Below are 144,179 nucleotides of genomic sequence, written 5' to 3' on the forward strand. Positions count from 1 at the left end.
TGTTAGCCTGTGTGCGCATGTGGAAGAACGAGTAAGCTAGTGTATGAATGGTGAAGCCCGTGTAATGTCGTGTATGCATTTGTAAGCATGTATACATGTGTACTACACACATCACACACGTACTGCACACACAGACACACATGCTGCCAATACTACACACATCAGTGAAATGGCACATGGATGGAGACTATGTCATCAAAAGTAACAGTGCTGTAAACTATGCTACAGTGATGGTCATAGCTGCAATGCATCATACCTGCTGAAGTACATCTGGAAGTAGCACACTGTGTGTTAACAGCATGCTAACATCAATACAGTGGAATAAAGCCACCATGTGAAGCAGCACCAGGTTAGTCAGATCCTGCATCAATGTTAAACATCACAGGTGGTGGCACAGGTGACATCATATGCACAGGGTGTGGTGTTAACATGTCCAGAGCTGTCATAGAACCATCCAATGTACACGTAGGTGTGTGTATGTGAGGGACAAAGGTTATTGCATGGCCCAATAGTGGTGCAATGGGTGTGTGTATGTGATAGCCGTAGCTGTTTGTGGTAAGTGTGTGTGTCTGCATATACACAGGTACAGCATGTCTCAGCCATATGCAAGGAGGTTGTGGGACAGTCACAGACTGTACCTGCCAGGCTGTAGAGATCTCCATTACTGGCCATGGACACCCCCCCATGCATCCAACACAACTCAGTCCTGCACCTGTCATTGTCTACACATACAGTCCTGGGATCTGTACCACAACCTGTGGATAAATGTACGTCTTTAATGTTAACCTGAGGTGCATAGAATTGACAGTTACTACAGATGGATATGAGCCATACTCACACTCCAATGTAATAACCACTGCTGACTGTTGCCGAGATCTGCATACGACCAGTCAAAGGTGCTGCACTAACATTGTTTCCAATGCCCATGTAATACCCAGCAACACAATAACCGGTCACTACACATGTTTAACCCATGATCACTACAGCACACAGTATGTGCACTATCATAGAGCCATAGCAGATGTACATACATCCAAGGTGCTCACGTACAGACAATGCAGCAGAGTCAAGAGTGATAATCTCAGCATACATATCTATATACAATATACATTATATATATATATATATATATATATATATATATATATATATATATATATATATATATACATACATACATATATATACATATATATATATATATATATATATATATATATATATATATATAAATATAGATAGATATATATATATATATAGATATATCTAGATGTAGATAGATACATACACACACACACACACACACACACAGGTTGGGAGCAGAACATAAACGTAGGCACTGTACCACACGACAGCATCACGCAGTTACAAAACACGCTATGGTGGTCAGTGGATCACATGATTCACACAGGCACACTTCTAGCCTGCGGACAGCAGCATCAAAGGCAAAGGTGCTGCACGGATGTTATGGAGAGTGAATACTGTAAAAGCAATGTACTGTTGTCATGCAGCTGGAAACACACACACACACACACACACACACACACACACACACACACACACACTTGGTAGGGCTGGGAGTCGAACATACACCTAACTACCCTAACACACTACAGCATGACGCATTTACAGAATGTGCTACTGAGATTACTAAGCACAGCAGTCCCAGAGGCAGACATCTAGGTGTGTGTCATCATCCGCAAAGGCAAAGATGCCGATAGGGAATGTATGTGGTGTGAGGCATATAAAAGCATTACTGTGTCCCCAGGCAGCTGGAAACACACACACACACACACACACACACACACACACACACACACTTGACAGGGCTGGGAGTCGAACATACACCTAACTACCTTATCCCACTACACCATTACGCATTTACATAACACTCTACTGACATTACTAAGCACAGCAGTCCCAGAGGCAGACATCTAGGTGCGTGTCATCATCCGCAAAGGCAAAGATGTCAGTAGCAAACTGCTGTGGTGTGCGACATCTAAAAGCAAGACTGCGTCCCCAGGCGGATGGGAGCATGTGCACAAACACACACACAGACACTTGGCAGGGCTGGGAGTCAAACATACACCTAACTACCCTAACACACTACAGCATGACGCATTTACAGAACACACTACTGAGATTACTAAGCACAGCAGTCCTAGAGGCAGACATCTAGGTGCGTGTTATCATCCGCAAAGGCAAAGGCATCGGTAGCAAACTGCTGTGGTGTGCGGAATCTAAAAGCAAGACTGTGTCCCCAGGCAGACGGGAGCATGCACACAAACATACACACACACACACACACACACACACACACACACACACACACACACACACACACTTGGCAGGGCTAGGAGTCGAACATACACCTAACTACCCTAACACACTACAGCATGACACATTTACAGAACGCGCTACCGACATTACTAAGCACAGCAGTCCCAGAGGAAGACATCTAAATGTGTGTCATCATCCGCAAAGGCAAAGACGTCGGTAGCAAACTGCTGTGGTGTGTGGTGTCTAAAAGCAAGACTGAGTCCCCAGGGGGACGGGAGCATGCACGCAAACACACACACACAAACACACACACTTGGCAGGGCTGAGAGTCGAACATACACCTAACTACCCTAACACACTACAGCATGATGCATTTACAGAATGCGCTAATGAGATTACTGAACACAGCACTCCCTGAGGCATACTTCTAGGTGGGTGACATTATCCGCAAAGGCAAAGACGCCGATAGGGAATGTATGTGGTGTGAGGCATCTAAAAGCATTACTGTGTCCCCAGGAAGCTGGAAACACACACACACACACACACACACACACACACACACATTTGACAGGGCTGGGAGTCGAACATACACCTAACTACCTTATCACACTACAGCATTACGCATTTACAGAATGCGCTACTGAGATTACTGAGCACAGCACTCCCAGAGGCATACTTCTAGGTGGGTGACATCATTCGCAAATGCAAGGACGCCGACAGGGAATGTATAGAGAGTGAGCAGTCCGAAAGCATATTACTGTCCTAAGGTAGACGTAGACAAACACATGGCAGTGGTGTGATTGGGGCAACCAAATATCTACAGAGCACTACAGCAACACTACATAGATATGGGACGTGCCACAGACAGTACACCCTTCAAGACAGCAACCGATGTGTTCAATGTAGGCATCCATCGTGACATTGAAAATGGACATCTGTTGCCTGGATGACCACCATCGCTATACATGATGTCAATGGCCATGCCCACACGCTTAGTATCACACGTCTGTTTGGAATGTACTGTGTGTCCATCTACACAATGGTGTACTGGGCATGCTCACACACTTAGCAGTTGCAAAGGGCCGCCTTGCATGCACACGGATTCTAAACATAAAAAGGCGCAGTTTGGAATGTACTGTGTGTTCATCTACACAACAGCGTACTGGGCATGCTCACACACTTAGCAGTTGCAAAGGGCCGTCTTGCATACACATGGATTCTAAACACGGAAGGGCACAGTTTGGAATGTACTTTGTGTCCATCTACACAACGGTGTACTGGGCATGCTCACACACTTAGCAGTTGTAAAAAGGCCATCTTGCATGCACACGGATTCTAAACATGGAAGGGCACAGTATGGTATTACTGTCCCCATGTACATGAAGGCCACTCACATGTATTGACCAGTACACACTCAGGAGCTATCACAGATGTCTCAGTTGCATATCACAGAGGTACACACCACAATCTACAATGTAACCCTCCGACATCACCATGTCATTGGACCAGCAATACACAGTCATACATTAACACAACACCGTGTGACTCATGACCCATGGACTGTACATAGGTCTACAGCAACTGTGCAGACTACACATATACCGACAGGGTTCCATCATGTGTTATGCATTGCAATGATACCACTGTACATAACCAGGTCGGCTCTACACATACCAGGGGCCCTGGGTCTTACACAGCTGTGACAGATGACTGTCGCTGTACACCAATGAACACACATGTTTGGCTATGTCATACATGTAATTGCAGTGGATATGTGCATGGACCACACACACAACACATATGTACATATCATAGCTTTTGCTGTCCTCCATGCAGACAAGTGGCTACAGCAAGCATACGCATGCAAATGGAAGGTGGGTCCATGGCTGTTGAATGCTAACAGTACATGAGGCAGCAATGTTGACCGAGGACACATTCCCTCTGTACTAGTTACCCATGACACCCATCATATCATTACAACAGTTCATGTGTTATGTATGTCAACACACATGTCCACCAATTGCAATGCATACAAACATGGCTACATGACAGGCATGTAGGACCAACACACATGTACAATCTGTAGTGTGCATGCAGCTGCCATGCATGTGCAGTAGCTGATGTAAGTAACTCATTTGTGCCTAACTATAACATGCAGTTGCAATGCAGCCCCATCATTGACACGTGTATATGGTGACATGCTGACAGTACGGTAGGATGTACAGCAGGTATGGATGGATGTGTGTACATAAAGTGGTGATCCACTTGTGTAGATGGATGTTTGCTGGGGACGGCTCACAGGTGTGTCACACGCCATCCTACCATTACATGTGCAAACAGTACGCTATGTTACCGTTACTTGACGGTGGAGACATAAAACCTACACAGTGGTCAGGTGTCACAGACAGTATGTCACTTGACACCTGTAACACTTACATCCTCCCGTGTGAATATAGCAGCACAATTGCCGAAGGTAGCGTTGGTACACATAATGCGGCCAATACTGCTGCATGTCTGTCAGACATATCATCATATAGCAGGTGTATCATTCACAGTACTGCCATGTGTGTTTTTTTGTGTGACCATATATGCCACATATGGTGAGGAATACATCCCAATTGTTACACACCCCTGTACACTGTTGTAGAGATCTGTACATATTGCAGTGTGGAAAGCATGACGTAGGCAGGTGTGGTGTGTGTATCACACACATCAACTATCCATATGTGTATGACATTTGTGGTCTCCACTGTGTGTGTGTGTGTGTGTGTGTGTGTGTGTGTGTGTGTGTGTGTGTTTATGTAGGTATGTATGGCTGTCTGGTGCATGGAGTGAGGGTGTATGCTACCATACAGAACACACAGGATCCCTAACCCCTCATGGTGATGCAGTCCACTATCCTGTTGATGCCATCGGTCTCAGCTGCACTGGCTACCTGTACATGTTCTTTCTCTGTGTCACGTCATGTGGGTTCACAGTACTGTGATGGTGATGACCACATAGGCAAGGGTCCTCACCTCAACACTATGGGGTGTGCGTTATAGTGTTGTTGACCCTGTGAGTGTGAGCATGTTCCTGTAATGTGACAGGGTATTACTGCTACACAGTGAGGCCTCATGCTATCAAGTGGCCTCTAATATTATCATTGGCCAGACCGCTGTGTACAACCCCTGCACCATGTCAACATACCTGTGATGTGACCTGGTATGGATGTCACATCTCTAGCCACTGTAGCCTATTAAATTGCCCACATGCTTCTGGATCAGTATATGTGTGGACATCTGTGTTATGTTAGACTGTCCAACAGTCAGACTGAGGCTACGTATAGCATGCTGATATTGCCATATGTGCCTGTGAGTACTCCACAGTTACACATGGGAGACTGCAAACAGTGCTACCTGTAGGCACATGCAAGTAGACCATAAGGAGGGAACCAGGGCATCATTACCAACATGCTGTTACTGTTGTTACCAAGACACATACTGTGAACATATAACAATACATGCTAAACCTGTACTACATGGTATGTCTGGTGCGTGTCAACAGTACACAACTAATGTAATATACACATCTCTCACTATTCACACACAACTAATGTAATATACACTTCTCTCACTATTCTTACACAACTAATGTAATATACACTTCTCACTACTCTGTACACCCTGTGCATCAGGCCAATTGAGCATGTCCCTGCACCAAGGGTGTGGATGACAGGGATGTGGCACAGGCTTCACCATATGCACAGGTTGATAATGTTTGCCAGGGGCATAGGCTGCACCAATGGATGACATCTTGTGTGTGGGTAAGGGCCAGTGATATGATTGGACATGTCTGTTCAGTATGCATGTGGGTGTTGTGGTGCCCTACAGATGTCTTTGCTGTGTGCGTGTATGTGTGCACACAGTTCTGCCTTTTGTGAGGTCTACACGGGGTATTATTGACAGCTCCAGATTGTGCAGACCAGGTTGTACAGCGCACTGTGTCCGGTCACGGCCATGTGACCTGTACCTGCCAGGGGTTGCACGGGCACTACCAGGTGGAGGTACAGCTTGGCTACTGTCTGACAACACATGTCCACTGGAACTGTGTCCCCGCTGGGAGTGTCCAGGGCCGCATCCATGTGGCCTGCTGTGTCCTGGTGTGGACAGTGCAGCACCAGCTGCACTGCTATTGCTACTGCTACCAGCACAATGGGAGCGGGCATGTGAGGTGGTACGCTCACACTGACCTGCACTAGGTGGTGTAGCTGGCTTACATCCACGTGGCCTACGCCTTATTCCTACCAGATGTTCCAGCACAGACAGCTCACGCTTGCGGATTGCCATGCCACGGTCAAGGATTCTGACCATGTCACCCAATCGCCTGTCCAGAACATCAGCAATCTGCTGTTGAGCATTTGCCAATGCCTGGATGCTGTCATTTAGGGTATGGATAGCAGCCCTCTGCAGCCTCTGCCCTTCTCTGTTCTGCTGTTCAGCACATGCCTGTGCCGCCATTACAGTCTGGAACATGCATCTGGTGATACCAGCTGCTGCGCTCTCTCCTGCAGGTGCATCTGCCAGAGGTCCTCCTACGAGCAGCACCGGCCACATGCCTGTGTGGCACATCTGCAGTCATTACACTTACACCATGGTGTGTAGACAAACCTTCTGTAGCCACCACACATTCCTGTTCCACCCTAACAGACGCTGACTGTCCTTCCTCTATGGCCACTGGTGATACGGTATGTGTTGGCAGCAGAACTGTGTGTGGGGATGAGGGGGGATGGCAACCATTGGCACAGATTCAGCCCCTGACAACCCTGTCTGTACCTCATTCATATGTTCATCACTGCTAGTATCTGTGGGGACACTAACATCAGATGGACCGCAGGAGGGTAACGCACCTACATCACCTGTGAATGCAAAGAAAGACTGTAAATTACAATAGATACACACAGACACACACAGACACACACACACACACACACACACACACACACACACACACACACACACACACACACACACACACACACCATGCATGTGATTTGACAAATGGCATGCAGCATGCCTGTGATACAGCAGAGGGCATGCAGCTCAGACATTAATAGTGTTAGTAAGCATACCTCTCTGGGGTGCACACTACAGCAATCAGGTGTCATATCAGTAGCCATGCAGTTCACACAATCATGGTAGTATGCATGCATCCCTGTGATACACCATGTGGACCAGAACAGGATAACAGTACACATGGCTGACGTGACCTTGACATGTAATCTGCTGACGTGTGCATTAACATGCATACATGTCTGACACAATGGTGTCCTGACACATGTACAGCATCATAATAGGCATCACATTGCGGTGTTGTCTGTATGCCCTAAAGATAGAATGCATGTTTAGCAAATGTGCATGAGCATGGAAGGGTAGTGTGAGCCATCTACATTGCTATACAGTGTGAAGTACAGACACTGTGCCATTGCATGGCATCATGAGGCATCTATATTGCTGTACAATGCATAATATGTACACATTGCATAGCCATAACTGCATGCATACCCATGACATAACTGTGGATTGTGACCCACAATGCTGAGGTGTATACACACCAAACCATGCTGTGTCAAGTGACAGGTCACTGGAGGACCTACAGATAACACCCCTGCACAACAACTACAGGGTCTTGCCTGGCAACCATGTCCACACATAGTGGACATGTCAATTCACCATTTCCCACATGACATTGATGTACCACACACATGAGGTGCACAGCTAACGGTGATGTCCAACAGCAGCAGCAAGGGAAATGTACAGTATCTGTGGCCTGATGTGGTGTCAGTGTCTGTGGAAGCAGTAGAGGTGACTACTGTCATGCTATGACACAGTCGTGATGTTCAACAGATCTTATATGGTAGACTTCAGTGACACCTCCACTAGCTGTGCACAGGCTTTTAGGATGTCCAGTGTACCACATCAACTGTATAATCAGTCAACTAAGGCTATAATTGGACCATGTGTGGACAATGTGCAACAGGGTGTATACACATCACATCTACTGTGTGGCTACGTGCCTCTGGCCATCCCCCATGGCCATGTGAGCACATGTGTTGACCAAATGTGTGTGATGGCCATCTATCTCACATGTCTCTGTTGTCCCATATGACATACACCCATAGATATCAGATATGTCACCATCCACAGGGCTATGTAGACAACGAATTGTATGTTTGGAATGTGGGGTATGGGTAATGGGATAGTGTGACAATATTGCAGCCAGAACACTATGTGTCTGGGACATGTCAGATGGCACATAACAATGTGTGCACACAATGCAGGGGCATATAACACAATGGTGACACCTGTGGGTTGCCCATATCACAGCTCACTGTGTGGTACTGTTTGCGTACCACACATGTTGTTCCAATGCATACTACATATGCCTCCATTGTAGAACACCTCTGCCGTTGTATGCACAGCTGACCACATATGTAGCAATGACAACTACTGTGGTTTCAAGTCAGTGTATCATTTCATTTGTATATATTGCACATGGGTGGCCTGTGTGAATGATGGGTGATGTGACCTGTATATCATGATTGGAATGAACATCAAGTGTGCAACTGTTAACTGGCCACATGGCAAATAGATCTATGCTTTAACATGCCTGATACTGATGACAGTCTCACCTGCAATGGACTCATGTCTGTGCGGCACACCAGAGGTACCTGTATAGAGGTGACACAGCAGTATGAACATTATCCATGACTGTATGACAGCCACAGGGTGCACTCTGCATGTTAGCACATTCGTCTGTATAATATCATATAGTATGCACATGTGTGCATACTCATGGTAGCATACTGTAGTATGCAGCATGTGTGTCCACATACCTTGCATATGCTTTTACTTTACATAATGTACAGTGACACATGCAACTAAATGGGATATAATAGCCATATGTGCAGTACTGACTTACCAGGCAACTCCAGGCTCATTGGTTGGGAGACACCCACCTCCATGATGGCAGCTAGTGTGTGTGGATGCTGTTCTGAGGGTGACCCCAGACTGGCCAGTAGCTCCTCCGTGTGTGTGAGTGGGGGCTGGGTTGGTGGCCCACCACCTGTTCCACTTTGATCCCTGGCGATTGCAGTGGCATGCTGTTTTGCATGCTGTATCAAGTCCGTGCAGTGTCTGCGCACCTGCTGGTAGGTGTGGTTATGGCCACCCACATCATTCACCCTCCTGCATAGATCCTGCCACAGGTCGTCCCACTGCTGGGCATGCTGTGGCACATGGCTGAACAACACCTCGTAGTTCTCATGGAGGTACAGGATGAGGACATCATCCTCCTGGTGGCTGTACTTTGGAAGGCGTGTACGAGGCATTATCTGTAAGACATAATGATGGTGACAGGTCACAGTTTCAGAGATGTACAGAGATACTGCTGCACATACCTTTCTATGACATCTATTACATCTGCACAGTAATCTTTGCAAATCATCATGACACTGACACGACTGACGTGTTTGTGTCACACACATGTAACACCCATTATGCATTGGATATCATCACCATATATGTGTGTCACCTCATTACAGTGTTCATACTCCATGTGAATGCTGTCTTGATGTGGGCATGTGTATTTGCCTGCACTGGTGTTTTTACGTATCTGCACATGCCTGGATGTGTCCACGGTAATGCTGTTGACCTTGATGCTGTGTATATGTCACATATCAACACAGACACAGCCTTAATGGACTTGAGCAGTGACAATGCACACATATGCATGGACACCTGTACATGCATGTGTTTTGCCGTATACATCTACACAGCACTGTACAGCTGTTCAACATCCTGCCACGGATCGCCTGTGTTGCACATGTGATAGACATGGGACAATGGCTAGTTGGACATCATTTGCAGGGATGGTTATCAATCATAGCATGTACGGGCAAGGTTTCCTAGCTGTAACAGGCAGCCAGTATGCCACTGTGAGGTGCATCAGTGCCACATTACTGATCCGGACAGTTGATACTACATCTACCATGTGGCCATCACACCATGTATGACTGGGATAACATGTGCAGCTTTGATGGACAGGGTTGCATGGTTTGGCGGGAGTATGTCACATGTATGGCACAGGGATCTGTCCAGCATGTGGCGATCCTAGTATTAGGATGGTGGCTGTTCATGACGCATGTCTTACAGATCAGGATATGGACATGTAGCATGCCCATCATCATGGTGTAGCAAATGTTGTTACGCAAGGTAGACAGCATGCTGCATAGTGGAGTTGAGGATTGTGAAGGCTGGTATCGCCCATCCACGCATGGCCATTACCCCTTAAAGGTGATATGTGATCCAATATTGGTCACCCCAGTGCTGTATATTCCTGTCCAATGATCTCCGTGCTCATGGATGGCACCCTGTCATGACATGGGTACCTCGTATGACTACCCAAGGGGCCTGGAGATGTCACCAAGGCAGGGAGGTGTACTGCATAGCACCATCCCTTACACAGTGTCCATAATGTTGACCACAGCCTAGGTGGTAGTTAATGAGTACAGGGATGTTCATCTAGCGGTGACAACACTGATATCATCCATCAGAATGTGCACATATGTCACACACCTCACCCACACAGCCCATTCTGTATGTTGTTCACAACACTGACACAGCTATTCCTCATAGGTCATAGCCATTCACATCCTTACATACACAGATGCCTAACATTTGTCTGTGTGGTATGGGCTACAATGAGGGTGGAGTACAACACATTAATCCTGTTCTACTGTAGCTGGCACTGGTGTGATATGCACATGTCACTCTGGCACCTTTTATAATTGTGAGTCTGTCAACAGGCCACTGGTAAAACACTCCTGTGACATACAAAGGTATTTGTAATCAAACATCTGTACTGTCTTGTACATCTGTACTGCTAACATCTACAGTGATAATGGTTCATGGACATGCACACCATACTCAGCAGGGTTATAGTGCGGTGCCACCCATTATGACTGTCGTCACCACTTGTGGGTTGATATTATCCAACACCCTATCTGTATTGTATGGTCATGCTAAGCACTTGTTCAGAACTTGTGAGTATGTCATGAGCTACTGATTAATATAGTACCCATTCCACACCATTTCCCACAGGTACACTGGCTGTCCTAAAATTTCCAGCTTGCTTATGGTACAACAGCTGTTGTACACACATAAAGCACATATCCTGTGAGACATGGTTGTATATACAGGCATGTCCAACTGTCACGTTCCAGTGCTATTGCCTGTCTATATGATGGATATGTCATACATGTGGCAATAGAGCAATTGTCTCATGTACACATTCAATGCTCACCTGCCAATATACGACACTACAGCCTGTGGGGGATGCACTTATGCAGCCCTGCTAGGGGTAATGCTGTCACCAACCCTGACTGCACCTGACAGTCATGTGGGGATGTGTAACATTCGCAACACACCTCACTCATCACATAGTCTCACATGATCTCCACCACAGGCTACACATACGAGGACAACTTGTGCAGTACCTCTCCATACTCTGTGTAGGCACCAGAGGCAGCCCCCATCATGGAACACAACATCACCAACTTATAGCCCACAGACTCATGTGTGCCCATCACATACAGCCAATAGGGTGTTATAACATACACAACACACCAGTCATAGGTGACTCTGTAGGCGGTCAAACTGCAGTTCCACACAGCAGGCTACACAAGGCAATAGTCGCTTACATCTTGCTGTCGGGTAACTGGTTCTGCAACATAACCTATGCACCCATGCCACACCTCACCAGGTACAATGTGACTTTCATTCTCCATGTTACTGTGACTGCCCTGAGATGCCACTTCACAGACTACGTGTGCAGGGACATGCAATAGCTCACCAGTCTTGTAGCCCTAAAGGTGTTGGCCTAGCCCTGGGGAGCATTATGCATTCATCCGGACCCGATACCACTGTACAATGACTGACTGTTTCACTTCAACAGTCGCCTATGCTTCTGCTGTCATTCCACAGGCATCTGGTATCTGTCCGCTTTGACTGACCTGGTCAAACACAATGCTTTGACACAGATGACCTGCACCTGTCAGCCCTGGGAGTACAGATCACATGTAAGGATCTTGTTGCTTCTATACTGCCTGTCTTTCACAGTTTCCAATAACAGTCACCGGCAGAACGGGAACTGGCAAGCAAGACATGGGGTCATGTGACACAATGCTTGCATCTTCCTCTGTGACGCACGCAGGCAAGGCACACCTTATAATGCACCACTCCAATATCTCTGCAGTAACTGGGACCTGCCTCTAGGATCTGCAGAGCACACCTGCAATGACAGGTTATAGACAGACCATACCTTTCAGGCACATACCTGGATGGGCACACCCACAGCTGAGGTGTTCCCATATCCCACTATGTTGTACATACATCCTGGCTAGTTACTTAGCACAATGCATCAGAGGTGCCCCATGTGCAACTAATTGTGTCCGGAACTGCTATACACATTGTAACAAGCTACAGATTCAACAACATACCCCACGGTTACCAGACCTCATTTGTTGGTGTACTGGACAGTAGGGCTCAGACAGCTACTACTGATGCGTGACTGACACTACCCCACACTTAACTGGGATAGCCACTCATGTACCGACACATCCATGAGTCATAACTTCCACTCGGCTGGATCAACCCATACACACCACCTCCAAGACCAACATTAACCTTGACATGAACACTACCATGTGACTGGTGTTCCTCACCTGGGGTTATCCCCTCATTGATGGATTCCGAACATATGCTAATCAACCTTGTTAGCCACATCCCGGCACCACACCCTTCATGGCATATACAGTACATGAGTACTACAACACCTACTACAGACGTCTTATGACAGTGGTTGTTAATGTCATGACACCCGAGCAGATGGACAATGCACATACAAATGCTGAAACATACCCCAGTGCACTTCATTAGCATGTACACGACTGCATGGATCATGCTATTCCACACAGAGCCATGATGGTACACACCAGATAACAGACACCACTCTGGTGGTAAAGTTCCATGGACATAATGTACAACAACAGGTGGAGGCTGTTAAACAGTGGTGTACAATCCCATGGGTGGGGTAGCTCACTGGTCAGCCTCGGTAGGGTCACGGGTTCCCTCATCACATACTCCAAGACTAACTACGTAAAAATTACTGCGACACATTCCGGGGTGTACCACAAGGCATTATGGGGGTATGTCAGTAGACGATGGCAACACCCACATTTGCTCTCACATACAACAGTCACTCAGGAACATTACAGACCCAGGTGATGTTGGCAACATGCTGGCAGATGGAGTCAATGCTAACATTGCACCCTCTCATGCACTACAGGGCCACAATCCATGCAGGAACATTGCGGTGTCCCTGCGGTCACACCTACACAGTACTAACCTAAACTCTATATGTCCTGGGCAATGGCCCCATGTCACCTTCCAAAGTCCCAGACTGTGATGTCCACAAACCTTTAATGACATGTCTCCCCTCTAGGCCACCATATTCAGTAGTAGCCTTGTATCAGACATTGTGGCCCCTGAATGGCACACAGCAACATTTATCACAGTCCACACAGGTGGCACCACAATGCACGAGTGGGACTATAGTCCTACACACCTGACTCGACTGTTCTGCACGGCTATGGGGCACATCATCAAGGACGTCATTCACAGAGATATTGTTGGGCTCCGGTCCTTTGATGCCACCCGGGTTGGAATTGTTAGGGCCAGAGCATCGCCTCTACACCTGGTGGACTCCTTTCATACAGTTACCAGGGTAGTTGATGATGGTATGGGGGTCCACACATCCTACATTGTCCTCTCATTGCCTTTCAGCACCGTTCTCCATTCTGGTATTGACAAAATACACATCCACCTGCACATCATACTCTTATGTCTCAGGATGTTATGCAACATGGCTCATGGACAGGACACACACAATGAGGGTAGCATACCATACTACCTTCTGCATTTCAGTTACATTTGGCATACCACAGTCCTCAGTCATTGGGCCCCTCATGTTCAGTATATGCTTCCCTGAGGTACAGGCTAGCACAGAGGGACTTTCCCTGCCTAGCTTTACAAACCCCTGCATACAAAGTGCCATGATTGATCCACCAGCTGATACTGACTCCATCCATATGGGTGTCACTGTGACAGATACCTGATAAGAATATCATGGCCTCAAGCTGCATGACACAAGGTGCATGAACATCACCTTTGCATTACACCATTCACCCACTGACTATCACATAGGTGGTAGTCCCCTACATACATGTCACATTGTACATGTTTGTAGTACACACGTATGTCGCACCCACTACTGTGGTTACCGTATTGCCACTGTGGCGTGGATATCCTTCTATGTGGCCACACTTATCTGTACTGGGTGTATAGCTGGTACATAGGCACCCATTGTACCTCTGAACTCAAGACTTCTACACACATTCAAGGGTACACCACCCCATTTAGGGTGTACCTTGCACAACAGCTACAGCTTTACATACCACACTATTAACACGCCATGACGTTTATTGAGCTCTGACAGTTAAAGTATGCGGCTGAACTATGGACACCATGTCTGTACACATTTGCATACTACATACTCAGGGGTGACCTCTGCTGAACAGACAGGGCCCATGTCCACAACAATATTAATGGATATACTCCACATACGCGACATGAGCAAAAGCCACTGTGAGCAACATGCTCATGGATATGTGCACACATGCAACAATGAGTGGGATGTGCTTGAGGGTTACATTTCCAAACCGGACACTCACCATGATTTGGAACATGAGTCCTATGTACATCACGCAGGGACACTCAGTAGCACTGTTCCTGTGATACCTCCCTTGGTGGTTGGGAGACACATGTATGGCAGGGATCACTGCAGTGGCTGTACTGTGCAGAGGTGCAGGTAACACATGGCTCTGCTGTTCACAGGACACAACCCTAGAGAGGTGCCACTGGTGTGAACACTGTAGTTGTGCTTACACATAGACTTGCCAGACTGCATAGTACCCCACTATGAACCTGTGAAGCTATTACATGTCCTTTGTGCATGGTTACTTGGTAGACCTTCCATTTAGATCAGCTATCATGCTATTGCAATGTCCTGTGCCTACAAGCCATATGTATCCTGTTATTGTGCATGCCAATAGACGATACCTTTGGTATGCATGATATGCCTGTTATGCTGTGTAGAATATCTGACTTATCTACCTACAATACTATACATTACACATATTTCACATAGTATCCCATAATGCAAAACATACTTGCATAGCAGGACCACCTTAGACATGTCATTGTCATTATATGCCCATACACATGCCTACTGTGACAGTATATCAACATATACTATCCCCTGCTATGGCACGTACTTGTTAGACATACCCTACCACTGACGGTGGATTGTATGGAATTGTTCTGTTTAAAGCCCTCATGTAGCATCCCTTGTGGTGTCTGTGATGTGTACCTTGTGGCCCACTGCTGGACGCACAGTTTCTACATGCATTAGTATGCTCAGCAAGACATCACTACATAATACCTTTTCCCACTTTATGCATTGCGGACACTTTTAATTAATGCAAACCAGGCTATACATACAGTAAATAATTAATAAAAAACATGCTATACATGAACTTACATACCGAGTGTTCTACATACCTTGTTATCGTTATGGACTTTTGTCTCTATCTCTCTCACACTGCTTAAACAGGTATTTTGTATGAGCATACGGTTTGAATGTCTGGCAAGTCATCCTTATATACGTCGATACCTGTAACATGTGGTTTCCTCCCACCAATTGGTGTTCCTGAGTGACTAATTACTTGCATATCAGTTGTGCAGCTACTCCATTCGTCAATTACATGGCAACAGTGGGGTATAATTGAATTCTCCACTTGGGCGATGCCCATTTGCCCTACCTTCGGGGAAACGGCCTGTATTGTGTTTTGTTATGTGTAATTGCAACTGCTATGCATAGAGACAATTATACTTTGGATTCATGTCCCCCGTGGATTGTGTGTGACAGCTAGACTAAGTGGTTCAACATGTGGGTGTTCCTGTCATCCCAACGTCTGATAACAGACTATTGCAAACAAAACCTGTAACACCGCAGTTTGTTCTATTATATAATGGCTGCAATTTTGCACGGCACCTTTAATTGTGTCTCTCACAAGGTATGTTGACGGTTCTGCAGATGTAATTGACTAACTGGATGTTTCTGCTGTTATTACAGTCTGTATTGCTATAGTTTCTAGTGTGGGGGATGTCGGTGGGTGTACGTAGCTTATACAGGTTTGTGGGGCTTGCATTTCTACATATTCCATATATATGTGTGTGGGCTCTTTCCCTAATTAAACAGCTATCAGTTAGTAGACTTATGTTATGGGATTGTACATTGGGCCATTGTTAATTGGTTTCTATATAGTATGCAAGTGAGGTTGATACTTCCATACCTCCGGAATTGCAGCGATATGTAAAGGGATATGTCTAAATGACAGTTATCCCATGTATTTCTGTCCCAGATATTTGCAGTCATTGCGGTTGTGTTGGTAACAGAACCTCTTTGCCATGGGTTGCCACCTTTTCATATGGCCATTGTTGGACACTTGCGGGACGTACAGCAGTGTTTACAGGCCAACACATAGCCATGGTCAGTACACAGGTTAGCACATACTTTTATCCTCAATACATACGTATTGTGGGACTTTGGCTACTTATCATATTGCATGTAACATTTACGTTTCTTACATACAGGCATAACTATTTAATGCAACTATTACATTATATATGGGACATATTAATGTCCTACAATCCCAGACATTTGCCCTTTGTAATGTTTTATGCCAGGACACACCTGCCCAGGGAGGGGCTGTCCCTCCTAATGTGGGACAGGTGGTAACCGTATGCCTATAGCTAGCTATACCCACACCTTCCGTAATGATCTACCTCCGAGTTGGCACTAACAGACACATGATGCAGATACACACACACACATTACAGTCACACGGAGATGCACACGGCACCCTCAACACACACATACACAGACTACGGCACTCACAAATACAGTTGAACACAGTACCTACGTGGACCACAACACCGGCAGTGGTAACTAAATGTCCCTTCATATCATCATACTATTGCACGCGGTTGTACTGTTCCGGCACTGTGTTCTTTCGGTCTTTCAGCCTCGTGGTTATGCATGTCGGTATGTTACGCATTCCATAGTTGGCAGTATCCTATTTATTTGTACCTCCAAGGTGTTATGAATGTCGTTGACCTATCTATATATATTTGCAGATATCGCTGAATCCGTATATATCAACATATATCACTCTATCGCCCTTTCTATCTGTATTATATATATGTATATATGTGTACATATATATATATATATATATATATATATATATATACATATATATATATATATATATATATATATATATATATATGTATATATATATCTGACTTGGAAAGTGACAGGCAAGCTACACCTTTCATTGTGTGCTTGTTGGTGTATACTGTTTCCTGGACTCCGCACGTTTGTGTCTGTACCTGTCACATTACACACCTGCCGTAGGTTAGGGTTACCAGCTGTCCCACTCTGCGAGGGACAGTCCCTCTTTGGGCAGTTCTGTCCTGCAAAATATTTGTAAACATGGCAAATGTCCTGAGATTTTAGAACATACTTATTTCCTATAGTTTATGTAAGAGTTGCATAAAACAGTTATTCTGTATCTGAACCACCTATATGTTCTAGAAACAGAATAAGTAAGTAAACATTACAAGAATGAGCTTTTATCTAGGCAAAACAGTAAAGTTCTGAATTTTGTACTGGCTGGGTGTATGTGTCGGCCTGCAGATATCTGACGTATGTCCCACATTGGTCATTTGAAGAGGTGGCAACCCTACCATAGGTACATCTTGGCTAGCAATAGTGTTAGGTGATTCTATGCATGATTGTGGGTTCTACTCCTGGCAGTGGTCGTTTTACCCTTCAGACCAGGCACCATTAGTACAGGGGTGAATAATGCTGGTTTCACCTGTTCTGGACATCATTGACCGTGATCTGTGCGATATTCGGAGAAGCTTATCCCTGTTTTGCGCATATCCATATAGTCATATTTAAACATCACTTACCAGCAGTGGGCAATGCATATTCCCGCTAACATGTGCTACACATATGATCTGATGACCTGCATCCGACATGCATTACTCATGCCTTCGGGATTACATTATATCCCTTGCAGGATGTGGGACCGGGAACATGCATGACGGTCACTGCATTTAACACATGGCCATCTGGGATTTGTACACGTGTTATGTCATTTTGTACGTGGAGTATACTATGGCTGTTACTCCATACTGCACTCACATGGGTAACTCAGTTACTTTACATATTGATGAGTCTAGTTAATGGTATGTCCATGTGATGTTTACTGGATGTGCTCCAGCATTGGGTATGTATATCACAGTGAGCCACACATGATACTGTGCTACAACTTCAATCGACCATAGGTGGAGCATGCTGGGGTGATGAATACCTGTCATGGGTACACCCCATGCCTTGACACAACATCCATGATTATATTATGTGGAGCCCCTCATTAACGCAGCAGGGACTGCATGCTGAGTGTGTGCAGAACAGTGCTTACACAAATGTGCTCCCACAATTGCCTCTGCTCCACTAAGCGACAGTTGGTTACTTGATGTTGTGGCGACAGCGGACACTGTTTGCCCCATTTGGTATATGGCCTCTGGCAATCGGCCATGTACCTACCGATGTACCTGGGAACCTATACACATAGCACCACCATATGCTGATAGGCACATGTACTGTTCAGGTGTGGACATTCTGTGTTCCAATAGCTGTTGTGTGTACAATGTTTGAGGGCTGCCTATGTAGGATTCACACAGTGGGCCACCTATACATTACAATTTACATGTGGTCGTGTTTGTGTGCCATCCATTTTACTGTGTGTGCAGGTGGAGTGGTGTGTCAGTCCATAGGGGCCTACACTGTCAGAGTATGTGCTATACGTTCCCTCTTTGCCAAGGCATAGGCATATTGGGCATGCCTCCGTCTGCCTACCGGGACTGGCACAGTGTGTTCATGGTCTGAATCCCTCTGTGCCTGTGACGGCCTTGACAATTGCTGTGGGCTATGAGGGCCTTCACCAGTTTGTCCCTGCTGCAGCTGTTTCCGCAGGATCATATTATGTAGCATGGCACATACTATGACTATGTGGGCACACATGCCTGGAGAGTACTGCAAGACTCCACCAGATGTTTCCAAGCACTGGAACCATGATTTCAGCATCCCGAACACATGCTCTATGATGATTCTGGTTTGTGCGTGTGCATCATTATGGCGTTCTTGCATGGGTGTGTGTGCATTTCTGATGGGAGTCATCATCCATGGCTCCGGTGCATAGCCAGCATCCCCCACAAGGTTGCCATGTGGGATGTCCCCCCTGACAAATACCTGATACAGCTGTGAGGCATGCCAGATATGGGAGTCATGGTAGCTTCTAGGGCTGCCAGCACACACATCCATGACAATGCCCTGGGCATTGCACATGACCTGGCAGTTGATGGAATGGAATCCCTTGTGGTTTATGTAGCGCCTACCATGCTCACCGGGTGGTGACTTGATTTGTATGTGCGTGCAGTCTATCGCACCCAGTACCTCCTAGTAGTGTGCCACAAGGTGGAAGTGACGCATATTGCTGGCCAACTCCCCCTGAGTTCGGGGGAAGTATATATGCTCATTGGCATGTGGTAACATGGCATCCAGGAACTGGTGTAGTACCCTGGATGCTGATGCCTGTGAGATCCTCATTATATCTCCAGTTGGCCTTTGAAAGGTACCTGTGGCTAGTATTCGCAAGCTTACACATACCTTCGTGTCCACTGGGGTGGGTTCTCCTCTGTTGTTTCTGGTTCTCAGGCATGGCCGGCACAGCGCCACTATTTACTGTAAGATGTCCCTGTCCACCCTGTAACACTCTACTATCTCCAGATCATGTAGCCCCTGGTAGGTTACCCTTGGTCTGAACATTCTTCTCCTCCTCCGGGGCCTGCAGTGGTTGTCGGCATCATCCTCCACAACACCGTCAGTCTCTAACACATGCTGATGAATCACAGCTATGGCAGATCCCAACATGTACAGTTTAAAAGTTCCCCATGTGTTTACACCTATGGTGCAGTGTTTGGGAATACACAGGTGTGTGTAGGGTGCTTTCACACTTTATACTATTGTGCTGTGAACACCAATGATGTCATAGGGTGTGTATGTACGATCATAGCTACAGGGTATCTTATGTGTTTTACTACTGGAACTACTATTGTGGTGCCTTTGGTGTTGAATTACATATGGCTGCTGTGGATTACCTCTTGACCTTACCTTTACATTTCTGCACATTCCACCTACCATTTTCTGGCATGCATCCAGCAGCCTGCTTTCATTTGTACTTTCCTAGACGTGGCGTATCTTGAGTAATGTGTGCTATTGCTGGTCTACTGTCAGTTTGCTTTGCTCTGCTATGACAGATCTCCTGTCTTTGCAATCCAATGCCTCCCCTCCTTTCTTTGAATTCCAATGTCTCCCCTATCCTGTTTTGCAGGTTTCTGCGAGCAGACTTGTCAGCTGCCATTGATTGGCCGCCGTGAGTTGATTGGTGTTGATTGCTCATTAGTACTCCAATTACCCTACTTCAGCATTTCCTTCATTTCTTCCCCTGACCTTCCTGTTTGTGCTATTGTTCGCGGTGCATGCATCTGCTTACTGGGTTTCGGGCACGTTTTCATCCCCGTACACATGCGCTTTTGGGCTCCATGTGTGCTCTCAGCTAAACGATTCTATACCGTCCTCCCCACCTCTGTCCTGCAGCTTTGCTTAGCAATGGCCAGGCCAGATTTGCATTGCTCCAATGTGCTTACTGCTACGGTAGCACACCCCTCTGCTGATGTCATGTATCTCCTCTGAGCCACTCCTCGGTGTTATAGTGCTGCGCCATATGGTACAACCTTCATCCGGCAGGACATTTGCGATTCAGTATTATCTGCCTAATTTGCATGGCATTGACTACTAATTCATAGTTACTGCGCCCAACACTGTCACAGGCCCTTAGCAACCCTTGCACCTTGGTTGTGGTGTTACATGCCTACCATTGTGTATTATGGTGTAAACCTGATTTGTATTACATTGCGATTTTATGACATTTTTATATCATTTCTTTATGTTCCAGTTTGTGCACACATGCCCTGCGGTTGTACTGTGCGTTACTGTGGACATGACATTAAATGTTATTTTTTAGGTGTTGTGCATCTTTTCTTATGCCATTGGCTGTGTATTTTGCCATTGGCATATGTTAACTTTGTAATACATGAGTCTGGTCTGCTTCCATAGCTCTGATGTTCTGTTTGGGAAAATGTAGACCATGTTTTTTGTTTTACATTTCCGTGGGCTTACGCTACACCTGCACCACTTCATGAATCACTCTCTGCCTTCATTTGCATGGTGCAACACTGCACATGGGGTGATTAGCATACCTATGCCGAGGGCTGCGCAGTTCTGGCATACGCCGGTAGTGCACGTGGTATTGGATCGTACCTGAATCGCTCGGTGGCCATATTTGGCATTATACCGCCTACGCTATGCCTGTGCCTGGCACAAGCTTAATGAATCCCGGGGTAAGTCTTTTTGCAATGTATTTTAGATATAAACTCTCCTTTTGTAGTGTCTTTTTCTAATAACACATCTAAGTAGGCTATAGCAGTGTCATTTGTTGTCACTGTAAATGTTAAAAAAGTAGTTGTTGAATTAATGTAAGTTAAAAACTCTTCTAATTTCTCATTACTTCCACACCATAAAATAAATATATTTTCTAAAAAAGCGCAAATATGTTTTGCAATAGTTAAAAAATAGTGAATTAAAAATGTATTTTTTTTCCATATGTGCATTACTATATTCGCATAAAGGCCTCCACAGGGGGACCCCATGGCTACTCCTTCATTTTGGATCTGCACTTTAGTGGTTGCGTATGCCTCTCAGTTAATGGCAGAGTAGTTAAAATCACCCATGACTATGGTACTCAACTGGATAGGAAGTGATTCTAGTAACTTCAGATATGATGTATGAGTTGTGGGGAACTGTAGCTAACAAGATTATGGTAATGGAATTTTCCCATGGTTAGATGGACATGGAGTAAGTCAAGTATGTCATATTGTTTGACCAGCCATGAGGTATGGTTATCCTTTATGTAGCTAGATACACCTCCGCCTTTTGATCTTTTATGTTCAGTGGGTAGTCAGAACATATGAAAGGCATTATAGCCATGAACTGTTAGAGTGCTTTCCAAGATGTGGCTTTATGCATTGTGATGGGAATTGTCTTGTTTATGTGTATGCAGAGTTTCTGAGAACTGCGCCTGAGAGGCCTTTGAGAATAAGTGATAAAACAAAAACTGATATGGAATTAAGAAATCAAGAGCAATGTCATTTCTTGGAAGATATAGGCATACTTAAATACACTGATGTTATAATCTGTTCCTGTAGATTTTATTCATTATTGTTGCAAACTCTCCTGCATCCCACCTCAAACTCACCCAAGAATGGAGTTGTGGCACGCAACACAAAGTATATAAGTTGCCTTTTGGGAGAAAAGTTGTATAGACCAACCACTTTGGGTATCAACTGTGGTGCACTTTATCCATAAGATAGGAGACCATGAATCACAGACTGCATTCTGTGGCACAGCTAGCCACTAAATGGTGTAAAATATGGCTGTAGGTGATTCAATTGTGTTGACTAATGTCACCAAATGGGCATGAGTATTTGCTGGTGAAAAGTATGTTGAGGAAGTGGCCTACTTTGACCTATGTCAGGGAGCCATGCTAATGGTGAGAGGGGTGTATGTGCCCAGATTGGCTGGTGTGTGCCTGCCATAAAGCCCAGTAACCCTAAATCAATATGCTACAGGCCAGCTTGTGTGCAGTTGCCCAGCTTGGGTTAATCGGGATAGCTCTGTTGAGCAAATGATGGATGCAAAACCAATCAACCTGTCAAACATGAACTAAGAATTGCTACACTCAGGGTAGGTTCACTGACAGGATGAAGTTTGGAAGTGGATGACTTGATGTTAAGGAGGAGGCTGGACATCCTATATATCCAGGAAACAAGATGGAGGATCAGTTTAACAAAGGCTTTTGGCTTGGGATCCAGAGTCTACTTCTCAGGAGGTGGACAGACTAAAAGTGATGTGGGAATTTTGGTGAGGGAGAGGCTTCTGAAGACAGTGAGAGATGTCATCAGAATCAGTGATAGACTCATGACAATCAGACTCAAGAATGCATTCAGGAAGCAGTTGCTGGACCTACTAGATAAAGCAGGATAATGTCAATTGGTTTTGATAATAGGTGACCTGAATGTACATATCAAGACAGACAAAAAAAGAGTATGAGGACTGTCTGGGTCTATATAGGTGGGGCAATAAGAATAAAAAAGGAGAGGTCATTCTGGACTTGTGTCTGGCAAATGACTTGATTGTGACCATCACTTGGTTCATCAAAAATGACAGCCACAGAATCACCTTCAAGAGTGGCCAACATGCAACTCAGGTAGACTTCTGTCTTATGAGGAAAGGACAATGTGGAAGAATTGGTGATTGCAAAGGCATCTCAGTCATCAAAGTCATTAAACACAACATGCTTACCCCAAGCTTTTTTGTTCCACTCTAAATAAACGGTTCCACCTTGGCCATACCACTACATTCTGTCCTTCTGCTTCAAACAACAAAGATCCCAATGCCACTCATTTCAACACTCATTTTATCCAGTCAGTGCTATCACTAATCAATGACCATAATGGACAAAACACACAAAGAAGACTAATAAATTCAAACAAGATGAACAAAATGGCACACTGCTGGTCTCCAGTAAAATATACTTTAATTTGAGCGCTTTCATCAGCCGTTAGTCAATAGCTTAATGGCTGACAAAAGCGATCAAATTAAATGACATTTTACTGGAGACCAGCAGTGTGCCATTTTGTTCATCTTGTTTGAATTTACTAATCAGTGACCACCTCCCTTCACCCCTCTAATTTTCATCTGTTCTTAAAAGCAACACACTGTCTTAGTTTTCAGCCCATCCCATCATCAACCATAAAATAATTACTGGCCAATTAAAAACAACAGCCTCAGCTACCAATAACATTCACACTGAATTCTTCAAAACAGGTGCATAACCACTAACTTTCCCTGTCTTCATTCTACTCAACTAGTGAATAACTGAAAAGTATGTCTTATCTATCTGGAAAAAATCCATTGTTATACCCCTTCACAAAGGAGGTACTTTATCAGAGTTAACAATCTATAGACCTATTGCTATCCTATCCCCCCTCTCTAAAATCTTTGAGAAATGTATTCACTCTCAGCTTATGAAACATATAACAAACCAATCTCCTCTCCAGCACCCAGCACAGTTTCAGGTGTAACCACAGTACTACAACTGCCCTCCTCAACTTCACCAGCAAGGCAAATCAATACAGAAATGAAGGCCACCTTGTTTCTTCACTTTTCCTTGACCTTTCCAAAGCATGTGACATGGTTTCCAATTAAAAGCTTCTCTCTGAGCTTGCAACACTAGATCTTGCTTACTCCTGTCTCTCCTCATTTCAAAGTTATTTATGCAGGTATCAACAGGCAACAAAATGGCAACAAAACCTTTCAGTATTTCAACCGAACTGTGTTGTTGTTCTTCAAGAGTCAGTACTCGGCCCCCTTCTATTTAATATTTTCATATATAAACTTCTTACTGCAACAACACTTGCCACTCTCATACAATATGCCAGTGACTCAACCGTTATCTGCTCTGTCTCATCTATAAAAAAGTTACAAGTAATCAGTCAAAAATCTTTCACTGACATTGAAATATGGACAAAAAATGTCTAACTTGCTGCTTAATGCCAAAAAAGTATGCTATTTACTCCAAAACAACACCTTAACCAGAAACACACATTTCATATTATCTCAAGTAATAACACAAAAATAGAAGCCATAAGCCAAACTAAACTACTTTGAGTCATAATAGATGATGACTTCAAATATGATCACCACATAATTCATTCCATCAAGAAAACTAACCAAAAACTTGTCTCTCTCTATAAGGCCAAACACTACCTGACAGATCAGGCAAGGATTACCTTAGCAGTAAAATACCTCCTTCTTTCTCTGTTATATGCTTCCCCTGTTCTTACAAATATCAACACAATGTATAAAACTAAACTAGCTTCTTGCTTCTACAAAATAGTAAAATTGCAACCAGCCTTATAAAACATACCACTGCCTTGTATTAAAACAATTAAACTGGTTTGAACTCCCAAACCAGTTGACATACTCACAGCTAATAATTGCCCACAACCTGGTATACTCTCCAGACAATTACCCAGCATTACAAAATAAGCTGCTGTATTATTCATCCACCTTAATTCTAGCAATAAACCTTTACTGTGTATCAGTAAGGCATTCAGCACTGCTGGAGACTCCCCTTACTCTCATTATGTGCCAAAACTCTGGAATGAACTCCCCACACAGTTAAAACAGAAAACTTGAAAAGTTTCAAAACTTTGCTTAAACAGCACCTGTTCTTCCTGCTCACCTGGCTAACTTTACTCAGATTACTTTTTTCAACTCTTACAGCTACTTTGCTTCCCAATCTTTTTGCACCTTGTCACTTTGCATACTGCAGTTGTTTCCTAAAATCTTACTTTCCTCCTTCTCTCACACCCAGACACTAAGTATGATTCTTCTGTTCATTAATCTTTCTGCTCACTTCCATATCTTCTCCTTTCATCTCTGTTTGTCTGTCTGCAAATTATTACTGTTTGATCATTTCCCTGCAGCCATCACACTATAAATACATTAACTGTTATTATATTTTATTTCTCTATTCAATAATTAGCCAGTTTGTTAATTTCTCTCTTATTTTTGTGCTAAAATACTATGTTCATGTAAGACATACCTAAAAGCATTTAAAAATCATGTAAATAATCTCACGTATAAATGTTTTATCCTGCAATTGTAAATATACTTTCCTCCCCAGGTCTCTACTGAAAATGGGCTGCTTTACCCAGTTAGACTTTTCCAGGGCAGCAAAGACAAATAAATAAATAAATCTCCAGTGAAACAGTCAACTCATAGGATAAACAACTGGTTGCCACAATCAGCTGCAAGCAGTGGTCACTGGTCAGAGAAGGCTCTAAGGTCAACAGAGATTAGACTGAAGACCTGAAAGTTAACTGAAGAGAAAGCAGAAGAGATCAAGGAATTACTGAGGACTCTAACACATCAGGAAGGACAGGAAATACATGGAGTTGAAGAAGAATGGCAGAGCCTCAAAATAGAATGTACGAGGACTAAGGAACAGATATGCAGACAAGACAAGTATGGAAATAAAGCACATAAAAAAGCTGGTGGTTGAATGCAGAAGTCCAGGAAGTCATCAAAAGAAAGAAAGTGTGCAAAAGAAAAGTGAGAGGTGGAAATGACAGACCAGGCTATGAAGGAATATGGTTGGCAAACAAAGAGTCAAAGAAAGGTGCTGCAATAGCAAATAACAAGGCATCAGAGGCCCTGTTCTAGCTTCTGGAAGTGACTCAGTAGATGGCGCAAAGAAACTCTTATCAGGTTACAAGGCAAATACAGAAAGATAAGGAAGATAGTCAGACACCTTTCATAATGGATGCTAGCAACGACCTGCTCACCAGTCCACAGGAAATCAAAAGCAGATGGAAGGAGTACTTCCAGCAGCTTTTGTACTACCCCAAACACAGCCTACAATGAAAGAAAAAAGGAGCCCTCCCAATAAGGAATAAAAACAGCACTAAGGAAAATTAAATCAGGGAAAGCAGCAAGGTCAGATGAGGTCACAGCAGATATGATTGAGATGTTGAGTGAGATAGAGGAGAAATGTCTCCTGAGGATATTCATATCAGTATGGAGACAAAGCTGTTTCCCAGATGGCTGGAGAATAAGCATATTACTACCAGTGTAAAAGAACAAAGGTTACATCAACAATTCTGGGCAGTACAGAGGTATCAAACTCCTGTCACACTGCATGAAAGTTCTGGAGATGGTGAATGATGAGTAAATACTCAAAGTAGTAGAATATAAGATGGGAGATGAGCAATTCAGATTCATATCAGGATGCAGCACAACTGACTCAATGTCTGCTGTGAGCCAGATAGTTGAGAAAAAAATAGAGACGAGGAAAGAGTCCAACTGAGCATTTCTAGACTTAGAGAAAGCACATGACACAATCCCAAGAAAACTCATTTGGGACAATCCTGCACTGGTTTGAGGTCCCAGAAACATTGGTAGAATTAGTACAGGCTATGTGCAATGGCCCATTGACTCAAGTATGAATAGTGTTTGGTTTCACAGAGGGGTTCCCAGTGGCAGTGGGTGTTCATCAGGGTTTAGTTCTGAGCCCACTGCTCTTCATACTGGTGAAGGACTACATTAGCAAACAGGTTGGAGGGGACAAATCAACAACGTTGCTGTATACAGACGATGTGGCATTACAGACAGACTATGAGCTAGAACTTCAGCTAAAGATAGAGGAATGGAATGCAAAACCGAAGGCACATGGGATGAAACTGAGTACAGATAAGACAGTGATAATCGCAGGAGATGGAGGAAACCAGAAGAAGTTGAGAATTGAGATAGAAGGGAAACAGTGAAACAGATTACTTTGAGGGGATCCACACATGCAATAAGGCATTTTTGAGCTGCCTCTATCCATTAGTGATACAGTGGAGAGTACTAAGGTAAATATTCTGTATCTCATCTATAGATCCAAGTTCCCCTTGAATATGGACAGGAATGAGCTTTGTTTTGGACAGAGACAGGTTCTAAATACTTTATCACATGCATCGGTTCCCTCTAATTGTCTGTTTATTTATTTAACATTTTTTGACCAGGAATTTTCGACTAAGACAGAGCCTATTTTTAGCAGAGGCCCTGGAGAAACACTCTAAATGCATATCTTTAGAATGTAGGAGGAAACCTGAGTACCCATTGGAATCCCGCATGAATATAGGGAGGACAGGAAGACTCCACACAGAAGGCAGCCCAGCTGAAAATCGAACCAGAGTACCTCTTGTTGTGAGATTACAACATTAACACTGTACCACTGCACAGCCCAGTATGATCCTACTTATTCTCATTAGGAGTAATATATAATTATCAACCATTTGATAGGTAAGGCCAATCTGTACCAAGTGGGATAGGTTAATTGGAGTGCAAGAAGGGAAATTAGCTAGGCTTAATATGGCCTGCAAGGGCAATAAGCCAAGTAGTTATTTATGAACCTATGTGAAGCAGCAGTGAACTATTTTCACATATCATACAAGAGACACACCCCACCAATCAGATACTGTTGTAAGGGATATAGGCACTGTTGTTGAAAATTTATTATAATTTGTCTGTCATGTCTCTGCAGTAGTTTGGAAAGCCTTCTGCCTGGCTCATCTAATTTCCAAAGGCATTTTTATTAGATCCAAAGAAGTCTAATTTCCCCTTTACTCATATCTTATTAGATCCATTATTGAATATAATGTGCTTTTGCCATGTATTTGTCTAAACATATCACTCAAGTTGAAAGACCTCAGATATATACATAACTAAAAAGATCAGTGACTTCAAAAATCATAGTTATCTGGACTGAATGGCAGTCATCTCTCTGTGCTCAGTCTCTTATGGACTCATCTGTGGAGTTATGTGTGTAGGTTGTTGAGCTTTGAAAGATCCAATCCTGTTTGACCTCCTATTCCTTCAGAGAACAAATGGTACCACAAATAACCACTTAAAGAAATTAAACTTTTATCAACCAATAAAACATGTTGGCCTAATAGAGTCATATCCCAGTGTATCCCCTACCTCTGCAAAAAACTTCATCTACATGTCAAACAGAGAGGCATCCTTCCTACTTGCAAGGTAAATCTAAATAACTGGATGGGCTACTAAACATCCTTTTCTGGTCTTTCTTTTACTGCACTTCTTGAGGCTGAGGGAAACTTTTTAATAAGGGTGTTTGATTAGGGTTTTTAGTGGTCTGCAGACTGACTAGCATTTATCTATCAAAAAGGATACTGGCTTCCAGCTATACAGCTCAATGATTAGTTATTTCAAGATAACTGTTTTTTAGCATGCTAGTTGTACTATCAGAATAAACATACCTTAGATAAGATTTTTGTCTTCCAACTGTGATATCTGTTTAATCATACTTTTTACTAAAAATAGCAAGTTGTGTCTATGTGTACAAATAGAACATGTCACTCATAGCAAAGAGTTTAGGGGAGTGCAATATAAGGCATATAAGAAAGCCAAGAAGCAAAACTCCAACAAAGGAGTACATCAGTAAAGAGGAATCAGTAGTCAGTATAAAAAGGTTGAGAAATTAAGTTAGTCTTAGCAAATAATCCAAATATAAACACAGAATGTGACAGAATGGCGCACAAATGGGTCACGATACAGGAAGGAACATAAGTGGGGCTCATAAGTAGAAAATAAGAATACATTAATATCCAGCATTTCAAATACCGATGTCAAATGCTTTGTGCTTTCTTGAAGATCTAATGTCTGTACAGTTATAGACAGTACAGTGGCAGTTCAGATGAAACTAACTGTGAAGACTGGTAGAGAAGGGAGAAGGCTGCCAGTCTAGTCAAATAGAATTTGATACATAATTCTGGCATTTGTAAATATAAATGTAAAACACAGGCTTGTGTCTTAAATGTAAAGAAATGCTGTTTCAACAATGTGGCAACATTGCCATCTGCTGTAAGGAAAACAAAGTCAAGCATTTCTTATTGGTCCTTTGAAATTAAAATTATTTTATGTCTATTCCTTTGAAGTTAAAATTTGGAGTTGATGAGTCTGGAGTAAGCATCCTGGCTATTGTTTAAGGCTAACATTAATGACCAAAATTTACATGTGGAATGTCCTTTATTGCTCTAAGTGTAAAATAATGTAATTGCATTTTCTGTCAGCCTGAGAACCAGGAAAGTGTAAACAAATGATGTAATGTTTTAGCAGAACTGCAGTTTTAATTTAAACAGTGAGAACCAGAAATTATTAAGCATTTTTGTCTGACTATATAACTCAGCACTGCCTTATGCTCTCTTTATGTAAGTAGTATGTTAGGACTGTGTTTTCTTGTATAAATAACTAGGCCTATATAGATTAGACTAAGTGTTTTTCTGTTATGTCAGAACTGTGCTGCAGAATTATTTTAAGTTTCTGTGTGATCTCTGAACTCTTGAATAGCACTGTGGTGTAGTAGTACTGTCTTGTGTTTTAATCGTTTATTATTAAATATTTTAAAACCTTTTAACTGTGGCTGGTTTATGTAAAGAATATTAAGCTCTAGAGTACATTCCATATTTATAGACTTTATTGTACAAAGCCACTCTAATAAGCCTTAAGACTGATTAGTCACACTTACCAACTGGATAATAATATTGCACAGTAATAATTGGACACCCTTTTAAGGGCCTTTGGGTAGCTGATAATTAATAGCCGGTGGTGGCAGTAGTTACTACCGTATAGTATGGGTATAGGGGCACAGCTGGAGAATCTGTATCATTCTTTCCCAGGAGTGTCTGTCAAAGTTGTATAAATACTTATCTCAAAGTGTGTGTGTGTGTGTGTGTGTGTGTGTGTGTGTGTGTGTGTGTGTGTGTGTGTGTGTGTGTGTGTGTCAGCTACTTGGGCAGGGACACAAAGCACTGGTTGGACAGAGAGGGTACTGGAGGTTAGTGTGCCAGCTAGGCTGAGATCTGGACCCTATAGCTGTGCAACTGGGGAGTCTTATTGGAGACCTGGGGAGCAAGGGAGCAACCAGCCCCAGACTGACTGTGATCTCTGTGTGCACTTAAGGCAAATTGTACTTTACTGTGTGTATTTGTTATCCTTTCCTCTTAAATGAGATGCCCTCTCTGGTGTTATTGGTGAGGATTGAGGCTCCTTGATTGCTGGGCCAGTTCACGGACATCACAAGTGGTTTGCAGTGGTGGGATCCACTTCACATTTGTGGTGGTGGTGGATATCCAAATCATATATTAATTAGTTGTCAAATACTAATTGTCTTATAGTGGTGTGGGTAGAGTGAATCCTGTAGCTTATGTACAGTGATCTCTGAAGGTGCTGTGTACTCTAAAACAGCCACACAGTGAATACTCAGAGTTCAGATTACAATTGTTTTATTTCTTTTGTTAGCTTAGTTAGTCAGGTTGAGCAGGCAGCATGTCAGCAGAGGCGTATGGAAAGCTGACAAGGAGCCAGCTGGTGGAGATGTGCCAGGCTAAGGGACTGTTGCATGGAAACCTGACTAAGGCAGACCTGATTGCAGCCTTGGTTACAGCTGCATCAGAAAAAAGCATCCAGGAGGACAATCAGACTGGTAGTGGCGATACAATATTCTCAGAGAATGGACAGCTCAACCTTTCTGCGAAGGACAATCAGACTGACAGTGGAGATACAATATCTTTGGAGAATGGACAGCTCAACCTTTCTGCAGTGGACTTAAAAATCCAGCTGGAGCTAAAGAGACTTGAGTTGGAGGCCAGGCGTTTGGAGATAGAAGCTGAAGAAAAGGAGCATCAGAGGAGGCATGCGAGGGAAATGCTGACTCTTCACCAGAGTCATGGAGGTAATGGGGAAGGGAGTAACTGGACCCCAGAAGCACAACAGGTCAATAAATTTCTTCCACAATTTAAAGAGGGGGGTAATTTTGATAGTTTCATTCATATGTTTGAGAGGGTATGCAAACAGTATAGTGTTGACCAAAGGCTCTGGGTATGGTTCTTGACACCCTTACTCCATGGGAAAGCTGTAACTTTTTTATCTAAAATGCTTGACTCTGTCTGTTTTGATTATACAGCTGTAAAAAATGTATTTTTGAATGTTTCAAGCTAACACCTGAAATGTATAGGAAAATGTTTTGTGAGTATAGACGCAAGGCAGATGAAAGTGTGTGTGAATATGTTGCTGAACTGAGCACTTATTTTCATTGCTGGGTGAGTGGATGTCAGGTTACAACTTTTGAAGGGCTGGCAGACCTTTTGGTGTGGGAACAAGTGCTTAGCACTTTGCCTGAGGACATGAGGATCTGGTTAGCTGATAGAAAATGTGCTACTTCAGATGAGTTGGAGAAGGAGGGAGACCTATACCTGGCCAGCAGGGCAGCCCTGCACAGGAAGGGGACCCCCAGTATGGCTCATGGGTCTAAAGGAACCCATGGTGGGCAGCACAGACTGCCCCAACAGAATCTGCCAGTACCAGAGGAAGCCAGTAGTCCAGTTATACATCCAGGAGCTAGGGTTAAATGTTTTGAATGCAACCAGTGGGGCCATGTGGCATACAGTTGTCCATGGAGGCAAGGTGGGAAACCAAAGAGGAGGGGGCCAGTAAGAGGGAAAGACAAAATTCCAATAGTAGGACATCTTGAGACAACAGGGCTACTAAACTACCATCCTGCAGATGTCCTGAGAGGGAAGGATTTGGACAAGGCAGTACCATGTACTTATGCAGTTACACACAGTGAGGCTAGGAGACAAGCATGTGAGTCTGGTAGCCTTGGGGAGACCCAGACAGACTGCATACCTGCAGCCAGGACTGGTGAGGTGGTTACTTCATGGAGGGAGCTGTTCAGTAGTAGTGAGACTGAATGTGAGCCACAGCTGCTTGTGGGTACTGATGGTCCCTTGGACAGAGTGACTGCAAAGGTAGAGGTGAGTAGTAGTCCCAGGCTGGCAGTGAGGCACCACTGTCAGAGGATGCCAGACTTCCTGTGGAAGGGGAGCTGGGAAGGGTTACAAGGAGAGAGTTGAGACAGGCTGAGGTCTCAGACCCTACATTGTAAGGTCTAAGGCAGGTAGCTAGGGAGGCACCTGATTCTCAAGGGATGGGGAATCTGTATACTGGGACAAAGGGTTACTATACAGAGAGTGGACCCCTGAGAGAGGGCTAGAAGGTGAGAGAGTACAGCAATTGGTACTGCCAAAAACCTACCATCTGGCGCTTTTAGCTATAGCCCATGATATGCCCTTTGCAGGTCATAGGAGCATAAAATGTACAAAGAGATGTACTATGCAAAACTTCTATTGGCCTGGAATTTTCAGAGATGTAACAGGGTACTGCAGGACCTGTGAGCCATGCCAAAAGGTAGGCAAGGCAGGTGACAAGGGAGAGCTCCTTTGATGCCTTTGCCTGTGATTGAGGAGCCATTTCAGAGGGTAGCTATGGATATTGTGAGTCCTCTGAGTACCCCAAGTTCCACAGGGAAAAAGTATATCCTAGTAGTAGTGGATTATGCTACACAATACCCTGAGGCAGTGGCTTTGTCCTCCATTGAGGCAGAGAAGGTGGTAAATGCTTTATTAGAAATTTTCAGCAGGGTAGGTTTCCCAAAAGAAATACTGACTGACCGAGGTGCCAATTTAATGTCAGACCTGCTGGCTTGTCTGTGGAAGTCCTGTGAGGTGAAGCACATGAAGACCACCCCCTGCCATCCCCAAACTAATGGTCTTGTTGAGAGATTAAACTCTACAATCAAGTCCATGCTACAGGAATTTGCAGATCAGTTTAAGAGGGAGTGGGACAAATATTTGCCCCATCTGTTGTTTGCTTACCGAGATGTTCCCCAGGAATCCACATGTTTTTCACCCTTTGAGTTGCTGTATAGGCATAGGGTGAGGGGACCTCTAGGTTTAATTTGAGATAACTGGGAAGGTGAGTGTGAACCTCACAAGGAGTCTGCTGTGGCATACATCCTAAACCTCAGGACAAGGCTCAGGGAACTCATGGGCTTGGCCCAGGAGAACCTGGCAGAAGCCCAACAACAGAAAAATGTGTGGTACAACAGGAATGCTCGAGCTAGAGAGTATGCTGTAGGGAAGCAGGTAATGGTTCTCATTCCTGTGAGACACAACAAGTTGCAAGCAGCTTGGGAGGGACCCTACAAGGTGCTAAGAAAGGTAAGTGATGTTAACTACATGGCGGAACTGCTAGACAGATGGCAGGGAAAAAATTGTACCATGTTAACATGACGAAACCTTAGCATAATAGGGAGGCCCTTGTGCTGAGCATTTGCAGTGGATTGCAGGAGGAGTCTGAGGGAGATCTGGGGACTGATCTCCTCAGTGCGGCTCAGGCTGACACCTCAGGGGAAGGGGTTGCAATGTCCCAGAAGCTATCCCCTACCCAGGTTCAAGAAATCCAAGCAGTGTTGCCAGAATTTGGGGACATGTTCAATGGGAAACCAGGTGGATGCAGGACCCCAAAAGCCTATTAGGCAGGCCCCTTATAGGGTGCCTGAAAGAGTCAAACAGACTCTGAGGGAAGAGGTACAGGAGATCTTGGAACTAGGCGTGATTCAAGAGTCCAACAGTCCCTGGGCCTCCCCAGTGGTGCTGGTGCCAAAGGATGGCAGCACCAGGTACTGTGTGGACTACAGGAAATTAAATAGTCACACAGAGTCGAATGCTTACCCCATGCTTTGGACAGATGAGGCCCTGGAGCAGCTGGGTGGGGCTAAGTATCTTACAATCATTGATCTTACCAAGGGTTACTGGCAGGAGCACTTGACTCCCAGTGCCAGAGAGAAGTCAGCCTTTGTGACTCCTTTTGGCTTCTATGAGTTCACAAAGATGCCCTTTGAGATGAAGAATGCCACAACAACTTTCCAGAGGCTGGTGGATAGCATTCTAGCAGGAGCAGGAGGGTTTGCCCTTGCTTACCTAGATGACATTGCCATCTACAGCCATTCCTGGCCAGAGCCCCTTCAGCATGTCAGGAAAGTACTGGGAGACTACAGAGGGCAGGGTTGACCATTTAGCCATGCAAATGTCAGGTGGGTATGGCGGAGGTCTCCTACCTAAGACACAGAGTAAGGAGTGGTAAGATAAAGGCAGATCCTGCCAAAGTGGAAGCCATTCAGGCATGGCCTGCACCTGTTAAAAAAAAGCAGGTGAGGGCAGTCTTTGGGACAGCAGAGTACTACAGAAAGTTCATCCCCAGTTATAGTACCATAGCTGCTCCCGTCACAGATCTGTCAAGGAAGAACAGGCCAGAATAGGTAGTGTGGACACCAGCACATGAGCAGGCATTTCAAAAGCTTAAATAAGCTTTGAGAGGACCCCCTGTGTTAGCCAGTCCAGATTACAGCAAAGAATTTGTTGTGCAAGTGGATGCTTCAAACTATGAGGTGGGGGCTATACTTAGCAAGATTTCTTCAGAGGGGGAAGAGCACCCAGTGGTTTATCTCAGTCATAGACTCCAACCCAGGGAGGAATGCTATGCAGCTGTAGAAAAGGAATGTCTAGCCATAGTGTGGGTGCTGCAGAAACTTCAGCCTTATCTTTATGGAAGAAAATTCACTGTAATGACAGAGCACAACCCTCTAACATGGTTAAACAGAGCCAGTCAGCAAAATGCCAAATTGCTAAGATAGACCCTGGGGTTGCAAGCATATGATATGTCAGTACAGCACCACAGTGGGATTAGCAATGCCAATGCCGATGGGCTCTCAAGACAGGGAATGGGGTGAGGTACAGTCAGATAGACCTAACCCTCCCAAGTGGTGTTTATCAAGGGTCACTCAAAAAACTAGCTTGAGTTCTCCAGGGGGGGGGGATGTGAAGACTGGTAGAGAAGGGTGAAGGCTGCCAGCCTAGTCAAATAGAATTTGATACATAATTCTGGCATTTGTAAATATAAATGTAAAATACAGGCTTGTGTCTTAAATGTAAAGAAATGCTGTTTCAACAATGTGGCAACATTGCCATCTGCTATAAGGGAAACTAAGTCAAGCATTTCTTATTGGTTTTTTGAAACTAAAATGACGTTATGTCTATTCCTTTGAAGTTAGAATTTGGAGTCAATGAGTCTGGAGTAAGCATCCTGCCTATTGTTTTAAGGCTAAAGTTAATGACCAGACTTAACATGTGGAATGTCTTTTATTGCTCTAAGTGTAAAATAATGTAAATGCAGTTTCTGTCAGCCTGGGAACCAAGAAAGTGTAAACAAATTATGTAATGTTTTAGCAGAACTGCAGTTTCAATTTAAACAGTGAGAACCAGAAATTATTAAGCATTTCTGTCTGACTATCTAACTCAGCACTGCCTTATACTCTCTTTATGTAAGTAGTATGTTAGGACTGTGTTTTCTTGTAGAAATAGCTAGGACTATAAAGATTAGACTAAGTGTTTTTCTGTTATGTCAGAACTGTGCTGCGGAATTATTTTAAGTTTCTGTGTGATCTCTGAACGCTTGAATAGCACTGCGGTGTAGTAGTATTGTCTTGTGCTTTAATTATTTATTATTAAATATTTTAAAACCTTTTAACTGTGGCTGGTTTATGTAGAGATAATTAAGCTCTAGAGTACATTGCATATTTATAGAGTTTATTGTACAAAGCCACTCTAATAAGCCTGATTAGTCACACTTACCAATTGGATAATAATACTGCACAGTAATAATTGGAACCCTTTTAAGGGCCTTTGGGTAGCTGATAATTATTAGCTGGTGGTGGCACTAATCACTACCATATAGTCTGTGCATAGGGGCACAGCTGGAGAATCTGTGTCAGCCTTTCCCAGGAGTGTCTGTGAAGTTGTATAAATACTTATCTCACGTTGTACGTGTTTGTCAGCTACTTGGGCAGCGACATGAAGCACTGGTTGGACAGAGAGGGTACTGGCGGTTAGCACGCCAGCTAGGCTGAGATATGGACCCTATAGCTGTGCCAGTGGGGAGTCTTATTGGGGACCTGGGGAGCAAGGGAACAACCAGCCCCAGACTGACTGTGATCTCTGTGTGCACTTAAGGAAAATTGTACTTTACTGTGTGTATTTGTTATCCTTTCCTCTTCTATGAGATGCCCTCTCTGGTGTTAGTGGTGAGTATTAAGGATCCTTGATTGCTGGGCCAGGGCATGGGTGTCACACCAACAATAATTGCACACCACCTGTCTCATGAGTTTTGTAAAGAAAGTATGGAGCTGCTTAACATGCTTGGTATTTAAAAAATGGAAGGTAAGAGAAATAAGCAAGAAATGCACATTTATCTGTCCCAAAGAATAGTCAAAATTCATCTGACATTTTTTATAAGAAAACAAAAATGTATGATAATAAAAAGTACACAATTTGAAAACATGAGTTGGATAGCTTAGGTGTAATAGGAAAATATTTTTTTATACAGAGGGTTTTGGGTAGCTGTGACAATGTAAATGAAAAAAGGTGAGGACAGAATTAGTGATATCATTTACAAATGCATGGGAGAGATGCAGCAGTTGTTTAAGAATGTAAGAAATATAATCCATCCCCAGCCCATTTTTCCCCATATGGGTGTCACTTCAACAGTGTCAGTCATACCATCAAATGGCTAACCCTGCTGCAGTAGTTGTTCTACACCACACACCTATGGCCTGGGTAGAGTGTTCAATCCACCTACTATATGCCATTTGAATGTGGGAGGAACCTCATGTGAGCTCAGAAAGGACATGCAGACTCCACACAGAGTGCACCCCAGCCAAGAATCTTACCGTGAGAATCTTGCTGGTGAGGTAATAATGCTAGCCACTGTGCCATTGAGAGCTGTTGTACAAATAGTATATGCAGCTCATCTATTAGTGAAATGGGCAGGCCAGGTAAGATAAAGAGGCCTTATTCTTGCCAAAATGTGTGTTTTTCTGTGGCATGATGGAACAGACCAGATATTGTCCTGTTAGAGGTGGAAGTCAAGATGTATAACAATGCTGAGTGTGTGGGAGATGGGAGGGGGCACATTCGAAAATGATTACTCAGTGCTAGTATAGTGAATAAGATTTAAACCTCAAATTTCCTTGGGCTAGGGTTTAATCCAGACATGAATTTCATGGCTTAGGGTTTGATGCTGATATTTGTTTACTGTGTTTCTAAATTGCCTTGTTCTGCCCTTGTCTTCAAATGTTTTCACTGGATAGTGAGGTTTTCTCTCATTTCTCAATAAGTTTAATATTTGAATAGTATGAACTCTTTCTCACACAGTTAATAAGTAAGTAAATATTTCCCTGCTGTCTTCATAAGACAAGAAGCAGAGAGTGTACTGACCAGTGACTCAGCAGTGAGAGTGGAAGGAAAGAGATGGGCAGGAAACAAAGGACTTTGCCTGAGACAAGTGCAGGGAACAAACAAGGTGCTGCTTCAGATGCTGAAAGTGTTACAGATTTGTAATAAAAATGCCAAAGTGAAGACTGTGATACCTGCCAATAAAGATTGGATATGTTCAACTGGACTGCAGGCCCATCACTGTTATGTCACTGCATGAGGTAGGCCCTAGGAAAGCACATAAGAATGAAGGACATTGCCCATGACTTCAGTCCTCCCATGACATCACTCCCAGGGAATGTGATGCAGAAAATCTTCAAAGGCATACTAGTCAAGTTCATGAAAACCAGGTGTGTTAACCAGCATCAGCAGCAGCTGATTTGCTTTAAAAATAGTAGACCTTGTTTGGCTAACCTGATCTAGCACTATGACAGGATAATAAATAATTTCTCACATCAAGTGATGCTCTCATAAACCAAATAGCAAGCATAAATAAATATTATACCATGACCCCCCAAAAACGTGCACGCTGATTGGCCAGCGTGCCCGTTGTAAATCGAGTTATACTAATGGAAAAAGGTCCGGTCACCCGGACTTTTTTCCATTAGTATAACTTGGTTTTTAAACACTGTCTGCTATGTTAAATGGGTTTAACATGGCGAGACAACTTTAAAATAAGCAACGAAGATCTCCGTTGCTTATTTTAAAACTGTCGCTATGTTAAACCCATTTAACATAGCGAATGTTTAAAAGCAACGGAGAAAGCAAGATCTCCGTTGCTTTTTAGTGTCTCGCTATGTTAAATGAGTTTAACATAGCGAGACAGTTAAAATAAGCAACGGAGATGTCCGTTGCTTATTTTAAAACTGTCTTGCTATGTTAAACTCATTTAACATAGCGAGACACTAAAAAAAAAGCAACGGAGATCTTGCTTTCTCCATTGCTTTTGCCCACAGCTCTGATGTACTGCGCAGGCGTGCAATACATCAGAGCTGCCGCGGATGCCAGACATCTGCGGAAGGGCAGCAAACAGGCATTATACTATGCAATTATTTAAGAAAAGTAATAGTTTCTTTTCTTAAATAATGTCATGATATAGCAATAACCACTTCTGGGTGTGGGTAATGCTAAATTTACCCACGGTTGGCTTTGTTTGGTCCTCGGGCGCCTCGGGACCAAACCACGCCAACCGTGGGTAAATTTAGCATTACCCACACCCAGGCATGGGTTATTGCTATATTCATCAGTGCAAGAAATAGCTTAACAAAGAAAACAATGAACACTACTTAACACTTTTTCAAAAAGGAAACATTTCCTTAGTACACTCCAAGAATTGCTAAATGCCAGGAGCAGACACATTTGTATTTTTTTTTTGCTCAAGTGATTGGATGACAGAAATCTTGAAACTTTTCTTGTTGACAAATTAATCTGTTACAAAAAGAAAACATAATATGATTCTGCATTCTTGTTTGAACCTAAAGGAAAATATGTAGTTAGCCCTGGAAAACATTTTAAACATTAGCAAACAGGCACACGTCCATGACAAGGTGAATAAGATGATAAACATTGAAAATCAAAATGAGAAGATACAAATATAAGAGCTGATGTTAGTATCACATTCTAGGTACAAAAGTAGTAAAATAGGGCTAGCAGGAGTATGAGTTATATGAAAATTATCTGACTTTTCTGTCTTCAATAAAGCTTTGAACTCAGGAATCATTGATAAACTCCCCAACTAGGCATCAACCCCTATATCACTAGGTGGGCTGCAAATTGGCTTAGAGATAGAACCCCGAGTGTGAAAGTAGTGGCCTCCAAGTCAGACTGCCAACCAGTCATGAGTTGAGTCCCACAGGGTTTGGTCCTGGGTCCTCTCCTGTTTGGCATCTACTTCTCAGAAGTCCAAGCTAAACAGAGGGACTCTGGCTGACCAAGTTCACAGATGACTGCAAGCTGGGAGACATTATTAACTCATAAAATACAACCCACAGATGGTTTCCATGATTTATCTGTACCAACTAAGCATCTGGTATCTCCGCATATCGCCTTCAAGGATAATTAACATGATGCAACAATCTTATCCTATACCAAGTGAATTATTGGAATAATTGCAATTATTTTCAATTATGCAATTAACTTCTTGTCCATTTAGAATTAAAGAAACTACATAAATAATCAAACTGCATATCACAATATACAAATACATCACTTATATGAATATTTCTTTTTGAATATTTCTCATTCAATTTCTGATATAAACATTCATGTAATCATGATATTTGCCAATATATTTAAACCCCTAGGGTATACAGTGCCATAATTTAAAATTAATCTACTCTCAAGTCTATTTAACTTGCACTTTAAATCACCACTTACATTATTTGGATTGGCAAGTACACTAAAACAAAAAGTATCATTACTGCCCACATGAAACCTGCAAAAATGTTCTCCCACTGGACTATTAAAATTGTAATTTCTAATATCTCCCAAGTGTTCTAAAATTCTAACTTTTATTGCCCTCTTTGTTTGACCAGTATACCACTGTATTGGATCACATCCGCACCCTATAATATACAAAGCTCTGCAAGAGTTGGAAGAAAATTGTTATTCTCAAATTTCTTGCCATTAATTAAAGTACCTGACAGATTTTTAACAAACTTGCAGACCTTGCATCTCCCACAAGTATACATTCCTACCCTAGTGGCTTCTTTGTTTCAGAGTGGTCTATTACATAGCTCTTTCATATTAAGATATCTCCCATAAGAAAATCTTATGAACCTGGGAAATAAGTCACCTACTGTATTGTAGACACACTATGTGCCATATTTCTTGTATCAAATTCCTCATTATATTAGAAAATGGTGAATATTTAGATACAAAAAGTAACTCTTGAACAACACAGTTAGGCTTTAAATTACTACTTACATATTGTTTTCTCCTTATGTTACTCGTTACACCACCCATTACTTGACTTACCCTTTCATCCAACAAAATTTTATCATACCCTCTCTGTAATAACCTGTCCCTACTTTCAAGAAGGAATTGCTCTCTATATATATATTATCTGATGTATTTCGATAAATACGCCTAAATTCTTCTAGTGGTAAAGAATTTAATAAGTGTGGGGGGGTGCATACTTTCTGCGAACAAAAAATTGTTCACTGATGTTGCTTTCCCTAATGGTCTAAAATGAATGATGTAGTCATTCCCTATATAAAATTCAACATCCAAGAATTGAATTTTGGTGTTACCTACAGACATAGTGAATTTAAGTCCATGAAAATTCTTATTGAGTTCTAAAATAAAATCTTCAAACTCAGATGGCTGGCCCTTACAAATGAAAAACAGATCGTCAATAAATCTCTTACACATATTACTTTTGTCTTCCAAAAGTTGGTACTATGCACAAACAATTTCTCAAAAAAACATATATAATATTGGGTGAATATGACGCACCCATTGCTGTTCCTTTTTTTTGTAAGTATATTTTGTTCTTATACTTAAAATAGTTATGAGTTAAACAAAACTCCAATAACCTAATGACAAAAGTTGTCTTTGGGCGCACCCCCATCACATCTTGGATTGCTTCCAAACCATGCCTATGTTGTAGAGCTGTATATAAGGAGCTGACATCCACTGTGGCCCAATAATAGTTTTCTTGCCATTTGATGTTAGAAACAACCTTACAAAGATCCTGAGTATTTTTCACATGAGATGGTATCCTAAATAAATATTGATTCAACACTGAATCTATAAAGATTTCCACATTATATACAAAAGAGTGGATGCCTGAGACTATCAGTCTCCCGGGGGGATGGGTCAAACTTTTATGTATTTTGGGTATGGCATAAAAGTAAGGATCATTAGGATATTTAATTATCAGTTTGTTTACATCTTCTCCTGATAACAAGCCCAACCTTTCACCTCTTTACAGAATTTCACCTAACTCACTATTATATACACTAACAGGACTACTAGATAACACACTATAAAATCTCCTTCTTGACCCGATAATTCATTTACCATCTCATCATACTGATTTCTTGACATAATGACCCAATTTTCCCCTTTATCAGCCTCCTTAAAAACTAAATCCTTCAAACATGTTCTCAAATTCCTCAATTCTAACCACTCTGACTTTGTAAGATAAAACTTTGTTTTGTTTTTAAGAAATGTATTATAGACAAATTCAACATTCCTTAACAACATTTGTTCAAAAAGGCACACAGCTGTTGACCATTTAGGTGGCATAATGTTACTTTGGGCCTCTAATGGGGGAACAAGAAATCTAGAACAGCCAGTGTCAAACATTGATTTTACAACAGTTTCATTTTCATCGTAACTGTCATCATAAACATAGTCATAAATTAACATATTCATTAAAACATTATCTACTTCTTTTATTTCATTTTCTACTTCATTTTTAAACAAACTATCAGATACATCATTAGAAGCAGTAATAAACCATTTATTTTTACCAAAAAACACTCTAAAATGTAATTTCCTACAAAACATTTTGGCATCCATTAATACGTCAGCCAAAGTCGGAATTTTTGTAGGCACAAACTTCATTCCTCTCTTTAAAATATTAATTGCAATTTCTGTTAGTGTTATTTCAGACAAATTAACAATTTTTAACTGTTCAATAGTATTAGCTTACTCAAAAGGAACACTGTCTGAAGCATAACAAGAATTAGAATGTCTTAATGTCTCTTGCCTTTCCTTCCGTTCTTCCATCCCTTGTGTTGATTCTCCTTCGGTGATGAAGTATGAATGTCGGCCGCTAGGGAAAAATTAGAGGAACCTGAAGCACTGGCATCATCCAAATTTTCAAACAAAACACTCTTTTTGGATAGCGTCTCAACTGAAGATGTTGACGAATCTCTCTAGCACGATTTCCTGCTGGTATTGCCTGACTTCCCCTGACATTGATTTCGTTGGACACGTGGAGTTCGTTTCCAGGAAAAAATAGTTCTGCTCCTGAAATCTTCCAAATCACAAACCAGTTTTTTCCTTTTACGTGTCAAAACATTCAACTCCACTTTGACCATTTCACTCTTAATATCACACATTTTACTGAAAAATAAATAACTAGATGACTCATTTTTCAGTTTAAGCTGCAGTTCTAAAATCTGGTCATGCAGCTTACCAGTAGAGCAAGTGTTCCATTTAACTAGAATACGGAGCCATTCTAGGGAACAATGTTCAGCAGCTTGCTTCTATTCTTCTTGTAAATCTTGCTCTTCCTCTTGGAAGTCCCACTCTTGAAGCTGATTAATACATAACCCCCGTGGAACGATGTTGGATTCAATATACTTTTCCAAAAGTTTGGTGTCATAGTAGAGGTTGATTACTTTCACCATCAACCTCTGTAATTCTCCATATCACTGGCTAGCGTCAACATCTTCAGAAATAAACCATGGATCCTGTGCTACCAGTTTAACTTCCCTCTCTTGCACAAATTCTGCAAACAGCATAGCCCCTGCTAAACCAACAGTTCGACCATCACCTGGGACACCTTCTGCCATGGTCACAAAAACCACAAAACCACAAAAAACTGAAAAGTAGATAAATTATAAAAAACAACCCGCAGATGGTTTCCACAATTTATTTGTACCAACCAAGCATCTGGTACCTTGGCATATCACCTTCAAGGATAATTAACATGATGCAACAATCTTATTTTATACCAAGTGAACTATTGGAATAATTGCAATCATTGTTCAATTCTGCAATTAACTTCTTGTCCATTTAGAATTAAAGAGACTACATAAATAATCAAACCACATATCACAATATACAAATACATCAGTTATATGAATATTTCTTATTTCATATGTATAATTACATCACTTGTATAAATATTTTTTTTGAATATTTCTCATATAAACATTCATGTAATCATGATATTTGCCTCTAAATTTAAACCCCTAGGGTATTAAAATTAATCTACTCTCAAATCTATTTAACTTGCATTTTAAATCACCACCTACATTATTTGGACTGGCAAGTACACTAAAACAAAAAGTATCATTACTGCCCCATGAAACCTGCAAAAATGTTCTCCCACTGGACTATTAAAATTGTGATCTCTAATGTCTCCTAAGTGTTCTAAAATTCTAACTTTTACTGCCCTCTTTGTCTGACCAATATACCACTTTATTGGATCACATCCGCACCCTATAATATACACAACTTTGCAAGAGTTGCATGAAAATCTATTGTTATTCTCAAATTTCTTGCCATTAATTAAAGTACCTGACAGATTTTTAACAAACCTGCAGACCTTGTATCTCCCACAAGTATACATTCCTACCCTAGTGACTTCCTTGTTCCAGAGTGGTGTACTAAGTAGCTCTTTCATATTAAGATATCTCCCATAAGAAAATCTTTTCCGGGTTCATAATGGTCAGACAAAGAGGTGGTGATTTAAAATGCAAGTTAAATAGACTTGAGAGTAGATTCATTTTAAATTATGGCACTCTATACTATAGGGGTTTAAATTTAAAGGCACATATCATGATTACATGAATGTTTATATAAGTAATTTAATGAGAAATATTCAAAAATAAATATTTATAAAAGTGATGTATTTATATATATGAAATAAGAAATATTCATATAAGTGATGTATTTGTATATTGTGATATGTGGTTTGATTATTTATGTAGTCTCTTTAATTCTAAGTGGACAAGAAGTTAATTGCATAATTGAACAATGATTGAAATTATTCCTATAGTTCACTTGGTATAAAATAAGATTGTTGCATCATGTTAATTATCCTTGAAGGCGATATGCCGAGGTACCAGATGCTTGGTTGGTACAAATAAATCGTGGAAACCATCGGTGGGTTGTTTTTTATAATGTATCTACTTTTCAGACATTATTAACTCCCCAGGTGATGCAGACATTCTACAGAAAGGCCTCACTGAGACCAAAGACTGGTATCGAAACCATGGCTTAAAGCTTAATGACAAAAAAATGCTTCCTCATCCACTTCAGGAAAAACTCAGTTCCTGCTAATTACCACATCAATGGGAGTCCACTGAACACTGAAAGGAGTTATAAAAGACCTGGGGACACAGGCTGATAGCAACCTCTCCTTCGACCAACATATTGCCACTGTGGTCAGAAAGCCCTTCTGCATGGCACATCTCATCACCAAGGGTTTTACATCCAGGAAGAAAGAGCTCATCATCTCTCTCTCTCTCTCTCTCTCTCTCTCACTCTCTCTACTCTTCCCTCATTAGACTAATCATTGAGTATAATGCCCCCCCATTTGGCATGTACCTCACTAGACACCTGCAACAGCTGGAGAGGCCACAAAAGTAGCTCATGAAGAGGATCCCAGGTGTTAAACACATGTCCTACACGGACAGACTCAAACTATTCTCTGTCTCATATTGTCTACTAAGACTAACACTGGGTGCTGTACATTAATATATCTAACATCTGGTGCTGTACATTCACATAGCTAACACTGGGTGTATATTCACATAGCTAACACTGGGTGCTCTGCATTCACATAACTAACACTGGGTGCTGTACGTTCACATAGCTAGTACTCGGTGCTGAATGTTCACATAGCTAACAGTGCATGCTGTTAATTCACATAGCTAACACTGGGTGCTGTACATTAATATAGCTAACATCTGGTGCTGTACATTCACATAGCTAACACTGGGTGTTGTACATTCACGTAGCTGACACTGGGTGCTGTACACTCATATAGCTAACACTGGGTGCTGAACATTCACAGAGCTAAGACTAAGTGCTGTGCATTCACATAGCTAATACTGGGTGCTGTACATTCACATAGCTAACACTGGGTGCTGAACATTCATATAGCAAACACTGGGTGCTGTACATTAATATAGCTAACAGTGGGTGCTCTGTATTCACATAACGATCACTGGGTGCTATACATTCACATAGCTAACACATAGTGCTGAACATTCACATAGCTAACATTGGGTGCTGTATATTCATATAGCTAACACTGGGTGCTATCAATTCACAATGCTAACACTGGGTGCTGTGCCTTCAAATAGCTAACATTGGGTGCTGTACGTTCACATAGTTAACACTGGGAGCTGAACATTCACATGGCTAACACCGGGTGCTCTGCATTCACATGGCTAACACTGGGTGCTATACATTAATATAGCTAACACTGGGTGCTCTGCATTCACATAACTAACATTGGGTGCTGTATGTCCACATAACTAACAATGGGTATTGTGGATTCACATAGCAAACACTGGGTGCTCTACATTCACATAGCTAACACTGGGTGTTATACATTCACATAGCTAACACTGGGTACTGTACATTCATATAGCTAACACTGGATGCTGTACAGTCACATAGCTAACACTAGGTGGTGTGCATTCACATAGTTTACATGGGGTGCTGTATATTCATGCAGCTAACACTGGGTGCTGCATATTCACATAGCTAACAGTGCTGTACATTAATATAGCTAACACTGGGTGTTGTGAATTAATATAGATGACTCTGTTTGCTGTACATTAACATAGCTAACACTAGGTACTGTGCATTGCTATAGATGACACTGGATGCTGTACATTAATATAGCTAACATTGGGTGATGTACATTCATATAAATGACACTGGGTGCTGTACATTAATATAGCTAACACCAGGTGCTGTGCATTCATATAGATGACACTGGATGCTGTCTTAGACCCAAATGGAAAACCTGTTGATACTGGATGTACCCCACAAATATTAAGGAAGCCATCCATTATGATAACTCTACCACCAGTCTCATTTTCTTCATGATTTCAAAAAATTTCTTAAAAATAATTTGCTTTACCACACAGTATAACCCATCCCTTTCTCTTACAATTTTCCTTTGTGTTCACATCATGCTGATCAACTGGTGTAATTTTACCAATGCCTGCAACATTCCTTGGGTTTTGGGCTGTGCCTGACTGGGTGAGCTTGGTGATAAGCCACAAAAAATCTACTTTGCCATGTTTTTCATGTGTAGTTGCGAAAACCATCCACATTTTTAATACCTGGATGGTTTAATACTTTAGTTATAAAAAGCAATTTCCAGGTACATTACAAACCAAAGAACTTAAATGTGTGAGTCAGTATGACATTAAAAGGTTTGGAAGCCTGCAAATGCTAAAGTCTCTAACCTAAAGCACAGAGAATAAGAATTTGAATATAGTAACTCAGTTAATTTACTACATAGAGATAGAATTGCTTGTGGTATCAGAAATAACTTAAAAGTAGATGAAGCCACAGATATATACAAAGTGAGTGAAATTTTAGTACACTATTTAAAAGCTTTACAGAAGAACCTGAAGTGAGTATTATAAGATTTGTGTATGAAAATGGCACAGCATAAAATTAAGCATGCAGACAACCATATGACATTGAAAATGAGACCTGGTAACAAATGATCGGGCAGAAACTGCACTCTCCCTGGACTAAGAAAGTGCTACCAGCAGCAGTAAGTTCTAACACAGGTGGCCAATCACTGGCAGATGCCATTCTGAGTCAGAAACAGGCTCTCAGTGGTGATTCTACATGGTCAGTAGAATCACCACTATGGGCTACATCCATGGGCATAATAAAACTAATGATGCATTTAGTGGGCTGACTACTGCTAATTACCCTTATGGTGTCCATTAAAAATACCTACTGGATGGGAGTTAAACAGCACAGTTATTCAGAGCATTTTCCACTGTGTAAATTAGCATGGTCAACCATGTTAATGAACATGGTCAAAATGCTGTGGTCTCCCATTACAGTCAGTGCTAGAAATCATGTTAAAGGTCAGTTCAGATCAGAGTCCACAGACATGTAGTGTTGGTGGATGTGTTAGTTTGTATATGTGTGTAGTAGTGTGCATGCATATCTGCAGGAGTATCAGTGGTCTCAGAGGAATGTGTGTGTGTTTGTGTGTGTGTGTGTGTGTGTGTGTGTGTGTGTGTGTGTGTGTGTGTGTGTGTGTGTGTGTATGTCTGTGTGCATGCACGCACGCGCGCGCGTGTGTGTGTGTGTGTGTGTGTGTGTGTGTGTGTGTGCATGCACATGCACCTGCGTGGCTGGAGTAGGGGGTAGAAAGGGGACTGAAAGCAGAGTGCTATGGGTGTGTATGGGTGAATGGGTGAGTGTGCCTATGTGTGCAATTGAATGAGTGTGTGTGTGTGTGTGTGTGTGTGTGTGTGTGTGTGTGTGTGTGTGTGTGTGTGTGTGTGTGTGTGTGTGCGTGTGTGTGCGTGTGTGTGTGTGTGTGTGTAAGGTATAGAAAATGTGTATGTATGTGTGTGTGGAAATTTCTGTGAACATGCATCTGAGTCTTTGAATGTCTGCATGCGCATAGAAGAGTGAATGAGGTAGATGTCTATGCCTACACAATGCACAATTAAGTATTATAAGATTACTGCCAGAGAATGTTGTTTAGCAGTAATGTAACTACTGATGATTCAGAGATTTCCAAATTAACCAATAATGAGGTCTTCCTCATTATGGGTAAACATCTCTGAATCATATTTTATGATATTATGTAAACTGCATCTTTTGACCCCTGCAGTTTATGCTTGCATTGGGATTTCTTCCTGAATCCCAGGACATATATAAATGTTGTGGGTTAAGGCATATAAAGGTGTGCTATAAAGCTAAAAATCAATTTTTCAGTATCTGTGGAGCTAATGATCATTTTGCCAGAGTGTGTAAGAAATGCAAGCAAATTCAGCATCAAACTACTGATGTTTCACAGATAAAAAGATCAACCAGAAATAAACGTCTGTGGGTACCATTCCATTATATTCTATGAATACAGTGTATGCTACACATAATTTCAACTCATTCAGTGATGGTCAGGGTGAATCTCTGCATGATATACCAGCTGTGAATGTGACCAAATGCAGCTGAATCTAAATTGGATACTGGTGAAGCATGCATTACAGCAGCAGACACTTTTTCGAGAATGCTGCATTTAAACTGCATGCTACACAAGTCTGCATGCACACTGCTGTGTTATTCAAGACAGAAAATTATGCCACTAGGTCAAATACAGTTGAGTTGTAAATATAAATCATCGAGAGTACAGCTGTTGTACTAGATAGTAACTGTGCAACTCATCTAAAACAAATATCACAGACAAAAATGCTTGTGTTGCACTAGGCATAATTCTAGACGATTAAAAATGAGTAACTGCTAAACTGGGTGATAAAAATGTAGTTTACAGTTACAGAGTGTACTCTGTTAACATGAAATAAATGCACATTCAAGCTATGACACAGATACACACATATACATACACACACACAGCTTTAAGAACAAGCAAAAGAGTGTGCAGAAGAGTTACAGAGATGCTCTTCTCAACTGTCTAGGTTATTGTAAACCTAATGCTGTACAAGAGTAGGCAAATGTTAATTTTAAAGTAGACAGTTTTGTAAAAACAACATATTTGGGAAATGACTGATAACTTGTGAAGCTAAGAAGTACAATAAAAATGCATCTGTATTTAACACTTCTTTGGAAGCAGAGAAGCAGCTGGAAGTAGTAACTACATCAAAGCTTACACTAAAGCCCTGTACAATCACTTGTATAAGTGTATAGACTTGGGAGTTCCAGACAAAATCAAAGCCAGAGCCCCAAGTAAAAAAAAAAAAAAGCTGCCCTGGTAGGTATTCAGGATAAACAAACTTTACAACAAATGCAAAATGCTGCTGTATAAGAAAACTAAGGTAAGACGTCAACAATGGAAAAGCACCCTCCTCATCCTTAACAGGCAAATAAGACAACATGTCAAATCCTCTAAAGGTAACTTTGAGGAAAAACTTAGCAATCACAGCCAAAGATAATCATAATGCCTTTTACAGCTACGTACACAGCTTAAAAGGTAGGACCAAGCATGCGCTGAACTAGTGAATAACTGTATCATGCACACTGATCCTGCAGAGATAGAAAATGTGAACCGGACAGATTTGGTGAAACTTTTACTCCCTTATCCCCTCCAAACTTATCACAAACTTTGCCCCTACTTTCTTCCCACCCTACATATCCAAAGAGCAGATCAATAAAGCCTTTTCTAAGGTAAAACACACAGCCTCTATTGGATCAGATAGCACCCCAGGATGTCTTCTATAGAAACTAAAACATGAACTAACATCACCTTTAAGTACCCTGTTCAATCTCAGCCCAACCACTGGCTTTGTTCTTGCATAATAGAGAACAGCAACAGTTATTCCTGTCCACAAAGGTGGCTTAGCAACAGACCCAAGTAATTATAGACCTATAAGTCTGATGAACCTCATCTGTAAAGCCATGGAACATATCATCATGAACCTCATAAATAATGACATAGGCAACCTCCAAATCCTGGATCTGACCCAATTTGGCTTCATCAAGGGCAGATCCTGCCTGATAAACCTGTTAGATTTCTTGAAAAATGTTACCATTGCCATTGATGAGGGCAAATCTGTGCACACAACATACCTCAAAGTGGCAAAGGCCTCTGACACAATTCCACACTCAGGCATTACCAATAAACTTAGCAAACCGGATGTAAACCCCTTTGTTGTAAGATGGGTTGCCATCTGCCTCACAAACCAGCCACATGCTATCAAAGTGGGTGACTCCACATCAACAAGCAGACCTGTCACCAGCAGCATGCCAAATGGGTCAGTGCTAGCATGCTATTGTTTGGTATATACTTCTTAGAAGTTCAGGCCAAAACTAAGGGGCTGTGGCTGAACACGTTTGCGGATGACTGCAAACTGGGTGCAATTATTGAATTCCCCAATGATGTCAGTATACTTTAGGAGGGACTTATGCAGACCAATGACTGATGTCTGAGTCATGGTCTCAAACTGAATGCAAAGAAATGCATCATTCCCTTCGGTAAAAACAATGTCCCTTCACACTATCAAATTAGCAATAACACCCTATGTACCTATGGAGTGGTAAGAGATCTAGGATCACAGGTAGACTGTGAACTAAACTTTGACCACCACGTGTCTACTGTAGTAAGGAAGGCTTTCTAAATAGCGCACTTGATTAGCAAAGGCATTGCCTCTAGAGCAAAGGAGGTTATAACCCCTCTATACTCATCACTAACCAGGCCCATTGAGTATAATGACCCTTTCGGCATGTACAGTACAAAGCACCTGCAGCAATTGGAGAGACCACAGAGGTTTCTTACAAAGAAGATCAAGGAACTCCAGCACATGCCTTACACAGACTGACTAAAGTCCCTGCAAAAATACCCAGTATCATATAGACTTCTTAGGGGAGATTTATGCCTGGCTTACAGAACAATCTCTGACCCAAACCTAATGAATTTGCTGCACATCTGAAAATTAAACGGGACTAGAGCTACCTGTTCCAGGAACCTACATATGTTCTGCGACTTTAATAGGACATGCTGGAGGGACAGATTTGTCTCCCACTGACTGCTGCATCTTTGGAATAGGTTACCAATTCATGTGAAGCAGAGCACCTCTATGACATTGTTCAAAAGGAACCTGGATGAGTGGATGGGGCACCCTAAATTTTTACCAGGATAGTGCCCACAGCCATTCTGGACATGTGCAGTCATTAATAAATACAATCCTGGCTGTTGACTAGAGTATCTATGGTATTATATTAGGATGAAATGGCTAGGCTTGAAGTGACCTCCAGGTTAACAGTCTAGTAACTTCCTATGATCCTATGATCAAATAAAATACCTTCTTATTAGGAGACTTCAATTACCCAAGATTGGCAGACTTACACCTCTAAAAATAGCTATGTTCAGTGTTTCTTAGACTTCCGTAATGCCAATACACTGGACCAAATTGTAAAATTGCACATTAGAGGCTCTAATATCCTTGACTTGGTCCTTACCACCCTATTCTTCACCTGCATTCCCTCATCCCACCCTGGCTAGATCTGAGCACAAACCAATCACCACCCCTCCACAAAATGAGACCAGCTTTATAGAATTCTTCAAGGGCGAACTTACTTCAGATTATGGAATACTTATGCAAAATTCCCAACAATCCCTTGCAAATGGACCCATCTGAGAGAGCTACTGCATTCACTTCTGACTTTTACCAGTACCTGAACAGTTGGATCCAAAAGTCAGTATCCATCCACCCTAAATACAACTGTAAATTCAGGAGTAAACCTCTCTGGTGGAATTCTTGTATCAATAAACTGCACAACAAATGAAGAATAATTATGAAGAGTTGCAGGAAATCCCAATCTCCCTACCTTAAGACTACCCTACAAGAAACTTAAAAATAAGTTAACTCTTAACACCTCCCATTTCTGTTAAATCCCTCTGCAGTATTACCAGCAACCCCACCCCTTGCTCACAACTTTTAAACTACCTTATCACACTACCTGCCTCCACACCTCTCCTTTTCCTACCTCTCGCAACACAACCAAATACAGCTTTCTGAAATCCAAATACTCCTCCATACTTTTCATTGCCCTTCAGAGTTTTAACTACTGCTACACTACCAATATACCCCTCTCACACTCATACTCAACATTCACTTTAAACACCCATAGTTAATTCTATATAGCTATGTCTCTTTTTAACATCTTTCTCTTCATATTCACCATCTACCTCTCTATCCTACTAAGGCTAACATTATTTCATACAACCCACCTGCCTCCTCGACCTTCTCCCACTACACCTCTCAACTCTAAGACCCTCCCCAGCTATACTGCTATCTGTTCTAGTTTGTACCAAACGGACTTAATTCTACAAAAGTAATTCACCCTGCTCTCCACAAAACATAACTCTTCCAGCTACCATCTCCATATATACACCAGCAAGAATCTTCCCCTCCCTAGCAATGCCTCTACTCTCTGTAACCTAGTCCTCTGTGGAGATATACATCCTAACACAGGCCCCTCTCCCCCTTCTCATAATTCTCTCCACACTTCCAAAACTTTAAATATCACCACTACTAATCTTCAAAGCATCAGAAACAAAACTCCCCAAATACATGCATGCTTAAGTCAACATAAACCAGACTTTACTGCCATCACAGAAACATGGCTAAAACCATATATAAAAGATTCAGAATTTTTACCCCCAAACTACTCCTGCCTTAGAACAGACAGACCCCACAAAAAAGGTGGAGGTGTCGCCTTACTCTTCCCAATCACTTACACTGTTATTCCATATACCAAACCCATTCCCTCCTCTCCCTCAGTTGACCTACTAGTTTCCTCCCTTAAACTCAATAACTGCAAAAGCCTTTGCATCATAGTCATATACATACTCCCAGGCAACAATGCTCCAGTTCTTGAAGACATTTTAGCCTGGGCTACAAATAATGTAAAAAATGAAACTATCATTCTAGGTGACATTAACATCAACCTGCTAGATATCACCAATAAAAACTCCTCTATAAACATCCACCTCCATAGTTACTCCCAGCTAATCTCTGACATCACCAGACCTGGCAATAATGGAAACAATGGCTCCACCTTGGATTGGATCCTGGTTTCTAATCCTGATAACATTTCTTCCTCAGGCACTCTCACTCCCAGCATTAGTGACCATGCTCCAGCATTCATAACCCATAAGCCCACCTCTATACCTAACAATCACCAATTAAGATATACCAGAGATCTATTCCACTTCTCCCAAAACACCCCCAATGACATCATGAAAAAAATAAACTGGAGCCCACTGAAATCCCTCCCTCTTAATGAAGCTGTGGATTTCTTTAACTCCACATTTCTCAGGACTCTAAATAGTCTTGCTCCTCTCAGATTAAAAAGAGTCAAAGTTAAACATTCTTCCTGGCTAGCTAAGAAAACAAAGCAAGTCATGTCATCCAGAGACAAAGCCTGGAAAACTTGGGGAAAAAACAAAACCCCCCACCAATCTCATGAAATATAAACAACTTCGGAATCAGGCTACAAAATTAGTTGTTAAAAACAAAAAAGAATACATACAAACCTTCCAAGGCCAGCATAAACAAAATCCACAAAAATTCTGGGGAGCAATTAACACCCTCCTGCACCCAGGAACAAATAGTACCCCATGCCCCAAACCCAGAAAAAACTTCCTCTGAACTAGCCTCAACTTTATAGATACCATCGCCAAACTTTCAACTACCTTCCCTTTCACCAATACAGACCCATTAGGAACACCACCAAATCTTAACCCTTCAAATCCCCTAACGACATTCTCACTATCACCCATTCCCACAGCCACCATTCAGAAGCGTCTTTATAAACTAAAACCCTGCACAAATGCCCCTGACAACTTACCTGCAGAATATTTAAAAATGGTAGCCCCCTCCATCGCTTATCCAATCAGCATTCTCCTAAAGAGGTCCATTAAAGAATCATGTGTACCAGATATCTGGAAGAAAGCTTTTGTCATTCCTCTTCACCAAGGAGGCAATAACCCTGACATCTCTAATTTCCACCCCATTGCCATTCTTTCCCCATCTCTAAAGTTTTAGAGAAATGCATCCACTCCCAACTCTCAAGGCATCTGGTAAAACACCAATTGCTTTCCCCCACTCAACACGGATTCAGACCTGGACACAGCACAAACACAGCCCTCATATCCTTCTTAGACACAGTAAACAGAGCTTGTGATGCTGGCTCCTTAGTCTCTGCTCTCTTTCTGGATTTGTCTAAGGCATTTGACACCATTTCCCACTCAGGTCCAGCCTTAACCTATCTCTCTCCACCATACAGTGGTTTACCAACTATCTCAGCAACAGGCAGCAATCCACTAGGTGGCAGCACTCCTCCTCCCCATTTATTAATACTAAAACAGGAATTCCTCAAGGCTCAATTCTGGGTCCCCTCCTTTTCAGTATATTTGTGAATAACTTTCATAATACTCTTACACATAGTACAGTCATCCAATATGCTGATGACTCTACCATCATCTGCTCCTCAAAATTTGTCACAGAACTACAATATCTTACCCAAGAAGCATTTACCTCCACAGAGCACTGGATGTCCCAGAATCACCTAGCCCTTAACCCCAATAAAACAAAACTATTACTATTTACCCCTACAAAATCTAGCCCTATTAACAAAACTCAATTCACCGTAAGTGCCCAAAATAACATTGTCATTGAAGTTGTCCCTAGCACCAAACTGCTAGGGGTCATCATTGATGACAAGTTAACTTTTGGCCTTCACATCCACAATAACATCAAAAAAACACATCAATGATTGGGTGCCTTATATAGGCACAACTACTTTCTCAGTCTTCCTGCAACAAAAACCTTGGCCTCATCCCTCCTACATCCTACCCTTCTATATGGAGCCCCTATCCTCACCAACCTCCAATCCTCATTAAAAAAGAAGTTGGACATTTGTTACAACAAAGTGGCTAAATTTGCTACCAGCACAAAATATTCCAACCACCACTGCTTATCTCTCCATAAACTAAACTGGCTTGAATCCTCTCACCACCTTAGTTACATACAACTAACTACAGCCCATAAGATAGTTACATACAACTAACTACAGCCCAAAAGATAGTTAAATACAACTAACTACAGCCCATAAGATAATCTTTCAACCTAAAACCTGCCCTTCCATCGCATCCATACTGACCACTTACAACCCAAATCGCCATCTCAGGTCTGAAAATAAAATGCTATTATCCATTCAGAAACCTAAACTCTCAGCTGGCCAAATGCTGTACTCTCATTCTGTCTTCATGTTATGGAATAATCTCCCTCCCCCACTCAGATCAATCAGTAATCCTGCTTCCTTCAAAAAATCCCTCAAACTACATTTTTCCTCTCACTGGCTATGCCACTGTACCCCACCTAACAAATCCAACATCTGAATTCCTTCTCTTACTATATTCACAGTTTAACTGTTGCAATTCACTAAGGATTTTTCTGTGTGTACTCTACCATAATTTCCCAGCACATAACTTCCTTCCCAAACTTTACACAGTTTAACTATCACAAATAGTAGGAATCTTTTGTATGTAATTAATGCAATTACTATGTCCTTTTTTACTCAAATTCTTTTTATGATAATATTATAGCAACGACAATGTCCTATTTTTTCTTTTCAAATTATCTTCTTCTCCTTCTATGTATCAAGATTGTTTCTTTTACTTATGTATGTATTACTATTGAATTGTAATTATATAATTCTGTGGTGCTTTTCTACCCGGGCCTCCACTGAAAATGGGCTCGTCTTGGCCCAGTGGACTTTCCCGGTCAACAAATGCAATAAATAAATAAATAAATAAGACTTTCAGCTTTTCCCAGTTAGGGGTCGCCAGAGCAGAACTTCGGTCTGCTCATGATCGGCAGTGTATTTTTACGGTGCTGAGTTGCCAGCCTGACACCCAACCTTCAATGAAGGCATGACCATTTATGCTCACACCTACCTGCATGTCTTTAATGTCACTTGATCGCGGGGAGGACATGCAGATTCTACACAGAAGGCACTCCAGCGGAGAATCGAATGGGAGAACTTCTTGCTGTGAGGCGACAGCACTAACCGCTGCATCACTGTGGCTTTGCCTACACAAAGTTTTAAAATACTATTAGAAAATGTAAAGCAAAGTTTGAACTTAAGGCTGCTATAGATTCCAAAGGAAACTACAAATCTTTCTTCAGTCATGTCAGAAAATTGAGGAATAATGTCCAATACTGCATTGAGCTCATCTATAAAAATATCACCCATTTTGACCTCTAATATATTAGCAGACAGACTTTTGTGCTAACTTTACCCCACCTACCATACTGTCATGAAGAACTTAGTTTCTTCTATAACCTCCTTGGGACAAATCGTAGAATCCCTTTCAAAGACAAAAATACACCTTCATAGGACCAGACAATATACCAGGCCGCTTTCTCATCAATACCAAGTATGCGCTGTCTGAGCCTCTACTTAAACTGTTCCAACTCAACTTATCCATAGGATTTGTCCTTGATGACTAGTGAACAGGCACTGTGGCATGACATAATCTTAAGAATTACTTGATAGAAATCAGAGGTCAGAGAAAGGTTCACACTGAAGCAACTTCATCTGTTATGTCCAGTCCTAATTTCAGTATGGACAAACTGAGTTTAGTAACAGAGCTACCACAATATTCAGCCATGACTGCTGCTTATCTGACAAGAGATATTCGGACCAAGAACACTTAAAAAAATAAATAAATATCAGTTTTGTAAGTGTGACTGCCTGATGAAAAAGCTTCTCAGATGCAGAGGTATATATGCCATAAAGATTTCATTGTGTGTTGAAGTTATGATTCTGTTTGCATGGAACTCACACAGGTAGTATAAACACACATTCCTCCCCCACAATTTATATACAATAAGTTAGATCACACAAATGTCAGAAGTTCTGATCCAAATGCTAAACAACCAAGTCAAGTATTAATTGTCACCAAAGAACCTGTTGAGTATAACAGTATATATATTTTAAAAATGTGAATAAGGTTATGTAGTAGTTTAAAAAGGAAAACTTGCATTTCAGTAAACAGAGGTGCCACATACTACATATGTGAATACCGGGCTACATCGTTAAGATAAAGTTATCTATGAATGTGAGTCATGTCACGCTGGACTGGATCTCCATTTTTCAGTAAGGTGTTGAACTATAAATATATCCCACATCTGCGTCTTCATTCAGCAATCTTCAGCTGCCTGCTATTAATACTCTCGTTGCATATGTGACAGTTTGGTGTTTATTGATAACTGTGAGAAACAGAAGATGGAATTCCGCAGAAGACTGAACAAGGGATTATGGGAAGAACAATTTAAGGTTAATGAGCTGGAAGAGTGGCATGAAGAGGTACAACATACCAGCCAAGAAGTTCAAAGGTGGGAATAACTTGGCCTGTGGCAGGCTGTAAGAGACAGAATAAAATAAATAGTAATATGAAAATCTGTGCCCCCCCCCCCACCGGGTACAAGGATGTGTGTTATTGCGAGTCATAATAAGAAGTGCATTGTAGATGCTTTTAAGAGGTTTGACAGGATTTCTGTGTGACTTTGATATAAATTTGCTCATTATTATGAATCTTTGTGTGATTTTGGCATGCATTTGCTCATTATTATTTAAAATAAAAAAAAATAAGTTTTGGCTTCTACCTACTTTAGTGAGAAATTATTTCACAATATATGAAAAGAGAATCTCAGCCACATTTAGATTATTATTTGAAGATTGTTTGAAGTTGCTAAGTTGAAAAATAATTCAAGTTTTGCAGCCATACTTTTTTATGTTGTTTTAATAACATAAATTACTTATCAAGATTGCACTGCACAAAACCTTTGGGAAGTTTTCATTAGACAGCACTCAAACAAATGATGCAGTACTCTAAGTGTCATCAGCCTGCAACTTTGAAAGAGTGAGCAGAAGGTGTATAGATTATAAGTTATCATTTATTTTAAGAAATATTCACAAAATATCAAATGCCAGCATAAAGTATGTGGTGTTTCTCCTAAAGAAGTCATATGCCTTATATAAGGACATGATCACATTGTGGGAAGCCCAAAGGAATCTATTCAGCCATGAATGAAATATACCTGGCAGAAGGAAGGTCTGTGGCTTGGATTCAGATCTCTGCTCACCCCCACAGTCCACATTCTGTTAGATGAGTGCAGTATAGACTGTTAAGGATAGATCCTTCACCATACCTCTCAACTGTACACATTGTCACAGAATGCCCAGGCTTTTGCCTCATGTCCTTGGTCTGTTTCTCATAAAATTGTGTTTTTCTGGGAAATCATTGGAAAATTATTGAGGGTTAAAGTCAGAAAATAATGACAGACATTTGAGTTTCAGACTTTATACCCATCAGAAAATTCATGTTAATGCAAAACCTGTTATTCTATCAACTTTCTAAGTTTGTAAGAGCTATATTTAAAAAGTGTCACTATTTATGGGCCTGCGTCCCCCCATTATTTATGGCTTTGTCCAGATTTCTTGCTGTAAGAGGTTGAGAAGTATGCCTCTATGCTTTTAAGAGAAACTCGTGAACTAGTTAGCCAGAAACATTATATCACTGCCTAAAAAGAAGGCAGTTAAATCACAGTTCATATGAAAATAATAAAATGGGATGGATAAAAATACTGCCATCGATTCAGACACACAATATTATCTCTTGTAATTGCAATAAGCAGCATTAGCAGTTCATAGTGTTTATCCATTGTGCTAAACTGGTTTCCCCAGTCCTGGCACTTAAGTGCAACTGTTTAGCAAAATGCATTCTCTGTACTGAGCTTGCCCTTCCATTTGACTAGGTAATGTACATGTGTGTGTGCATCACATTCTGAGTTTCAACCACTTTAATGCATTATGATGCACTCCCTGAGCCTTTATTTGTACATCTGCTATGAATAATGTGTTTCAAATATTGAATAAATAGAAGCATGACACACTTCCTGAGACTTAATAATAAGGTCACTTACCTGTAAGGAGAGAAGGGAAAGAGAGCCATGAATGTTGGACGTGAGAAGGATCCGGTCATCTCTCAGTTCCTACTCTTCTATTGATTATATTTTCATTACACTTATCAGACACTTTTTTACTGGTCTATGATTTGAATAGCAGCCTATCTGATTATATAGCCCCATGATGCTTTCAAATAAATTTTGTCATAACTTCACCCGACTTTGCTCTTGTTCAGGTACCAAAAGGAGAAGGTTAGTAGTCAGTTGATTTGTTTGAAACTGCCTGATACAAATCTCTATGAGAGAGGTTTGGTCACTTGACAGACGCAACTCCTAGATAAGTAATTTTTCTAAAAAAGTATGTCAGATGGTATTTTGTTTCCAGATATAACTATTAACATTCTGTCTTTCCAAACATCAATATCCCACTATAGTGTTAGTAAAAGAATAATGCTTTGTTGGAGCATAGAAGTTGTTGCTGAATTGATCAACAGCTTGTGGGTTATTGCCATAAGCTTTAACAATCTTTTGAACATTAAATGGCAGTTTTGTTTTGCCTAATGTTCAGAATTAAATAATGCAAACAAAAGTAATTAAAATGATTAATGCAAGACACTGGAAAGCTTTAAAGCAACTGTAATTTGTCTGATGACAAACTAGTTCCAAGGTAAAAAGTCCTTGTCAGGTAAATTCTATATGAATTAAAAATGGAATTAATAAGAAAGGTTTCTGGTGCACAATGAAATAGAAGTGGGATTAGCTAGACTTAAAATACATTAAATGTACTCAACTATCTTTGACCTTAAATTGAATTAATTTAACTGGGTTGGAAATAAAGCACATCTCTTGTCCCCAGATACTGTTGTAGCACATGTATTTCAGCTCTGGAACAGCAAATCGTATTTAGTTTTCCAAATAAGAAAGCGGCCATTTGTTTGTTTGTATCTGAATAGGGGGCACTCATGCTGGAGTCATTCAGTCAGTGGCACAGAAGGATCTGGAGAAAGCAGGAGAAGAAATCAGCACTGTGAGGTAAGAGGTTTAACACCACAGCTGTACAGTACAGATAAATGGTGCAATATAGTGACCAAATAATAAAAGCATAATTAGAGCATGGAAAAAACAACATGGCTAGCATAAAAGTCCATAAACATAAATAGAGAGCATTGAAAAATACAACATGAAAAGTGGATACATCTACTATATGAATCCACTGCCTGTTCTGGATTAATTCAATTCCTATTGATGCCTAAGAAAGAGTGCAATTATTTTTTTAATTGCATTTTCAGTTTTTATAGCCATTTTACTGGAACATCTGTTATTTTTTCAAAGGCAACAGCCCCTAACCTGCCAGTCACATTATGAATTTCAAGAATAAGCTACAACACAATCTCCTTTCACTTCTGCCATTACAGAAGGTGAACATTGATCTGTAATTAGCAGTAATACAAATCTACGGCACACAGTTAATAGCACAATGGGATAATCATGCAATTTAATGCAGGTTGTTTATCTTTTCAGTTCTTTCACTTTGTTAATGGCATTCAACAAAGACAAACGTGAGACACATTTCAGCATGCACAACTGGATTTCTGCAGTTCATTTAGCACTAGCGCTGCCAGATCTGTAAATTAACTAGCTTATAAAACTAAGCATCATTTTACTTTATCACATTGAGTTTTCAAAATCTGGGGCATGTCTCCTTACTTGAATTTGTAACTCTAGGTGTACGCTTAGTTTTCATAAATAAGCCCTTTTAAATGAAATTCCACCTAAAATAATGTTTCACTTATCTGCAGCTTCTATAGAGTTTGTTTAAAATGATGCTTGCTTTTCCAACCAGCAATGCAAAGTACTGCTTTTGGATTACTACCTAATGGAAGTGTGTGCTGCTTCTAAACACAGCCTTATTGCAATATTTTCCTCACCAGCTTCTCTGTTTAGCCTGAATATGGGCTGTAGTACCATTTTACTCTGCCCTATTCACAGCAGTATAAACTGGAAATCATCCACGCCTAACATCCTTTGCTTTTCTTATTAACTTACTGATTGTCAACAACTGCTGCTTTTTATTTTGATCTTTTCAACCCCCCTCACAAACAGAATCCATTGTACTATCCTGCAAACCCATGGCTTTGCTGTATGCATTTAAAATGAAGACTGATACGAATTTTTGAATTAAATGTACAGAGCAGGTTTACTTTGTTAAATACTTTGCTTTTTTGTTTAGTCTGGCAGTTTGGTACATAAATTTATATTATATGGTGCTAGAAATAGACCATGAACCAGTACCGGGTTTGATTCGCACAGCATAACTGAACAAGTCACACAACCAGACAATGCTCCTTGGTTGGACCAGAACAGAGACTATACATCCAATAGGTTTACCTGGTTTAATAAATGATAGTTAGTTAGTTAGTTACAGTTAGTTAGTTACTTAGTTAGTTCATCTATCTCCTACACAAAGGATATTCAAGAGAAGACCTGTACTGCATATATTGTTTGTGCATAGTGCCCAGGATTTATGCAACTAAATCTAAATTCTCTCATTGCCTGTCATTTGCAAGTTAAAATAGTGTCTATTAAGTTGAAGAGTTGCTTGTAGTCTAGCATGCCAGCTTATAGCACTATACTATACACACACACACACACACACACACACACACACACACACACACACACACACACACACACACACACCCACAGTGGCATAGTATTATATTTAACCATAAGTTTCTGCACCAGAGTTATTAATTGGGCTCCTAAGAATACATCCATTTCACAAGACCTTGCAAAAATGACTAGACTGTTCCATCTGAGGATAAATTCCTACTAGACCAACTCTTAACTAGTGCTTTTTCTGATTATATATTGTAACTATTAGAAAGAAGAGTTTATTTCGTCTTTTAAGTTATCTCATTACAGTTTATTTTCTATTCTTGACGTGGGTGTAGTTGTCTACAAAGCTGCATTAGTGGTATGTACATTTTCATATTCAGGAGAGTCATACTGCAATTTATGCCACTGATAATTTTTTTCACACAGGTTTTGTTTTTTGCCTACGATTTTGTTCAACATTTGAATGTTGATTGGTGTACATAGCAGGAGCAAGGGTTCAGGCTTATGTTTTTAGCTATTTGGGTAATTTTAGCTAGGGGTGTTCTAATTGGGGATCATGTTGATCTGCTGTCCCCATTTTTTCTGTATGCTGTTTGGTAAAATATTACATGCCAAAAAAATCTGTGAATTGAATTTTTCAGGAATGAAGCACTTTATAAAAATGATTTAACATAAATGAAAATTATAAATGATAGTATGCATCTTAGAAAATGATGTTTGGTAGATGAGGGTGCAGTCAAGTTAAAAAAAAAAAAAAACTTTAACCATTTTAATATTCATTATGGGTTTCCAGATCAAACACTCCATTCAAGGCTACATGCCAAGTATCAACAAATGAGAAGCCTAAGAAGAAGCCACACCATTCAATGTCATAGGTTAAAAACGTTATTAAAGTATCAACAAATGAGAAGCCTAAAAAGAAGCCACACCATTCAATGTCATAGGTTAAAAAACGTTATTAAGTTAATAGGTAACTAAATGAACAGGTTGGCAAAAACAACCTACCGCACACAGTTAGTTTATTTCTAAATTATTAATTCATCAGGTTGGAACTTGTCTAACCACTTTACAATTGTTTATAGATATTACAGTTACCTCTGTTTAGCGCTTACCTGGTCAATGATGCAATTACACTGCCTGCATGTTGTAATTAATGCAAGGTCATCTAGAGAGTTTCTAAAGCTCTTTTTTAAAGTTTACAAAAACTCTTTTTCAACAGAAGAACTTTTGCATTTGTGACGCTATCTTTTTTCATTTCTCCTCTTTTGTGTAGCCTTCAGCTGTCATCTGCTTGGTTGCACTATTTTTACCTTGAATGTCTGTGGTACTATTCCCCACTATTCCCCAGTGCTGGAACAGCTCCAGTTTTGAGTTGAAATGAGACCATTCAGGTCTCTGTAAATGTTCTTTTGGCTTCTGCCTAACAATAATGATTCTGTCTTGCACAGCAATGGATTTTTGCATGACTTAAATCTGTGGAACACCTACAGTCGCATGCATCATTGCAGTGTAAATAACATCAGATGTCTCAAGTCTCCCCTCTTCGATGGCAACATACTAACAGCAGTCTGCTTGGTGATTAAGGCACATTTCCGATCATTGGTGGTATGGCATCATAGATAGAAACCTGCGTGGTTGAGCCAGCAAAGCTATCAACCTTACCACACATGGTTCCTTCATGCATGCAAACATTCTGTTGTTGAGAAGCAAAGCTTTTTGAAAGACACCTAACTATGATCTTTAAGAACGCAAGACTGGTTGCTTGTCTTGGGTATTCAAATGAGACAGCGAGGTTGGTTATTTATTAAAGTCATTTATTATACATAAACACATCAGGAGTAGTAACTAGAACATTTTCTTAAGCTAACTAACTTGACTTACTACTTCAAACACTCTCACATGTGCATCTCCATTCATAAATGCTTTCCCTCTGGCTGACTACACAAAATGGCATTGCTTCTGCACATGCTCAGTACTTATATGCATGTGCTCTCGAGCTACAGCGGCTGACTAGGATCAACATGCACACTCTGATCTACATCCTCTGTCTTTAATTTGTTTGGCATGCAATAGAGAACAATAGACAAAACATTTGCACAAGCTACAAAACATATTGACAAATAACATTCTACTCCAAGTCACTGAGCATTTTGTATTCAGTCTAGATATTAAACCTGACATAGTAATGTAGAAGTTTGAAATGGGTTTAGCAACATGGATGGTCTCTGGGGAATCTGTTTCAAACTGGAACTTCAGGGATTACAATAGGATCTTTTAAAGGAAGTACATTGTCCTCTGGAACTGGAACATGTATTGGAATGCTTTGAGAACTAGAGTCTTTGTCACAGGCAAGTTGTTGCATCACTGGTTCGGACACTGGAATAATATTCAATCTTGTTTTTTTTCAAAGATGTTTGACAAGTCCCATCTGGTCAAATCCTTTAGCTGTCTGCATTCTCACAACTTCTCCTTCTTTCAATGGTCTAAGAAGTTTGCTGGTTTTATGGTAGTAAGATTTTTGTAACTGACATTTTCTCAGAAGTTGAGCCTTGACCACTATGTTATTTTTAGTATTTGGTATCAACAACTACTTACTGACTGGGAGAGTTGTTCTGGTTTGTCTAGACATTAATCTCTGAGAAGGTGAACCAAGTAAATTATCTTGGGGAATGTTTCTGAGATTAAGTAGGTTAAGAAAAAACATCGGTATTATTTCTCTTGGATTTCTCTAATAAATATTTTGCACTTTGAGCAAAGCCATTGGATTGTGGATACTCAGGATTACTAGTAACATGAGCAAAGTCCCATGTCTCAGCAAACCTTTTGAACTGCTGACTTGTAAACTGTGCACTATTTTCAGAAACAACTTTATGCTGACTACCATGGACAGAAAAATGTCTCTTCAGTTTCGTAATGACAGTATTGGAAGTTAAGTTAGGAAGTAGGTCAATCTCGAACCAATTTGAATAAAAGTCTACTAATGTTAACCATTCCATTCAAAAAATATCTGTAGCAACTGTCAGCTATGGTATTTCAGGACTCTGGTTTAGCTGAAGTGATTCTTTTTGTTGATGGGGTTAGTACTATTGCAAATTGAACATGCTAGGGTGTCCTTCTCTATATCTTTTGACATAGAAGGCCAAAGTACTATGCCTCTTGCCTTTCATTTGGTAGAATCAGCTCCTGGATGACCACAGTGCAAGATTTTGATATATTCCTGTTGTAAGGATTTTGGAATTACCACTTTTGGACCTTTCATGATGATACCATCTTCCATCACACTCTCATCTCTATAATGAAAATACTGCTGTATGTCTAGTGATAAACAAGTTTGTCTTACTGGCTAACCTTGACTGATAACATTTTTCAGCACCTGGAGAACTGAGTCTGAAGCTGTGTGACTTCTAAGATCATCAAGACGACAACAAAAAATTTCTGACTTCCATAGTTCATAGGTTCATACTAGGCTAACTGCCCTTGCGAGCCATTTTAAGCCTAGCCAATTATCCCTTGTGAGACTCAAACCCTGCACCTTGTGTTTGTAAGGCAAACACCTTAACCATTAGGCCACCCTCCCAAACTTCAAAGTCTGCTTTCTCATTTTCCTGTTGCACGGTTGTTTCTCTGCGTGCTGGAGACAAAGCATCAGCAAGGTAAAGATATTTGCCTTTTGTGTAGACAATGTTGAAATTGTACTTTTGTAATTTTAACATAATGCATTGCAAGCTTTATTTCAAAATAGTCAGTAGAGGTTTGTGATCAGTCTCTATTTGGAGGGTCTATATTAGATCAGCGAATGCTTAAAAAAGAGAATGCTGATTGATTTAACTTATTTAAGCGAATGTTTAAAATATTGAAGCAACAGAAATCCAAATTTTTTCCTAGGGAAAGAATTTGGTTGTCTGTTTCTGTTACTTCGGTATTTTCAGTGCTGTGGTGGAAAGTTACGGGTCAGATTCAGGTATGTGTGAGATTGTGTGGATGTGAGTGTTAGGGTGGGTTAGGTGAGTTAGGGTTAGGGCGCCGGTTAGGTATGTGTGCGATTGTGTGGACGTGAGGGTTAGGGCTGGTTAGGTGAGTTAGGGTTAGGGAGTGGGTGAGGTGAGTGTGTGGGTTAAGGTAAGTGGATAGTTAGTGGTGTGTGTATAGTTTAGTGTAGGGTTAGGTGTCAGATTTTAGATGCATGTGTGTGGATTGCTGTTTGTTTGGTGTGTTTGTGTTGTGTGTATGTGTTTTGGATCAGCAATTTTTTTCCCTAGGAAAACAATCGCTGATCTGACAGTTTGAGATTGTAAGCTTTCACTTACATAAGTTCAATCAATCAGCATTCGCTTTTTTAGCATTCACTGATCTAATATAGATCCTATTTGGAAAGGTCTGCCATAAATATAATCAATGAACTTTGAACATGCAAAAACTACTGCCAAAAGCTCTTTTTCAATTTGTGCATACTGCATCTCAGTTTGGGTTAAAGTTCTGGATGCACAGGCTACTGGTACACCTTCCTGAAGAATTGTTGCACCAAGACCATATTCTGAAGCATCACAAGAAAGAGTTACTGGTTTGTGAACATCATAATACCTCAATGTGGGTGGCAATTTTCTGTTTCAGGATCCCAAATGCTCTTTGATGTTGTTCCAACCAGGATCAGGTAACATTTTTGCATGTCAACTCTCATAACAGTGCTGAAAGCTCACTTAATTCTGGGATTAACTATCCTAAATAGTTGACCATACCAAGAAAATGTTGCAAAGATGTGACATTGTCTGGAACTGGCATTTCAATAATTGCGGTCTGCTTGAACAGATCTGGTTGCAAGCCAGAACTGGTAAACAAATGACCCACATAAGTAACTTCCTTCAGCCTGAATTTGCATTTCTGAGGATTCAGTTTAAGATTTACTTCACACATGGTCTAGAATTTTTCTGAAGTTTCTATTATGTTCAACTTCACCATTGCCCCTACAATAATATTGTCTACTATAACAGCACATGGATAACTAGAACAAATTTGCTCCATTGCACATTGAAAGACTTCACTGGAAGAACTGATTCCAAATGGCATTCTCTTGAATCTGTATCTACCAAATGGTGTACTGAAAGTGGTTAACAATGAAGATTTGTGATCCAGCAAAATTTGCCAAAGGGAACTTTTTGCATCTAAGACAGAAAAAATAGCAGCATTTGGCATGACAGCAACTCCATTTTCTACTGTATGCATCGGATGATGAGGACGTTCAGATCAATACATATTCAAATATCATCTGAGCTTTTCTTATGAGCTATGACCATGAGCTATGACCATGGAGGATACTCATTCAGTTGGTTCTTCTACTAGGGTAATTACACCTAATTCGCCATTTTGCCTAGTTCTGTTTTTACTTTACTTTGGATTGCTACTGGAATCTTGCATGCTGGTCTGACAACCGGGCTTACTTCATGGTTTAACTTCATGAAATACATAACTGGGAGTTTACCAAGCTCGTCTTTGAAAATATCAGCATATTCACTAAAAATATTCTGTGTAAAACTATTGTGGTTGTTACTAATGCTTATATGATGAACCTCTTTATTAAACAAAATCAGTTCCATTTTCAAACTGTTTTTAGGCCTAATAGTGATTTCACATGTCTTTTAACTATACAAAACTGCAAGTCATAGTTGTTTCCAGCAGAATAGAATGAGAGAACTACTGAGCCTGTGGTATGAATCTTTTCACCACCATAAGCAACTAATTTTGCACACTTTGGTGAATCAAGTTTCTGATCAGCTTTTACTTCGGCAAACATTTATGCTGATATAATGTTGCACTTGGACCCAGTGTTTACTTTAAGCTCCACAGGTTTCCCATTAATCACTACAGTACAAAATATTTTGCTCTTTGCCAACAACTGATGGTCTACTGTATTAACAGTTTCATCAACCAAAGAGACACCATCAACATAAAAAGTTTGCTCACAGCTTTCTATCTGATCAACTTGTTTCTTTGGATGCTCTCTTTTAATAAAAGTATGTGTCACTTCAGACTTGCAAAGCCTTTTGAAATTATTCCACTTTTTACATTTGTGATATTGCTGACCAAAAGCTAACCACTTTTCTCTTTTAAGTTCCTGGCTGCCTACACAATTATGACAGTTAACAATGAGGTTTGCTATGGGTTTTCCTGCATGTGCCATGGGTTTTGCTGTATGTGCCACACCCTTCAGTTTATATCTCTTTTTCATTTTAAACTCACATTGCATATCAAAATTCGCACTGGCAGACACTGCAAGCATGCTTGTCTCATTCATAAGTATATTCATGTGCTTCTCAGTAAGTTCATGTATTTACAAATTTTTATGGCTTTGCTCAAAGTTAAATCACTATCTTGAAGCAACATCTTTCTCACTGCATCATTATCAGCACCACACACAAGACAGTCTTATATCAACTCATCTCTTAGATCGCCAGATCTGTGCTTTTTTGCTTTATTTCTCAAGCCAGTTATATATGCTGCTATAGTTTCACCAGGCTTTTTATTTCTTGTATAAAATATGTGTCTTTCCATTGTAATATTCATTTGAGGGTTGCACATTTCTTTAAATTTACTTTTTAAGCATTCAGGGTCTTCCTGTGTTTTAGCATGTACCACAATATGGTGGTCTTCCCCCTCCCCTGCATTCACAGCAGGTGCATATACAAATGAACATTCTCTCTCAATGGCTTCTGAGCCAGCTTAATTGAGGAGTATAAATGATTTTGGGCATGCATCTTTATCAGACAATGCAGCCTGTATGAAAATATTATATTCTTGCTCAATATTGCCAGTTCTCAGCAATATTATTATTAAACACCAGTGGACCAGATCTGTGAAATCCTTCTGCCATAACAACAAAATACGTTTAAATATAAGCATAGACCAGATACTTGTAATTATGCTTAACTGCACAACAATCTCTCTGAAATGGCTTCTCTTTAATTCTGCAAATATTACGAATACTGAGAACATTCCAGAAATTTCAGATACTTCAAACAGCATTAGTTAATGTGAAAAAATAGTACATTGCAAAAAAATGTGTTCATTTTATCTTTTTCATACATTTTAAACAGTTCACAAATTGTTTCAAACACTTTTATCAATATGTCACAATTTTGGACATTTTGTTTATCTCGAGAATTCATTTTGAACATTTTGAATGTTTTGGCACACATCCTGTGACTGAAAAATCATTTAGACAAGTTTAAGTACCTTTGAATAATTGCTGACCTATTTGCAAGTTCACTACGAGTGCACTGCTGTATATCTCTCCACTTTTAACCTCGTGCCTCATGGCTTGTATGCTGCTTCAACTTCGGATCCTATTCTGACATCACATCACTTGTCTTGTGTATTCAAATGAGACAATGAGGCTGGGTATATGTTCAAGTCATTTATTATACATAAAAGCATCAGAAGTAGTAACTGGAATGTTTACTTAAGCTAACTAACAGACTTATTACTTCAAACACTTTCACATGTGCATCTCCACTCATACATGCTTTCACTCTGGCTGACTACACAAAGTGGCATTGCTTCTGCACGTGCTCAGTACTTATATGCATGTGCTCTCGAGCTACAGTGGCTGACTAGGATGAACATACACACTCTGATGTACAAGACTCACCATTGTTTCTGGATGTCTGGCTGACCAAATTCTCATAAGTAATTGGTGACTCTTTCAAAAAGATTTACAGCATGCTGGTATATAATACTAACCTTACTAGGATCATTGTACTAAACGGTTTAATGGATGTTGTGTTAACTGTAAGTTCTGCAGTGAAACTCTGAAAAGAAATGTTAAAGTGATATCAAATGTATACCCCTTGTTCTATTTTTAAGTTAGTCTCTGATTGTCAGTACAAAAGTAAATGTTTTCTTGTTTTATGACACCCTTATTGCATCTGCCTATTGTGCCTTAATAATAATTTAATTGCACATACTGTTGCCAGTTTCTATTTATTTATTTTTTAGGAGGCACAGTGTCATTCATCTGGATTATTCAGTATCATGATATTTTCTTGTCATGTAGGTACCCTTATGTTCAGACTGATTTAGTCCATGCTTGTTTTAAATTTGGTTGTATCTTTGTGATTTCTGCTAAATCCTCTTTGAGTCTGCATTTTTACATTACTGTGGAAAATTAAGAAAAGGCATTACTTGCTTTTGCAACAATGTTTAACAAAGTATGCCCCTTGTTAAATAATACACATCAACAAATCAGTTAGAAGCCCAGAAAGAAATCAAACCAATCAACAGCTGTAGTCTAAAAGGCTTATTTAACACCAAAGTCCTTATTTCAGCTGCCAGTGGCTTTATCACCTCTTGGACTAATAGCCAATCAAGGTAAAGGATTCAAGATGCTCCACAGAGCCATAACATGTCCCAGGTGAATCCATTATTAAGGCACCTTACATTAAGCAACAGGTATGAGCTCAGGGAATCTCCTTTCTGGTCTCTGAATGTATTATTTTAGCTTCTGTCTAACAATAATGCTTCTACTCACATGATTATTTAAAATGCAGTTATTATCTGTAGTCAAAAACCTTCCTCCTCTCTGCATAATTCCTTTCTGCATGTATTAACTCTGACTTTTCATCATCTTTTTTAAACCTGACTTAGGATGTTGACTTCTGCTTTGTATGATTAATCATTTTGATCTCACTGACTGCCACTTAACTTGGTTTAAAAATTTCAGTGTGTTTGTCCATTTACCTGTCATCATTTATTTACATGTCATAACTGATACTATTTTGCAGATTGCTACTAATAAGTAAGATTGCATACTTTATACATTAATTTTGTTTAATGCATTATTTATTTTGATTTGAAGTTAATATACATTTGTAAGCAGCACAGTGACAAATGACTAGTAATTTTGCTCCACAGCATTTACTCTGCATTTCATTTATCAGTTGGGATGCCTTTTGTGCATAGAAGGCTATCTGCTCTGTGCCTGTGTGGATTATTTTGATGGGTGCTCTGGTTTCCTTCAATATTCCAAAGATGTGCTGTGTTTGTGTGTGTGTGTGTGTGTGTGTGTGTGTGTGTGTGTGTGTGTGTGTGTGTGTGTGTGTGTGTGTGTGTGTGTGTGTGTGCCTATTCTGCATCTATGTGTATATCCATGATGGGCTTGCAACATCATCCAGGCTGACCTTGCCAAGGCATTTGATACAATCCCTAACTTGGGCATTTTTGACAAACTCAAGAAGTTAGGTATAAACCCTTATGTCACCTAGTGGATAGCCAGCTGCCTCACAGACAGAACCCAGGATGTTAGAGTTAGGGAGTCCACCTCTATAAAGAGGCCAGTGACAAGTGGAGTTCCCTCAGGGATCATTCCTGGGACTGCTCCTTTTTGGCATTTACTTCTCTAAAGTTAAGGCCAACGTCAATGGCCTCTGGATTACTAACTTTGCAGATGATTGCAAATTAGAAGCAGTCACAGAATCCCACACTGACACAAATGTTCTCCGGGAAGGGCTGACACATAGAAGCAACAGAGCCACGGACTAAAACTAAATGCCAAAAAATCCATAATGGTATCTTTTTGAGACGCCATCCACCCATGGTAAGTATCAGATTGACAACATACCCCTTAGAGTCGACCAAGTAGTCAGGGACGTAGGGACACACATAGACAGTAATCTAGCCTTTGACCATCACATGTCTACAGTAGTGAGGAAATCATTCTATTTTGCACAACTTATAAATAAAGGTAAGGTATCTAGGTCCAAGAAAGTCATTATTCCACTGTATTTAGCATTCATCAGACCTATCCTTGAGTAAAATGTCCTCTTTGATATGTACCTAATCAGACACATCCAGCAATTGTCCATTGTCTGCAGAGGCTCCTCATAGGATCATAGTTTCATAGATAGGTACTAGGCTATCAGCCCAAGGGCCTATGTAAGCCTAGCCAACAAGGTTCCCTGGCTTACGACACAAGAAAGTTATTTTCCTGTGCCACTGTTGAGCAGAGACACAGAAGTGATCCCCGGAGTGTATTTCCTATTTCTGATCCACTCATCAAGATTTTTCTTGAAGAGTGCTAATGAAGAACTTTGCTTGACATAGATGGGTAGCCTGTTCCAGTGTATGGGAAATCTCTGGGATAGGAATCTATCCCTCCAGTATGTCCTGCTTATTGTGGTGACAAGGGTTAGGTCCCTAGAGCGTGTAGCTCGGAGGGATTGGGATTTCTTTAGGTGTAGCATGTCCAACAGCTCTGGGGTTGACACAGCTTTATATGTTAGGCATAGATCACCTCGGAGTAGGCGATATGCTACGGAGTAAAGCTGGAGTTTTTTGAGAAGGTCAGTGTAGGGCATTTGTTTGAGTCCAGTAATCCTCTTTGTGAGGTACTTCTGTGGCCTTTCCAGCTGCTGCAGATGTCTTGTGAGGTACATTCCAAAAGGGGCGTTGTACTCTATAATGGGTCTAATGAGTGTCGAGTAGAGGGGAACGATGACCTCTTTTTTCCTGGATGAGAACCCTTTTATGATGAGGTGTGCCATGTAGAAGGACTTCCTGACTACTGTGGCGATGTGACTATCAAAGGAGAGACTACTGTCCACCTGGGTCTCAAGGTCTCTTATCACGCATGCGGTGTTAAGTAGATTGCTGCCTATATGGTAGTTCATGGGTACAGAGTTTTTACCAAAGGGTATGACACTGCACTTTTTGGCACTGAGTTTGAGGCCATGGCTCTGACACCAGGCATCTGTCTCAGAGAGGCCCTTCTGTAGGATGTTCACATCATTTGGGGACTTGACTATGGCTCCTAGTTTGCAGTCATCTGCGAACTTCGTTAGCCAGAGGCCTTCTGTGTTAGCCTGTACTTCAGGGAAGTAGATACCAAACAGGAGTGGTCCCAGGACGGAACCCTGTGGTACTCCACGTGTCACTGGTTTGAGGTCAGATTTGGAGTCTGCAACTTTTACAGTGTGGGTTCTGTCAGTGAGCCAGTTGGAATATATAGTTGGAAAAGAATACAGAGAGTAAGTAACTTGTCCTATGCAGACCACCTCAAGGCCCTATTCCTGTATTCTGTCTCATACAGGCTATTCATAGGTTCATAGGCTCATAGGTGAATACTAGGCTAACTGCTCTAAAGAACCATTTTAAGCCTAATAAATAACCTGATTGGGGAGCTCTATGCCTGGGGCATAAGACATTGTCAGACTCCACCCTGATGGACCTCCTGCATATCTGCAAAACAAACAGCACCAGAATTACCTGTTCTAAAGACTTATACCTTGCCTATGATATAAATAGGTCCTATAGGAGAGACAGGTGTGTATCCCAGAGACTACCCCTTCTCTAAAACAAGTTCCCTATCCATGTGAAACAGAGTTACTCCCTAACCCAATTCAAATGTAACTTGAACAACTGGATGGGAACAGGAAATTCATCCTTGGTTTGGCACCAATGTCTATAATGGACACAGGCAGCCTGTAAATGGTTCATCTCCCAGACCCCTGCTTGTAAATGTTTAATCTTTCAAGCCCCTGCTTACACTTAGCAAGGGTAATAGAACTGTCAGAGATTTGGGATGCATGACTAGGATTAAAAAGTCTCTTGTGGTTGTTAGCCTAGTACACACCTATGGACAAATGCTGGCCTCCTTTTTTATTTTTGTACAAGCTGATGATCTGGGACATAAATGTTGTCATTTCAATGAAGTTGTGATGGATAAGCTGCCATGTTTGCATTGGCAGTGGTGTTTGCAGTACATTTAATATAATTTTGCACTGGAAAGCAAACAGACTCCTCAGGGGTGACCTCTGTCTGGCATACAAAGCCATCTCAGACCTTCCCTTGATGGGACTGCTGCATATCCACAAGTCAAGCTCCACTCAAGTAATCCAAATGTGTGACCTGATCCTGGTCTGTGACATCAGTAGGACTTGTTGGTGGGACAGATTTGTATCCCAGAGACTCACCCTTCTGAAGAATAGACTCCTTCTCCACATCAAGCAGAGTACCTTATTAACCCTTTTTAACCTCAACATGGATAACTAGATGGAGAACAGAAAATACACCCCTGGGATTCCACCTGTGTCCCTGCTGGACAGTGGCATTGGTTGCTGACTTGTTGAAACATGGGCTAAATTCTTGGCTAGGCATGTAAGGGCTTCAGGGCCAGTAACCTAGTAACTTCATATGATCCTATTACAGCATTATAATGTTTATTGTACAATAAAAGTTCATTCCTATTCAGAAATGAGCACACTGATTGGACAGACTAATCAATGTGTCTATAGAAAAGTCCAGCCACTGAAGTATCATTGAGTGACTCAACTTTTTATTAGTATATGCTGAGGGACAGGGCAAAATATAAGAAAAATCAGGTATGTTCTGCAAAACTAAAGAGACAGAAGTCTACCTGATTTTCCTCATATTTTTGCATTGTCCCTCGCAAAAATGTCTGTTTTTTTTAACAATTAGAAAACAGTAATGGAGATATTCTTTTCTCTGTTGCATCTCCTGCACTGCCCTGATATATTGTGTAAGCATGGGAATGTAAGTCCTCTACACCTGAGCAGTATATCATTGTATAGAAGACAATGTAGAAGAACACTGAAGTGCTGCTATGCATAGACATTATTTAAGAAACGTAAGCAATTTCTTTCTTAAATAATGTAACTGTATAATAGCAATAATCCACTCCTGTGTGTGGGTATATCAAGATTTACCCATGGTCGCTTTGGTTTAATCTCAAGGGCTTTGCCCAAGTGATCACACCAAATGTGGGCAAATCCTGATATATCCATACCGAGTCGTTAATTATTGCTGAATGATTTTCTGCTTATATCTAGGATGAATGTTCTCTAAAATCTATGCATTAATAATTCACAACTGCACTAGTCTAAATAGAGTAAGAAAAGACACAAGGATTTTGCACAAATGAAATATTGCATGTATGTTTTCTCAGGGTTTTCATCAAAATATGGAGGACTCTTTTTATGTCAAAATTAAACAAATCCATAATATATCTGCTGAATGGAGTGATACAAGACTGATAGATGCAATCCCTGTATAAAAGGGTGTTTTGCAGTTTTTTTTTTACTGTTTTGCTCATTTTTGTAGCTGATAAGCCTACTTTTGATCCCTGAGTTTTAACTGGCAAATTAAAGTTAGCTAATCCACTAGCTCTGGTTAATATGCCATGTTTTGACAGTGTTACTGATACACTCTATAATCTTGTGTGTTTTATTCACTTATGTTTTTCTTTCCATTATAAGTCATAAACAGTTTCTCAGGACTGATTTGTAACTGATCTGTAAACAAAATAGACCCAAGACACCTTACTGACGGAATCTAAATCAAGTCTCAACAAACCATAGCCCTGCCTCACTGAATAACTCCTACTAATCATACAGCCACAAACAGCACACAGACTGAAATTCAAGGGCCAAACACAAAATAAAAAAACAATTTATCTATGAACCTATGCAGTCTTTTATATCCTCTTGAGCTACCACTAACACAGGCAGATGGGACCTCAATTTAGCATTTCATCCAAAGGATGGACTACATCTAAGGTTTGCAGTAACCAGTCCTTCCTCTACATATAAATACACACTTATGCTACACTATAATGCCAGTACGGAAAACAAATCTGGGGACCCAGAGTGGGAGTAGAACTTACAGCCTTTTGGTTTCTCGTCTGAGAATGCTAGCAGTTTAGCCACTGGACTAACTAATTCCCATGACAGTGTGCATACAGTTCAGCCACTGGACTGAAGAATTCCCATGACAATGTGTCCTTTTCCTGGCAAAACAAGAGTTCTGTTGAATACTTAACTATCTTCCGAGGATCACTGTCCTAAAAATCAAATTGCTGCTACCAGTACTGATGAATGAAATGAATGCAACATAAACAAAGACTCTGTACTCTCATGCCTAATGAGGGGGATTTGCCCTGTATGCATCATCACCTAAAATATTATTTATCTCCAGTAGCAGTGCTACTTAGAGAAATGTTAACCATGATACCTGCAGTAACTTCAGCTGACAGTATGTTCAATTCCTCTCTCACCAACATGCAAAGGAATGAAATTGTCAGTGTGCCTGTCTCTGCAATTACAGTGTCAGTGAACTTGGCATGGATAAAAGCATACTTGTTTGCTTGATTGCTTGTTTGCATTTATTTACTAGGGTAGAGCATTGATCCAAAATGGCATTTTGTATTGACAACCTAAAGCACACATGCAAGAAACATGTAATAAAAATACAGGTGAAATAGCAGGTCAGAAAATATATCAACTTAAAATATTTGTAGAATAGTGTGTGCACTACATACACAACATGAGAGTGAAAGAATGTAAAAGGAATAAATATCACCTGTGGAAGGCAAAGGTTTACATTATCGAATGTGCTACGACTGGCGACACACATTCTATATGAAGGCTATTTACATTGTTATACATTATTTGGGGTGTATTATAGACAAGTATAAAAAGGAGGATGTTAAAAAGGGCTATGAGGCAGTAGTATGTCAGAAGTATTTGCATCTTTGTAGATTTTAAGAAATGCTTTGATTGTTAGAAATATGATCTGCACTTGGTGCCTATAAAATTGTTACTGCATGTTTAGAATGGGCCAAAGTTTTGATGAGTAAACATGAAGTTCTACATGCAACCACTTCCATCAAAGGAGAAATACTTATATTGTAAATATAACAATGGTGTTAATGTGATAAAATGAAGTATTTGAAAAGACAATAAAAAGAAATCTTAAAAAAAAAATAAGGGGGTAGTTTACACTAGTCTGCTACAGAGACCTTAAAATCCACAGATGGAACGTGCACTAATGCACAGAAAAGGAAAGGCTAACTTTAGGTTCATGGCAATAAAGTGCCAAAGCAGATCATCTGTTTGAACTTCAATCCTTCATAGTGCTGTCCCCAGTGGATATCATTTTAGAGCAGAGTGTGACAGAGCAGAAGCCTGCATGGTCTCCTGATACACTTTTCTATCATAACAGACTGAAAGCATGACATGTAAAATGCAATTCTTGCCTATTACCAGTCTCTCTGGGTAGTAGGTCATCAAACAGATTTTAAAGATGTTGAGTGTCACTTCACCCCTCTTATTTATTTTGGTTCGCCTGAATCATTATATGGATTTGTTGCTGCATTACAGACAGTTACTTGTTTATAAATTGCTTGGCACATACATCTGTTTTCTCTGCTCTTTTATAATCGATTTTTTCAAAGCTGACAGAGCACCTACATCATGCCAGATGCTTTTGAAATAGCAGGTATTAATATTTAACAATGCCTTGTCTTTGCAGGGACTTACGTAGAATAAAGACAGTTCAGAACAGGGCTTCAAGCAGTGCAGAATTATAAAGGGACACAATTTAAAGATACAGAACAGGCAGAGAGAGGAAATGTAAAGAAGCATTTTTCATTTTACAAATAACTGGAACAGCTTTTCTGAGAATCCACATTAGTCATGGGATTAAACGAGTAATATATGACAAAGACATAACATATTGGTTTATAAATTCACAAACTCTCATAACTTAAAGCACCATCTCAATCTCTTTTGTCTGGAACTTTCCATTATAGTGTCCCGGGTCTGCTCTAGTGTATCTCAGCCAGAAACGTTTGTTTTAGTGTGGTCTATAAAGCTATATAATAAGCAATTTTTAAACCTAATGAGGTGTAGATGCTTGCTGAAATCTGAAATAGTTTTCTTACCCATCTGACTGATCAGTTAATAACACCATAATATGGTCATTAGTTATTTTGCAGTTTACATGACAGCATGCCGTGGTCAAAGCCAGCTTTAATTTTACTTGTTAAACAAGTAAGCCCACAAGTCCTAAGTGCCACCAGGACAGACCAGAAGCAATAACTTGTTAGGTGATATGCTGTATGTCATACAATTTCAAGTGTCTTATTGAAGAAAGCAAACCTAGTGCTACAGAAAGACATTCATTGCAATATCATAAGTTTAAGCTTCTGTGCTAAACTTCCAGAGTCATATTCCACAGAAATGAAACGATGAGACAAATAGCTGTATGTGACAGGAAGAGAAAGAAACTTGAGTCATACACAACCTTTTGACTCCTGGCCAGTTGTAACACTGTGAAAGGAAAAGGGAATTTGCAGTATTTGTGGTAAAGTAATAAAGGCTGATGTAACACTCACTTCTCACAATGACCCGCAGTTATTGTTTATATGAGTTCATTCTCTGCTGCCTCTAGCAAGCATAAAGAATGTCTTTCTGAAAAATATGGATTGCAGCACCAACTATTAGAAAAAAGAATTGCAAAGAGAAACAGATAACTCTGCCATACTGTGGGAGAAAGAGAATTTTATCAGACCCTACACTGTTTGCTTTGTTAAACTGTTTGCCTTTTTACTAAATAGGAATCTCATTTTAGCTGTATTCATCTTACTAAAAGCCTGTCTTCTATAAAAAATGTGCCTCCAAAAGGGAGATTTAGAGTGCATAAAGTAATTCTTACAGTGGGTGAATACTAGAGACATGGACTTCTCTATTTTTTTTCCTTCATATAGAAGGATCTTTTAATATTCTTGATTTTATATTAGCATATGTCTCTGATCAGACTATGCAGATTTCTGCCTGCTAGAATTCCGGTTACTGTCAGACAAATTTCACCTACCGACATAAACTCCCTTCCGTAAAGTACAACTTTTTAGAGAAAAATAAAAAAAATGGTGAATACAGCAGTTTACAATAAATCTTTAATAAAAAGTGTATGCAAAATATCATAAACAAAAGTCCAAGAAAATAAGGAATTAAGAATGTGAATTGTATTGCTTAAGGAATCAAATTTTATGCTGCAACATGGTGGTAACATTGTGTTAAAATAATCAATTAATGGAGAAGCAAATCAACTTTGCAGTGATTTGTTTATGTAGGCAAAATGTTGATATGCTGACTAGGGGCAAAATAATGTATCAAGTTACCTTTGTTTATATATTATTATAGTTATGCGCATGTTCTAAACTTCAGAAATTGTGTGTTATATTAAAAATGAGTCCTAAAAGGATTCATCCTAGAATTCATACAGAACTGAAGGGGGAAATTTTAATAATATAACTTACTACTATTTTCACAAAATGTGGGATAAGAATAACATTTAGAAAAAATAGACTTGAGTAGAAAATATGAAGAAATTTCAAGAAACATGATTACAATGTAACCAGACATAGAGGTTTACAGTAAATGCCATTTAATTATATTTAAGTTTGATGATTAGAGGAATTTCTTCGAATTGGGATGGGTCACTAATGGACTGATTCTTTTTCAGTGCCTTTATAAATGACATTGTAGAAGGCCTGGGAGGAGTTTTTTCTAATGACATAATGATATGTAAAATGTGTTTTTCCCCCTCTAGTTCTCCTGTGACCATCAAGCTTGCCCCCAGTGTTGCTTTATTGACCTGTTTGCTACCACATGGTAAGCTGTTCATTCATTCCTTGGGGGTGAGGGTTGAGTTGAACAGTAACAATGCACCTCCCAAGTCCATGCAGCTCATCATCCAAGGGATTGGCATGGAGAAGGCCTTTGCGATGCACAGACACAGTTACACCTTCACGTGATGTGATAAACTGACCACCCCCCCCCCTACTGCATGAGTGTGCCAGCTACAGTAAAAAAATTGAAAACCAAACCTAGATTAATTGATCTAAAAAGATAAAAAGTCAAACTATAGAAGAAAAACTTTTTTTGGGGGGATGCACATGGGAACATTCTAATGACGGCAGCACTCTATCCTGCAAATCTTCCCCAGGTCTACAAAGTGACAATTTCAATAATGTAAAAGGGGTTCTTAAAATACTTACTATATAAATAAGGATGCCTCACAACCATTAGTGTGGCTAATTACAGGAGAAGCTTCAAACTTAGCCAATCCAGACAGAAAGTGAGAGTATAAAGTGGCCAGATAAAGTTGCCAGATGTACCCTCACAGTAAGGTTCACCCTGAGAAGAAATCAATCACAACGGTCTGACTAACTTAAAAAGGTACAAAATCTTGCAGTAAACTATATGGCAGAGACAGTAAATTTATATGAGGACATTATCCTGATCAAACAAATCCTAGATTCATTATAAAGATGATGCAGACATTAGTTCTGGACATAGCTCACATAAAGGGTACGACCACACACCATGAGGCAATGTCAAGTCATGTTCAAACACTTTTAATGGTGCAACAAAAAGAGATAACCACCATGAAAGAGAACATTCAGCAAAGAGAAGCAGGGGTAAGAAAAGTCCAAAATATGCATCATCATCATCATTTGGATTCAAGAATTGATGATCTAGAAAATTGAATCAGGAGGAAAAATATTCTTATTCTGGGCTTACGTAAAAATGTGGAAGGAAACAATCTAAGAACCTTTATAATCAATAAACTGACTAAAATATTGGATAAAAATTACAAACCTATAATCTAAAGGGTACACCGAATTACACCCTAATCTCACAACTCTACATACCCAAGGCAATTAATTTCAAAATTTATGAATTATTCAGATAAATAGGCTATACTGAATAAAGTAAGGGAGACAGATTGAGAGAAATGGACCCAAACCTCAAAATGGCAGTTGCTCAGGTGTGTCTAGTACCTGACTATAGTACCATCATCTTCCTCAAATGCAAGGCTCTGGCTCCATATCTATGTACTTTGAGGGAAAGGGGATATTCAGTTCATCTGAAATTAATGTCAACACTGTGTGTATATAAGGGGGGTATAACTGTTATTTTATGACAGTTGATGAAATAGAATAACATTTCTCAGCTAGATTAAACATCAAAAAGAAACTTTTATCAAAAGTCATTACTAATTATGAGAAAATGGACATTACCCCAAGCACAAAGCAGAGAAACTACCCACAGACCCCTTCACCCATAAAGGAAGGGCTCAGAGGGAACAAAACATTAAAGAAAATAGGCAGATAAGACTAAGGAGGCACACAGGATCAAACAATGACATCCATGCAGACAACAAATATGTCCCACAAGCCTTCCAGGATGGTAACTGCAAAGAGTACCCAGGGCTATTTGATGTCTTTGGACCAGAGATCAAAGTGTCTGAGGTGTAAACAATTGAGGGGAGACGTCAACCCTCAGACTTTTACTAACAAGAAATTTAAAGTAGTGTTATCAGAAGAGTGAGTTATAATATTCCCCTCACATTGGCTGCATATTTAGTTTTTGGCTAAACTTACCACATAACAAAGACGAAATTGTACCTTCTCTTTCATTTTCTCTCTCTCTCTCTCTCTCTCTATCTATCTATATATCTATCTTATACAGAGCCTGAGGGGCAACTGCAAAGACAAATCAGAAGGCCTAAATCATACAGACAGTATGGCACTTGATGGCTACTCAGAACTCATGATGTCTGTAAAAAAAAAAACAGGTAAATGCTGTCAAGTGGAAAAATCAGCAAATGTTGAGGAGGGGCAAGGTCTGTGTTGAAAGGACTTTAGTAGTGCCTTATTATGCTGATAATCTTTTTTTATCTATTATATAGATTTTACTACTTTATAAGTACTTAGGCTCCATTTGTTATACTCATAAACTTAATTATGATGATTATCTCCTGAGTGGTTTAATTTGGAAGACACACAAGGTAGTCTACGAGGTATTATGATCTTCAAATAAACCTTGCAATCATACTTTTTTTTGTTACTGTTGCTTGGCATCGGGTTTAATATGGATTGAGGTCAATTTTAATTGGTTATTTATATATGGACTGACAGAAGATATATGAAGATCTCTCAATTAGGAGGGACTATTTGAAATAGGGTAATGTCAAAGAGATTAAAGGTAATGTTCTTTGTTAGCAAGCCTGTCTTTACAGAAACTCATGGATTATATTGACCTGAGCATAAATATTCAACATCCATCCATATCCAATATATACCCACCAAATGGTAAGACATCGGGGACATATCACACCATAACTATCTTATGCTTTCAAAGGAGGTTTTTGGAGCTAATCACATTCCCTTCCTTACTTCAAATGTGAGGGCATGTTTACACCCTACAAATGACATGGAGTTTTCCACTTTTTAAAAACAACTAAAGTGAAAGGCATATTCTCTCAAGAACCTAAAATTATAAAGAGAAAATGGTAGAGATTGGGAGGGATTAGCTCCATAAATGTGGCAAAGAGGGTGATATGTATACTAATTCATGTTTCCTTGGGATGGTCGAAGATTCTAGAAGCTACAGATGATGGGGGATTATTATTAAAAAGAACCAGGATTACAAGTTACAACATATTGTTAAGCAACTATTACGGACCAAATATAAATGACACTGGATCTCTTACTCAGGTTTTGAGTGAAATCAGTTTAATTCTAAATGTGGTTTAATAGTTAGAAGGGGGAAACTCGATACAGTGTTGGAGCCAAACTTGGATAGACTGTCTCAATGTTCAAATGAACAGAGTAAGTTGTCCCTAATTTTAATGACATTTATGGAAGAATTAAATATTATAATCACTTAGAGAGCATTGAATGAAACAGGAAAAGAATACAAGCCATATGACAATTAAGAAGGGAGTGACCAGCAGGACAGATTCCTGGTTCCTACCCAGATAACTTCTTAACAATATCTATCTTATTGAAACCATATCCACAGTATGGTTAGACCACACTGCCATAAAATTTAAAATCCAGTTCAAAGACGTATACCACCCACCACCAGTACGGAGACTAGATCCACTATTACGTAACCAGCTTAGTATAAACAGGAATTAGAACAATCTAATAAGTGGCACTGGGAGCTAAACAAGGAAAATGATAAGGGGGAATAGGCAAAACAGAAAATGTTTAAATGTTAGAAAAGGAGCAACCAGATTAAACAGGAATAGGCTCTACAGAGGCAGTATGAAATACAAGACGCAGAAGCAAGGGCCCATAAGTTGGAAGAAATGTATTTAAAAAAGAGACGTAATGGCAGACTTACTAATTCACAAATCATAGGTTCATAGGTTGGTACTAGGCTATTGGCCCTAGGGCCTATACAAGCCTAGCCATAACAATTCTCTGGCTATTTCTTCTCACAGTATTTACTTTCCTGGACCCCTGTCTAGCAGGGTGACTGACGTGATACCCAGGGTGAATTTCCTATCTCCCATCTAATCATCAAAGTTCCTTTTGAAGAGGGCCAAAGAGGTGCTCTGCTTGACATGCATGGGCAGTCTGTTCCAGTGTCTGGGGAGTCTCTGGGTCAGGAAACTATCCCTCCAGCATGTTTTGTTCATTGTGATTACAAGGTTTAGATCCCTGGAGTGTGTGTCTCTGAGGGATTGGGATTTCTTTAAGTGTAGCATGTCCAACAGCTCTGGGTTTGACATGGCCTTTTATGTTAAGCAGAGATTGCCTCTGAGTAGACAATATGTGACAGAGTATAGGTGGAGTTGTTTTAGATAGTCAGCATAGGGCATCTACTTTAGGCCTGTGATTCTTTTAGTGAGGTATTTCTGCGGCCTTTTCAGTTGTTGCAGATGTCTTGAGAGGTATATACCAAATGGGGCATTATATTCTATAATGGGTCTAATGAGGGATGAGTACAGTGGGACAATGACCTTCTTTTTTCTGGATGAAAAGCCCTTAGTGATAAGGTGTGCCACATAGAAGGATTTCCTGAGTGTTGTGGCGATGTGGTTATTGAAGGTGAGTCTCCTGTCCACCTGTATCCTTAAGTCTCTTATCACACTTTCAGTGTTTAGTGTACTGCCACCTATGTGGTAATTCATGGGTACATGTTTTTTCCCAAAGGGGATAACTATACATTTCATGGCATTGAGCTTGAGCCCATGGCTCTGGCACCAAGGATCTGTTTCTGTAAGGCCCTTTTGTAGAATATCCACATCATTTGGGGATTCAATAATGGTTCCCTGTTTGCAGTCATCTGCAAACTTTGTTAGCTAGACTCCCTTAGTGTTGGCCTGTACTTCAGAGAAGTAGATGCCAAACAAGAGCGGTCCCAGGACTGAACCCTGAGGTACTCCACTTGTCACTTGTCTGGAGCTGGATTTGGAGTCAGCTACTTTTACAGTGTGGATTCTGTCAGTAAGCCAGTTGGCAACCCATCAAGTGACGTAGGGATTAATGCCCAGTTTAGTAAGTTTATCTATGATTCCAGAGTGGGGGATGGTGTCAAAGGCCTTACCGAGGTCCAGATAGGCTGTGTGGACCACCTTACCCTTGTCCACGGCTCTGGAGACTGATTCAAAGAAGTCAATCAGGTTCAAGAGACAAGATCATCCCTTCATTAACCCAAACTGGGTGGGGTCCAGGGTTTGAAGGTTGTCAATGTCTTTGTTTATAAGTTCCATGATAATACATTCCATGGCCTTGCAGATCAGGCTCGTCAGACTGATGGGGTGGTAGTTCCTGGGATTCAAGGTGGATCACTCCTTGTGGAGTGGGCTAACTTTAGCTGTGTGCCACTCAGTGGGCATGAAGCCTGAGGTGAGGCTATGATTAGGCATAACACTTATGTGAGGTGCCACTTCATTTGTAGAGCATGTAGTACACAGCCTGGGATGTTGTCTGGTCACATGGATGCTGTATTCTTAGCTTTGGAGAGTGCGTTTTTTACTTGTGTGGCCATTGTTACTGGAATTTGGCAATCTTTCAGTATTGAGAGGGGGTGAAGTTTGCACTGAATCAATCAGCCAGGATATTGGCAATATCCTTGGGATAAGTATATTTAATGCTATTCTGTTGTAGCTCAGAGCAGATCTGAGCATTGCCATTTAGATTCCTGACATAGCTATAGAATGCCTTGTGGTTGTCTTTGGAATCTTTGGCAATTTTATTTTCGTAACTAGCTTTGGAGAATTTTATGAGGGATCTCAGCTTCATAAAAGGGAAGAAAATAAGAAATTGGCATTATGCAAGTTTACATGAAAAATGGGGAAGACAAAACATTCTGCCACTGCAAGGAATTATGTCACAGAAATTAATCACTACAAAGTTGTTTGATAGAAAAAAGAAATGTACATTAGCCTGATTTGAAAGGGCAATCTAAAAGTAACCACAGACCACAAGGAGATTAATGATATTTTTATCTCAAGTTATTTCTCCCAAAGCAGCAGGGAATACCAAGAGCATAGAGAAACTTACTCACAGGTTAGACAGTGTGTTTCTAGGTCAGCCCATCTCAGCTTCAAAGATTTTCAAGGTAATCTCTGCACTCACCTCTGGAAAAATCCTCAGTCTGGATGGTTTAACACCAGATTTTTACAAACAATATAAATACCCCCCTCCTTTCACCTCTTAAAACATCTTTGATGAATGTGAGGCAAAGAGCAGATACCCTCATGGCTCACTATTGTCCAAAATTCTAATGTTTCCAAAACCAACTAAGGATGTCACCTTACCACAAAATTATAGATCTTTCTCCTCTAGCTAGATACCAAGATATATGCAAAGATTCTTTCAAACAGACTTAATATTTTTTTATCAAGACTAGTATGGAATCAGTAGCAATGTTTTATCAGACACTGAACAGGCAGTCCAGATTTAGTTAGACTATGGTTAACACATAATACATGCACTCAGGTCACTCCACAAGTACAAGTATGACTCTGTCATTGTCCATGTGGGTGTGAATGACCTGCGATGCACCTCCATGGACTACATGAAAAGAGGCATGGTGGAGCTCTCGGATTATGTGGCCCAGGCAGGTATGACTCTAGCCCTGAGCAGTATCCTACCATCACCCAGAATGATACCACAGTACAAACAAAAAATGATTAACTTCAACAATTGGCTAAGTTTCTGGTGTCATTCTAAGGGGATTCAGTATCATTCTGCTCAGGATGACATGATTGACAGACCTTGAAGTTTTGCCAGCGATGGCCTGCATCTGTCACCCCTGGGTTTCCGGGCACTGGCTAAGGTTCTTGCCACCCCTACAGTGCCTTTTTTAGGCAGTGTTCCAAAGACTAAATTACCACCATAAAAGCTATAAATAAATGCAGTTTGATGGTCATGCTGCTCAGTGCTAGAAGTCTAATTCTCAAGATGCACTAGCTCGAAGCACTCCTCAAAATGGAGAACATCAACATTTGTGCTGTAATGGAGACCTGGTTTAAAGTGGCAGAAAGCACCCCTGCACTTCCAGGCTATAAATTATTCCACACCTTCCAGCCCCAAAACATGGACCAAAGCTCCAAAGGCAGTGGTGTCTCCATATCCATAAAGGATATGCACATCTCCAGATTAGTAACCCAGCATAACGCATCTGAGATATTTCAGGTACAACTAACATTGAGTAAGATGGCGATCTATGTCATAGCCTGCTATAGGTCCCCAACCATGTCCCTAGACTCTCACTCCACAGTCCTAAGCACCCTGGAATCTGTCAAGGTCCAACCCAACACTCTCTTGCTAGGAGACTTCAACTACCACTCCATCAACTGGGAAAATTACCCAAGCACCAATACACTGGCCCAATGTTTCCAGGAATTCATCAATTCCAATTCCCTGGACCAGCTCATTTTGACCCAAACTAGAGGAAGCAACATCCTTGACCTGGTTATTACTAACATTGGTGGTGACCATTGCTCTATACCAAAAGTCAATCCCTCCCTGTTCAGATCTGACCATAAATAATCACCATGAAAATCCACATCTCACGGACACCCCCTGCAAAGATAACCACCTTCAAAAACTTCTCCAAAGCTGACTTTGGACTCCTAAAAACAGAGGTGGCTAACTTCACAGCACCCAAGCCAATAGAAAATAGCTGCATGACTCCCAAATCATACACCAATGCACTGTACAAACACGTACACAAATTCATGGGACTAGCCATACCCAACAGAACCAAGATGCTCTCCTCCAAAAGAAAGAAAGCCAATTTGGTGGTCCTCTGCCATTAATAAACTCTACAACAGAAGGGGGAAACTGTTGCAGAAAAAGGTGAAGTCCCAAGACTGGAAAAACTCTAGTAGCTTCAACAAAAAGTTGAGATCCCTTATCAAATCCTCTAAAAGCCAACTATGAAGGCAGAATTGTGACAGACACTAAAACAATCACAAAGCCTTCTATAACTATATCAAGGACCTCCAGTGCAATACCCAGATTTGTTCTAAGATACTGCGCAATGATACCTCCTATACTCAGCCAACAGACATTGCCAACATACTGTTTGACAAATTCAGTGCCAACTTTACCCCTCTCTTCCCACTAAAGGACCAATCATAATACTGGAAGAATGCCATGCACCCAGCATTACTGCAGCACAAGTTAAAACTGCATTGTCCAAGGCCAGGAATGCAGCTTCCATGGGACCCAATAATATCCCTGTCTATATTCTACATGAATTACAAAGTGAACTGGCACCACATATGTGTGCTCTGTTCAGTCACAGCCTCATCTCAGGCTTTTCTCTGCTGAATGGTGCACTGCTACAGTCATCCCTTTCCATAAAGGGGGAGTGACTACAGACCCTGGGAATTATCACCCCATTAGCCTGACAAGTCTGATATGTAAAGCTATGCAGCACATCATCATGGACCTGATTAACAAAGATGTAGGAAATCTCCAAACTCTAGACCCCACGCAATTTGGCTTTGTGAAAGGGAGATCATGCGTTGCTCAACCTGGTTGACTTCTTTGAGTCAGTCACCAGGGCTGGGATGAAGGTAAGGCAGTGCATACAGCCTACCTCGATCTGGCCAATGCCTTTGATACCATTCTTCACTCAGGAATTATTGATAAACCTCACCAAACTAGGCATCAACCCCTGTATCACTAGGTGGGTTACAAATTGGCTCACAGATAGAACACACAGTGTGAAAGTAGTGGACTCCAAGTCAGACTGATGACCAGTCACAAGTGGACTCCCACAGGGATCAGTCCTGGGTGCTCTCCTGTTTGGCATATACTTTTCAGAAGTCCAGGCCAACACAAAGGGACTCTGGCTGACCAAGGTTGCAGACAACTGCAAGCTGGGAGCCATTATTAACTCCCCAAGTGATGCAGACATTCTACAGAAAGGCCTCATGGAGACCAATGACTGGTGTCAAAACCATGGCCTTAAGCTTAATGCCAAAAAATGCATCGTCATCCTCTTTGGTAAAAACTCAGTTCCCACTAATTACCACATCAATTGGAGCCCACTGAACATTGAAGGTGTATAAGAGATCTGAGGAAGCAGGTTGACAGTAACCTCTCCTTCGACCACCACATTACCAGTGTGGTCAGAAAGTCCTTCTATGTGGCACATCTCATTACCAAGGGTTTTGCATCCAAGAAGAAAGAGGTCTTCATCTCTCTCTACTCTTCTCTCATTAGACCAATCATCAAGTATAATGCCTCATTTGGCATGTACCTCACTAGACACCTGCAACAGCTGGAGAGGCTACAGAAGTACCTCATGAAGAGGATCCTAGGCATTAAACACATGTCCTACATGGACAGACTCAAAAGACTCCAGCTATTCTCTGTCTCATATCATTTACTTAGAGGCAATCTCTGCTTGACTTACAAAGCCATGTCTGACCCAGCTCTGTTAGAAATGCTACATCTAAAGAAATCCCAATCCCTCTGCATGATATGCTCCAGAGACCTCAACCTTATTACCACAATCAACAGAACATGCTGGAGGGACAGGTTCCTCACCCAGAGACTGCCCATGCTCTAGAATAGACTTCCCATACATGTTAAGCAGAGAACCTTGCTGATCCTCTTCAAGAGAAATCTTGATGAGTGGATGGGTAATAGAATGTTCACCTTGGAGATCACTCTAGTGGCTCTACTTGATAGAGGCACTAGGAGCTAACGTCAGGCAGCACGATGCCAGGGCACTTCTATGGACTAGGCTTGTAAAAGCTCCAGGACTATTAGCCTAGTACTCACCTATGAACCTATGAACATTACAGAATCAGTGTTGATAGAAAAATATAAATACAGCAGCCATATTGATACATTTTAAAATAACATTTGACTCAGTTGAGTGGGAATTTATCTGGTCCATTCTTGAGTTTTTACAGTTTTCTTCTTCCTTCATAAACAAATGTAAACTTCTGTACACAGTTCCTTTAGCAAGAATAGATTTCAATGTGTTAATTTATAATCCACACAAAGTTATTAGGGACATGAGACAAGAATGTCCCCTTTCACCTTTTTTGTTAATCATAGTGGTGGAAGTCTACATCCAGTTTCTATCAATAAAATCATAATGCCATAAGAATAAGGATTAGTTCAGTAAGTTGAGCAATTCCAGCTTGGTTTGTGGATGATTCTACGATATGAGCAACAAACATGAAGAATATTTATAACAGAAATCATACAATGCCTTTAATATAGATAAGCAATATACAGGGTTAGAAATCAAGTCCTCCAAAAATGCAACTATTCCCTCTTTTCAAAATAACATTGGAGAATCTCAACAGCTGCAGGCAAGAAAAGGGCTGGCAAATTCATACAGACTGCATGTATCTGGGAATTTGCATGTCATCTAATCTAGGCCAAACTATAGAAAGCAAATGGATAAAATTCTGCTAATGTGTCAAATAAGGTAGCATTTTGGAAAAAGTTATACAAGCCTTTCCTCTTGAAAATGCAAATGATTAAGATGCTTGTCCTTCCATAAGTTCTTCATTTAATGAGACATTTACCACACTGGCATTTATCTGGATACAGTAATAAAATTCAGGTCCTGATAGCCAATTTCATTTGGGAAAATATTCATCTGAGAATAAGTAGACAAAAACTGTTTCTCCCTAAACCTAGTCTTTGAAAGGTATAACCAATCAGTAGTGAAACACCAATAAATTAGATGTAAACTTCATCCTAAATCAGTTTGGCTAGCTGTAGAATTGCAAATAGCAACTCCCAAAGGAAAAGCAAATGCTCACAGAAACCAAACATGATGTGGGACCAAGGGAATGGGGGCAATGGGTTCAAGCTAAAGAGCAAGGGTTACTATTGTAATATCTGGGGAAATCAAGTTTTTGAATGAGAATAATAAATGTTCAGAATGGACTGACTAGTATACAGCAGATGTTCTTTTTCTCATAGATATATGGAATGCTGACAAAGGAAAGTTGAATGACTATGATGAACTACAATAGAATTTTCCAAACTAGAATCTAATTTGATTCAACTTCAGAATTTTTTATTCAGAGATATTAGACGCAAAATTATTAATGAAGGCAAGTGTTTGGTAATCATAAAGAAACATAAGATCATTACGAGCAATTATAAAGCAGGCTTAATAAAACTTTATTGTAATGATTAGATAGAAGTTCCTCCTACCTCACGGCAATCAGTTATAAGCAAATGCAATTGCATATGTCAAGACTCATCCTCAACACATTCAAATTGGATAACAATCCAACCCAGTTTAACCAACAAACTCATCACCATAAATCAATTTTCTTTTATTAAACTCTTTCATCAATGGCAGAATTCATCTGCCACATTATATAACAAGTGCATTTCTACTTCTAATACCCATTGGCATTGCTACTTCCCAAATGCAGGTTATTATCATGCAATATAGTCCTGCCCACTAATTGTATTAATGTGGGGGAAATAATAGATGTCTGTATATGGGCTACAAGAACTACCTTACCTGATCAGTCTTCTCCAAATGTTTGGTTATTTGGAATTATCCCAATGTCAATGCTGATTCCAAGTCCTAAATGACTATGGGTTAGAATGAACTGTATATCGTTCAAAGGTTCCTTATTTAAACATTAAAAGCCAGTTCCACTAGATTAGAATCCCTGATTTTATAAATTCCTTTTAAGATTTAAGACCAGTATCTGGCAAACACAGATACAGATGACTAGTTGGATTGGTGGAGTATTTTTATTTGTGTACTATCAGAAAACAGTAGACTAATTAGTTAAGCTGCAAGATTTGCAAACTTACTTTATGATATTCTTAAATGGTAGATATTCCTAATCTAGAGTAAAGTAAACTGTTTTACTTAAATTGGTGCATAGATTTACATCCTTTGTGATTAAGTATTTATTACTGAAATAACAAAACAAATTCTATATATAAATTTACTTCTAAATTTTGAAGTTTCAAAACTTCAAATTTCTTATGGTCTTACGGTCGAGGCCATAAAATCGAAGTTTTGAAACTTTGAAATGTAAATAAAAAAAATGAAAATTTTTTTTTTCCAATATTTTTATTAAAGATAAATAAGAGAATAGATGCTGTTAATACATTGATCATACTGAACAGACAACCTTCAACAACAAACTTTCACAGAGGTCTGAAAAGTGTTTGAATATTACAAAAATTTTAAGAAAAAACTTACAGTGAAGCAAGCAAAATCTTCTTTTTTTTTATGTTTTTGCAGGGGGGCAAGCATACCCTACACTCACATGTGGGCAAATGGGGAGGCTATTAGCCGGCATCAGAAGCTATATTTCAAAGTTTTAGTGAGAGAATGGAATGAATATGTTGAAGAAAGTAGGGAGAAAGCACTAGATGTCCTTTCTATCATGTTTCTTTTAATTGTTTAATATATTTTATAAGGTTTTTGAAACATCAAACTATAGAAATTCATAATCAATATAATGTCATGTCATGTCATGTGTGGTAAAAGGTAATTTATATCATGAAATATTCTATCTTCTGTTTATATCAATGCCTAATTATAAATGGGATTCACTATAAACATGTTTTAAACTCAAATGAGCCAAAATCAAGAGGAATTCCAAGGCAGAACATTGCATACCAAGGAGAGCAGGACTTTGGATTGCACAGTAAAACTGAATCAAACTCAAAATGACAGCCTTGCTGGTACAGTAAACATAGGTGCAAAACCCTGTTGCAAAGGGAGATTCATTTTTAAAGGGAGGGTGGGGATAGAGGGAGGAGACTATGATGGCACTGGGCAGGTAGCCCCTGTCAGTGTCAATGAAGCATTAAATTATTAACATACCACACGTTTTGCTTCTCTAAACTGTGCATTCTTCTGTCTTCCTTTATATTGTGAATTTACATACATGTTAACGAGCTTTATAAATGGCATTTGCAGTGCTTAACTAAATGCATGAGAAATCGTACATGAACCCTAGCTATCAGAAATGTAATGTTCTACAGAATGTAAAATTGTAATTTGTGACAGTGAATTTAAATAAAACAAGTGAAATTATATGTAATATTTGAAAAACAAATAATTTTTGCTGACTCTGTAAATAATTTAATTATTAAAATAATCACAAAGACAAATTGTAGCTTGTGCTACAGAAGAAGGCTTGCATTACTGATAAAATGCTAAGTATTTATTCATTAATGGCTGAGGTATGCATAGTTCAGTGAGTGGGTAAGACACAACATCCTCAGCTATATAAAAGCTGGAGAACAGTGATTGTTTGATAATCAGGTTATAGAAAGTGACTTGGTGGAAGTATATTTTAGAAATGGTGTTGCAGTTGTATTGTAAGGAAAATAGCAAGTATTAAAACAGTATAAAACCAGGCATGTTGAACTTCACTAAGCCTTGTATTATGCTGTCAATTGGAAAGTCACAGATGTGCACAACAGTGTGACATTAAAAGACAGGATGCTTTGTTTTCTTTATCATGACCCTGTTAGAACAAAGACATTCGGGGTTCTGATGTACTGTATATATTTAGGGACCTGATTATTAAGTGACATGACAGCAAACTGTAGTACATCCTACCTCACTTCCTCAGTTGATCATCCCTTGAACCCTTCTGCTTTGTGTAGTACTAGGGATAGTACCAGGAAGTGATATTTTCTGTCTTATTTCACTTTACCAAATTTGCAGCCTCAAACATGGAATTTCTTTGTCTACATTACTGGCCTGTAAAGCAGGTTTCGTATGGATCAATATTAATCATTAATGCTACATGAAGTAATCATACATGTTATTCAGTTCTAGCACATCCCATAGTGCCATTCCTTTTAAAAAGGTAAAGATTGCAATGAACCTGTTTGTGAATATAAGCTCTAGCAAACCATCAGTCCATTTTATTTCCATCTTTAGTTCTCCTGTCATATGGTAGACTGAATATTTAGCCAATGTGAAGGAACAAAGCATTATGAGTCATGGAGAGATAGTGAGGGATATAGACTCAAATGTATGGGCTCAAATGCAAAGGTCCAAAGTCATCACACCATTACATAGTGTGAAACTCTTTCTGACACATCCAGACAGTGTGAAACAAAAGAAATCTTAAATAATGGTAATATGTTATCTGTGAATTTTGAAATATTAAATTAGTGAGCTGTGCAGTTATTCTTGAGGACCATGTTTCATTAATCCGAACACAGAAAGAATTTAACTTTATTTCTAAATTATGAATAAAACATTTTCTTTAACTATCAGTATTCTTTTATGAACAAAGTACATGTTAAATGTAAACTATCTTGCTCCAGAATGTATATCTACTGAACAAAAATCAGTTTTCCTGTTTTAAGAGAAGGGTTTGGGTTAATAGACTCCTGCCTCAAAGCACATCTGGGATTTAGCTTATTTCCCTAAAAGAACACTCTCTTCCCAGACTGCAGTTTATGAACCTAACAAGTCATTCTGTGTATTTTGTGTGATAAAAGTTGTACATGCTAGTTGTACTTTAGCATTCTTCTGTACTATATTGCTAATGTGTGATAGTGTTGCTTTAAGTGCTGCGTAATAATTTTATTAAGTATCTCATGCCATTTTCTGTTCGCAAAGGCCAAAAACATTCTGTCAGTACTGCAGAGGTTAATTTGCCAAATAGGCTGTTGATACTAGTGCACAAAATATGTTTGCATGTGCCTGTCATAGTATGCCACAGTTACTTTAGATGTCCTTCTTCTCATCTTCCTCCATGGTCTGTCAATTACTTAAACACTACTCACTACAAATCCTACAGGGTATTAAGTCCATATGCGATAAAGTCTTCCTCTTCAACTAGCTGAACAAAACTGGCCAGAAATGTGGAATTCATTAAAATATCCTTCACATTCATATCATAGAACTAACCACTACATTAAGAAACAGAATTAGCAAAACAAACGGTAACGAAAAACGAAAAAAAAAAAAACGGCACTCGAGTACACCAATGAGTGCTCTCACACTACGATAACTTGTATATAACTAAGACAGCAAAATCGTGTTTAAAACTGAAGAAGCGAAGTGGTTACTAATAAACTTGATTTATTGAAATAATGGCTAAAAAACGAACATCCACATACAAACATAATCCAAATGTTAAGCGCTTTTTACTGGGTGAATTGTTTTATACAGTGTTAATTTATTTTTCATTTTTCATTTTTTGATCATTTTTTGATCAAATTTGCTTGCCTTTTGGACATGCTATTTTGATTACCTTGTTTACTTGATTAAATTACATATACATATATTCTTTTATATACACATTTTATATATATTTTATATGTATTTTTGTATTAATGTTTTTTAAACATAAATTAATGAATTTTTACAGACAACGTAAAAGCTATTTAAATTACGCTTGTTATGAATGAATGTTATTCTATTAGCACAAAGTACCTTTAAATTGTTAATTGAATTATTGAATGATTGCTTGAGTCCCATGTTAAATGCATAAATAGTTGTTAGATCCACTGTTTAAATGTTTCTGAAGAAGTCGAGACATTGTGTTCGACGAAAAGTGTACTGTTATTTTTAAACACTTAAATTAAATATAAGCGTTATTGAGTGGAGAATTTGGTTTCTGTTATTCCTTATTGCTTGTATCATACCAGTTACACCACAGTTTTAGGAGTCTTTTAGACAAGTGTTTTAGAAGCCAGTCCTCTGCTATTTCAGCTGTAATACTTCACCATTTTTAAAGAAATGGGATGTGGCTTGTTTCAAAGAAATAGTATGTTGTCTATGCTGGTATATTAATATATCTCTATGATTCCTGTGCAAATTAAATGTTAAGCACTTAACCCCATCCACAGCCGTTCAGATATGGGTCCACTAGGTTTGAGTGGGTGCTAGAATCAATTTTAGATAAAGTTTCAGCTCTCTCTGTCCCTTCTAGATTCAACAATTAATCCACTAAATCACTTTCTGACTTGACAGAATGAAAAGAAATAAAAAAAAAAAAAAAAAAAAAAAAAAACTAATCTTCCAGCCAAATACTGATGATGTTAAAGCACTCACATGTCAAGCAGCACTTGATGAGAGAATTACATAATCAGAAACAATTTGTATTATTTTGAAATACAGCTGTTAGAGAAATTTGTTTTATACCAACAGATGGATCTTGTTGATTCTAGCGGTTTTATTTATAAATGCTACATTTTTGGACTTAATCCATTGTGTCATAACTATAGTTCTGCTCACTCTTCTTTCTTCAATAAGTTTAATAATTACTGGTCCTTGCTATTAGGACGTGCACCACAGCTAAGCTCTGTTTTAATCCTTACTGTTAGAACACTGCAGCACAGTGGTGCAATGACGAAGCCTGGTGCTTGACAGAACTTGTTTCTAGATTTTGGTCCCTGACTGAGGAGACAGGTGCGTGGAGTTTGCATGTCCTCCCCTGTGCTTGTGTGGGATTTCACTGTGATCTCTGGGGCCAACCTACATGCTAAAGAATTCATAAATTCCAAAGCCTTGGATCAACTTATCCACACCCCCACCAGGGACAGCAATATCCTAGACCTGGTCATTACCAACATGGGCAACTGGTGTTCCAAACCAGAGGCCAGTTCCTCCTTGGTCAGATCTGACCACAAGCTATTCACCCTAGACATCCACATCCCACCCCTACCCCCCCCCCATTAGGGAAACCACTGTAAAAAAATTTCTCCAAAGCCAGCTTCACACTTCTTAAGACAGAACTGGCAAACTTCACAACACCCATGCAACAGACAATAGCGGTACGACTGCTGAATCCTATACAAATGCACTTTATAAGCACTTACATGAGTGCATGGATTGTGCACTCCCTAACAGAACCAAGATGCTATCCTCCAAAAAAGGAAGCCAATCTGGTGGTCCCCTGCCATAAATAAACTCTACAACAGAAGAAAGAAACTGTTGCAAAAAGAGTAAAATCCCATGACTGGAGAAACTCCATGGTCAGCCTCAGTAAGAAGCTGAGATCCCTCATAAAATCCTCCAAAGTTAGTTATGAAAACAAAATTGCTACTGATTCTAAAGACAACCACAAAGCATTCTATAGCTAGGTTAAGAATCTCAATGGCAACACTCAGATCTGCTCTGAGTTACAGCACAATGGCACTAAATATAAAGAACCACCTGATATTGCCAACATCCTGGCAGATAGGTTCAGTGCTAACTTTACCCCCTCTCTCACCCCCTAAAGGGCCCATCTCTATACCGGAAGAATACAAAGTTCCTGTAATCACGGCTGCACAGGTATAAACACACTCTCCAAAGCCAAGAACACAGCATCCATGGGACCTGACAACATCTCAGGCTGCATTCTACATGAACTACAGAACAAACTGGCACCCCATCTAAGTGCCATGTTTAATCATAGCCTCACCTCAGGCTTTGTGCCCACTGAATGGCGCACAGCAATGGTTATCCCACTCCACAAAGGGGGAGCCACAACGGACCCTGGTAACTGCCGCCCCATCAACCTGATGAGCCTGGTCTGCAAGGCTATGGAACGTATCATCATGGAACCTATAAACAATGACATTGGTAATCTCCAAACTCTGGACCCTACCCAGTTTGGGTTTGTAAAAGGCAAATCACATCTCCTAAACCTGACAGGCTTCTTTGAAGTGGTCACCAAAGCCGTAGATGAGGGTAAGGTGGTTCACACAGCCTATCCAGATCTCGTCAAGGCTTTCGACACCATGCCCCGCTCTGAAATTATAGATAAACTCACTAAACTAGGTATAAATCCCTGTGTCACAAGATGGGTTGCCAACTGACTCACTGACAGAACCCACACTGTGAAAGTATCAGACTCTAAATCCAACTTCAGACCAGTGACAAGTAGAGTACCACAGGGTTCAATCCTGGGACCTCTCCTGTTTGTATCTACTTCTCTAAAGTACAGGCTAACACAGAAGGTCTTTGGCTAACAAAGTTCACAGATGACTGCAAATTAGGAGCCATAATCAAAACTCCTAACAATGTGGACATCCTACAAAATGATCTCACTGAGACAGATGCCTGGTGTCAAAGCCATGGCCTCAAGTTCAATGCCAAAAAGTGCATTGTCATCCCTTTGGATAAAATTTCTGTACCCATGAACTACCACATAGGCGATAGTCTACTTAACACTGAAAGTGTGATAAGAGACCTTGGGACACAGGTGGACAGTAGTCTATCCTTTGATAATCACATCGCCATAGTAGTCTGGAAATCCTTTTACATGGCAGACCTCATCCAAAAGGTTTCTCATCCAGGAAAAAAGAGGTCATTGTTCCCCTCTACTCATCACTCATTAGACTCATTATAGAGTACAATGCCCCTTTTGGTATGTACCTCACAAGACATCTACAACAACTGGAAAGGCAGCAGAAAAACCTCACAAAGAGGATTACTGGCCTCAAACAGATGACCTACGCAGACCGTCTCAAAAAACTCCAGCTTTACTCTGTCGCATATCGCCTACTCAGAGGCTTTCTATGCCTAACATACAAAGCTATGTCAAACCCAGAGCTGTTGGACATGCTCCACTTAAAGAAATCCCAATCCCTCCAAGCTACACGTTCTAGGGACCTAAACCTTGTCACCACAATAAACAGAACATGCTGGAGGGATAGATTCCTGTCCCAGAGACTTCCCATTCTCTGGAACAAACTACATATCTATATCAAACAAAGCTCCTCATTAGCACTCTTCAAGAAAAATCTTGATGATTGGATGAGAGAAAGGAAATTCACCCCAGCGATCACTTCTGTGGCTCTGCTTGACAGGGGCACAGGAAAATAATTTTCTTGGGTGGCAAAAGCCAGGGTACCATTTGGCTAGGTTTATATAGGCCCTAGGGCCAATAGCCTAGTACCTACCTATGAACCTATGAAAGACATATTGCTAGGACAGTTGTTGATCCTCCACAATTGTGTGTGTGTGTGTGTGTGTGTGTGTGTGTGTGTGTGTGTGTGTGTGTGTGTGTGTGTGCATGTGTGTGTGTTTGTGTTTGTGTGTGTGTGTGTGTGTGTGTGTGTGTGTGTGTGTGTGTGTGTGTGTGTGTGTGTGTGTGTGTGTGTGTGTGTGTGTGTATGCATATATATGTGCATTTATGCATATGTCCAAGTGTGTTTTTGTGAGCTTGTGTGTATCTTGTGATGGACAACTGGTACCTAGTCTAGGACCAGCTGTTGCCTTGTCCCCATTAAGTGGTGGAACAGGCTGTGGTTCTCCTGCAGCCTTAAATAGAATAAAGCAGGTGCCACAAAAAGGAATGAGTGAATATGGTGTACTGTAATAGTATTCAGTGTTAAGGTTTTGCATCTACATTTTATTGAAGGCTGTATAACATTAACAATTTACACAGCTTGTACTTTAACTCAATGTTCTGCCTCCTAAGATGCTCTAAACTTTATATGTATAGATAAGTAGATAGGTAGATAGACAGATAGATAGATACATAGATAAATAGATAGATAGATAGATAGATAGATAGATAGATAGATAGATAGATAGATAGAAAGATAGATAGATAAGTAGATAGACAGTTAAATAGATAGATAGTTTTGAACTGTATGGTGAAAACAAACACAGGCTGCATTATAGTTACTTGCCCTACCATTCTATTACGTGCCCATACTCAAAACTAACTGAAGTTAGGCAGGAAATAACTGCACTTAGCGGAGTAAATGGTCAGCCATTTTTGCAGGACAATAGCATTGTAATATAATTATTATTCATCAGTAAACTACCTCAGCAAAAACTGTTAACCTATGCGAAGGCTCTTGGATTCATTAAGTAAATGGGTGGAGAACAATGGTCAGTTTCACCCAGCAGGAGGAAGGGGGCGTTCACTTTTTTTTGCACTTTCTTAAAAGCATTCTATCTCTACATCTAAAATTGCTGTATGCATGTACTATAACTAGTTTCCACGTTGGCAAAAGTCTAGTTCTTTGACTTAAGTTCATGCATGCGGTTTGTAGCTATGGTTTTCTTTCAAATGACTAGATACAGGAGTACTTGCAGTTACTTTAAGCCTGGACAAAAACTAAGGGTCGGATAAAGAAACATGGTGCAGAACATGTACCAAATTATTTCAGCTGTTGGCTATAATCTGGGGAAAACCTAAGTAAGAGTGATTTATTAATAAGACTGGTAAAGAACACATACATTAAACAAAGGCATCAGGGATGCCCTAAGAACTGTAAAGCCCCTTCATACCAATATTAATTCAAAATGTATCACTGCTTGGAGTACATCTTCAGCTAATGTCTGCAACCATTGGAGTCTATCATGTGATAGTGGTACATAGCTAATGCAAATGTTCATAGATGGCAATGCAGTTACTATATCCCAGTTATATACTGGAAAAAAGTGCAGGATGGTAATACATCATGGTACAATAACACCAACACAACCAATATTCATATCAAGGTACAATAACACCAACACAATTAATATTCACATCATGGTATAATAACACCAACACAATCCATATTCACATCATGGTACAATAACACCAACACAGCCCATATTCACATTGTGGTACAATAACACCAACACAATTCATATTCACATCATGGTACAATAATACTACTACAACCCATATTCACATCATGGTACAATAATACCAACACAACTCATATTCACATCCTAGTACAATAACACCAACACAACCCATATTCACATCCTGGTACAATAACACTAACAGAACCCATATTCACATTGTGGTACAATAACACCAACACAACCCATATTCACATCCTGGTACAATAAGACCAATACAACCCATATTCAAGTCCTGGTACAATAACACCAACATAACAAATATTCACATTGTGGTAGAATAACACCAACACAACCCATATTTATATCCTGGTGCAATAACACCAACACAACACATATTCACACTCTGGTATAATAACACCAACACAACCCATATTCATATTGTGGTATAATAACACCAACACAACCCATATTCACATCCTGTACAATAACACCAACGCAACCCATATTCACACCATAGTATAATAACATCAACACAACCCATATTCACATTGTAGTACAATAACACCAATACAACACATATTCACATCATGGTACAATAACATCAACACAACCCATATTCACATCATGGTACAATAACACCAACACAACCCATATTCAAATCCTGGTACAAAGCACCAACACAACCCGTATCCACATCATGGTACAATAACACCAACACAACACATATTCACATCCTGGTACAAAACACCAACGCAGACTATATTCACATCATGGTGCAATAATACCAACACAACCCATATTTATAGCTTGATACAATAACACCAACAAAACCCATATTCACATTGTGGTACAATAACACCAACACAACCCATATTCACATCCTGGTACGATACACCAACACAGACCATATTCACATCATGGTACAATAATACCAACACAATCCATATTTACATCTTGGTACAATAACACCAACACAACCCAGATTCACATCATGGTACAGTGACACCAACACAACCCAGATTCTCATTGCACACTAGCATGTTTATTTTTATTTTATCGATTTTTCAGTTTGATAACTGGGTAAGTAGACTGGTCAACAGATCCTTTTTAGCTATGACCCTTGCCCAGAAGCACATTATAAAATACATGACAAGTGGTCATAGACAAAAGGCATGCAAACAAGATAAAAACAATACATATTAGCTAGGATTTTTACAATATGTACAACTGAGCTCAGACGTTTTACAACCATCAAGCTTGGTAAAAAATTATAATTCTGTTGTCACAGAGTTATCAGCCTATATTAGGAGTGGGGTTAGTGAGGAGCTAGGTAAAATGTCCTTGAGCCATTATACTGGCCTCCAACCATAGTCATAGCTTCAGGCATATATGGAGGAAAAGCAGAGTTTAAGGCAAAACAAACTCTCATTGCTAACTGTTTGGATAGTGAAAGAAAAAAAAGTCTGATTTTGACAAAATACCCAAGATGTAAATTCTTGTGCAACTGCTTGCAAAACACACAGCTCAGAAGGAGATGTACATTGTAATGCAAATAGTGGTCGTGTGCTGTTATATTGCTAAAACCAAACCACAACTAAGTACAGTAATACAGCTATGCATGTGAGTTATATGCTCAAGATGGTACTAAACATAATTTGGAATCATGCATATTTTAATTAAACATGATAAGCAGTAATCTGACATGTACACTTTTTAATTTTAACCAAATACCATCAAAACTTTAGTTTTATATATTATTTAAAAAGAGACAAATGTTGTAGGGAAGGTAAGTGCAGGATCATGTGTGGAATCACTGAGGTTAGCAGGAGGTCATGAAAGTAGTGCTACTAAATTATCGCAAACACGAAAAATGGAATGCAGACCATGATATGCTCACATCACCTGGTCTTATGGGTTGCTTTTGACTGTTATGCCTGGGTCAGTCTCTAAATGTTACCGGCTGCTCAGCTGGCCAGGAAAATCCTTATCAGAGCATTGCTTTGGGTGTACAAGCAATGATATATTTAAGACCTTTTGTCCAGCAATATATTGTGATGCCCTGCATATCACCGTAGCACCAGGTAGGTCTGTTACATGAATGGAGATCTGCATCACAGTCTGCTTCATCCGCTATACTGACCAATGTCATGGAGGATCTGTACCATGTCCTTCATTCAAACATCCATTCACATATTTTGTTTTTTTTTTTTTTTTACTATTTTAGTAAGTTATGTTTTGTTGAATGGATCAGCCATACTATACTTGTGGGCTATTTTCAGGGCAGATCCATGGTAGTATTAATATTGATTAGGGAAAATCTGGCCAACACATTTGTAAATTCTCAAAGACAAGGGGAAGTTTATATTCGTTATACTACGTTGTTTCCTTAAACTTTTTACATTTGTAGTTGACTTTGAAAGCAGCACAGGAAAGTTAGTATAATTTTTTACAGACATTTATTCATCCTAAACATCAAACCACATGGGACAGTTTGCAAAAGGACAAAAGAAAGAAAGCAGAAGAGGGAAATGTAACACAAAGTAAAAAGTAACGGAGAAATGTGTATATCAACAGAAAGAAATGAGGAACACACATGGGAAAAAATTATAGGTAGTATATTCATAAAGTATACGGAGTTTCAAAAGGAAAGTGATACATTTTTTAAAACGGAGAGAGAAATATGTGAGAAAAATCTAGAAAGAAGTATGGAATGATTGAAAAAACAGAAAAACATAATAAAGGGAAGGAGAATGAACATTTCAATAATTACCAGCTAAAGGAGGAAGTACTGATGGAAATATTAAAAGAGGAGAAACAAAAAAGACAAAATAGTAAATTATGAGATATGTAGAAAATATATAAATGAATTGAATGGAGGCAAAATATTAGTATAATACAAAAGGAATGACCTATTAAGATATTGTCAGAAATGCAACAGAAGGAAATACAGAAATATATTGATATTACAGAAATAAAACAAGTTCTAAAAAATTATAATGAAAATTAGCACCTGGAGTGGACAGCAAAATATATCCATTCTACACAGATATGAAAGATAATCAAGTTTGTTTGGTAAAGTTCTCCAGGTGATAAGGCAAACTGAAAAAAATGATGAGTGTGCATACACATTTGTATGGAAAATATGATAAAGATGATGGCGAAGACAGTAAAAGAATATGAAGTGGTGTCCTGCAGAGTTCTACAAGCAACAGAGAGTGAAAGAGTGACTTTCCTGGATTTATAAGTATTTTTTCTGGCTTTCGCTTAAATTACTGCATCTCAACTGCATTTTGCCTAAAAAACAGCTCTGCATATTGTTTTTACTGTACCTGTGTAGATTTTAAACTGTTTGCACTTTAAAAAGTTATTTTTGTTTAATTTAATTGTTAGGCTAACACACTCAAGTGCGCTAGCCGTTTTATAGCATTTACTGTTTGCTACTGTATCTTTTTCTTCTGTCTCTGTAAAAAAAAGAAAAAAAAACAAAAAAATATCCTTGTTTTCCCGCTTTTCTGAACTAGAATAGTCCAGTCTTCAGATTTTGCTGATCTCTGGGCTTTGTCTTAGTTCCTGTGCTATCCATATCCTTATTTGGATAAGAGGAAGCTTCTTTGTTCACCAGTGGGAGTGGGGAGCACTGAGCAACCTATTTGTCCCTAGAGGAGTGGTTCCAGCCCAGCAACTTGTAGTTTATTGGCCATTTTGGGTCAATTCCTGGCTCTTTTCAACCCCCTGCTATAAAGCCCGTTTTTGCGCGCTTTAGCACGCTTTTGCGCGAATTAGTGCGAAGTTGCTCATAGAGCAGCATCGTTCAGCGCCGGTTAATCAAGTTTAAACTATTTCTGGCTCCGTAAAGTCTACTCTTCAATTTTTCCCTTAGAACTGCTCTACTTGCAATCTAAACAGCCTATACTCTAACTGAAAAGCTCAGCACTTGCTCCTAAAGCATTTTTTATACAGGTTAAGCACTCTTAAACAAAAGAAAGTACTTCATTCACCTAAATTCCCTTGAGTACCCATTTCCCTATAGATCCTTTCTGACTCAGTTGCACAGCAATCTTTTTCACTATTCTAGCATGTCGAAGGGTCAGTTGCTGGCGTCCTCTCCTGTTCAGCTGGTGAATCTGGGAATCTTGAGGCAATGTTACAATTGCCTCATGTACACAGACAACCCTCTCCTCCTCCCAACAAATACAAATATATGTGAGAGATGCAACTATATAGCCAAACTGGAGGCTGAGCTCTCTCAATTCAGTACTGGCAAGACCAGTCAGGAGGAGAAGGTAACCACGCACACCACAAACCCAGTCTCACATAGAACTATCACAACTGCAAACCAAACACATAAACACACAAAACATACTCGGAGGCGCTGATTAAAAATCTACCAAAACAACAGAGGCCTCCAAAGCAGACACCCAAGCAACCGCCACCTCAAGACATAGCACATGCAACACATAGTTCACAAAGTCAGTGTGCTAAACAGTCACAGCCCTTAAGGCCAAACAACATGCCAGACACACTTGTAATAGGTGACTCCATAGTCAGACACACTGATGTCCCGCTCACCAGACTGAACAAGGAAAAGGTCACAGTAAGCTGCCTGTCGGGAGCTAGAATCCGCCACATAACACAAGCACTCAGGTCACTCCACAGCAAGTACAAATATGACTCAGTCATTGTACATGCCGATGTGAACGACCTGAGACGTACCTCCCTGGACTACATGAAAAGAGACCTAGAGGAGCTCTCTGATTATGTAGCCCAGGCCGGTATGACCCTGACCCTGAGCAGCATCTTACCCTCACCAAGAATGATGCCACAGTACAAAGACAAAATGATCAGTTTTAACAATTGGCTTAATTACTGGTGTCATTCTAAGGGGATCCAATGTCTGTCTGCTTGGGATAACATGCTCAACAACCCACGCTGCTTCACAAGGGATGGCTTGCACCTGTCACCCCTGGGCTTCCGGATATTGGCCAAGGCTCTTGCCACCCCCATAGTGCCTTTTTTAGGCAAGGCTCAAATGACAAACCTACCTCCCTAGAAAACACAAGTGGAAAAAAACTAAGGGTAATGCTGCTCAATGCCAGAAGTCTAAACCTCAAGATGCACGCCCTCGAAGCCCTCCTCAGTATGGAGAACATTGATGTCTGTGCAGTGACTGAAACCTGGTTCAAGGCTCCTGAGAGCACCCCAGCACTATCAGGTTTTACCTCATATCATGCTTTCCGGCCCCAAAACTTGGACTGAACCACAAAAGGAGGGGGAGTATCCATATTCATCAAAGATACCCACACCTCCAGGTTAGTGGCAATGCACGAAGCATCGGAGACCATGCTGGTGCAACTAACCATAGGCAAAACTGCCTTACAGTTTGTAGCATGCTACAGACCACCCTCTCAAACTCAGGAACCCCACACAGCCTTCCTGAAGACACTGGAGAGTATGAATGTCTCTCCAAATACCATCATATTGGGAGACTTCAACTACCCAAACATAGACTGGGAACATTACTCAAGCCCCAACACCCTAGCCCAAAGGTTCCTAGAATTCATAAACTCAAATGCGATGGAACAACTAGTCACCATTCCCACAAGAGGAGACAATATACTAGACCTGATCATCACAAACATGGGGACAAAATGCTCCACACCGGAAGTATATCCCTCATTGGTAAGGTCAGACCATAAATTAATCTCACTGGAAATCCACATCCCGCCCCCACCCCTGCACAAAAGACCACAGTGAAGAACTTCTCAAAAGCCAACTTCACACTTCTTAAGACTGAAGTGGTATCCTTCAAGGTCCCTGGGCCAGTGGAAACCACAACCCACACTGCTGAATCCTTTACAAATGCCTTCTACGGGCACCTTCAAGAATGCATGGATCATGCAATCCCAAATAAAACCAAGACCCATTCCCCCAAAGGCAGGTGCCCGGTCTGGTGGACCCCAGCCATAAACAAACTTTACAACAGAAGGAGGAAGCTACTACATGACAGAGCAAAATCCCTAAAAGGGAAGGCATCTCTGATCAGTACTAGCAAAAAACTACGATCACTCATAAAATCATCCAAGGCCAACTTTGAGAGAAAAATCACAAAAGACACAAAAGGCAATCACAAGGCCTTCTTTAGCTATGTTGGAAACCTGGGTGGAAACTCCCAGATATGCTCAGAGTTAGTCCAAAATGACACAAAATACACTGAACCCACTGACATTGCCAACATTCTGGCAGACAGGTTCAGTGCAAATCCCCCCCCCCCAAAAAGGAGAAATAACTATCCCAGTAGAGATATCTTGAAAAAGCTCAGCACCAGGCTGAGCGAAAGCGCTTGAGGAGATTTTTGTTTGTTATTAAAGCAAGAAAGGTTTTGTAAGTTGCAGCCTTTCATTTTCTGCCTTGCAGAAGAAGGAATATCAGCATTTCATCAACTTTTCATTCTGGGCTTCCAGAGCCAGCTTCCAGGTTGTGGATCTGCTTTGCTTTATTGGTGCTTTTCACTTGTTCTTGGTTTTTTGTTTGGTTTTATTAGCTAATTTCAACTGCAGTGGTGGTGCTGCGGTAGAGCTGTCACCTGACAGTAAGACGTTGTCCCGTTCGATTCTCAGTTAGAGCATCTTCTGTCTGGAGACATGCGTGAATGGGAGTACCTTCATTGAAGGTTGTGCGTCAGGGCTGGCAACTCGTCATGTAAAAATCTACTGCCAATCATTAGCGGACCGGAGTTCCGCTGTGGCGACCCCTAACCAGGAAAAGCCGAAAGACACAACAACCATGTTTTCATTGACCTTATTTGAGTGACTAGGAAATTTCATGTACTTGGTGAAAAAGTGCTTCTTTTTATTATAACATTTTTGTAAGTGATTTAACTAGTGGGGGATTGTTTTCCATTTGTAATCCAATTTACTCTGCTGCTTGTGAAAGTGAGTAAAATGATCTATCAGAGATTCAATGAACTCAAAAAAGATCTTCCAGCACTCCGAGATGTTTTTACTATTCTTCTTCTCTTCTTGTTACCACTTTTCCATATCTTTATCTATTGATGAATAGTCAGTTAATGGAGCTTCTGTCATTAGAAATATTCGAGTAGACCACTTTGTTATAAGAATTTCCCATTTATGGAGCTATAACACAACAGGATACATTATGTACATTCCTAGCAAAAACAACATCAAGTATACATATGTCATGATTTTATTCCTTATAGTTTGTTCAAAATTATGAACCATACATTCATCATCTTCTTTCGGCTGTTCCCGTTAGGGATCGCCACAGTATATCATCTGTTTCCATTACTTCCTGTCCTCTGCATCTTGCTCTGTCACACCAACCCCCTGCATGTCCTCTCTCATCACATCCATAAAACTTATCTTAGACCTTCCTCTTTTCCTGTTACCTGGTACCTTCATCCTTAGCATAGTTTTCCCAATATACTCAGCATCCCTCCTCAACACATGTCCAAACTAATGTAATCTTGCCATACATTGTTCGAATACATTTTTAAATAGTTCATACCTAGGTACAACAGTACCAATTTCCTGCCATATATCAAGAACCTTTAGCGCCCAACTAGAGCTAAGAACTTATTTTCAAAACAAGGACAACATTCTAAAATAAAAATTTCAAGTTATTTTTAACATCAGTAAAAAGAAGCAATCATACCTTTATATCTGAACAGGTATTTTCACCATTTTATTTGGAATATGTCTTCACTGTCTGTGGGAGCAATTACATATACAGAGTCACTTCCATGCCAGATATAACACTCCTAAATGTATGATATTCTTTGTATCCATGGAAATTAAGGGGCAAATTACTACTAGTAAACCAAGTCTTAGAACAAAACACTATATCATGGTCATCTGTCATAAGCCTTGCTTAAAAATGAGCCACTCTATTATTTAAGCTCCATGCATTAATAATTAAACATTTTAAACTTTACCTTTTCTTCCAAAAGATGTTTTTATTTGTATTCAGAACTAGTCTTCTAAAAGTCCTTCATGGCCTTATTAAAGTTTCAACCTAACTCTTAGAACAAAACATTATATCATGGTCATCTGTCATAAGCCTTGCTTTAAAATGAGCCAGTCTGTTATTTAAGTTCCAAGCATTAATTATTAACATTTTAAATTAGACCTTTTCTTCCAAAAGATGTTTTTATTTCTATTCAGAATTAGTCTTTCTTAAACTCCTTCATAGCCTTATTAAAATTTCAGCCTAACACTATACTCCCCATGTTGCTAAAGTGAAGCTGACCTTCAGCTCTCCATGATTAATTAGATCATTAATTCCTTATGATGCAAGAGTCATTCCCAGTCCATTTTTTTTGTCAAACAGCCCTAACCCCAGTCTTTGGTAGTGATATGGGCTTCCACATCACTGAGAATGGACCACTTATGCCCACTCCTTGGCATGACTCCTCAAGGGGTACTGTTAGTGGCTTAGGCAGACCCAGTAATATCTATCTGCATATAATCTATTTTATTTATTTTATTTTATTTTACATTTGTTGACTGGGCTAGTCTAGCTGGATATATGTCCATTTTCAGTAGAGGCCCGGGGAGAAAAGCTCCACGCAATTCAAATAAAGTTCACATTACAAAAGTACATATTTAAAATGCAAATACATTTTCTTGAACAGAGAAGAGAAGTAATAAGAGGTTGCAAATGTATAAAGTACATAATGAAGGTTACACATATTTGAATAGACTTAGTATGGTTAATAAGAAGTTACATTTAAATGTTACTAAAGAGTATTAGTTGAGAGAAGAGAAGAAAGCAATAGTGTTGATGAAGGTAATAAAGGAAGATAAGGAAAATGAAATGGAGAAGCAGTTAGGTAATAAATCTAGAAGTAATATGAGTCACTTTAATGAATCCCGTACTAGCTAGGACTGTGAAGGAGAGGAAGCATAGTAGTATTTAATATGAAATAGATTTAGAGAATAAAGGCAAAATTAGTTAGATAGAAGAAGTAGATTCAGAGATGAGAATTTTGATTGATTCAGGTAAAAATGGATAAGTTGGTCAGTCCGGTTTAGAACAGGGACACATCCAGTGTGTTTTCAGGAAGAGCTTAAGCTTATTTTTAAACAGAGTAGTAGAGGGAAGTGTGGTAAGTTCAGAGGGAAGTAGGTTCCAGGTTTTTCCAATGGAAATAGAAAACAGAGAGTCTCCAGCTGTATTATTTGATTTGTTGATGTATACAAGAGATTTTTGTGATGACCTTAGGGACTTAAGGTTCTCATAGGGGTGAATAAGATTAGATAGGATGGGTGTTTTGTCAGGTTGATAAAGTATTTTGTGGACGATGGCCAGTTGATTGAATTTCAGATGCTGGTGAAATTCAAGCCACCCAAGATGCTTTAGATTAATACAGTGATCAGTTCTATATGGATTACCTGTGGCAAATCTGGCTATGCTATTATAGGAGTTTTCTAGTTTCTTAAGGTTATTTTTTGACAGATTGGTAAATATGGGTGAGGCATAAAGAAGGGTGGAGATAAGATGTGTGTGTGGGCAATGGTTATTCTAGTTGCAAGAGTGAGGAAGGATTTAATCCTATAAAGAGAGCCTATTTTTTATTGGTAGTTTTCAGAATGTTATTGATATGGGCATAAAAGTTTAGGTTATTATCTATGGTGATACCTAGCAGTTTGGTAGTTAGATCTTGGGATATAAGTGTACCGTCATGGGATGATACAGTGAAGTCTATTGGTGGAGATTTACTGGTAGGTGCAAAAAGGAGAAGTTTAGTTTTTTTAGGGTTTAATAACAGACAGTGTTTTGTAAACCATAGTTCTACAGAGTTAAATGTGTCTTGAGATAGGGAGTGAAGTTCTGATACAGATGAGGCAGAGCATATAAGTGTAGAGTCATCCGCATATTGGATGCATGTAGCTTGGGGAACTACTTGGTGGAGGTCATTGATGAATATAGAGAACAGGAGAGGGCCCAGTATGGAGCCTTGAGGAACTCCAATATTAACAGGTAGTTGTGTAGAAAGAACGTTGTTCCAGAGTACAGCTTGATGTCTGTTATCTAAGTAGGAATGGAACCATTTTATAGCTAGTGTGTAGAGAGACAGAGATTTGAGAATGTTTATGAGTATAGTGTGATTTACCATGTCGAAAGCCTTGGACAGGTCTATGAAAAGTGCAGAGGAGAGCATGTTAAGGTTTTGGTTGTTATTGATAGTGTCAATGAAGGAAAGGAGGGCAGTAGTTGTGCTATGGGAAGGTCGGAACCCATGTTGGGTGTTGGAAAGCAGGTTATTATGGAGAAGGTGGTCTAGCAATTGCCTATGGATACATCTTTCCATGCTCTTAGATAGAGGAGAAAGTAGGGCTATGGGTCGATAGTTGGAGGGTTCAGTGGAGTCTCCTCCTTTGTGAAGGGGAATAATATGAGAGACTTTCCAGAGTTTGGGGATATATCCTTCAGTGATGGTTCTATTGATGAGGATGGAGATGGGGTAAGCAATAGATTTGGCTGCTATCTGTAGGTATTCTGAGGGTAGTTGGTCAGCAGAAGGAGTACATGGTTTCAGTTTTTGGATTAGGGTGAGAATAAATGGTGTGTGGACAGGTTGGAAGAGAAAAGGGGGAGGTGGGTTAGAGTCAGAATTAGATGTTGTTATGTCTTGAGGAGAGAGCTGAGAGGCAAGAGCTTGAATTGCTTTGATAAAGAAGGTGTTAAAGGTGTTTGCAGTTTGTTTAGGATTGTTTTTGTCAGTGCCTTGTGGGTTAGGTGTGATAGATTGACTTGGATGTAATAACTGATTGATACTTGACCAAAACTTTTGGGGTTTATTATGGTGGGTCTGCTGAAATTGTAAATAATATTTTTTTTATCAAACACTATGGCTTTTTTTGTTTCATTTCTCAGTTGTTTGTAGTTTTGGATGTCAGTATGGTTTTTAGTTATGCGTGATTTATTCCAGTATTTATTTCTGAGATGGATTTTTTGTTTGGTTTCCCTAGTAAGCCATGGAGCAGATTTAGTTCTTATCCTGATAGAGCGGGTAGGAGCATGACGGCTGAGTATGTTTAGGAAATTAATATTAAAGTAATCAACAGCTTCATCAAGGGAAAGTTATTTTAAGGGGGACCAATTGCATGCTTTAAGTTCACTAAGGAATATATCTAAGTTGAAGTTTTTCTTCGTTCTAATTGTCCTATATATGGGTTGAAAGGATGGATTGGTTTTGAGTCTGATAATGTAGGTTAATGAGTGGTCGCTTATGTCGTCAGGGAGGGTTCCGGCTTCATAAGTCTGAGGTTGATTATTAATAAGTATCCAATCTAAGGTGCTTTCTTTCTTGTTCTTTTTGTTTATTCTAGTAGGGGAGGTAATAGTTTGAGTGAACCCATAGAGATTAATATGGCTAGTGGGGCAGTTGTTATTGCAAGAATTCCAATCTATGTTAAAATCACCTAGGATTATGGTTTCTTGGGGAAGGTTTAGAGATAACCAACAAAGTATGTTTTCAATGGTAGTGATGTTATTACCTGGAGGAACATAGATGCAAATAATATAGATAGCTTTAACTGGGTTTAGCTGAAACTTGGTAATAAGTATTTCAACATTTGAATCTTGAGAAGGTTTTTGGTTAAAGATGGTTATTTGAAGATCATATTTGAATAGAACAGCTACTCCACCACCTTTCTTGGTTACACGGTCAAGACGTATGATGTTATAACCAGGTGGTAAAATTTCATTGTCTTTTGCTACTGGTTTTAACCAGGTTTCTGTTAGACATATAATATCAAATGAGTAGAGTTCCAAGAGAGCATGGAGTTGTGTTATTTTATTATTAATGCTCCGAGTGTTAAGGTGAGCTATTAAGAGTGAGTTTGGAGGTTTTATAAGTAGGTGAATGGCAGAGGGGTTTGGGTTATTGAGTTGAATGGTATTTAAGGTGTTTGGGCCAGGGTTAGGGTGAATGTCTCTGTCTTTTAGGGAGTGGAGTAGTGTTAGATATTGATTATTAGTAAGTTTACTGAGAAGAAATGGATATCTTCTGGAGTTAGGGGAGGTATATCTAATGTGTACTGTCCTATGGTATTTAGGTAATAGATAGTTGGGTATGGATGTAACGTTGAAATTGTCAGTGTAAGAGGGTAGTGAAAAAGAGGTCGTTTCTTTAGTAGGATGTAACAAGTTTGTGTATACAGGGTGCTCATAGGAGGTTAATAGGTAGACAAGAGTTAATGGAGGTAGAAGTGTGAGTATGAGTAGCATTTGTAAGTAGATTAAGGTGTAGGGTTTATTCATAGACATGGTAGATAATAATTATAGCTATATGTGTAGTGGTAAAGTTGGTGAGGGTAAAGAGAGAGAGATTGGAGAGATAGGGAGTGGTTTAAAAAAATGCGGGAAAACAGGGGCGATTGTGAGATGGAAGTGACACTGTGATTGGTGTAAATTGAGAGGGGGTGTGGTTTGATAGGTATAAGGTTAGGACCTCTGGGGGTGGGTGGAAATTGGGAGTAGGGTAGGGGAGCGGAGTGAGCCCGCAGGGCGAATGGAGCGGGTTAGAGCAAGTAAAGATGAGATCCTGGAGACAATCAGAAAGCTACCGATTGTAGAGGAGCTCTAGGTAGTTCCAGGTGAGTGTAGAGTTTTAGTACTATAAACAATTTACAAGAGATAGTAGAGAAGGGGAAATGGAATATAGTAAACAGAGGGGGTAGTAATAGAAAAGAGGATAAAATGAGGAGAAGATAAGAAGTAAAGAGGGATATTATACTAGTGAGGAGAGAATGAAGTGTAAGAAGCCAAGCTAAGGGTGCCACCTGGTGGACAACAGCTTGAGTTACAGCTAGTTGGCTAAGTAAAAATAGAGAGGAAGAGGTAAGTCGATTAGTAGAACCAAGGAGAGAAAGGTTGAAAAGTAGGGTGAGATTTAGAACTGGCTGCTGGGAACCTGTCTCAGGAGGGAGACTTAAAAGATACACTACTTGAATTTATATAATACAGAACAATTCTGTCCACAGTTTTATCAAGGGGTCAAACGTACTTTCTTAAGTTCCTTAGTAGGGAGGGATTTATAGCACAGGACAGAGAATTCTTGGAGGTGCAGATGAGATGGAAGTCTTTAGAGAATAGGCAAGTTGATTCCCAAGTTCTTAAAGCTGAGAGGAGGTTGAGAGTTTCTTAAGTTCCTTAGTAGGGAGGGATTTATAGCACAGGACAGAGGATTCTTGGGGGTGCAGATGAGATGGAAGTCTTTAGAGAATCTGTCCTCTGGTTGATTGTCCTATGCCATTCCTCTGGAGTGCAAGGTCATCACAAGGAAAGGAACCAGCAGAATGTTCCTCTCATGTGAGCAAGCCAATGTTCCCAATTGTTTCTTGCCTATCCAATCCACCCAACTCTTTCAAGTTCCTCAGCTATTAATCAATCTTGGGTTGTTGCAGTCAGGATTTTGTCCTTCTACACCACAGAGTCCTGCTAATGTGAAGCCCATCCTTAGAGAATAAATGCAACTTAGACTGAAAGTGTTTTAGGAAAAGTGCCCTAATACCCCTCTTTGTATAATAAATTCAAAGTGTATGTGTACATGTCAAAGACACTTTTCTTAAGATAAAATCTGATTAAAGAGGTTTGATGGATGTCTATGAACCTCATCTCAAGTGTCTTTTCTTTACTAAGACCAACAGTGTTTCCAATCATGTTTTCCCATATTTCAACTGCAGTTCTGCCAGTGTCATTAATTCCACAGATAACAATAACAAAATTATGTGGTTCACCACTTTGGAACATTTTCTAAAGCCAGAGTAAATTCCATTATTTTACAACGAGCCAAATAAAACACAGCCACCTGATCTTGAATAATTGTAAATAATAAGCTTTTTACACTTCTCAGTTGAAAACCACCAATTACTAAGACCTTACCTCTAGTACCTAATGCGGAGGCAGGTGGGTTCATGTAAGTTTCTTTTCAAGATCAGTCGGTAAACTATAGTTTAAAACCTCTACTCTTGAATAAAAAAAATTAGACAAAACCACATCACTTCTTAACATAAGCCCCCTCAACAGCACACCTACATTTCTTCTTCTTCTATTTTCCTATCCGATCAGCCTCATGTTCACCTTGTGCTATTTCATTAAAAGCTCTCTTAATACAATATTGGAGTAAGTTATGGCATTCCTCTATCAGGTAATAGTCTGTTTTTATAGGAATGAGAGCAATATCACATTAGCTGTCAGAAATAATATCCAAAAGTATACAAGAATCAACTTTTATATGGCCAAAAATATGTTGTGGAAGGAACACAGAAAATATCTGTTTGTGATCTTGTACAAAGTACTTCCGTTCTTCACTGACAAATGTTATCCATAGAAGTTTTTTTTAACACATAGAATATACATTTGTTATATCTCAAGATTTAACTAAAACACATATTTCTATTTAAATTGCCATTTGATTAACAGAGGAGCTGAAGTCTTTATTAGGAATAAATTGTTTTCTTATGAATCAAATTCAGCAAGTTCATCACTTAATGAGCTGCAGTCTACACAATGATGGAGAAGACCCCCCCCCCCACTGTAAATAATTGAAACAGTGTTTGTCCATCTAATCCATGTCTAAAGTAATGTTCCATAAGTATTAGGGGGTAAATATCCGACGGCATGAACAAAGTTATATAACAAAGAATAAGCATCATGTAGCTCTGCTTGGTCACCTCAGAAACACAGCAAAGTAATGACGGTGCTCCAGGAAAAGACGAGTACATGAATATACACAATTCATATCAAGCACATAGGAGGTCTTCTTATTCTCAGACTGTGACCATAAGAAAAGAAATCTTACATTAATTAACCCTCTTATCTATTAATCAACTTACAGATTACTGTGTGCACATACACAATACAAACCCCAATTACCTTCTAAGCCAGCAACACATGCTGACATGTATCACCATTTGCAATTATGGTGGTTATGTAATGAATAGGAGAGTAGGACTGCTGACAAGAAAAAAGTACAGACCAGCTGAGATACCAGAAATGAAGGTGTTCCAACTAAGGCATACTCATCCCAGGAAACTGATACAGCAGAAAGCTTTATCTTGGCTTAGAGGATCACTTTAAACCTACAATACCATGCTCTACTACTTGTTTACTTAATTACTGCAGTTTGTTGTCTATACGAAAAATTGTAAAGCTAATATATAATTTATAAACACTGCTACATTTTAATAATGCCATGTATTCTTCTTTTGATAGGAGTTGTGGAATTATTTGCAGCAACTTGACCTGCCACCAACTCAGGCAGATGGAATAGGAACATAGGATCATAGGAGGTTACTTGGCTAATGGCCTCAGGGCTCTTACTAGTCTAGCCAAGTTCAACCAGTGTTACCAAGGGTCTTTGGTTCAAGCAGACACTAAAATTAGCACCTATTGCCCCTGTCCAAAAGGGACACAGTTAGAACCCCCTGGGAGAATTTCCGGTTACCCATCCAATTTTCCAAATTATGCCTAAATAGGGCCAATGAAGGGCTTTGTTTAATATGAATAGGAAGCTTGTTCCAAAAGTGGGGCACCCTCTGTCAGACAAATCTATCTCTCCAGCAAGTTCTGTTGATATCACATACCAGGTTAAGGTCCTTTGAATGAGTGACCCATGTGCCATTTAACTTATGAATGTTAAGCATTTCCACTAAAGCTAGGTCAGAGATTGCTCTACATGCAAGGCATAGGTCATCTCTGAGTAGTCTGTATGACACAGAGTAGAGTGACAATGATTTCAGTCTGTCCGCATAAGGCAGATCTTGAAGACCCCACATTTTCTTTGTAAGGAACCTTTGAGGTCTCTCCAATTGCTGCAGGTGTTTGGAAAGGAACATACCAAAGGAAGTGTTGTACTGTATTATTGGCCTGATGAGGGAAGAGTACAGGGGGATTATAACCTCTTTTTTTCTGAAGGCAATGTCTTTACTTATGAGATGAACAATATAAAATGCCCTTCTTAGCACTGTGGAGACATGGTGATCGAAGTTAAAGTTGCTGTCAATCTGTGTGAGCAGATCACTCACCACTGGCTGTGTGCTTAGGGTATTGCTATTGATGTGGTAGTTTACATGAACATCACCCTTGCTAAAGGGGATGATATTGCATTTGTTTGCATGAAGTTTAAGACCATGACTTTGGCACCAGTCATTAGTCTGGGTACGACCTTCTTACAGGATTGACATTGCTAGGGATTTCAGTGATTGCTACCTGTTTGCAGTCATCAGCAAACTTTGTCAGCCACAGTCCTTTAGTTTTTAGCCTGTAGTTTGGAGTAGTAGATTCCGAACAGTAGGGGTTCAAGAACTGATCATTGTGGGACACCACTGGTTACAGGTCTGCTGGAGGAGGTGGAGTCCCCTATTTTGACCATATGAGTTCTATCAGTGAGCCAGTTTGCAACCCACCTGAAACTATATGTGTTGATACATAGCTAGGTGAGTTTATCAATGATGCCTGAGTGGCATAATACCTCATCCAAAAGATGGCAACTAAGAAGTGCATTACCCCTTATGTAGTGTTGCAGTGTAAGTATTAGAAAATGAATCTAAGCACTTTATATGAAATTGGTTTCCACAGTCTTGGGATCTTCCATTATCAGAGAGTGTGATGTGTGTGTCAAGCCTCTGGCATTGATATCATGACACTTCTTATCTGCTAATAACCCCATTTTTCAAACACTTTGCCAAAGGGAAGCTATTCCCTTGTGAAGGGGTCACATATGCTTCTCTCCCACAATTTGTGTAAGTCCACACTGCCATTACCACCTCCTGTTGGACCAAGGCCCACTGCATTCTTACTCCACAAATGCAAGCAAATCAGATCACTCTGAAACAGAAAATATTCAGATGTACACAATTAAATGTTGCAAACAATGTGCACAACTTATCAAGTTGTAACAAAATATTTGTAATAATCATTGACAGTCTAGAGCCCCTGTACTATAACAAATGAATCATCATATTGGGTAATGTAAGCTTCAGCACTAGTTGGTGTCTGTCAGTATTGACATCATTATTGTCATCACTGACCCCCTTTTTTAGCATTTTATACATGGGATCAGGGAGTCAGGTCAGCTGTCACCATCTCTTTCTTAATTCAATGCCACTCTTCTAACTTCTGCAACAGTCATGCCTGATTGTTGTAGGGTTTCTCTCACAAATTCTATCCACCTGTTAGCTGGATGCCCTCACTACCTATTGCCTTCTTCCTGTCTATTCCAAATCAAATCATCTTGTACTTTCCTGGACTTGTGCAACAAACCACCATAATCTGTTCTCTTTGGCTTTCAATACAATTGGAGCTACTTTGTCTTCTGCTCTGATATCATAATTTCTTTGTCTGTCCTACAATGTGCATCCTATCACTCATCTCAGGCACTTAATCTCCATCATCTGTAGCTTCATCATCTACTCTGCCTTTACTGCCCAGGTGTCTGTACCATACAGTAGTACTGGTCACACCACTGTTTTGTGCACCTTACTTTTCAGCTTCTTTGGCACTCTTCTGTCATGCACTGTCCCTGATACTATGTGCCAGCTGGCTGCAGCCCCTCTGATTACACTCTGTGCAGTTGGCTGTACCCCTATGATCCTAGACTTCACCTCCTTATTCAGACTTCCCTTCTCCTCAATCACCTCTCCCATATACTTGAAGCAGTTAACCTGTTCCACCATTTTAACTTTATTTTCATTTCTCAGCTTCTTCTGATTTTCTTCATCTGCTGTCATTGCAACTGTCTTATCTGTGCTCATTTTAATCCCATGTGCCTTCAGTTTGGCATTCCATTCCACTATCTTTGGTGAAGTTCTTGCTCAGAGTCTACCTGTAATGCCATATCATCTGTATACAGCAACTTTTCTTATCTGTCCCTCTAGCCTAGATTGCATTGCTAGGCTTATAGGTCTCCTAGTGGTCATTAGCCTAGTATGCACCTATTAACCTGTGGGTCTACTAATGTATGAACACCAGTGGGCTTAAAGCTGAACCCTGATGTATACCTACACTCACCAGGAACATCTCTGTGATACCAAACAGTTTGTACATATGTTCATAGATAGGTATCAGGCTATTGGCCTTAGGGCCTATATAAGCATAGCCAAAAGGTACCCTGGCTTTTGCCACCCAATAAAATTATTTTCCTGTGCCACTGTCGAGCAGAGCCACAGAAGTGATCCCCGGGATAAATTTCCTATCTCCCATCCAATCATCAAGATTTTTCTTGAAGAGTGCTAATGAGGAGATTTGTTTGATATAGATAGGTAGTTTATTCCAGAGTATGGGAAGTCTCTGGGACAGGAATCTATTCCTCCAGCATGTTCTGTTTATTGTGGTGACAAGGTTTAGGTCCCTACAGCATGTAGCTCATAGGGATTGGGATTTCTTTAAGTGGAGCATGTCTAAAAGCTCTGGGTTTGACATAGCTTTGTGTGTTAGGCAGACATCGCCTCTGAGTAGGCGATATGTGACGGAGTAAAGCTGCAGTTTTTGAAATGGTCTGCATAGGGCATCTGTTTGAGGCCAGTAATCCTCTTTGTGAGGTATTTCTGCGGCCTTTCCAGTTGTTGTAGATGTCTTGTGAGGTACATACCAAAAGGGGCATTGTACTCTATAATGGGTCTAATGAGTGATGAGTAGAGGGGAACAATGACCTCTTTTTTCCTGGATGAAAAACCTTTTGTGATGAAGTGTGCCACGTAGAAGGATTTCCTGACTACTGTGGCGATGTGATTATCAAAGGAGAGACTACTATCCACCTGTGTCCCAAGATCTCTTATCACACTTTCGGTGTTAAGTAGACTACCGCCTATGTGGTAGTTCATGGGTACAGAGTTTTTACAAAAAGGGATGACAATGCACTTTTTGGCATTGAGCTTGAGGCCATGGCTTTGACAACAGGCATCGGTCTCAGTGAGGTCCTTTTGTAGGATGTCCACATCTTTTGGAGTTTTGATTATGGCTCTTAGTTTGCAGTCATCTGTGAACTTCATTAGTCAAAAACCTTCTGTGTTAGCCTGTACTTCAGAGAAGTAGATACCAAACAGGAAAGGACCGAGGACTGAACCCTGTGGTGCTCCACTTGTCACTGGTCTGATGTTGGATTTGGAGTCTGCTACTTTCACAGCGTGGGTTCTGTCAGTGAGCCAGTTGGCAACCCATCTTGTGACATAGGGATTTATACCTAGTTTAGTGAGTTTATCTATAATTCCAGAGTGGAGGATGGTGTTGAAAGTGTTGGCGAGATCTAGATAGTCTGTGTGAACCACCTTACCTTCATCTTTGGCTTTGGTGACTGCTTCAAAGAAGTCTATCAGGTTTAGGAGACATGATCTGCCTTTTACAAACCCAAACTGGGTGGGGTCCTGAGTTTGGAGATTACCAATGTCATTGTTTATAAGTTCCATGATGATGCATTCCATAGCCTTGCAGACCAGGCTCATTAGGCTAATGGGGTGGAGGTTTCAGGGGTCTGTGTGGAGTGGGATAACCGTTGCTGTGCGCTGTTCAGTGGGCACATAGCCTGAGGTGAGGCTATGATTGAACATGGTACTTAGGTGGGCTGCCAATTCGTTCTGTAGTTCATGTAGAACACAGCCTGGGATGTTGTCAGGTCCCATGGATGCTGTGTTCTTCACTTTGGATAGTGTGTTTTTTACCTGTGCAGCCGTGATTACAGGAACTTTGCATTCTTCTGGTATATAGATGGGCCCTTTAGGGGATGACAGGGGGGTAAAGTTAGCACTGAGCCTATCTGCCAGAATGTTGGCAATATCAGTTGGGTCTTTATATTTAGTGCCATTGTGCTGTAACTCAAAGCAGATCTGAGTGTTGCCACTGAGATTCTTGACATAGCTATAGAATGCTTTGTGGTTGTCTTTAGAGTCAGTGGCAATTTTGTTTTCGTAAGTAGCTTTGGAGGATTTTATGAGGGATCTCAGCTTCTTACTGAGGCTGACCAGGGAGTTTCTCCAATCATGGGATTTTACTCTTTTTTGCAACAGTTTCTTTCTTCTGTTGTAGAGTTTGTTTATGGCAGGGGACCACCAGATTGGCTTCCTTTTTTTGGAGGATAGCATCTTGGTTCTGTTAGGGATTGCACGATCCATGCACTTGTGTAAGTGCTTATAAAGTGCATTTGTGTAGGATTCAGCAGTCATACCTCTATTGTCCGTCTGCATGGGTGTCATGAAGTTTGCCACTTCTGTTTTAAGAAGTGTGAAGTTGGCTTTGGAGAAATTTTTTACTGTTGTTTCCCTAATGGGCGGTGGGGGTGGGATGTGGATGTCTAGGGTGATTAGCTTGTGGTCGGATCTGACCAACGAGGAATTGACCTCTGGTGTGGAGCACCGGTTGCCCATGTTGGTAATAACCCGGTCTAGGATATTGCTGCCCCTGGTGGGGGTGTGGATAATTTGATAGAAGGCATTGGAATTTATGAATTCCAGAAACGTTGAGCACAAGAGTTGGTACATGAGTAGTTTTCCCAGTTAATAGTGGGGTAGTTGAAATCACCCATTATTAGGGTGTTAGGTTGTACCCTAATATTTTCCAGTGTAACAAGAAATGAGGAGTGGGAATCCTGGGGCATGGTGGGGGATCTGTAGCAAGCTACAATTTGGATTGCTGTCTTGCCCAGAGTTAGTTGCACATGGATAATCTTGGATGCATTATGCTGAGCAACTAGCCTGGAGGTGTGGATATCCTTAATGAATATGGACAAGTCTCCGCCTTCAGTGTTTTGGTCCAGGTTAGGTGGCCGAAAGGTGTGGTATGAATTATAGCCTGGTAATGCAGGGGTACTCTCTGGAGCCTTGAACCAGGTCTCTGTCATTGCACAGATGTCGATGTTCTCCATTTTAAGGAGTGCCTCGAGTGAGAGCATTTTGAGTCATTGGGTCCTTTTACATAGTCTGCACTAATTCTACCAATGTTTCTGGGACTTTGAACAATCGCAGGACTGCACAAATCAGCTTTTTTGGGACTTTGTCATATACTTTCTCCAAGTTTAAAAATGCTCAGTTGGATTATTTCCTCATCTGAAGCTTCTTTTCACCTATCTGTCTCACTGCAAACATCAGGTCAGTTTTGCTGTCTCCTGATCTGAATCCAAACTGCTCATCTCTCACCAGTCTTTCTACAACTTGGCATGTTTGTTTATCAATCACCCTCTCTACAACTTTCATGTAGCGTTACAGGAATTTGATAACCCTCTGTACTGCCCGCAGTTGTGAATGTGTCCTTTTTCTTGAACACTAATACTAGTGTGCTTATTCACCACTCGTCTGGGATATGTCTTTCTCTTCATACTGCTTTGAGTACCCTCAGGAGCCATTTTTCCCTATCTCACTCAACATCTTTATCATATCTGTTATGACATCATCTGAGCCTCCTGCTTCCCTGACTTCATTTTCCTTAGTCCTGTTCTTATTTCTTCTGTGATGGGCTCCTCTTCTTCTCTCATTGTAGGCTGTGCACCATTTGTTGCTTTTCTTCATTCAGAAGCTGCTGGAAGTACTCCTTCCATCTGCCTTTGATGATCTGTGGACTAATGAGCAGGTTGTTGCCATCCCTTATGAAAGGTGTCTGACTATCTTCTTTATCTTTTTGTCTTGGCCTTGCAACCCGATAGAGGTTTTTTGTGCCATCTAATCCATCAGTTTACAGAAGCTGGTATAGTGCATTTGAAGCCTTGTTCTTTGCAACTGTTCTCTTTGCCTCTTTGTTAGCCAACTAGCATTCCTTCTTAACCTGGTCTGTCTTTTCTGTTTCCCACTTTTTCCTGCACTCCTTTCTGTGGATGACTTCCTGGATTGCTACATTCCACCACCAGCTTTTCTTATGTACCTTGCTTTCATTCCTGGCTCAGCCATATATCTGTTCTATAGTCAAATATGCTCTTTTGAGGCACTGCCATTCTTTTTCAACTCCACCTTTTTCTATTCTTCCTGAGGTGCTTAATGCCGTGATTAAATCTGTGAACTCCTGTGCTTTCCCTCCCGTCAACTTCCAGGTCTTCAGCCTGGTGACCTTAGAGCCTCTTCTGACCATTGTTTGCAGCTGATCGTGGCAACCAGTGTTTTATGCTATGAACCGACTGTTTCACTGAAGATGACTTTGCAATCACTGATTCTACCCCAGTGCCCTTTCTTTACTAGAAGGAAGTCTACCCGAGTTACATGTTGGACACTCTTGTATGTGATTTTGTGACTGTCTGTCTTGCTGAACCATGTGTTTTTCTATCGTCAAAACATTTGCAAGACAGAAGTCCAGAATAGCCTCTCCTTCTTTATTTTTGTTGCCCCACCCATGTGGTCCCAGGAAGTCCTCATATCCTATTATGCCTGTCCTGATATGTGCATTCAGGTCAGTCATTATCAGCACTTATTCATGTTGCCCTGCTTTATCTAGTGGGTCCAAAACCAAGAGAAATCCAAGGCAGAAGGTTTCAAGCAGCAACTATTTTATTTGATAAACCAATTAAAACCAAAACAAAATAATTACATGTATATTATTTCCCTGAATGAGTTTGAACAGGAGGAAAAAACGTTTTGTGTTAAATATAAAGTTCGCATAAATAGCTTTATTTGTTAATGTGTTGCTTATTTAAAATATAAAAAGGGTGTTTAAAGTGCAAACCTGTAGTGAAAAGGCCAGAGGTATTATTGTACTATTTGCCTCAACCTCTGTTTCATTACCTAGTCAGTGCTTTAAATTTCAACAGGGGTGCAATGTTCAAGACTCATTAAGTCCAGGCGAACCATGAGCATTCAAAGTCAGTTGCAAATATAACTCCATTAGTTCCAATAGCTGTACCCATGGACCTCCCCTCATTCCCTCCTTTAATTCTTCAATAACTATGAACTTAAATGTGTGAGTTTAGTTGTCCAAAACATGTCTTGCCAAGGCATTATTGGGGTTCCTTTTGTTGATGTTATACTACTGTTCATTATAAGCCATAACATCACATCTGCAGGATGCTGGAATGTGATGTTAATCCAAAGTTGGCAGCCCATTATGTCTTTGTATTACTCAATATTACTTCATTTACCGTCTCTTAATAATCTTTAAAATCATCCTGTGGCCTACTGCATGCAACCTGGTTCTCAAACATGAAATGTAATAGGCCATTTCATAGCTAGACAATAATCTTCTATGAAAAATAACATCCCAGGATGTTGTGATTACTTTTTCCACCCAACCTGATGTATATTCTCCACTACTCCCATCATCAGCTGTGCATGTTTTTCTCAATGACCCTAACACATGTGTGAAATTGTTTTGCATGTCCATATAATGTACCTATGTAACAGTCATACAATGAAAGGAGTCATGTCACCAGTGCTGTGATAGCATCATATCACTTACAGCTATCACTCATTCACACAGAAGTTGATGTGTTTTAGAAATAGCTCCTATAGGTGGGGAAGTCTGACTTAACACATCTTAGAAACCCACTGATGAGTTAATTTCTGTGCATGCCTATATCAGCTGATGCAAATGCCATCCCACTCTTATACAGTTGGTATGACCAATGTATGGTGCTAAAAACAGCATCATTGTCGGGCTCAGTTAACATCACATGTAAAAAAAATGTTGTCATAAAACAGTTACTGACCACTACGCTTGTGTGCTATGAAAACAAAGCAGCATGTCTTTTATCTACTTTAGGACATCATACAAAGGAAAGCACATAAAGAAACTACCATCTTCAACTACAGCTGTACTCCGTCATGACATTTTGATAGTGTTCCACAGCAAAGCACATTATTCTGAGTGCCTATGTTTGTGCACCAGAGTAGTGCTAACTCAGGCCATCAGAACCCTGGACCTCACTGCCCATATCTGTGTTGAAGCATCCATCAATACACATTCCACGTGTCATTCCAGAGAACTGCATATAATTGAGTGCCCATAACTATATATCTGCAGTGTTGCAGCAGGACATTGTACAAGTAATGCACCAATCTCAGTAAATGGTGGAGAAGAGTGCCCATGTGTATACACATGCAGGGCTACCTTAAACCATCATATACCAAATATGCACCTCCAAGAGAACTCCAAACCTGATTTCCCATAAGTATGCCTCTGTAAGGCTACCACAAACTATCTTGTATCTCATACAGCCTTCATGAAGAACTGTTGACCTGAGTATTTAGATATGTGTACCCTTTCAGGCATGTCCAAGGGTCAGCTCCCAGTGTTCTTTCCTGTCTATCTGATGAATCTGGGCATCTTGGGGCAATGTAGAAATTGCCTCATGTACACAGACAACCCTCTCCTCCTACCACCCAACACTACAACCTGTGAGAGATACACTTATATAGCCAAACTGGAGGTAAAGCTCTCTCCAATCAAGACTGAACTTGACAGTCAAGAGGAGAAGGTAAACACTTTCACCACACCACACTCATCACATAGTCTCACTAAAACTACACCACCAAAATCCACACATAGAAACACAAAAACATTTGCGGAGGCTCTCAATAATAATCTGCTCAAACAACAGAGACTTCCAAAGCAGAAATGCAAGCAACCTCCACTCCCCAACACAACCCAAATGACACATAGCCCACAGACTCAGTGTGCCACTCAACCACAGCCAATAAGGCAAAACAACGTACCCAACACACTAGTCATAGGTGACTCTATAGTCAGGCACACTGATGTCCGACTCACCAGGCTAAACAAGGAAAAGGTTACTGTCAGCTACCTGTCGGGTGTCAGGATCCACCACATAACTCATGCACTCAAGTCACTCCACAACAAGTACAAATATGACTCTGTCATTGTCCATGTTGGTGTGAACGACCTGAGACGTACCTCCCTGGACTACATGAAAAGAGACATGGAAGAGCTCTCTGATCTTGTAGCCCAGGCAGGTATGACCCTAGCCCTGAGTAGCATTCTGCCGTCACCCAGGAGGATGCCGCAGTACAAGGACAAAATGATTAACTTCAACAATTGGCTAAGCTTTTGGTGCCATTTTAAAGGGATCCAGTATCTGTCTGCCTGGGATGACATGGTGGACCGACCACGATGATTTGCCAGAGATGGCCTGCACCTATCACCCCTGGGATTCTGGATACTGGCTAAGGTTCTTGCCGCCCCTATAGTGCCGTTTTTAGACAAGGTTCAAATAAAAATTCACTACCGTAACAGGAACAGGCAAGCAAAAACTGAGGGTGATGCTACTCAATGCTAGAAGTCTAAATCTCAAAACACACTCACTCGAGGCACTCCTAAAAATGGAGAACATAGATATCTGTGCAGTGACTGAGACCTGGTTCAAGGCTCCAGAGAGCACCCCTGCACTACCAGGCTATAACTCATACCACACTTTTCGGCCATGTAACCTGGACCGGAACACCAAAGGCCGAGGTGTGTCCATATTCATTAAGGATATCCAGACCTCTAGGCTAGTTGTTCAGCATAATGCAGCTGAGGTTATCCAAGTGCAACTAACTCTGGGAAAAACTGCAGTCCAAATAGTAGCTTGCTACAGATCACCCACCATGCCGCAGGATTCCCACTCCTCTTTTCTTGATGTACTGGAAAATATTAGGGTTCAACCAAACACCCTAATAATGGGCGATTTTAACTACCCCACCATTAACTGGGAAAACTACTCATGTACCAACTCCTTCGCTCAACGCTTTCTGGAATTCATAAACTCCAATGCCCTGGATCAACTTATCCACACCCCCACCAGGGGCAACAATATCCTAGATCTAGTCATTACCAACATTAGTGACCGGTGTTCCACACCTGAAGTCAACTCCTCATTGGTCCGATCCAACCATAAGCTAATTACCCTAGATATCCACATCCTGCCCCCACCCCACATTAAGGAAACCATGGTAAAAAATTTCTCCAAAGCCAACTTCATGCTTCTTAAGACAGAAGTGGTGAACTTCATGACACCCATGCAGATGGACAATACAGTTACGACTACTGAATCCTACACAATTGCACTTTATAAGCACTTACATGAGTGCATGGATTATGCTATCTCAAACAGAACCAAGATGCTATCCTCCAAAAAAAGGAAGCCAATCTGGTGGTCCCCTGCCATAAACAAACTGTACAACAGAAGGAAGAAACTATTACAAAAGGGAGTAAAATCCCATGAGTGGAGGAGCTCCCTGGTCAGCTTCAGTAAGAAGCTGCGATCCCTGATAAAATCCTCCAAAGCTAGTTACGAAAACAAAATTGCCACTGATTCTAAAGACAACCACAAAGCATTCTATAGCTATGTCAAGAATCTCAATGGCAACACTCAGATCTGCTCTGAGTTACAGCACAATGGCACTAAATATACAGACCCAAATGATATTGCCAACATCCTGGCTAACGTTGCCCCCCTCTCACCCCCTAAAGAGCCCATCTGTATACCAGAAGAATGCAAAGTTCCTGTAATCGCATCTGCATAGGTAAAAAACACACTCTCCAAAGCCAAGAACACAGCATCCATGGGACCAGAGAACATCTCAGGCTGCATTCTACATGAACTACAGAATGAACTGGCACCCCACCTAAGTACCATGTTCAATCATAGCCTCACCTCAGGCTTTGTGCCTGCTGAATGGTGCACAGTGATGGTTATCCCACTCCACTAGGGGGGAGCCACCAAGGACCCCGGGAACTACAGCCCTATTAGCCTGACGAGCCTGGTCTGCAAGGTCATGGAATGTATCATCATGGAACTTATAAACAAAGACATTGGTAATCTCCAAACTCTGGACCCCATCCAGTTTGGGTTTGTAAAAGGCAGATCATGTCTCCTAAACCTGATAGACTTCTTTGAAGCAGTCATCAAAGCCGTAGACAAGGGTAAGGTGGTTCATACAGCCTATCTAGATCTTTCCAAAGCTTTTGACACCATCCTCCACTCTGGAATTATAGATAAACTCACTAAACTAGGTATAAATCCCTATGTCACAAGATGGGTTGCCAACTGGCTCACTGACAGAACCCACACTGTCAAAGTAGCAGACTCCAAAAACTACTTCAGAGCAGTGACAAGTGGAGAACCACAGGGTTAAGTCCTGGGTCCTCTCCTGCTTGGTATCTACTTCTCTGAAGTACAGGCTAACACAGAAGGTCTTTGGCTAACGAAGTTCGCAGATTGCAAACTAGGAGCCATAACTGAAACACCTAATGATGTGGATATCCTACAAAAGGGCATCACTGAGACAGATGCCTGGTGTCAAAGCCATGGCCTCAAGCTCAATGCCAAAAAGTGCATTGTCATCCCCTTTGTTAAAAACTCTGTACCCATGAACTACAACATTGGCAGTAGTATACTTAACACTGAAAGTGTGATAAGAGACCTTGGGACACAGGTGGACAGTAGTCTCTGCTTTAATAATCACATTGCCACAGTAGTCAGGAAATCCTTCTATGTGGCACACCTCATCACAAAAGGTTTCTCATCCAGAAAAAAAGAGGTCATTGTTCCCCTCTTCTCGTCACTCTTTAGACCCATTATAGAGTACAACGCCTCTTTTGGTATGTACCTCACAAGACATCTACAACAACTGGAAAGGCCGCAGAAATACCTCACAAAGAGGATTACTGGCCTCAAACAGATGCCCTATGCAGACTGTCTCAAAAAACTCCAGCTTTACTCCGTCGCATATCGCCTACTCAGAGGTGATCTCTGCCTAACATACAAAGCTATGTCAAACCCAGAACTGTTGAACATGCTCCACTTAAAGAAATCCCAATCCCTCCAAGCTACACGCTCTAGGGACCTAACCCTTGTCACCACAATAAACGGAACATGCCGGAGGGATAGATTCCTGTCCCAGAGACTTCCCATACTCTGGAACAAACTACCTATCTATATCAAACAAAGCTCCTCATTAGCACTCTTCAAGAAAAATCTTGATTATTGGATGGGAAATAGGAAATTAATCCCGGGGATCACCTCTGTGGCTCAGCTTGACAGTGGCACAGGAAAATAATTTTCTTGGGTGGCAAAAGCCAGGGTACTATTTTGGCTGGGCTTGTAAAGGCCCCATGGCCAATAGCCTAGTACCTACCTATGAAACTATGAAACTTTCCAGTGAACAGAGAAAATGTCTGCTCAAATGTGTGCCTAAACAGGACTGACACAGACTGTTGTTTATCCAGTTGACCCATTCCAAAAAATTGCATCCTTGAATGTTGATGTCTATCATCATGCAAGACAATTATAGACCGTCATGCATCCAATGCACCACTTATAAAAAAATGCAGTATTGACTGCTATATGTACCTGTACAAGGCTAGCACAGCCCGCAGTGCATCTAGTGTGCCCTTTCAAGTGAACTGACAACCAGACTGTTCACATGTGCCAACACAGGGTAACACAGATATCAGATGCAATCCTTCTAAGCTGGGAATTGATGATTGAAGGCTCATTGTCTGTTATTCTAAAAGTGTATTAGTTCTGGTTTAAGCATTTGGGCTCCAGGCCAATTATTTTACATTAAGATGGTTTGTGGTCTGCACTCTTGTGGGAGGAGAGGCTAGATTCTGCCCTTCTGAGCTGAGAATTTCTGGTTAATGGCTTACTGTGCCTGCTTATTTGAAATGTTTTTCTGATATTGGTGCACTGTGTCTGCTGTAGCATAGACTAGATTCAGGCTTGCTGAATCTAGTTTGTTCGAATAACTTGAACACTAATCCAGGCCATCTTTTTTAGAGAAGGTTCCCCTGCATCCTAGTGGCAGGAGTGTGTGGTTAGAACTTGTCAGATTGAAGACTGCTGGAACAGGGCTCAGTTTTTAGTTTTTTTACTAGTTAATTGGGTAATTTGTTTAAATCAGTTTGCTTGTTTTCTATTGTTATAAAAAAAATTGCACTTTATTCATCTGCTTTTACTGTGATTGTGTTTCTTCCCATTTTATTACCTTATTTGCTTGTGCTTCTTCTTAAAAGTACTCAATTGTATTATTCTGCTGCAGTTATTACTGCTTGGTAGTAGCCTGATTAAATTGTAACTGTTATTCTAAGCCTTTTGGTTTAAGCACTTGGGCTTCAGACCAGTTGATTTACATTAAGAAGGTTTGTGGACAGCATTGTTGTGGCAGGATAGGTAGCTTACATCCTTCTAACTTGGGAATTGCTGATTGAAGGCTCAGTGTCTGTTATTCTAAAAGAGCATTAGTTCTGGTTTAAGCACTTGGGCTTCAGGCCAGTTATTTTACATTAATAACCTGTAGGAAGGATGATTGATGTGGAGGAGGAGGGGAAGGGGTGGAGGGAATGATGACTAAGACATTATGGGCCGAGGTGTGCTGGGGATGAACGGACCTGTTCTAATGGGACCGACCCATGGATGTAAGCGAGAAAGGAGGGAGGGAACAGTAAGGTAACTGAGACATACCATTTCACGTGGCAAAGCATGGTATGGAATAACATATATATATATATATATATATATATATATATATATATATAAATATATAAACTGGAGTACAGCTGCCATGAAGGAACGTATATATATATATACACACACACACACACACACACACACACACACATATATATATATATATATATGTATATACATATATTACCTAGAGTACTGCAGGAAATGGACACGTGAGGTGTTAGTATCATTATGCATAAAGCAGTAGTCAAGTTAAGCAGCAAGAAGCAGTAGCAAGCATATCTCAGCACCAGTAAGCAAGTATAAGGCTGTGTGCGTGGGTTTGCACGAAGGTAAGCACTCCTAATTTACGGTTACAGTGTCCAACACCCAGTAAGCCTCTAAATTGCTTAACCTGTGTAGATAGTGCTTACCCCCATGCAAATCCGCTTACGACTGCTCAAAAGTACCTTGATCACACTGTATCCAACAGCCCTTGTTCTGCCTAGCAAAAAAATAAACTGCCCCTGGAATGCTCAAACTCAGGAACCTGCACACTATAGTCACAGTAGTTAACCTCCAGGCCATCAGAGCAATAGACATGAATTAAGTATCAGCAAACTAATCCTCACCACAGGAAAGTCAAACCAAACACGTGAACTGAATCTGTGTACACTGTGATATTGGATAACCTGCCACAGAACATAAATATGTGAACTGGAGTACTGCAGTAAGCATAGATCTGAGGTGTGATTACAATAAATTGTAGAATTCCCCAGGTCCCCATACAGTGTATGTATACATGAATCATGGATACTAGACATATATAAAACCTGTAATGAAGAATAAATCATTGCCAAATGGCAAGTATTGTGCTAATTAACTATTAAGCAATGCTAACCACAGCACGGCTCAAGTTAGTAAGTGTAAACAATGTGTAGTGGAGCCAATTCAATCTGCCTAGTAGTATACCTCTTTAAGCAGTGCCAGCATTATGTAAGCAGGTGTACCCATAGCTTAGCCTTTTCAACACCAGCCAATCACGAGAAAGTGCAGGAAAATGCTGTATTTAAACCCCACAGGCAGGAATACTTCTTATAACTGGTTGTAGCTTCCTACTGCAGACAGAATGGCTGGTGTGGGTGAAGGCACTCAATTTAGAGCACAGCGCTGGGAAATCCAGGAGTCAAAAATCATGGTATGGCTCTTGGTATTACACCATGATCAGAGACTACTGCAGGGCCAGTACCAGGGCTCACAGTATAAAATGGAAGCCTGAGACAGTCTTGCCCGTGACCTCACCAGTGCCACAGGTATCCCCCGGACTGGTGAGCAGGTCAGGCACCACCATGCTGACCTGAAGCGGTGGAGGAGGAATGTACTGGAACAGTGGATCCAGGAGTCTCGCCAGATGCCCAATGCCCCAGGACAAAGTAAGTACTCATTTTACTAAGTAGTAAATAATTGCCTAGCTTGTGTATACTATGGATAGGTATGGCTAAATATCACTGCATTTCTCTGACAGCTGCAGATGATCGGGCTGTGAACCAGCAAGCCCATGATGGTAGGCTGCAAAGGCTGCATTGCGGAGCAGGTTAGTAATCAGTCTGCATGTACTATCATAACAAATAAATATAAGAGCCTTAGAAAGTGTCATACCAGTAGTAATAAATGTGTAATAGTCTGTGAATAAAGGAATAACCCCTGGAGTGCTTCTGTTTACTCTTCTCTCATATGTTGGCAATCTGTTCCATACCATAAATAGTACTGTTGTATCTTATGCAGTGTTACCCACACCGTGGTATGCAGATAAAATGTGCATGAAGTCCTGCATAACAATGTTGGAAGTGCCAAGAGGTCAGTTATATTGTACAAGTTAGGGAGACTTAGATAGAAAACAGTCGAAAGCTGTACATCAGTTCCCTGATAGCACAGTGTACTGTGATGTTAGCTATAATAGTTTGTCACATACAGCAGGGGTTTGAATCCTGGAAGTGCTACTAAGTTGTATGCATAATCATGCCACACAACTGTACAGATTTTGGTACAATGTTCAGATAGAAAGCTGTATGCATAATTACACCCAACAACTATACAGAATTTGCTAGAATGTTCAAATTGAAAGTTGCATGCATATCCATATCCATACCCCATAACTGTTCCAATCTGTCCAGCATGTCCAGATAAATGGCCCTTATCGCCAGCTTGGTACCCTGTTCCCCTGAAAATCCAGCGTGATGTTCCAATAATTGTAGGCAGCTGTCAATCACATATAACTGATATTCAAACATGTACATAGTCAGAGATTGTTTATGGAAACAAACCTGTCATTTTAGCACCTCACATAAAGTGTATGACAGCAATTCTCACCATATGTTACATTAACACCTGCAGCCTGTCACATCTGTATGTGAGACACAGGTCACGCAAATAATAATCTATAAACATACCAGTGTACAAATCAAGGCCATTGTATAGTGTAATAATACATGTAAGGGAAAGACCACTGCAGTGACTAAGAATGCTGTGAAAACTACAAGGATATATTAGTTGTTAACTGAACTCTCTCTTTCACCCCTACCATTAGTGCATAATAACCCAATGACACTCCTCAAATGTTATGTGCACACTCTAACCTTTTGTTGGGACATATGTCCTAATGGTTTATAAATATTCACATTTGTTTCTATGAATGTGCCATGTGAAAATACACCCATATTGGTTTGCCTGTTGCCAGCAATGAAACCTGCATGCTTCTGTAATGGCCACTGTTGTTTCATATATGCATGTGATCTGCTTGCTCTGCAACTGTGTTAATTCTGGTGTGTTGGGTTAATGGGAATAACTATGCGTGTTGTTATAACTAATCCTGAATGCTGTTGACTGTTACTAACCCATATCTGTTATAAATCTGTGATAACACAGCTCGTATGGGAAGGCCGGTCCCAGCGGACCCACCTGTCCCTCCTCAGCTGGCCATGGCACCGGGAAGCAACACATCTGGGGCCCAGCCTGGGAACTCCTTTCCCATGGGTCCTGCTCCATCCTCGGGTGGAACCGCTGGAGGGGATGGAGCTCACCCCCCCCTAGGAGCAGGCACGGAGGGGAACTTGTCACCCATTAACAGGTCCGGGCCGTGGTGTGTAAGGAGCTCGATCTGGAGTATCGAGAGCAGCTAAGCCAGATTGAGGGCCAAGTGGTGCTATTAGAGGGTGAGCCTGACCCTCCTACACAGCCCTCAGCACAGCCACCTTCAGGGCCATGAAGGTGCAGTGGTGACTGCCCATGGGTGGGGACCTTAGTCCCATTGTTTCCAGTTGGGGGCTCATGGGCTTGCGACTTCCAAACACTCCTCCCCGTCCAAGGTGTTTACCCCCACATGTGTCATATACTGGTCCTGTATGCATCTTGTGTGTCTTGTCTGTTAACCTACCCAACCTACCTCCCCAAATATACCTACTACCCCTCCCCCACATCCCACTCTCACCTGAAAAAAAGAAAAAAAAGGCAATCTGTTCCCACAAAAAAAAATCTTACCCGATACATAGCTGTCCATTTCACACACGTGTCCACTGGACGTGTGTAATCTGGTCTAATTGGCATCACAATGAATATATGTTATCCTCACCACTCTCACAGGGGTTTGAGGGTCTAAATGTACCTGCAAATATAGTGTATATGCACAGCTATTGCTGTAGAAGAAATGGGCAGCTATGGGCCTTTCCTATACCCTTCCTAAACATGCCTAACTATTTTCCCTACTGTCTTTCCCTCTTTCTGCTCCATTTTTAACCACTTTCCTATCAACCCCTTCTTCTTTTCTTTTAACGGAATTAGCGTGGGGGTAAGCAGCAGTAAGCACTTTTAAGCAGCGGTAAGCGGGTTTGCGTGGGTTTGCATGGCAGTAAGCACTGCTAAAGTCTAGTTGCAGTTTCTTATACTCAGTTAGCTGCTAAATTGCTTAACCTGTGTAGGGATTGCTTAGATTCACTCAAACCTGCACAAACTTGCTTACAACTGCTTAAAAGTGCCTCAATAACTTTGTAGACAACATCCCTTGTTCTGCTCAGCAACAAAATAAACTGCCTCTAAGGCTCAAACCCAGGACCCTGCACTCCATACACAAAGTGATTTATCACTAAACCATGGCAGATGTACATAACCTGAAGTTTTCACAAACATATCATGCAGCACAATCAGTCAACAGTAAAAGAAATGTATTATTATCACACCACATAACCTGTTAATGCAAGAAGTCTGGACAAAGTATGCCACACTGTGGGTACAAATAGGGATATATGTCAATTAATGCTGTGATACACTTAAAATGTTGCTAGTTACACAGTTCTATGTATCAGAACACATATGTAGAAGGGGATGGAGTCTGAAACACAAAAGTGTTGCCACTAGTTACTGACTTCAATGCTGCGATCATCCATCACAATTGCCAAGTGAATGAGGAGCAGGCCATAATATGAGCCGAACATGCATGGACATATGGACAGATATATATATCTGTAAATGTAGACAGATAGACAACTATATGTAGATATATATATTAATGTGTGACTCACAAATAATCATATAACAGCAATTGCATATAGATACATACATATGTTCATATGTATGTATATATATATATATATATATATATATATATATATATATATATATATATATATATATATATATATATATATATATATATATATATATATGTGTGTGTGTGTGTGTGTGTCTGTGTGTGTATATATATATATATATATATATATATATATATATATATATATATATATATATACAGATGTATATATCTATAGATACATCTATATATATATATATGTATAGATATAGCCAGTACATACACATATACACACACAAAAGGGGTATTGTTAGCCATACATATGTAGAAGTAGTGTGGAAGTACTGGGTGCAAAGTATATCCCTCAGCCACAAGCCCTTCAACCGGCACCTGTGACATGTGTAGTGTGGCAACCATTCCCACAAATGAGGATACTAACATTAAACATATACCCACCCACAATTCAAAGGACATGACATGACACACAGGTATGCATACATAGATAACCTTTATTCCTCTACTATACAATAATGTATGCCAGTACTGACACCACATAAGGTTTGAAATATTTAATCAGTAATGAATGCAAGGCCCACACAAAACAGAAAATGCAAGCAATGTGTATATATACCATACTAGGCTGTCCAGGCCAAGGCCTTCAATTAGTACAACAGTAGGAACAGGATTTGCCTTCAGGATACGTAACAGTCAACAATTACAGATGTAGTTCAGCAGCCTCCAATTACACCCTATAGTCAAGCCATAGGGGGAAAAGTAGCACTTGTGTTAATGTCACAGTATCTTGTACATAACATTGCTTAACCTGACATTTCACTATCACACTGAATGACCCTCTTCTTAACAGTTATATCACTGAAAAGGTGCCATAGCCAAGGTTAATGGTACAGAACCCCCCCATAAAAGGCTGTACAAGGGCAAGGAACACTGTGTACCACACACTTACCTCAGGAATGTACAAGGGCACATATGTGTTCTCCAGCTGTTGACTCCATATATATGGACATGGCCCAACAGTTGGTGTGGGAATCCATGGCATGACTGGGATGATAGCTGTAATGCTAGCGGTAAATAATGATAGGCCATTACCTAACAACCCTTTCTGTATCACAGCAGGACAAAGACTGGCATATATGTGGAGGACAGAGGCAGGAACATAGGGCCATATTTGCATTATTGCTGTTACACACCCTGAAAATTGCTGGTGTTACAAGATTCATTGCAGCATACCCTTATACAAGGATATGACATTGAAATACAAATGGATGTAGCCATGTACTCATAGCACTCAACAGACTGAATGCCACAAATATAGTTGGGACAATACCTGTGTGGTGCACAGACAAAACCTAACAGTCAACCCCCCCTGGTATCATATGGATAGGCCCAAAGTTGAGAGCTATCCAGACAGACAACATTCCATGAAAAAGTACCATGTACACAGAAACCATGTAAGAACAGCAAGATACATTGCACACAACAACACTACTCACGCTGTCTGTAGGTCTGGAACCTTAGCCAAATGTGGATTTGGCCTGTGTCTGCAGGTTCTGCTGTAAGAGGTATTGCTACCTGCTGTCTGTAACACTGATGTCCACACACAGGAAGGATGTCATCCATACAGTAAAGGTGAAGGGACAACGCCCACAGAAGGCAGCAATTTATAGTACAGGGTTGCCATGACAGTGGTTATCTGAAGTACTACACAGCAGGCTTCATGCAATTAGAAACTGGTGGACACTAACTGGTGCAGAGGCCACCACCTGACCATGTGCAATACCAACAAAAGCATGCTGCAATCTATTCAAACCAGCTCAATCACTCTACTGGAGAGACTGAGAGAGAGAGAGAAAGAGAAAGTGAAAAAAAAAAACCTTCAAGAAAGTTCACAAAACTCAGGATTGTGTTACAGTGGAAACAACATAACAAGTATATGAAACAGATATGCATTTACTGGCATATAGTATACGGCATAGAATAATAGCATGTATACTATGAAAGGATGTATATGTGCCATCAGTACTTGTTCCTGTAATGATGTTGTGCTCAACAACTGCACTGGACAGTAGTATCAGTCCCTGTGGGCAGTGGGACATACCTGTCAAATGTGCAGACCAGCAGTAAATGGCAAAGATGTGACCCATGATATCTGCGTTCTGTAAATTACTGTGGCCAATGGCTGGTGGGGGTATTAATACCACCATGATAGACATATGGGTGAGAGACCACACCACCTGCAGGACAGCCATGTTAAAGTGTAGCATAGCATGGTCAACTGCCATAGCAGTATAATATGCTTATCTAAAGTTTGTCACCATATATACCCCCCTAGTGTTAGTCTGTGTTCACATGTGACACTTGTCTGTGTTGCAGCAAGGCAGAACAGTTCAGCTGTGAAGTAAAGTGGGGACATGAGTGTGGTCCAGATGTTCGTATGCACCCCATATACAGATACATATATGTGTGATACATATTCACAGCTGTGTATGTGTACAGAACCTCAGACAGTTATACATTTATATAGGTATATAAACAACACAAAATGATACCTACACATATATATATAAATATATATATATATATATATATATATATATATATATATATATATGTATCATATATATATATATATGTGTGTGTGCATACTGACAGATATATGTGTGTGTGTGTGTGTGTATATATATATATATATATATATATATGTCAATACATTTTCCCTGCCATGACGTGTCTGAGAACATCACACATCAATACACAACATACCTACACACCAGTACATGCCTGCAAGATGGAGTGTGGAGTGAGGTGTGTAATCCATGTTGGGAACACATTGCAACTGTATGGGATGGTGGGATATATATGTTGGTGAAGGGTATTAGACACATATTGGTATGTAGGTCTGGTTGGGTGACAAACAAGACAGCATACAGGGCTGGTATATGACACATGTAGTGGTTAAATACTGTGGACGTGTAGTTACATTTGGAATGTGGAGGCCATTGAGCCCCCACATGGGAACAAAGGGAACATGTTGCCCACCCATGGATAGTCACAACAGCATCTACATGGACATAAAGGTGCCTGGGCTGTGCGCTGGGCAGGAGGGACATGCATGTTGAACCTTGTGTATGTGTACTGCATGCCTCCAGGTGATGTAGCACATACCCCATGTCACTGTGGACCTCCCTATGCCCAATACCTGTGACCTACCTGGGTGACAGACACATGCCTGTGTGTGCTCCATGGGGGGGGGCACCATCCCCTGAGGTGGTTCCACATGAAGTTAGTGATGGAACAGTAGATAATGAGGTTTCATGGTGGGCCATGGATGTAATGTGGACTGGTAACATGTGCGCATTAGGTTGGAGTGGTGTTCCTGCTGGCAAATAACCCCTACACATACTGGTGTGTAACTGTCATGGAATATATGTGGGCTGTAATAGTCCACACAATCCCAGAACATGTCCAACAGCATGCATAGATATCCCCAATACTACAGAATGGCAGTGTAGCAATCACACAGCAGGCCTATCACATGCATATGTGGAAACATAGTGGCAGTGACAATAGCATGCAGGTGAAATACCCTGTAACAGCCCTGCAATTCTAGTGTCCCCTCAGGGAACATGTCTATAACCACATAGCAGAAAGTGTTGTACAATACAATATATGGCTCAGTGGTGCACATACAGGACACATACCACTAGCGTAGTGTGAATATTATGTTGGAACTGATATGGTGGCGGGAGACTGATATGTGTATTGTATTATGGTAATCTTGACATACGAGTTGCTCAGACATATTTCCATCATTATGTCTTTCAGGGAGTATGGCACACCCGAGAAACCCCACATACACCCCATGTGGGGTGACCACCTTGCAACAGGGGGGGCCAAAACATCTATCCCCCTCACCAGAGTGGAGGAGCTGCTCATCATCCTGGTAGCACATGCCCACCTGCAAGAGCTCCAGACCTATACGGTCATGGAAGTGGGTGCTACTCACATACCACACATTTCGCGTGCAGGTAAGGTTCCAGGGCATATCAGTAGACTACTGTAGTGTATGCATCTGTACAAGTAGACCATGCATGTGTGAGATGTGAGGTATGTTGCTGTGTAGTGCTGATAAGCAGTAATGCATAAACTGTAGTACTGTGGACTTCAGATGTTGTTGTACTGTAATATTTCAGCCACCCTGTAGCAATGCCACAGCTGTGGCCACTAAAATCAAATCTATCCTATGTCAATGTAGGTACATCTGGGACACCAGCATGGCAGCAGCCGGATGCCCGTGAGTATGGTTTAAGGTTATGCTTGGCAATTCACTGTGCATGTCACAGCTAAGGTGTAGGCCATGTACGCATCTAATACACCTACCCATAATGCATGTTGTACATGTGCACTGACACAGCACACACCTCACTAATAGGATTACCAGCCTCAAACACATGCAATACACAGCCCATCTCAGACAACTGTGGCTGCACTGCAGTGCACATTGCCCAGGCGCAGCTGACATCTGCCCAATATACACAACTATGTCATACACAGAGCAGTTGAACATGCTACATATAATGGCATCCCACTCCCTCTGCTAACACATGCTCTATGGTCCTAAACCTAATCAACACATTCCACAGAACATATTGGATGGGTAGGGCCCTGTCCTGGGGAATCACCACACTCTGTAACAGACTACCCATACTTTTCAGGCAGTGCTATTCATTGACCCTCTTGACAGAAACACTTGGCAATTGGATGGGGAATGGGGAATACACCCTGGGTAGCATGTGTGTGCCACAGCCTGACAGGGGCACAGGGGAATAACATTATTGGGTGGTGCATGGCAGGGAACCCCTGTGGCTAGGCTTATGTAGGCCCCAGGACCAATAGACCAGTACTCACCTATGAACCTATGTGTACCACAGGCAACATCAGCCAGGGCCTTGGTCAATAATGGTCTCTACACTCACCATTGGTACAGTACAATGTCTCTGTAGTTGGTCTAATGGTAATCTACCACTCATACATGCACCACTGATGATGACATGATGACATATGTGAATACACATCAAGCAGTCACTAAACACGTGTCCACACATGATCCAGGAACACACAGAGGCTGTGAGCAGCAGCAGCAGAAACATACTTGACACACAGAAACACATCCTGCAATGGGGTGTACACCTGTGTGGCATGGTGCACAGTACATGCCAGGGTGCATCTGCACAGAAATGCTGTGGACATGGGTGAAGTGGGTTCCAGGGGGAGGACCATCACCTACAAACAGAAGCCATGCATCACAGCCATGAATATTGTTGGTAACAAGGATTGACTACAGCTGCACTGCATGCTATTGAGCCCCACCTGTCCTGCATGCTGACATATGTAGTTCATAGTTCATAAGTTCATAGGATAGAACTAGGCTAACTGCCCTTGTGAGCCATTTCAATCCTAGCCAATTACCCCATGTGAGAATCAAACCCTGCACCTCGCATCTGTAAGGTAAACACCTTAACCATTATGTCATCCTCCCACACAAATAAACACCCTCTGCAAGGCTCAAACCCAGGACCCTGTACACCATACCCAAAGTGATTTACCACTAAGCCATGTCAGATGTACATAAATAAACAGCCTTTGCAGGTCTTGAACCCTGGACCCTGTATACAATCACAGTAGATAACCACTAAGCCATAACAGCATGCATGTGTAATTACAGGTATGTGTGTGATACTGTACTGCACCATTGCCTGCTATTGTGTGTGTTATGGGGTTGTGGGAGCTGTCTGTAGGTGCTGTCTGGTGTAGTGTATGGGTTGCCATGTATGTCAACTGCATGTGTGTATGTCTGTGTGTGTGGCCATGTCTGCTCACGTGTGTGTGTGTGTGTGTGTGCATGTGTGCGTGTGCGTGTGAATTTACTGTTTAGCGGTGTTGTACAGGTGTTACAGTCTGTTCCCTGTTTTCCCCTCACAGGTGGTGAGGTGGGGCTGGGTCCACCCCACAGGCAATCTGATGTCACTGATACAGACAGTGACCATGAAGATAGGTGTGTTGAGGCACAGGAAGGGTCATCAGGGGCTGCAGCTGGGCCACCAACTGACAACCCACACGTATCCACACCATCCACGCACACAGTCACACTGCCTCTACATACCTCATCACCATTGGCCCTAGCTGAGGGACAGCCTCCGGTTGGCATAAGCCAGGACAGTGTGGTACCTATGGCATGTGTGTCAGGACACAGCAGCCATAGCCAGATGTCTGGTGGGGTATCACATAGGCATTTGTGCAGGGGTGCTCGTAGGGGCACTGCTGGTCATCATGCACCTGGCATTGCTGGCCACACACACACACACACACACACACACACACACACACACACCTGTTGTCAATTGTATGGTTCAGCCTAGGCCTCTGGCAAACCAACAACACACCCTGTGCATTTGATGATACCTGTGCCACTGCCTGACATCCATAACATCGATGCAGGGACAGGTTAACATGGTTCTGATGGACAGGGTGACTGTACAACAGTATAGCAATGGAATGATGTGTAGCATGTTGTCAGCAGTAAAGTCAAATGCTAATATCTTTGAAGGTGTAGCTGTGCAGCCATGATGCATCATAGCTTTAATTAACAATGTGTATTGTTGTCACCAGTATCTGCTCAGGTTGTGTTGTGTTTGTCCATGTGCCACATGTCTGATGGATGTAGTGGTGTCAGCAGGCCTTCTACAGTGGGCACCAGTAAATGTAGTGGATGGTACACATACCATGGCTGGGTACAACACACAGTGCCTTTGGTTAGGATGCAGTACAGGTACAGGGCTATATACATGGAGGTATGTCCCTGTGCAGGTAACACATCTGTTTTACATGTAATTCCACCAAGACAGGATAGGCACAAACATGCAGTGCTATATATGCAGTCTGCAATGTGGATGACATTGAACATGCTAACAGCAGGATGTATGTCCCTCTCAACACTCTACTGCGATCCTCACCTAAGTAACATGTGTGTGCCAATGCTGGTGGCATAGCACTACCCTTAGGAGGGTGTGAAGTGCTCAACTACCGTGAATAGTGTAGACAACAACTAACAACCTGATTACATACACTGTACAGTATTACAAACATGAGTGGGGATAGAGGCAACAGTAACTGCAGTTATGGCAGTCATGCCCACAACAGCCACACCCAGTGAGTTATTGCAACCCCAGTAGTGCTGCACAGATCAACAGTGTGGAGGAGGGCATTGACACATCAATGACCTGTGAAGGACTGTATGCCCACAGGATGGCACCATGATATGTTGGCATACGCCAAGCAGTCCTGGTGAAAACATATCCTGTGAATGGAGGTAGATCCCGTAACAACTACACACATTTCTGCAAGCTGGATGGTGTACAAAAGCCTGCTATGATATACATAGGCATTGTGCACCTCCTAACCTTTATCTACACCTGACATGATTGGGTTAAGGAGGTATACCAGGTTCAGGTTGTATTCTCTGCCTTTGACAAGTCCAATATTGGTGGGGTCCCGTGTGTTGAGATAACCAGTGACATTGGCCATGGGTTCATTGTTGGTATCTTCCATGTCCCTGCAGACCGTGGTCATCAGGCTACCAGGTGGTAGTTCCCAGCTGACATGGTGGGTTTGTGGATGTCCTTGCCAAGAATGGTGAAACCATTGTCAGGTGTAGGGCTATTGGATTGTATGAGGGATCCCATCTACTTACTGCACCTGCCCAAAGGGTTCCCCCAACCATGACATGTCACTTGACTATACTGCATGATATGTTAGTAATGCCAGCCTTACATCCTACAAGTGGGATGGAGTACTGTTAACATGTACTGCCCTTGTCATGTAGGGTCCTGCTTATGGGATCTGCTAAGGTTGGTATTGTATTGCAGGCCAGACATATTTGGCTGGGGGGGGATACCTATCTATGCCAGATGTATGTTGTTTGGGTCTCTCAAACCCTTCAATGGTGCATGTAGACATATATGTTGTGGTTATGTTCCCACTTCCATCTACAGATGTATGTCCATATATGCCTATATTGATATATATGTGCTCACCTTTGACAGGGGGACAATCATTCCTTCGAATGGCCCTTTCTGCAAACTGAAAGGACTAATCCGCCATTTCTTACTGCACCACAGTTAAGAGAACTGCAGTTCTAAAGGCACCTTCGCTGACACTCAAACTGCAAGTTGGCATACATATCGTAATGTCAGTGGGCAAGACTCCCTGCACCTCCCCTCTGGGGTCTGTGCCCCCCACAACCCCCCTACTGTGATATACAAACTCCTAGTGTGCACTACAGTGGGGATAGGCAATTATTCCCCATTCCCACTCTAGTGGCATCCGCAACCAAATTGCCTAATCTGCAGTGAGCAAATGCATACTGACATTTGCACATTGCACATTCTGTGCATGTATTGCAGGATTGTGCAATATTGAGAACATACTTTAGGCCTACCAGCTTCTGGACACATGGATGTCTCCCTTTGAAAGGTGAGCCATATATATGCTGACATATATGCATTCCTAGTGCTGTCTATATGTGGACATGTGGATATATACGTATATATCTATGGCTGTATGTGTATCTATTGGCTTATATATATATATATATATATATATATATATATATATATATATATATATATATATATATATATATATGGGTCTACTTCTATTTGCTGACATCCCATTTCACTGAAACCCATTTCGCTGACAGCCCCATTTCATAGACAAAAGTAATCAGGGCAAAAACCTGGGATTTGCCCCCCTCCCCACTGTTGTGCGACTGTGGAGTTGTAATATATAGTTGGGGGGTGTGGGGGGCACAGCCCCCCACATTGGGGGGGTGTGGGGGGCGAATCCCTTCACCTTGAAAGTTTGTCTATGAAATGAGCTGTCAGCGAAATGGGTTTCAGTGAAATGGGATGTCAGCGAATAGAAGTAGACCCATATATGTATATATGTATGTATCTGTATATAGATATGTCTATATCTACATATATAGATATGTTATATCCATTCAATGATGAATATATATACACACACAAATACATCTACATGGTGGAATACATTCCCTGTAGTGTTGTATACCTGGGCTGGATGATATGTATGTGGAAACATCCTGATTATGCATATTTGCCATCTCTTAATGGTGAATCACTTTGTGCAGGGTCTTGGTTACGAGCTTTACAGGACCTGTTTATTTTGTTGCTGAGTAGAACACACAAACCTGCTTACAACTGCTTTACGGTGCTTTAATCACTCTTTATCCAACGGGACATGTTCTGGCCAGCAACAAATTAAACAACTATGGCAAGGCTCAAACCAAAGACCCTGCACACCCTAGACAAACTGATGTACCACTAAGCTATGACAGGTACACATATATTCAATATTTCAGAAACATATCAGGCAGTGCTGTCATGCAACAGTGCAGAGAATGTATACCATCATCTAGATGTCTGCGTGTGTAACTATAGTGCAACCTTAACAGATACAACATACTCATATGTATAGATACACATGTATTCAAATATATATGCTGTTTTACTAACCATATATACATATATATTACTATCTATGCACATATACCTATATATCTGTTAGCAGATAAATATATCTATATAGGTATATATGGCCATACATCTGTAGATAGCAATTGCAGATTAACAAATACACCTATGTCCACATGCACCGTTAATGGGGTTGAGAAGCCCCACACACTATACGTCTTGTATGAATAGGCACCCCCCCCACAGCCAAACACCTGCACCCTGCAATACACTACCAAGTACAGTCTGCCTCCCACAGGACATGTAATATGTGGAAGCCGTCAATGTTCCCAGGATACAGATACACATACACATATATGCTGATACAGATATATATATATATATATATATATATATATATATATATATATATATACACATGTGACTACACATACACATGCAGATATATGTACAGTAAGATACGTATGTAGGAGGTGCACACAATATGAAACAGCCAGTATGCCTACAGTTAACACCTGAACAACTGGAC

This window comes from Protopterus annectens, chromosome 4.part0, assembly GCF_019279795.1.
Source record: "Protopterus annectens isolate FY-2018-M chromosome 4.part0, PAN1.0, whole genome shotgun sequence".
NCBI lineage: Eukaryota > Metazoa > Chordata > Ceratodontiformes > Protopteridae > Protopterus > Protopterus annectens.